This window comes from Brassica napus, chromosome A10 (genome assembly GCF_020379485.1).
Source record: "Brassica napus cultivar Da-Ae chromosome A10, Da-Ae, whole genome shotgun sequence".
Classification (NCBI taxonomy): Eukaryota; Viridiplantae; Streptophyta; class Magnoliopsida; order Brassicales; family Brassicaceae; genus Brassica; species Brassica napus.
Window position 1 is genome coordinate 3,493,172 of NC_063443.1, and position 144,179 is coordinate 3,637,350.

At 33.8% G+C, this 144,179-nt stretch overlaps 13 protein-coding genes and 2 long non-coding RNA genes across 19 annotated transcripts; 6 read left to right on the top strand and 9 right to left on the bottom strand.

Moving 5' to 3' along the window:
- Positions 1–7,558: 7,558 nt before the first annotated feature.
- On the top strand, positions 7,559–10,161 carry LOC111201372. Its single transcript, XM_022693107.2, has 3 exons — positions 7,559–8,215; positions 8,326–8,423; positions 9,364–10,161. The coding sequence occupies exons 1-3, from the start codon at positions 7,704–7,706 to the stop codon at positions 10,011–10,013; spliced, it is 1,260 nt and encodes a 419-aa protein (XP_022548828.2). The 5' UTR covers positions 7,559–7,703; the 3' UTR covers positions 10,014–10,161.
- A 13,481-nt stretch (positions 10,162–23,642) lies between these two features.
- On the top strand, positions 23,643–26,260 carry LOC106449712 (hexokinase-like 1 protein). Its single transcript, XM_013891429.3, has 9 exons — positions 23,643–24,059; positions 24,207–24,357; positions 24,444–24,629; positions 24,703–24,777; positions 24,859–25,011; positions 25,096–25,191; positions 25,293–25,423; positions 25,607–25,688; positions 25,775–26,260. Exons 1-9 carry the CDS (start codon positions 23,767–23,769, stop codon positions 26,099–26,101), a joined length of 1,494 nt encoding a protein of 497 aa, XP_013746883.2. The 5' UTR covers positions 23,643–23,766; the 3' UTR covers positions 26,102–26,260.
- A 767-nt stretch (positions 26,261–27,027) lies between these two features.
- On the top strand, positions 27,028–29,684 carry LOC125579448. Its single transcript, XR_007317485.1, has 6 exons — positions 27,028–27,588; positions 27,825–28,010; positions 28,128–28,690; positions 28,818–28,899; positions 29,041–29,107; positions 29,260–29,684. It is a non-coding gene; the product is annotated as an uncharacterized LOC125579448 (long non-coding RNA).
- A 5,371-nt stretch (positions 29,685–35,055) lies between these two features.
- On the top strand, positions 35,056–36,376 carry LOC106449699 (AP-2 complex subunit sigma). Of its 3 annotated transcripts, none has more exons than XR_007317488.1 (7): positions 35,056–35,219; positions 35,290–35,388; positions 35,452–35,502; positions 35,575–35,748; positions 35,850–35,909; positions 36,025–36,243; positions 36,301–36,376. XR_007317488.1 is itself a non-coding variant. In XM_013891426.3 (6 exons), the coding sequence occupies exons 1-6, from the start codon at positions 35,217–35,219 to the stop codon at positions 36,064–36,066; spliced, it is 429 nt and encodes a 142-aa protein (XP_013746880.1). In that variant the 5' UTR covers positions 35,056–35,216; the 3' UTR covers positions 36,067–36,253. The 3 variants fall into 3 exon arrangements, 1 of the variants encoding a protein (XP_013746880.1); XR_007317487.1 differs by having other exon boundaries at positions 36,025–36,223; positions 36,281–36,376; XM_013891426.3 differs by lacking the exon at positions 36,301–36,376 and having other exon boundaries at positions 36,025–36,253.
- Positions 36,377–36,577: 201 nt separating this feature from the next.
- Positions 36,578–37,181, bottom strand: LOC106377444. The gene has a single exon (XM_013817685.3). The coding sequence runs from the start codon at positions 37,064–37,066 to the stop codon at positions 36,791–36,793; it is 276 nt and encodes a 91-aa protein (XP_013673139.1). The 5' UTR covers positions 37,067–37,181; the 3' UTR covers positions 36,578–36,790.
- Positions 37,182–41,601: 4,420 nt separating this feature from the next.
- On the bottom strand, positions 41,602–44,607 carry LOC111201281 (mitogen-activated protein kinase kinase kinase 20). The gene has a single exon (XM_022692960.2). The coding sequence runs from the start codon at positions 43,210–43,212 to the stop codon at positions 42,118–42,120; it is 1,095 nt and encodes a 364-aa protein (XP_022548681.2). The 5' UTR covers positions 43,213–44,607; the 3' UTR covers positions 41,602–42,117.
- Positions 44,608–51,042: 6,435 nt separating this feature from the next.
- LOC106365737 (probable RNA 3'-terminal phosphate cyclase-like protein) lies at positions 51,043–52,842 on the top strand. Its single transcript, XM_013805214.3, has 5 exons — positions 51,043–51,303; positions 51,506–51,834; positions 51,924–52,099; positions 52,184–52,397; positions 52,497–52,842. Exons 1-5 carry the CDS (start codon positions 51,099–51,101, stop codon positions 52,704–52,706), a joined length of 1,134 nt encoding a protein of 377 aa, XP_013660668.2. The 5' UTR covers positions 51,043–51,098; the 3' UTR covers positions 52,707–52,842.
- Positions 52,843–64,112: 11,270 nt separating this feature from the next.
- Positions 64,113–65,970, bottom strand: LOC106365738 (serpin-ZX). The gene is made up of 3 exons (XM_048743528.1): positions 65,862–65,970; positions 65,311–65,737; positions 64,113–65,085 (listed from the first exon to the last, which is right to left on the bottom strand). The coding sequence occupies exons 1-3, from the start codon at positions 65,897–65,899 to the stop codon at positions 64,297–64,299; spliced, it is 1,254 nt and encodes a 417-aa protein (XP_048599485.1). The 5' UTR covers positions 65,900–65,970; the 3' UTR covers positions 64,113–64,296.
- A 364-nt stretch (positions 65,971–66,334) lies between these two features.
- On the bottom strand, positions 66,335–68,259 carry LOC106365739. Its single transcript, XM_013805216.3, has 3 exons — positions 68,001–68,259; positions 67,609–67,926; positions 66,335–67,264 (listed from the first exon to the last, which is right to left on the bottom strand). Exons 1-3 carry the CDS (start codon positions 68,121–68,123, stop codon positions 66,524–66,526), a joined length of 1,182 nt encoding a protein of 393 aa, XP_013660670.2. The 5' UTR covers positions 68,124–68,259; the 3' UTR covers positions 66,335–66,523.
- Positions 68,260–80,447: 12,188 nt separating this feature from the next.
- On the bottom strand, positions 80,448–81,514 carry LOC106362566 (dof zinc finger protein DOF1.6-like). The gene has a single exon (XM_048743529.1). It carries the CDS (start codon positions 81,375–81,377, stop codon positions 80,706–80,708), a length of 672 nt encoding a protein of 223 aa, XP_048599486.1. The 5' UTR covers positions 81,378–81,514; the 3' UTR covers positions 80,448–80,705.
- Positions 81,515–85,452: 3,938 nt separating this feature from the next.
- Positions 85,453–86,908, top strand: LOC106365740 (transmembrane protein 147-like). The gene is made up of 6 exons (XM_013805217.3): positions 85,453–85,642; positions 85,766–85,835; positions 85,914–85,973; positions 86,084–86,198; positions 86,265–86,380; positions 86,447–86,908. Exons 1-6 carry the CDS (start codon positions 85,566–85,568, stop codon positions 86,693–86,695), a joined length of 687 nt encoding a protein of 228 aa, XP_013660671.1. The 5' UTR covers positions 85,453–85,565; the 3' UTR covers positions 86,696–86,908.
- Positions 86,909–91,861: 4,953 nt separating this feature from the next.
- On the bottom strand, positions 91,862–93,335 carry LOC106363945 (protein JINGUBANG-like). The gene has a single exon (XM_013803598.3). It carries the CDS (start codon positions 93,151–93,153, stop codon positions 92,062–92,064), a length of 1,092 nt encoding a protein of 363 aa, XP_013659052.2. The 5' UTR covers positions 93,154–93,335; the 3' UTR covers positions 91,862–92,061.
- Positions 93,336–103,670: 10,335 nt separating this feature from the next.
- Positions 103,671–105,775, bottom strand: LOC106363946. 3 transcript variants are annotated; one of them, XR_002654635.2, is made up of 7 exons: positions 105,416–105,775; positions 105,214–105,292; positions 105,014–105,078; positions 104,733–104,921; positions 104,470–104,637; positions 104,273–104,378; positions 103,671–103,956 (listed from the first exon to the last, which is right to left on the bottom strand). It is a non-coding gene; the product is annotated as an uncharacterized LOC106363946 (long non-coding RNA). The 3 variants fall into 3 exon arrangements; XR_001273092.3 differs by having other exon boundaries at positions 105,014–105,059; positions 105,416–105,774; XR_007317490.1 differs by having other exon boundaries at positions 104,470–104,532; positions 105,014–105,059; positions 105,214–105,307; positions 105,416–105,774.
- A 6,044-nt stretch (positions 105,776–111,819) lies between these two features.
- Positions 111,820–118,345, bottom strand: LOC106365741 (exocyst complex component SEC3A-like). The gene is made up of 25 exons (XM_013805218.3): positions 118,080–118,345; positions 117,523–117,593; positions 117,348–117,428; positions 117,118–117,185; positions 116,898–117,000; positions 116,586–116,734; positions 116,124–116,241; positions 115,907–116,011; positions 115,646–115,747; positions 115,432–115,569; positions 115,138–115,266; positions 114,980–115,060; positions 114,825–114,899; positions 114,464–114,634; positions 114,222–114,372; positions 114,059–114,123; positions 113,754–113,924; positions 113,593–113,672; positions 113,294–113,375; positions 112,956–113,053; positions 112,737–112,845; positions 112,541–112,609; positions 112,365–112,430; positions 112,195–112,284; positions 111,820–112,085 (listed from the first exon to the last, which is right to left on the bottom strand). The coding sequence occupies exons 1-25, from the start codon at positions 118,252–118,254 to the stop codon at positions 111,975–111,977; spliced, it is 2,658 nt and encodes an 885-aa protein (XP_013660672.1). The 5' UTR covers positions 118,255–118,345; the 3' UTR covers positions 111,820–111,974.
- A 17,200-nt stretch (positions 118,346–135,545) lies between these two features.
- Positions 135,546–140,081, bottom strand: LOC106365742 (protein DETOXIFICATION 33). The gene is made up of 9 exons (XM_013805219.3): positions 139,609–140,081; positions 137,290–137,485; positions 136,853–137,198; positions 136,675–136,761; positions 136,542–136,598; positions 136,224–136,462; positions 135,994–136,112; positions 135,826–135,912; positions 135,546–135,742 (listed from the first exon to the last, which is right to left on the bottom strand). The coding sequence occupies exons 1-9, from the start codon at positions 139,876–139,878 to the stop codon at positions 135,689–135,691; spliced, it is 1,455 nt and encodes a 484-aa protein (XP_013660673.2). The 5' UTR covers positions 139,879–140,081; the 3' UTR covers positions 135,546–135,688.
- Positions 140,082–144,179: the final 4,098 nt, after the last annotated feature.

Below are 144,179 nucleotides of genomic sequence, written 5' to 3' on the forward strand. Positions count from 1 at the left end.
TGGCAATCAGAGCTGCCATTGAGATTTTACATAAAAACAAGGAATGCTATGTTTTTCATAAAATCTAGCGACGTTGAGTCAAAAAAAATTAACTTAAACACCGGATATGTTTTGACTAAACGAAATGACTTTACCATTTCAGAGACCAGCTGTTAAACCACCACTCTGAGCAAATTGACGATTTTTTTGAGAAAATCGTAAAAATGCATAATTCTTATAACGGACTGAAACAGCCCGTTTGACAGGTGAAGTATACTGATTCTACTGGCGGTATAATTATCTTGGAAAGGAATAAGGAAGAAAAAAAGGTAATTGAAGATTTCTGAAAGAGATAGACTTGAACCTCCACAAAAAAGAAACATCAGAGAAAATATGGAAATAAGGGAAGATCTGAATTCACAGAAAATGGCACATAGTTGACCTTGGTGGAGTATATAAGAAAGGCTGGTGCAGGGAAGAAAAGACAGAAGTTTCACTACAAAAACTCTCTACACTGAGAAACCTTAGGCTTCATTTTTGCCATGCTTTGTTTTCTATTCTCTGCATCTGATTACTAGACGAACGTTGCAAAAGCAGTTCAATCTCTTAATCAACTCTTTGTAAATTGAACTATGTTCAGCTTGATCGTCGAAATGGGTACGTAGCAGCCTTTCATAAGGTTCGTTATGAAATCAATAAAAACTTTTTTCACATCTCCTTTTCGTCTTTTTGTTTTTCGTGTTTATGTGGTTATGCAGAATTTCAGACCCTCAAAATAGTTGTACATTCTTCCATTATAAATTTTGATTGTGCAAATTTAAGTTTCCACTATTTGGTGCTCGAATGAGGGGGCGCTCAAAATCACGAAACTTTAAATTGGAAAGATTTTAGTTGTCACTAACGAGACTGTAATACCACTCGTAGAAAAAACGATGATAAAATCTATCAAACACCGCAAAAAATGTCTTGTTACCGAGCTGGAGATATATCGACGTGAGAAAGGGTTTGATCAAAAATGTTTTCCAAAAAGTCTTTAGAAAAATAAAACATGCTCTCCCCCAAAATCGCAGAGAAGCACTAGATTGCTCACGGATAAGGAAACACATCAAATCAGGTACGCATCCCTCACTGTTGTGTGTTTTCCAAAAACACTTCAAAGAAACAAAGTTGATCTCTTGGGAATTGTTCAAGACCCATAGTTTCTGGGGAAGATGAAACCTAAGCAAATAAGGAGATCGTATCCCTCACTGCTAGATCGTTTTCCAAAGCATAAGATTTCAGAAACATTCAAGCATTGATTCTGTCGAAACGTTTTTTCTGTGATTTCCTGACTTTGGTTAATTGTGCTTACTTCGGAATCTTAGAAACAATTCTGGAGTACTCAAAACTCCCTCGGGTCATTCCTATGGAAATGCGACAACACAACTTGTCGTACTAACTCGCTGAGTTTATACAAACTTATGCACTCATGACTACGAACCTTTACTCGGCATCAGTTTAAATCACAATGAAAGTGTACGACTTGGCAGAATATACAATGAGTGCGAACAAAAATGTAAGGATAATAAATAAATTCGGCATCACAGTTATTACGACGGACATCGGTTTCCCATACAAAAACTTGAAAACAAAATTCGTAAAATAACTGTGAAAACGAGAGTTTTCCGAAACAGCTTTCACAAAGCCAAACTCGATAATGTTTATGAGAAAACTTTTGTTAAACCAAACTCGATATGGAACAAATTTAGTAAATTAAACTCGACAACATTTTACAGAACAACTTTCATAAAATTAAACTTGGCTACATTTTACGGAACAACTTTCATAAAATTAAAATGGACAACATTTTACGCAACAACTTTCGTAAAATTAAATTCGATAATATTTTATGGAACAACTTTCTTAAAATTGAACTCGGCAACAATTGACGGAACAAATTTTGTAAAAGTAAACTCGACAACATTTTACGGAATAATCTTTCGTAAATTTAAATTCAACATCATTTTACGGAATAGCTTTCATAAAATTAAACTCGCAGTATTTTACGAAACATCTTTCGTGAAATTAAACTCAACAGTATTTTACGAAACAAAGTTCGTAGAAAAAGATTGACATAACTTACGAAACAACTCTCGTAAATAAAAATAAAAATAATTTGTCTGTCTTTGGAAAATCAAACAAAATCGTACAAAACGATCACTGAAAATGAAGGGCTAGAACATGACTAGTTCACCCACAGTTTGGCAAGCTGAGAACCTTGCCACATGACATCATGACCTTGATGCTTCTTCCTCCTCACCCACTTTACTCTTCCTCGAGTCATTGTTCGATCCTCCTCACTTTGTTTCAGTGCTTACATGGAGTTTTGTTGATACAAAGATGTATTCAGGTTTTGTGAAATTATCCCACGTTGAGTAGGAAAAGAGCTATGTACTCATAAACATTTGATAAAGTTTTCAAAAATAGACGAAACATTCTTGATCACTTTTTAAAACCAATGGTACGAAAAAACGAAAAACAGAAACTTAGATCTGAGAATTGCAATACATTCCCCCGCTTTAAAGTTCTCGTCAGGGTTTCATTGACGGCCAAATCATACGAGTTTTAGAATTGAGCTTTGCGAATTTACATAACATTGAGTATAAAATGCCTATTCCTAAACGCCAAACAAATTTTTCGTCAAAATACTTAATCATTCTCATGAAACCAACAGTACAGTGGCTGAAACTTGGATCAGAAGTTCAGGATCGACAAACTAAATTGCAAAACAGGCTACACCATAGACGTGTCTAGGAACATAGAGTAACCCGAAATAATTTGATATGTTTACTTTCCAAAGTGGGGTGGACAGAAACGAGGATAGGAAGGGGAAAACGGATGAGGAGAAAGATAAGAGACAAAATGGATCTCCGAGGGAATTAAGGTATGTCCGACATAAAACAGACTTCAATTTCATAAGAAAGTTTTTTGTAAAGCAGAAATTCCTAGGAGATTGTCATGAACTGTTGGAAACTTAGAATCTAGGTGTCTAGCAAACTAAGTCTTAGACAATATTCTCTATCTCGATGTATTGTTCCTTAAAAGTTCAGGTGCCTCTTGCAAAAAGATCTGATCTCTCGCAAAAAAAAAATTATCATCTAACATTCAAGCATACTCAGCTAGCTGCCTAAAGAAAAAAAAAACTAGAGACCTGAACGTCATCTTAAAACCCGACTCGTGCCTTGAAGTCTTTTAAACCGACTCATTCCGGTCGTAAACGCTAGCAACAAAGTCAAACCGTCAAACAACATGGTCTCAAAAACTCTACAGCATCTCTTAAAGGCACTGGTGCGTTTAGACAACCTGTACAAACGTCAGGCTAGTAACATGACTGTTAGCCATAGTCCTGAGGACCATTTTGAGTTAGCAAAACAAGTTTCGTATAAAACTGAAAAACTGAAAATTATACACTTCATTTTCGAACACAAAAGGGTTGCTCCCTGATATACCACAGATGAATCAGAATTTTATTTATGGATGGAAACCTTTCCATGATGAAATTAGTCCATATTTTGACAAAAGATAGAGCTTTGACTTAGCTTTCCAATGCCACTGGTTGAGGTTTTAGATCTAAAGCTATGTTCGTTTTACTAAATAGTGGTGGCCTCGCGAGAAGAAGCTGTCAGGGATTAGCAGTGTCAATCGACAATACACCCTTGGTGTCGATCGACGTACTGATTCCATAAGACGGGCCGAGTCTATGTCATGACCGACTTAAGCACATAAGTCATCACAAATTACTATAACTAGGTGATTCTTACATGCTTATGCACGGAAATAAGCATTTACAAACTAAGTCAATTATAATATTGATAAATATTTGTTTTTGGTTCTTTATAATTTTTAAATAATTTTGTAATTTGTATGTATAATAAATTAAAGTTCTAGTAATTATCTTTATGTTCTGATTTCGAATATAATATTTTATATTATTTAAGTATTCATTTTGGTATATTGAGTTACAACTATTCATTTAAATTGACGATGATTTTTTTAGTTATGTTAAAATTGGCTTATTAATAGGTAGTTCAGATTATTCTTTTATATTTTAAATTGATTTTATAATTTTTTCATAGTTTGTTATATTTTGTTTTGAAAAAATAGAAAATAAAAATATTAAATCAGATATGAATTAAGAAACATAACTTGTAATATTTTTAAAATTTATACACATATATGAATATATATAATAGATAAATCATAATAGTATGTTGATTTAATTGTTCACATTTGATTGGTTTCTTTATTTATATTTTGGTATATTGGGTTATATCATTTTTTTTAAAGAATCATAACTTTTTGTTATATTTAGACTAAAATAAGAATAAAATTTTTGATTATATTTTGTTTTTTATTACTTAGGTTGATAAGTATATGTATGTTTAATTTCATATATGTTGTTTTGATAAAATATATAAATTGTTAAACTATTTATGGGGAACAGTCCAAATATATTTTAACGTACTTTTTTCGTTATACACAAGGCATTCATCGTTATTTTCTTAACTAGTGTGTTTATTTCTAATTTTCTATAAGATACAAACATATTTAAAATGTTGTTTATACCGTGATGAAAAAAATCCGTAAATCTTGTTTTTCTTTTCTAATATTTTCACTTAGATAATATTAAAAATTGTTTCCTAATCAGAACTCTAGAAAATTAACCACTATGTTTTGAGTGAATAGATGACAAGATTATGAGTTAAAAGAAAAAAAATAGAAGACGAGATTATGTACAAATGACTCACTATATATAGTCGTCGTTTAGACTTGCAAATATTTTGTACAATAATAACTTTATCTGCGCTGCGCTCCGTGGAAGTGGAAGGAAGTGGACACATGTGTAAATGCATGTATATTAGTGGGGGACATGTGTGTGTGTGTGTTTGTATAATATATTACAAAATAAACATATGCAGTTATCAAAAAAAAAATAAACATATGCTTATTTGTAAAGGGGATCTACGGGGAGAGAGTAGATGACAAGCGAATAAAGGTAAGCATGTGAGAAAGAGCCATGTTTTGCGGCAATATCACGAGGGCCACTACACTATGCGACTTCGTAATCTCGATCTCTATTGTGCTCATCTCTTGGCTTCTCCTACTTGAAGTCTAGCTTCTAACCGCACCTTCTCCGAGTATCTTTTCCACTTAGCATACTCACTAGTGACTAAATTACCAATGAGTGTTAGGCATTAATCATTATCTCGCACCGTATTATTGGTCCCAAAACTGTAGTTTATACAAAACAATAATAGTTTTTTTGGTTCGTCTTCTGATATACATTCTCCCAAATTTTCTTTCCATTTCATCTCTCCTATCTTCAATATTACCTGATTAGTTATAACAATACTAGCGTGCAATTATTAAAAGAATGTTGAAAATGAATGAGCTTTCATTATATATATTGGAATATAGTAAAAATAATAATTCCTGTATAGTTTCAATTATATGGGGAATTGAATGAGAATTTACGTACTGATGCAAGAACCACAAGCATGGTCCAACTTTGCAACGGAGTTGGAAATCATTCGTTTCTTGGAATTCAACATCACCTACTTATCAAGGACGCAAAATGAGATTGCAGATTCGCTAGCTATGAATGCACGTTCTTTCCATAGATCTTTATGTTTTACTGGTTGTTCTATTCCGGTCTGGCTTCCCAGACCACCTCAAATTTGAGTAATAGAATAATTGTTTGCTGTCAAAAAAAAAAAAAGAATGAGAATTTACGTACATCGTAACAGGTCACTCGTATACAAATATACAATACATGTTCTCCATCTTTTTATATGGAGAATATACTCTTGAATCAAGCTTATCAAGTACGTTTGTCCCAATTTACTTTATTAAAAGTATCTTTAGATTCGTTTTTCTTTTCTTCCTTAACTTTAGATTTGTTTGCAAATGGCGAATAGTCTATGATGAAAATGCTGGCTTGGCTTCACAATAAAACTAATGAATCTGCTTTCTTGTTTTCAGAACGGGGAATGTCAATGACACAGTAATCTACAAATCTACTCTTCAGAGTAACTAACTCCTTTAACAATGTTCAAAAGCTTGGCAACGATTCTGGAGCTTATATCATCAATACCAAATCTTTACAATCAGTATGGAAAGCTGAAGATTGTAACATGCATTCCATAACCCAAAAAGGGATCTCGACCTCCGCATGTAGCGATAACACTCTCTTCTTCTAATTCTTTTTTGTAACTTAAAAGTGCATTTTGTCATAAGCTGCATTTTGTCATTAGAGACGAGAGTTGGAACTTAAAAGTGCGAGAACAATATGGAAATGAAAAATATAGAAATTAAGTAAAGTCTTTGGCTTCGACTCATAACCGTCCAAACTGACAAATTAAATGAAAGGAAAAAAAAGATAAGAAAAAAAAATGAGTATAACTTTCATTTAAATGAATATAGATTTTTTATGAACAAAGTTTTATAATGATGATTGACAAATAAATTTAAAAAACTTAATATTAATAAAAAAATATATATAAAAAAAATAAACGTAAATTTATAAATACATAATTGTTATTGAAATGATAATTTAATTTCTTAAATAATAAGAATAATTTTTTCATTGCTCCTCATTAATTTTGGTGAAGAGATCTATGTTTTATTTAGAAGAATTAAATTTGGAAGAATGAAGAGGAAACAATATGGTTTACAAAGAAAAAAGAAGAGGAAACAATGTCTGGATATTAAAATTATATTTCTCCTCTAATATACTTTCTCTTATTTTTTTCTTCTAAATATGTTACCAATTGAAGCGTTTATGATACAACGTAAAAACAAGAATAAGAAATAAGATCAAACGGGAGACGTTTTTATGTTTCATTTTGGGAAATGATATGTAAAAGTAAAACAAATATTTATATGTTTATCTAACTCTTCCTTTTTTGACATATATGTTTACTAACTATACTCTACTAGTAAGAGTATATATGTAACTATACGTTTTTATGTTTATGTTTATCTAACTCTTCCGCGCGCAGAACAATGAAAATTTGTGTGTCCCCTCTTATGGTAAATTGGATTTGCGTGTTTTTTAATTCTTTCCGAGAACATAATGGCTGTAGATATTTAGAACTTTTCTAAAGTAGTGATATCTTATGAACCTAGAAAATATTTCTATGGTATTTTCTAAAGTATGTTAGAGTACTAATCTTAGCATAAGTGATAAGTCCTAAGAATACGGAAAAGAAAAAGACGAACAGAACGGTGGCTAACTCCACTACTACATTGCTAACGCTAACTAATGATACGATTCTTTATAATCAAGAATCATATATGTTTGTAGTTGATGTCACCTACTCCAATAAAAATAATTAAACTAATTTGTTTCCTCTATAACGAAAGCAAATTGCCACTACACCAATATCTAAATCTGGATCTGTGTCGATGTTTTGTATGGTTGGATGCGAGTAGAACTATCAACTATTGTGTGCTTCGTGAATTAATATTAAATAAAGTTGGTATAAATAACAAAACTCTATACAAATGTATGGATCACTTATATGGAACAGTTTGTTCCCACTCAATCACTTTGTTTTCTCGGATCCCTTCCCACCAAAAACACAAGCAAAACAACAAAGACTCTCTCTCTCCGTTATCGTATATTCTATATATTATCGACAGTGCAATCTATTTTCACTGTCTTCGATATTCCTCACTCTTTCATGGCCCCTCTTCCTTTCTTGCCGGCCCAAACCAAGTCGCAAACGCGTTTATCTTCAGACTCAAAGAAGAAGAACGGAAACAAGAAAACGTCTACCCAGCCTCCTCAGACGCAAACCCTAAAGCAAACACAAAAGCTGAAGCAGAAGACGGTATCATCATCGTCATCGTCTTCATGGAGCCAGATAAAGAACCTCCTAAGTTGCAAACAAATCGAAGGTCCACGAGTGCATGACCCATCAAAGATTACGTTATCATCTTGTGGCTCTTCTTTGTGTAAGTTCAGTGATGTTATTTATGGGAATGCCCGCGTGATTCACCGCTCAGATCACTCGCCGGAAAGTAGCAACCTTGGTCAAGATGGTGGGTTGTTGATCCGAAAACCGGCCAGTCGTGGATCTTCTTCTACAGTTAGATCTAACGGATGTGGTGCTTACACATCATCATCCAAAGCTATGCACTTCAGAAAACTCTCAGGTTGCTATGAGTGTCACATGATTGTTGATCCCAGCAGGTTCGATATTTTATCTTACTTTATTACTGAAATCGTTAAATACTTAGTTACAAAGAAATAAAGAGAGACATTAGTTAATTAAGGATTTGTTTATGATTAAATGATGCTAGGTATCCAATATCACCAAGAATATTTGCATGTCCACAGTGTGGGGAAGTTTTTCCTAAGCTTGAAACCTTGGAGATTCATCAAGCAGTTCGTCATGCCGGTATGTTTTCAGTTTAATTTTAAATCTTATTTATATTATTCTCTTACACCTCGTACTTTATAATTCGGAGTTCAAACATTTATGGTAAATAAATTTATGCAATTTGGCGTGATTTTAAACAAAAGTATGGTGATGTTCTTTCTGTGTAAAATACCGAATAGTATTATGCTATTTTTATGACTAAAATACATACGATAACTAGATTAATGAAACAACATATATATTGACGATTTCACCTTCCAGTGAGCTCAATCTTGTACCAAAAAAAAAGTGAGATCAACCCTTTTTATCAAAGATAAAATTATTTACTTCATCGTTTGTATTTAATTTTGTCTTAATTAGTTTTGAAAACATGCATTAATTAAATATTACTTTGGTCGTCTCATCGTTTGTCTTTTGTATTTGTTTTCTCGTAATTGGGGCCATAAATCTGGCATGTCATGTCGTTATTTTTGGATATGTATGCACGTTTTTGGATATTTATGCACAGCAGCATATTTATATTATAATAGATAGATAGTACTAAGGTTAGAATATTTTATGTCGTAATCACAAATTAGGCGACAAACAACAACATCACAATTAGCATCATTAATCTACCATTATAAGGTTCTATTTTCTTTACATACGTTGAGTGTCTTTTAAATATATCTTAAAATGACAGTTCTAGTGTTTTGATGATATCTGTTGAAATTTGAAAATATGGAAGCAAAAGTAATTTATAACATAATGTAGGCTCATAAAAAACTATATGAACTGAAAAAAATATAATTAAACCAATATAAGAAATTAGTTTGTTTAAATGCAACTTTATATTGGTGACGTTATGTTACACGTTTTGTGGATCTTGGCTTCCTTTCCACTTATGGTAGATTTAAGAATATCCTTCTCAACATCCACAAGAAAATAATATAATAATGTTGTTACATTTTGATAACAGTGTCGGAGTTAGGGCAAGAGGATTCAGGAAGAAACATAGTGGACATCATCTTCAAATCTAGCTGGTTACGAAAGGACGGTCCACTCTACAAGATCGAACGTATATTAAAAGTCCACAACACTCAGCGCACGATCCAACGGTTTGAAGACTGTCGCGACGCAGTCAAGTCCCATGCACATGCCTCCACCAGAAAAGAGCCTCGATCAGCCGCCGACGGCAACGAGCTCCTCCGTTTCCACTGCACCACCGTTTCTTGCTCCCTCGGCTCCCGTGGTTCGACCTCCCTCTGCTCCAACATCCCTGGCTGCCGCGTCTGCACCATTATCCGCCACGGCTTCCACGCCAAAACGCTGCGTTTAGGTAGTGGGTCCAATGAGATTAAGGGTGTGAGGACCACGGCGAGCAGCGGAAGAGCACATGATGCATTGAGGTGCTTTGACCAGCGGAGGGCCATGCTTGTCTGCCGTGTGATTGCCGGAAGAGTGAGGCGGGGGCAGAGCGACGCACCTGAAGATGAAAATGATTCTTGCTCGTATGATTCTGTTGCGGGTGCTGCTGGGATCTACACAAACGTAGACGACTTGGCTGTGTTAAATCCCAAAGCCATACTTCCTTGCTTTGTAGTAATCTACAAAGTTTCTGAGCCTTAAAAAAAAGATACTTTTAAACGATTTGGATTTGAAAGTTTTTTGTAAACTATGAAGTAACGGGTTGTAGTATTTAGGGATAATAGCTTATTAATTGTCTAAAATTATGGCCTAGTCAAGAGTGAAAGACTAGCGTCTCTTTTTCTTTTCATTCTGTCATTTCCATTTTGTCATACATTAGTTGTTTCTTAAAAGATTATCACAATTACCTTGTTGATCAAAGAAAAAAAACAATTACTTTTTGGCAACTTGGAAAACAATTCTGGATAAAGATCTGAAGTCTGAAGTAGGTAAACGTTTTGTCACTTGAAATGTCTTGATAAAAGAAAATTTAAAATAATGATTTTAGATGAATTGCCTTGATTCCACATGACAAGGCTTGTAGCACTTGAACGACACTTTGACCACGCCACTTTGGTTGATATATATAATATATTTGACAATTTCCACGTTGTTATTTTTGGATTAAAGTAGATGCTTGAAGCCTTGAATTGATTGATCAAACACAGATGCTAAGTAGATAGAATAATAAAGGGTGACTTTATGTTTGCCATAAAAAGAGCAAAGTTGCAGGAAGAAGGGAAATGTGTTTAGCAAAAGCGAGGAGAGCTAGGAGTGATTTTGTAATGGTTAAAGGAAGAGCGAAGGTGAGGGAGTGATGTTTGCAGGTCGGTTTTATATTGTAGTGGCTAACAAAGACTCTGAATGGTAATAGGGTGTGGATCAAGAGAAAAATATTATGGGGTACGGGTTTTTTTTTGTTATCAACTTATACAGACTCATACTGATTATGTGAACCAAACCGAGAAATCTTGATCCATGTGAATGACGAAAGATGGTTACTTTCTGATACTATGTACTAGGCTATCTGCCTTTGAATTTTTCATCCTTGGTACATAGATGATCTCTGACTGAAGGAAAGTTTCTTTCATGATCTTAATATTTTCCAAATAACTTACAAAAGCTGATCATTTTTTTGGTTCTGAAACTATTTTCACCAATTGAGAACAATTCGTTGCAAACTTAACCTGAAATTGATGTAAGTTTCTCATACATTCAATTGCCTAAAGTAGCGCTTCCATCTCCGCATGAAGAGAAGAGAGACTAGCCTGAACATTCTTCGCCCTCATCAGCTCATCAAATCATTCTAAAGTGCTGAGCCAACCCTGTCCGGAGAAAATATCATTCTTTTTCTAGGAACCATCTTGAAACACCATCTTTCTGGAATTGACGATAGAGTTATAACCTCTACGTGTGATATTATCCTCAGTTCGTTCAATATATGTGCCTCAACCCAAAGTGTTGATTATGTTTTTGCCAATTTAAGTTTTTTCCCTAGGATCAATGTCCAGATTACTAAAAACTTTATTATTCATTCCTTTCTAAATGTACCATAGTATCCATGCAAACTGATGATCATCCATATGCGGGAAAACTCTCCAGAAGAGATGATCCATGTTTGTGAAGAGAGAGCTTGTTGGGAAAATAGCTGAATTTGATGGCATCTTTGATAGAGCCCAAACCTGAAGTGCTGGAGGACATTAAAAAAACACATGGTTTATCGATTCCTCATCCGCTCCACATCTTGCACAACATATATCCCCGTGTATCCCTCGCACTAGCATATTCTTCTTGAATGCTATACACCTAGTCACCAATTGCCATAGGAAATGTTTTATCTTTGGTGAGCACCATATTTTCCAACAGAACGCATTCAATACATCAACAGTGGGCCCAAACAGTAATGGTGGTCTTTCCATGTTTGGGTAAACCCGTTCTACCTGATATCATGATTTAACAGTATATTTCCTATTGTTTGTGAAATGTCATCCATTTCTATCTACCATCTGGGTCCTATTCAGTGGCATGCTTTATATAATTTTTACATCATGTGGGTCCACCAAAGCCCGAAGTGCCTACGAGTTCTAAGTTCGCAAAGTAGAACCAATGAGAGAATCCACTGTGAGGTCTGGGTAAAAATTGTGTTGGCTTTTATTAGCTGGTCTCGGGCGAGTGGTTGGGAGCCATGGATTGTTCCATACAGATATAGATGATCTTGATCCCACCCTTTTGATTAGTCATTTGCTTACCAAAGATCTATCATGTACTATTTAAATATGAATTTACAAAAAAATCATATTGCAGAAATAACATTTGAATGATAACAAAAGTTATAAATGGTACAAAATACAAATTTTAGATATTTTTTTTTACAGACTGAAATAAATTATAGTTCAAAAATTTTAAAATAATAATTTTGCTGTTAAAAATAATATATATTATTTATATAAAATATGTAAAATTTAAAACTCAGACATATATAACACATTCAGTATTTATCATTTTATATATTTTATTAATTAAGAACATATATAAATTGTATAATAATTAATTTGATTAACTAAATAATTCACATGTAAAACACGATTTATGTTTATTACGTAGAGAAATTGTGGTTGAATATATGTTTTGTACTTTTAATAATTAAAACAATAAAACAAAATTTAACAAATTAATGTACAATAATATGTCAAACCACACCTTCTAACTCTCTTATCAATAACAAGTGTGGTTTATCACACATTTGACCCTCTCTTATTTTTTTAAACAACACGAATTCAATTATTTCCTACGTATTAATAGAGAAACATTTAAAAAGTTGTAACATGTATTTTCTACTAACTAAAAAAGAGTTTTGGTGAATTGTCAGTTAATTAGGATGCCAATTAATTTGACGTAGTAGCTTAATAGTCAACTAGATTTTGACCCGCGCTTGGAAAGCGCGGGTTTTTTGGATTATATTATAATACAAAGTCTTATTATATCGAAAATATTTTTTTTAACAGTTATATAATCTACGAATTAGTTTATTTGATATTTTATATGTACACTTTTACGTAAATTGTTTTTAGGCATGAAAATTATATCTGGATCAAAAAAACAAACCGAACCGACCCAGAAATATAAGTCTAGTTCAGGTCTAGAGAAGATAACTATTGGGAGTTTTTTTTGGACCCGCATGTCTTTGTTTGAGTCCGGGTACTACCCTAGACCCAATCATAAATATGTTGTGTTTATTACGTATATTTGGATATTTCGAATATGTTTCCAGCATTATGGATATTCTTTTTAGGTTTTTGGTTTATGATTATAGTTTTGATTTCAGGTAAATTTTCAAATTAAATTTTTTTTTGGGTATTTGGATAAATTTTTGGGTATTTTCAGTTTAGTGACAGATTTTGAATAAGATTTTGAATTTTTAGGTATTTGAATTTTTTTGGGTATTTATTTAGAGTTTCAAGTACTTTTCGTGTTTCAGATATTTTTCAGATTTTTTAGATATTTCGAATTTTCTTAGGATCCTAAATACCCGAACAGATATGGACCTATTACGTCTATATCGGGTCCAACAACCTTTTGATATAGATTTTTAATGTTATTGTACAAAAACATGATTGATGAAATATTTTTAGAAAACTCATTTTTAAATATGAAAATATCTATCAAACTATAGAGGGTTGAAAGTTTAGTATATAATATGAGATTTTAGTAGGAAAGTTTATATATGATATGATTACGTTATTATAAAGGAAAGAGGAAGTTAGAATGTACACATATATATCGTGTAACTTCTCTTGCTTTAAATCATATATTATATGATAAAAGTGATAATATAAAATATTAGTTTCAATGTTTTTATGATTAAAAGTCAAAATGGTAAATATAGTAATAGTAATGATTAGGATTTAGGAGTGATATTTGAATAAATAAAGGAATTGAATAAATTATTGTTAGAGAAATATATGATAACATATTGTTAGTCTAAGTTTAAGGTAAGACCAAAAAATAATGAGTTAAATAAAAGGGTCCAAACAATTTTTATAGGTAGATTTTTTAAGACTCATTCCCTTTTAATAGTATTGATTGAAAAAAATGTAGGTCCAAACATTTTTTGCTAGGTACATAAGTGTATATTACTTTGGTTTTAGATATATGATATGATAAGGTACTTAAAGAGAGATACCGTAAGGCATCATAAATTGGTTTTCTATAAGCGCATATACAATCTTTTATCCTTCACTTTAATTATTCTCCAATATATATTCTCTAAGTTGTTCTATCGGTCATCTCATTCCTAAGAAATATTAATTGTTTTGATTGTTTACCTTTTTTGCCATTCTCCACAAGAATGTGTGTTGTTATGCATCCTTTTGTCCTTCTTCCCGACCTAAATATCTTCAGTGTTGACCTGTGTTTAAATAAGTTATGTACTAAGAACCTTTTACTTAGATTAAAATAAAATCAGCCGAGTAGCTCATGGCCCAGTGGCTATTTGACAGTTCTTTTGGGACCTTGGCATCAAGGGTTCAACCCCTTCCTGCCTCCTATAGTGAGGCTTTCTCCTCTATGAAGGTTTGGGCTATCGGGCCGTGTCCGTTGTAGTCCGAAAGTTGACAAAAAAAAAAAAAATCATACACATGCTCATACCACTAAACGTTAGATTTTCCCTAAATCTCTTCAGAGCTCATACCTTACTACAATAACTAAGAGGTTTTAGGGATTTGATTCCTCATTCGTTTTCTTATTTTTGCGTACTTTATGATGCCTTACTTCATGTGTTGTAGCATCCACCAATCCCCTATATATTAATAGGAAAATAGTTAAAATGTTGTAATTTTAAGTTTGTATTAATTAAAAAAGAGTATTGCTTAGGTGGTAATTTGGCATACGTAACACCATAAGAATCAATTGAAAAATTAGTAAGTCCAAAATCCAATTGATAGAAAAACTTATATTAATCCAAACAAAGATGTATATTATATAATAAACTTAATACTCGGCAATCTCATTAAATTAATACTCGATGATCTTATTAAATGCGACTTTTTTTTAAATGACTCAAAGTTGATTTATATTGTGATCCAACATAATAATGTTTTTAAAGATGTAAGATATATTCTTATTCTGTATTACTTGCACAACAATTTAAATCAAAGTTTGCTATATATTATGGCCTAAATATTGCATGTTTTTGTTATAAATCGGAAAGTAATGATTTTTTCAAGTGTTGTTCTTTTTTTTATTAATAGCAAAGAGACGCTTTGATAAAAAAATAGCAAAGAGACGCAACTACTCAAAATTACTTTGTTAATAAAAGAAAAAAAGAAGAATATTGTTCGGTTCTCAGGCCTTCCTCGCCTACAGAAATTTATATAAAGAGTAATACATAAATTAAGTTGTTTTGTTATTATCTAACAAACTTATATATCAAATATTTTTTCTTGCAATACAGTTCTTTAGAACTAAAATTATGAAATTTATATTGAAGATTAAGAAAAATCTTTGGCACCTGCCTAATTTTTCCTAGTCTAGGAAAACATTAATAATGACCTTTCTAGTAGTTAATGATATATATCACGTTAATATAACTTTCATCATATACAAAGTATCGGTTGCAAACAAATAATACGATTATCTGCCTATATTTTAGCTTTAAGTATAATAATAGCCGGGCTGCAAAATTTTATATTGTCTTAATGTGGCCCAAAACCAAACTATACTTCAAATTATAAGCTTAATCCAATTTGTAATTGTATTTTTAATATTTTAATTTTCCATCTTATGTTGTCAAAAAGAAAGTAAAAATCTGATATTTTGAAAATTAGTGTAATTTCAAAATCAAAAATATATAAATTTTTATTTACTGATAAGTTAGTAAAAGAAAATATCCAAATGTATCGGCCCAACATATATATGATTATGTAAACAATCAAAAAATGTATACATATAAAAAAAATTTGATCATATATAAATCTTAAATTTGTCAATACAATATGTTTAATTAAAAAACAACTACTTATTTCAGATAATCTATAATTAAGGTCGCTTAAATGTTCGTTTAATTTCAATTGAATCGAAGGAGGATCAATCGTAAACCGCCGGTATTATTATCGTTAAAAGACAATAAAAAATCATAAAATTTGAACCAAATTTTCGTGAAACACAATTTTAGAATCAAACTCTTTTGGTAAGTTTAAATTAATTGTTTTTATACATGGCCGTTTAAATAAATAATAAACTTTTCCACCAAGTTAATGCTTCCACCTAGGGCTGGGCAAATAAACCGAACCCGAAAACTCGAACCGAATCCGATCCGATAAAAATGAATCCGAACCGATCCGAACCCGACGTAAATACCGAATGGGTCTTGTTTTGTGGTATTTCGGGTTATGAGTATTATCCGAACCGAACCCGAATCTAAATGGATATCCGATAGAATCCGAAACATTCAAAACCTCGAAAAAATCTTGTACCAAACATGATCTCAATTCCTAATATGTATCCAAAATACACTAAGAAATATTGAACATCTAAAATACTTATCTATTACATGAAGGTTGTTGGTTCTATTACATGAAGGTTGATGGATAAAGATGGCCGTTGAATCTTGAAGTATTTAGATTTTGATTTTGTTTTCGTTAAACAATGTTTCTCATTTCATGAGAACTTGGTTTTCGTTTTATGTTTTTATTTATTTAGTTTTCTTTTATGTTCCTTATTTTTGAATCGTTTTACTTAAGTTTTGGTTACAAAATAGGTACAAATCAGATATTTTAAAACTAAAGAACCGATTTTAGTCATGTTTTGGTTATAAAATAGGTAAAATCAAGTACTTTTAAACCGAAAAACCGATTGGGACCCGAACCCGAAAATATATTGGGTTGTACCGGTTCTTTGAAGATTTACTAACCCCGATCCGAACCCGATAGAACCCGAACCGGTCCCGAACCGAACTTTCATATAATCCGAATGGGACTGATTTTGATAAACCCGAAAAACCGAAACCCGATTGGATAAAACCGAAACCCGATTGGGACCCCGAATGCCCAGGCCCACTTCCACCAAATTTTTAAGCTTGGTGCAATATTTTGAAGAAGTTCTATATGATAAGTTTAGTTTAAGATAATAATATACTTTGTCACCAAGTTTATAATTTCAAACATTGAAAACAACTTGCCAAATTTTTTTGTGGTACTTATTGAAAATTTACATAAATATTAGTTCAATATATCATGCTAAAATACAGTTTTTAGATAATTAAAGCTGATTATTTTAACTTTCAAAACAATTCGAAAACCTAGCTATGCTTACTATATATATACGGTTGAGTATTCCCTTGAAAATACCATTAAATTTTTTCACAACTCTTAATTTATGATTATAGGAGTATCAATGATATCACATTTTAATTGTTTGATTTGGGTTTCTATATTTTTTTCTATGTGTACCAAATATTTATAGTTAGTTATTTATTTTATATTGAAAAGCAATAAATACCAAATATATATTGACCACAAGACACATGTATTCAGAAATTATCAGATTTTATAATATAAAAACATAAGTTTTTTAATAAATATTTCACCATGCGCTTGTTATCCTAGTTAATAGTTATTACCTTATTGGACAAGAAAAGCTGAATATATGGTTACAATTTTAATCCTTTCTCCGCTTCTTTTCAACCAGCTGCACACATTCAAGGCCTAAGTTTATCAATGCGATAATCGCCCTCTAGTGCCACTTTGGAGCTTGGACTTCATATGCGTTTAATAGATGGAACCCACTCACGTCAAACAATAACATTTTGATACTATTCGTTGATACACTTCGGAAAATTACCACCAATATCACATTCAAAGGCGTGCTTACCATAGTTTTGATAAGGCTTCTGTCTTAGGCCCCCGTAAAATATACAATTTTTAGGGTTTCTAATTTCATAAAACTATTCTGTAGAGCTAAATGTATAGTTTTAGGTAGATTTTAATTCACATGATTCTGAATTTGATTTTTGTTTTCGATGAATGCTTTTATTCTAATAAAATTCAAGATGTGCTATAACTAAAATGCAAAGAATTAATTGAAGAACTGACATGGTATAACTCACAGTTCTGATTTTCGTTTTGCGTTTGTTACTTATTATAATCCAATTTTTTTCCTTACCAAAAGTTAGCTATTTGTATTTTTATTTATACATTATGATAGTTTGATGAAATAGTTTATAGAAAATATAAATAATATGTTTTAACATACATATTTTTTATCTATCATCATTTTTTTAAACGACAAAATGTTCTATACTTTATCTACCATTATTTTATTCAATATTGTTATTATTTACTTTTATTTTTATTATTTTATCATTGTATTTAAATGTTTATTTTTATCTTTCTTAATACCAAATCATTATTTTAACTTTCTCTAAAAATACCAGTTTTCTACTTATCATTTTGACCTTTACTTTTATATTACAAATTAAAAAAAGTTATATTTTTATTACATATTGTAGAAATTTATTTTTAAAATTCGCCTTGAGCCCCCAAAAATCCTCGCACGGCATTGATCACATTAATAGTACTACTTTTCATGTTTACACTAATTATTTTTACTCTCACTTTTAATGAATGGTAAAAAAACACTTATACTTCTATGATTAACTAATCTAGACTTAGGGTTTAGAGTTGAGGAGCGGGGTAGGGTTTTTGGAATGTGAAGTTTATGATTCTAATAAATATATAAGTAAATACTTAAATATGTAAGAAAAATATAAAAAATAGTTTCAAACATAATTTTCGATTTTCAAAAATAAATTAAAAAAATAAAAAAATTACGAACAAAAAAAATTCAACAAAAATTATAAAAAAGTTCAAATTTGAAAAAGTATAATTCGAAAACATAAAATTTATTTTATTTATTTATGTAAATAATGATTTATTATTATATATAGATAACAAAGGTATAAGAGTTTTTTGCCAATTAATGAAGACTGTATTTTTGAAAATGTCCATTTAGTGGTGGTAAAGATGAAAACTGGTACCATGAAAGTGGTAAACAAAACATTTCCCCATTAAAATAGTTCCTTTATAAAATATTTTTAAATACAATAACATTATTCAGAATATAATAAAAATTAATATATATATATATATATATATAATTATTCTAAGCTTAAAATAAAATATATATCTAAATTTGGATAATTTGAAATAAGTTTATCTTTTGGTACAATATTTTAATATTTTGGAGTTTTAATATTGAATAAATAAGTATAAGAGATCTTAAAAATCATAAAAAAATTATAAATACATTTAAAATATAAGAGATGTTTTCATAAAAGTATAAAACATGTCATTTAATTTTATTTATTAGTTTAAAGAATGACCAAAAAATTTAGATGATGAATCTAGTTTAAATAAGAAAACATGTATTAGTTGAACCTTAGTTTTTAATTGAATGTATAGTACATATTAGTTTTTTATTGAATTTAAAATAAATAATATATAATACAAGGACTGCACTTAAAGCACCCCCATAACCAAGTAATATTTTTCCACTAGTGTTTCTTCAATTTTGTTCATAAGAAAGAACTGCTTTGATGTTCATTGTGTCTTCTCCGCTTAATGTAACAAAGTTAACAATCTATATATATATAGTTGGTTTTTCCCTTGTTCTTACAAGTGACGTGGAGTTTTTGCGACACGTGTCATCCATGTTTTTTTTTTACATTTTAGGTCATTCTTTTTTTAGATTATTGCAATTTGGCCAAGTACTTTTTATTCGTGAAATATCTTATCCTTTTCGCACTAACTATTATCGTATGAAGTTTGATAATCTATTTTATTGTTCACTAAAATTCAAGATGAATAAAGAAATAATAAAAATATATTTTACATATTTAATTTATTCATAACTAAACATAACATAAATTTTTGTTATTTTATTATTTTTATCATTTTCTATTATTTAATTTACAAATTATGTATTTATTAAACTATTAAAAATATAAAATGACCAAAATAATAAGAAGAAATTAGAGTGCAATACATAATCTAGACATAAAACTTCCACAGTTAGAGAGAAAAAGTAAAATACCATAGTAACACTAACTCAATAAAGGTTTGAAGCTGAAAAATATCAACAAAGAAGACTAACCTATCTCATCTTACCATAGAATATCTTGGCAAGAACAAGCAGATTTCAGAAAAAAGGTAAAAATATAAAATATGGGATAAAGCAATCCCCAAAACACAAAGGATCGCGATCAAGCATCAGCGCAAAAAAAAAACAAAAAAAGTGGGTAAGAGAAAGAATAATCATTGGAAGAACAAAGTCACCACGAAAAAAAAGATGTATGTCTAAAGCATCGGAAACATAACCACCAGCTAAGAGATAAGAAGTACTTCATAAACTAAACAAGCACATACAAGGCGCTCATGCCAGCGAAGAACCACAAAACTCTGAACAGAAGAAATCAAAGTTCCAAAAGACTAAATCCGCACACCTACACCAAAGGATGCATGAGAAGAAGACAAACAACCTGAGTGAAAGAGAATGGAAGCCAACCACCGAGAAACCAAAGCTTAAGCTTGAGACCATAAACAACCTTCCAAGCGTACAAAGCATACACAGAGAAAAATATTATCGAACCCTAGAGTAGCAAATATGGTGAAAGGGAGAGCCATAAGAGACGTGATCATCGATGAAAGGTGCAACGAGATGAGAGAACAAAAAGATAAAAAAAAAGATATAATGAAATCAACAAACCGTGGAACCATCCTCGAGCTATGAAAAATAGCATACAAGTCATATCACCAAAAACCCGATCTTGAAAACCAAGACAAGCGGAGACTATTGACGGCAAACCAACGACGAGGAAAGCAACATCAATGACAACTAAACTCTGACCCAACCCAACGAGATGTAGTTTCTAGCCTTAGCCAAAACCTAAAGAAAAAGAGGACCAATATTGACCGAAATAACATACAACGCCGTAAGAAACTACCGCACAACATGAAACTAATATGCTTGATCTATAACAAATACCAGATAATCTCATAGAAAAAGAAGGTGCGGAAAAACAAGAGCACGGAGGTTAGTCTTTTCCCAGTGATGGTGAGAATCACTGCATACCGGAGAGGTAAACGAAATACATAGATGGTGACGGCTCAAGGTCAAAAGATGAGGAGAGTGCAAAAAACACCTAAAAAGTGTAATGTTCAAAAATGTGAAAAATTAAAATACAATTTTGATGCCGTTAATCTTATATCAACAAATGCTTAAAGATAAAGTTATTGAAATTCAATATGTTTTACATCAGAAACTCACTTCACCACTAAGAGCATCTCCAAAAGACACTCTATAACTTCAAATATGAAGTTTTTTGCTTTCCAAAAAGGAACTTCAAAACTTCAAATTTGAAGTTTTGAGGAGTAAAACTCTAAATTTGAAGTTTCACTACTCAAAACTTCAAATTTGAAGTTTCATATTTTTATTTACATTTTGATCCCTACAATTACACATCACATTTATGATTCATAAATATTTTCTTGTTTATTGTTTAATCCTTATAAAAATTACATCTCATAAATATTTTAAGTTTTGTTTATAAAATTTAAGTTACACATAAAATTAAATAAAACTTTAAAATAAGATTTAAAATATTTAAAACTAGATTTAGATAACAAAAGTATACAATAGAAACTTAACAAAAAAGCTTTGAAAAAATTACATGAAGACATAACTATTTCAAAAATTTAAATATTACAACAACACTAATAGTCAGGTAATTTTGATCCGGAACCGTCAAAATTTCTAAATATTGTCTAATTTTTTTTTGTGTAACTGAAGATGGTTATTGTTGATGATATCTTTTAGTACAATTTTTCTTGTTCATATTGAATATATTCACGAGTATTAATATCATCGATAAAAGTTAGTCTTTTAGCAATATTTTATGTTTCTCTTTTACTTTCTTGTTCTAATCTAATGTATTTACAAATATTAATATCACCCGATTTCAACAATTTGTATCTTTAATCTACAAATTAAAATGAGGAGAGCCATTTTTACTTCGAAATGCACTAGTATATCATATATGCATTACGAAAATCACTTTATGGAATAATATGGTATTTTGCTTGAAGTTTAATATTAATTAAGTTATTTTGTTTAAAATTTTATATTTTAATTTAATATTTTATTAATTAATATTATTGTAATATGTTTATATATGTGCTAGTTATTTACAAAAGTTTTGTGAATTCAAATTAGTTATGACAAATATAAGGACAATATTATTAAATACAAATAATTTTGAAGTTGAGTTTGAAGTTTTGCTTTTGGAGAAGAACACTTTTAAACTTCAAACATAGAGTTTTGGAAACTTTAAAATAGAGTTCCTTTTTGGAGATAACACATTATTAAAAAGACAAACACATAATATATTAACTTATTACCTAATATTACATAACATAGTAAAAAATCAAATAATGCTCTTCACAAATAAATATTGACCACGTAATCATATCATCAGAGAATCATATTTAAGAACAACTAGACTTTGATCCGCTCGACTGAGCGGGTGTTAATTTTTTTTATCTTTGTTTGTAGTAATGTTATACATGATTTGCAATGTGTGTACTAATATAACATTTTGAAAAATAACAATGTGTTTAATTACATCGAATACTTTTTTTTGTTCTACCATAAATTATTTGACCGATATTTATTGGATATCATATACACAAATCCAAAATTTGTATAATTAGATTTGTGTATAAAATATCTAGAAAATCAATTTTATGAATTAAACAATAGAAAAAATAGACAAATCTGAGTTACTATGGTATTAAAAGTTGATACATTAGTTATAACATTTGTAAGGAAATAAAAAGATTGTAGGCAATTTATTCCATAGAATATTCGATTTGTATATTTTTATCCATAGTTTTCAAAATAGTGAAGGTGTAGGTATTAAGGGATATGTGTATCCCACATTGGAAAATCAATGGGACATTAAGTAATATATAAAGGGTTAGGGCCAATCCACTAATTGCCAATTGGTTTTGAGTTGAAAGCCCATAATAAACCCGATTCTAACAGTAGGTATTGTGAAAATATTTTATAAAACACGTTAGGAAGGATCATAACTGCCTTAGCCGATTGTACATGTCAACTTAATTGATTTATGAATATAATATTTAATTTTAATTGATTCTTGACTAACTGGAAAAGAAAAGCATAACCATTATTTGTCTCATTCATTATAGTTAGTTAGAATTATTTTTGAAAAACATTTCATACGTGAAAAATAGACATTTGTTTTACGTTAAGTTAATTAAATTTTCAGTGGCATTACGTTGTAAATATTGTGCAAGTCTAAAGGGCATTCTATATGTATACTTCTATTTTAATAAATTAGATTTTAATAAATTAGATAAAATAATATTCTGCACGAAGCGCGGACAATCCTCTAATTTAGTTGAATGGGAAATTATGATATGGTTTCTCCACTAGGCTTAAAACCATTTATTATCCGCTTCCCATTTTAGCCTAAGCTATCCAAAACACGAAAGGTCAACCAATAATAGGTAACCACCGTCGGGGGTAACGGAGAATACTTTGCCACAAGCGACAACTTTTATTTCTCCTAATCAAAACATACAAAAAATGAAAGCAGAAATGGATTTGAAAAGAAATAATAATAGCGAAGTTTTGTTGAAAGCCCATTGTTTTATGAGAGCAGTCTCAAACCACTAGTCATAAAACCACTCATTCCCCTAAGTCCTAAGTCCTAAGTCCTAACTAATTAAAGCCGACATGAGAGAAATAATCAAACAAAGTAGCAACTAGACAACAAAGAGTAGTAGTTGACTTCTAAATCGTGTTCCTTTACAAAACCAGAAACAAAACTTAGACAATGTCACTCATTACCTTTGCTGCTTCCCCTCTTGTTATTACCCCAACCGTTAGATCTTTCACCTTCTCACCACCTCTTCGTCGCTCCAATAACACCGTAATGTCCGCCGTCCGATCTGAGACCACTTCAACATGTCCTGTACTGACCATGTTTAAGAAGGACTGTGCCACCCCTACGCCGTTCTTACGCGATGTAGCCAACGCCATTGCCGATGACATGCAAGCCGGTCTAGCTGTCCATGGAGGAGGAGATCTCGAGATGATCTTGACTTATGTTGATGCTTTGCCTTCTGGGTAAATTCTCCTATTTATTTCCCTCTTAATCATTTCATTATGCTTTGCGATCTAAACATGATAAAAGAAAGTTTGACTTCTTACAAAACAAGTTTGAGTTTGATCTTCTTAGGATCCTTTGAGTAATGTTCTTCTCTGTGCTTGTAGGAAAGAGGAAGGTTTGTTCTATGCATTGGATTTAGGTGGAACAAACTTTCGGGTGCGTAGCGTACAGTTAGGAGGAGAGGAAGAACGTGTCGTAGCCACCAAGTCTGAGCAGCTATCTATTCCTCAGAAGCTTATGATTGGTACAAGTGAGGTAATGAATGACTCACAAATCCTCTTTTTTTTAAATACATCAATGAATGTTACTAATCAATGAGGTTCTGTAATGAATATTTTCAGGAACTCTTCGGGTTCATTGCTTCAAAGCTTGCAGATTTCGTTGCAAAGGAGGAGCCAGGGCGGTTTAGGCTGGAACAAGGAAGGAAAAGGGAGATTGGGTTTACTTTCTCCTTCCCTGTGAATCAAACCTCTATTGATTCAGGAACACTTATCAAGTGGACTAAAGGCTTTAATGTCTCTGGAATGGTGAGTTCATGTCTCTGTTTACCAAGTGTTTTTTTATATTGATCTAAATTTTAGTTAAAAATGTTGTTTGCAGGAAGGTAAAAATGTGGTTGCCTGTTTAAATGAAGCTATGGAAGCACATGGACTTGATATGCGAGTTTCTGCTCTCGTAAGTCTCCGTTTTACTCTTAAAATTAATAGATGGCTAACTCTTGTCTTGTGGGTATAGTAACCTTCTTGGTGTGTAAAGGTAAATGATGGAGTGGGAACATTAGCTGGAGCAAGGTATTGGGACAAAGATGTGATGGCCGGTGTGATTCTTGGCACTGGGACCAATGCTTGTTATGTTGAGCAGAAGCATGCAATTCCTAAACTCCAAAACAAATCTTCTTCTGGAACAACGGTATCATTGATATTGATTTTTATATGTAAATAGTTTCATCGTTGTTTTGTTCTCCTGCTTATACTATTTTTGATTTTGAATTAGATCATAAACACAGAGTGGGGAGGTTTCTCTAAGTGTCTTCCACGAACCATTTTTGACCAAGAGATGGATAAGGATAGCTTAAATCCTGGTGAACATGTAGTAGATCTTTCTCATGCAACTTTAGGTTTTTGTTTTGTTTTGTTAGTGAATGGTATCACCAGTTCTTATAGTTGTTCATTTTTTCTATGTGGATGAAGTTATATGAGAAGATGATCTCAGGGATGTACCTTGGTGAAATTGTAAGGAGGGTTTTGCTCCATATGTGTCAAACTAGTGACTTGTTCGGACAAGCTGTTCCTGCCAAACTAGAAACTCCTTTGGCACTCAAGTATTCCATCTCTCACTATCTTTCCCCTAGTAAACACATTTCTATATAAACATTCCGGTCCAAGCTTTGGTTTGGTTTGGTTTATATACTCATCCCTAGATTATGTACTCTAAAATTGTGTAATGTATATGTTTTTACTGGTAGTTTTTATTTATTAGAATTGGTGTATGGATTCTGTAATAGGAGCCAGGATCTATGCAAAATGCAAGAGGACAATACAGATGATCTTTCAAGTGTTGGATCAATCCTATACAACATTTTTGAGGTAAGTTGTTAATATATACAAAAAATAAAAGAATCACATCTACAGATTGGATCAATTTATTGACTCAATCAAGATATTGGAAACAGGTAAAGGGGGATCTGAAGGATAGGAGGAGAGTGATGGAAGTGTGTGACACGGTAGTGAAACGCGGAGGACGTCTAGCAGGAGCTGGTATAGTGGCAATTCTGGAGAGGATTGAGAGAGAGACAAAAAGACTGGCTTCAGGTCAAAGAACCGTTGTGGCTATGGACGGTGCACTCTACGAGAAGTACCCGCAGTATCGACAGTATATGCAAGATGCACTAGTTGAGCTTCTTGGTGATGAACTTGCAAGTCACGTTCAGATTAAACATACCAAAGATGTGTCTGGGCTTGGTGCTGCTCTTTTGGCCGCTACTAACTCCATTTATTAGTGCCTGAACTTCTACTTCATGATAAAAGACTTGGTGCGATACTGCTACTCTTTTTTTTTTAAAATCTCTTTTTAACTTCATGAGTAAAGCACGCATTATGCTATCTCTAACATATAAAAGTTGTTAATTTCGAGATCTCTATTCTATGCCACATTGCCACTTAAGCGTGTTAATTTAAAACTAATCGAACTTAACTTTATATGCTGTGGTGTTAATCAAAAAGAAGAAGGAATTAACATTTCGGTATCACCATGGACATGTTACGTGACTAGTCTAGACCACTTCTGTGAGACCAGGATACTTTTGTATAATTCTAAAAAAGAACGGAAAGAAACTTTATACGATGTGGTTAATCAGTGATTGTGTCAATGGCTTTTTCTCCTAGAAGCACAATTGCCTAATAGTAAAGGTTTAAAAGTTTGTAGACCAGGTCTTCGGTTCAATTCCCAAATGCTGAAATTTTTTTACAGATTTAGAATGCAAAGTTCGCCGGTTCAATTCCCAAATGGTGAATTTTTTTTACTGATTTAGAATGCAAAGTTTATTGAATGTTCCATAGTGCTGCAAGCAAAGTCGTTCGGTGTGGTCGTATGCTGCAGAGAGAACATGTCCATCGAATATGTCGTACATGCATAACCGTTCGTTGATCCGAATATTACCGGGAGAACTGCATCGTGGAAACGATGTTCGAAAAGTTATTCATCAATATCATATATATTGCAGGTACTTGATCATCATATGTAATAAATTAAGATTATATGATGTATTCCAGATTTGACGAGTATTAAAAATCAAGTAATTTTAGTTATATATATCTGAAATTCTGTTCTTTGTAAGCAAAATATGCTCGTATCTAACCTATACTAAAAGGGTTATATGAGCATCAGAGAGTGTGTCCACGTAGGACAATTAAATCAGCCAATAGGATAATCTGTTTTTGCCACGTAAGCCACCAAATTAGTATTCGGTTGGGCTTTTTATTTCATTTGATCCGTCAAATAATTTTGTTTGTTTGGCCCATTGAAATCCTAATACCTTTCTACGAGCGTCGATTCCTTTGGTCTTCCTCTTCGTCGTTTCCTTTTCTCCCTAACGGATCAATCCTTATAAACATCTCTAACTCTTCTGCAATCAAACCTCTATTAACCTCATGCATAGAGTAAATTCTTTGTGCTCTCTACGATGAATCCCAACAGCGAATCCCATGTTTTCGGCGATCTTATCTCCAAGAAATCAAACGGAAAGGACGGTGTCTCCTCCGACGAGCCGATCGAATGTACCGGCCAAAGTGGTGTGTCTTCCACCAAAGCTGTCTCCGGCGATCCTCTGTCGAAGAAACCAAACGGCAAGGCCGTTGTCTCCTCCGCCGAGCCCATCAAACATAGCAGCGGAACCGGTGTCCCTAAATCTCAGCCTATATCTTCATCTCCGTCTCTTCCTTACCTTCCGTTCAACGTTTATGCAACCTCTCATCAACTCTACTAACGGTGAATTCTCTCTCTCTCTCTCTCTCATTAGTTGACTATCTGTAAACCTAATTCTCTTTAACTTTATCAATGTCTGCTTCCGTGAAAACTCCATCACCTAACATAACTACAAAAGTAAGTTTTTTTTTCCTGTCTTCTGATTATTTGATCAAAAGCATCGTGGGTTTTTTCTCTGTTATGAAAAATGGGTTTAATTGAAAATCAAAAAAATTGTGAAATCATCTCTGGTTTATCAGGTACACGGAAGCTTGATCATGGAGTTTATTACAAATGGTGGGTTAGTCCCGCTATGAGCAAGGCCATGGATGGTTAAATCCTCAACTCTGAGTAATGGAGCTCTCTCAGTGCATTGTTCAGATATTAAGATTTTTCTGCAAATATACTTTTGCAGTTTTGCCCAAAACGTTTTAAGGATTTTTCAGGTATATTAATATTTAATGTTGTTCTTTGATTGTAGGATGTTGCTTTCAGTGCTCCTTTCTTACAAGTTACAACTTCCTTATTTAAATAAATCTAACGTTAAAAGGATAGGGTTGCAGGTTAGATTATTTTGAGAGTTTCAAGAGGTGCACCTGGAAGAACATTCTTAACCACTCACGGAGGTTGCTGGTTTGACGGAGAGCGATGTTGTGGACATCGTGAAGGTGTAAGAATGATACCTCTCTGAAAGTAGAAGTCACTTGCAAAACAAAAGGTGAGGAAGTTTTCGAGAAAGCAACTTTACGACAGTGACACTCTGAAACGCCTCAGTGGAATATTAGGCGCTATTCTTCATTGGGCTTACTTCCCTTTCCGCAAAGAGAAAAGCTTATGGGTTCTTCTTGCGGATTCAAACAATATCTGTTTCTTCCTGAAGGTTGCTTTCATGGACAGAGTTTGAAGCTATAAGCATTGCGTCGAGTGCTATTAGTTAGACAGTGAATACTTTAGGAGAAAGCGTCGAGATAAATCATAATGCAGTTAGAGAAGTTCCGACTCTGTGAGAAGATTAAAAGTGGGTCTAGATTGGTTTTGCAGCCACTTTCCGAGGTAGGTGGAATGATACTGAGACAAGAACGTCAATACTCTTGCTAACCAGTCTAAATTCAAAAAATACTTGGAGGTACGTCTCTTTCCATCTTTATGTTTCATATAGTAATTGTAGTTATTCATAGACTTGAAAAATTACACATTAAAGACTTCTCTACGGATATGTATCATTACTAATACCATTCCATCTATAATTTCAGGTGTTGTAACCCTTAGCTTCACAAATTCCCCACGACTCTTCTTTGATTCCGTCGTCAGTGTGACAGAAAAATATCTATCAAGGTAATCGTGAATAAATCTTCCCTTCTCACCGTCACTCCAGTTATAAGTACTAAAATATGAATGCCAAACCATGTCGTCGTCCACCGCTCTCGAAATTAATTCTATATAAACACATTTCATATTCAACCATGTTCGAGCTAGGTTTGGAGCAAATGGAGATACCACACCAGCTATCAAAAGCTCCTCCGCAGCTATCAATAGCCTCCACGTAAGTGTTTTCAAACAGTTCTGTTAGCATCATCAATGAATCTGCCCCCTTTTTGTCTTATATATGTCTATATATATATATATATATATTATTCGCAAGTTGTGCTACTAATCGTATGCTATATATATATAAATATTGGTTTGAGGTTAAAGTATGTGATGACGGTGGTGGTGAGGCAACCTTTGTCATCTTTAAGCAGCACTGAAACTGGTTGGTGGACAAGCGCCATTGGTCATGAACGAGATGAGAGAGATACTTACAATCAATAAGTGTAACACTAGATATCTATAAGTCTCATGAGAGTGCTCCCAATGAAAAAGCAGCCATAACAACACCACAGTGTTTCCAAGACACTGTTGGATGCTTATGCAACTTCAAGTCAAGCTCACGGATTTTAATTTCAAGTTACTTACAAGACAGTCAGGGTCTTCTGTATTATTATGATACCATTTAAAAGGGTTCAACTAACCTTACAAGTTACAAACCAATGATGCAGTAGACAGATTTAAGTTTTTGTTTCTGATTTTTACAATAGCTAACCCCTTCCAGTTTATGTTTTTAATTCTGATTTCGAACACCCAAGTACTATTGTTATCTATTTCTTAGTTGCACCACCAAGTCAGTAGTTTTTTTAAAAGAATTTATGAATTGTCTTCCTTTATTTTGAGCAACTTATGAATTGTCTTCCATTTTTCATTTTTAAGATCAAATCTATAAACAAAACATTTAATAATTTATCATTTATTTAAATCAATAAGTCATTTTCAATCCAACAGTACATCAGTCTCTCAACAAATAATAATTTACTGAAATAAATAATATCCAAGAACTTCGAAAAAGAATAAATAAATTTAAATAATATCCACATTTCATCAGCCACAACCAAAACCTAACATATAATAAAAAAATTAATAATAATTTTGAAAAGTAAAAATAAAAATAGAAAAAATCGTAAAATTAAAATTTAGTTAAAATACATAACATAATTGAAAAAGTGAATTTTTTTTTGGAATAAGGTGATTTTTTTTTGTAAAATAATAATAATAATGAGAAATTGGTTGAAATGCCATAAATTGGCTACCATCTTTAAAAAATAAATCTTCATTCAAAAATATCATAACATTTAGGTTTAGTATTTAGTGATTTGGCTAAAGTTTTGTATTTAAAGGGGGTTTAGGTTTATAAACTGTTATAAATGATTACTAAAATTTTATAAATGATTACTAAACATTTATAAATTAGACAATTTTTTTTTCGTTCGGGCCACTAAACTCATCAGACCATCTAAAATTAACAAGAAATGGACATAATAACATAACCAAATAATACATATTAAAAATAAATATTTCAAAAACAAAAAATTATTAAAAAATATAAAACAAAATTAAGCAAAATAAAATATTATTTCATGATATAAAAAATAGATTTAAAGTAATTTATTCAAATAAATCGGTAAAATCAAAAATATTATTTCTTAAATTCTAAAAATCTGCAAGCACAGATCCAATTCTAATACGTGAAAATAAGAACTACAATATAAAATAATTGAAGAAGCACAAAAAGAGTATAAAATTAAATCAACGAAAAAGGTAAACATCATAACATCAAACATTATCATAACATCAAACAATTTTAACTGAAAAGATGATAAAATTAAATAAAAAATAAAAAATAATATTTCATACACATTCTATAATCAAATCATTAAAACAGAAATACGTGATACATAAAATATTTGTTGAAGGTAAATATATATATAAGTAATAAAAGGAAGATATAAGCCTTAGATAAAGTGTCCACGTAGGCGAAAATAATCGGCCAATGAAAAACTATATTTTTGCCATGTCACCTCCTCTATTTTTTTTTACAAAATGATCTTTTAACTTTTTACTTAAACAACTATAACCGAAAATATTTTTTTAGTAAAATATATTATTTATATAAATATAATTATAGAATGTCCACATAGGCGAAAATAATCGGTCAATGAGAAACTATATTTTTGTCATGTCACCTCCTCTATTTGTATTTACAAAATGATCCTTTAAATTTTTACTTAAACAATTATAACCAAAAATGATTTTTTTTGTGAAATAGATTATTTATATAAATATAATTATATTTTTATTCACATAATAGTTTGTAAAGAAATATTTAGTGTAAATAATATCATAATTTTATAATATACTAAAATAAATTCAGTTATCACAAATATAGAATCAATTGACAACAACTTAATTTGTCCAGCATAGGACAACAGAGAAGAGTTTTCATACCTTCTAATATTATAATATCTCACTATATTAGTGGCTAAATCAGTTTTCTCTAGCACAAATACATTCTTGGAGTTTAAGCTTTTCTATCTGATAATATTAGTAGTTTGATCCCAAAAAAACGGTCGAACTGTTCATTGTAATTGGTGAAAGAAAACAAACAAAAATCAACCGAAGACTTTTAAGGTATATGAAACAAAAATTGGAAATAGCAATTCTCTTCAATTAAAGAATAAGGAAATAAAATTGTAAAAATACAAAATAAAACAAAAAATATAAACACATAAAGAAAGATTTAGTAAAATAAAATCATAATATAATTTACATAATTGATAGTGCTCAGTTACACTAGAAAGTCTAAATTTACAACATACGCAGTTTTATTTACATCTTTAAACCTATTATCTAACTAAAACGATTCTAAAAAAGTGCCATCATGAAGAGTTAGAAAATATACGATAAAATATAATTCATAATGTTAAAAATACATTATCACTGATCACTAAAAAATCATGTTAGTAGTAATAAAAATAAAATGACAACACATTTATTAAAACCTTAGAACGACACGCAACAAAGTGTTATTAAATATACAAACTACAAATTAAATATGTTCAACGCAAACACACATAAAAATGAGACATCATATTTAGATATATTTAAATAAATAATTTTAAATATATTATATTCTTGATAATTTTAACATTACTTAAAAAGAAACTAAATTATTAAAAAATTAATATACAAATAAAAACTAAAGCAATATTTTGTAACGTCAAAATAATAAATGAATAAAAATATATTATGTTAATAAAATAGATTTTAAAGACTTCTAATTCATGTAAAATTACAAAATTTGTTTATTACAATTAATATTTTACGATTAAATATATTAAAATAATATTCTAGATCGATATTCAATTGCCAGTTTTTAACTATTACACGTAAACAAATATTATTAAGTAAGCTTTTTTTTGAAAAAGGCGTTTTATATTTTAAGTAGGTTATTGAAGTACTTTTTCTTTTCGTGAATTTATTTGAGATGAGATTTCGATCTTTTAAACTAAGATAATTTATGTTCTATAAATAATTATATTTTTTTACGTAACTCTAAAATCTCGGACTTGATTCTTCATATTTTATTAATTAATTATGTTATATATAATAGAAATACTTACTTCAAACTAAAAATATAAAAAAAATTAAAATTAGTTATATATAATTTAATATACACAAATTCACATACAAATAAAAATGTCAAATGTAACAAATTTAAATATATTATCCGCGCGTAGCGCGGAGAAAGGATCTAGTTTATGTAATACGAGATCAATACTAAGTTATAAATAATTTGGTACGGTTAATTTAGTTTTTTTTTTCCATCCTAATTGTTATTTTTAAATGTAAATTTGAAAATTATATTAAAAAACTTTGACTTCTCTCTCTACTTCTTCTAACCTCTTTGTACACAGCTTCTCAAACATAATTCAGTTCCAGTGGCCGGTGGCTTCATAGTCGGCGCTTCGCCAGTCACCAAACCACTTTTTTGTTTTTTTTTCTTCTTCTAAATAGCTTTGATCTTCAGATCGATAGTAAGCTTCCACATAGTCGTATTTCTCTTTGCTAGGCGACTTTTGTGTGTTTGTAGCTTAACCTTTCGTTGTTCTTCATATCAATTTTGTCGACTTGTTGATCGGATACCCTATCATGTATCAACTTTATCTCTTTTTAAAAGGGAATCAAGATTTTATCGATCGTAGATTAGCCATTTTGGCTTAAAGATAAAGATTCTCTGCTAAAAATGATGAGTGTGATGGATATCTTAGGTCCTCTTGAAATGGATTAAGGAGAGTCTGCATTTTGGAAACAGTCTGACAAGAATCTTGCTTTCATCCGATTTAAACTTCCTTCAGTTTAACTCTCGGTGGATCATGGTCCATATGATTATTGGTCTTGGTTGGATCGAAAGGTTCTTGATACGGAGGACAAGAACTAAGCTAATTGAGGTGTTGCAGTGGCTTTAAGTGAAAAATCATCGCCGAAAATTTCTTTCCATCAGAGACAGAGTCAAAGGCGGTTGAGAAAAGGGTGGTGGAGCCAAACTCCGTGTTCCACACAAGCATCAGGATTTTGCCATGTAGCAATTGCTCATCAAAAACCCCACACATGTTGTGACAAAGCTTGTATTATAATATGTTTGTTTATGTGTTGGGCTTTAGACCATCTTTGTACTTTTTTTAGCGGGAAAATTGTCAATTTCAATCTCGATAGTTTTTGTCTTGCTTTTTCCTACTTAAACTTTGTTATTGTACCTATTTCATTATATATTAACAATTATTTCAAATAAACTATCTGAACTATCAAATTCAAGCCAAAATAAATTTTGACCAAAAAGATGTTGGTCATCCATCTATAAATATTTAAAAAATACAACCAAAACCCCTAAAAATCTATAAATACCCAAAACTTAAGAATATATCCAAAAATCCAAAAAAACTATAAATACCCAAAATCAAAAAATATACTTCAAAAAAAAAATCGAAATACAAAAAAATACATAAAAACAATTAACATATAATATAATATTTCATTATTTGAGTATACGATCAGTTTTCTTTGAGGAACCAACAATAAATTATGTCTAGAATCCAAGAGTATATGGTCTAGAATTACATATGAATATTTTACTCGATCAAATAAATGAATAATTTAATTTATTACTTATTTTTGGTAACACAATATATTTTATAATTTTAGGTTTTTTATTTTCTTGGATTTTCTCATATTCGAAGTTTGGGTATATATTAATATTTAATATATTTAAATTTGCTGGTTATTTGAATTTTTTTTTAATATTTATAGATTTTTTGGTGTTTCAAGTATGTTTTAGAGTGTTTGTGACTTTTTCAGGTCATAGTTTTAGCGACAACTTCTCTAACCACCCAACTCTTACCGAGAGACTTTGCTAGCCAAAAATTTTGGAAATTTTTAAATAGATAAAAGCCCTGAAACACCTTTGTTGCAGTGTTTGTGACCTTTCAGGTTACACAATATGCAACTATTCAAGAAAATTATGAGATCTTTAGATTTTGTATGGTCTCTTGTTATGATGTGTATCATCAATCTATCTTTTGTTTTATCTATGTTTGGTTTGTTCAACCCTTAGTGGCTTTGATGTACTTTTTTTGCGGAGTTGAATTCTTTTAAATTTCTAACAAAAGTTTGGTTCGACCCAAAAAAAGGACCAACAATTATTCGGTCAAAATTGATTTTGGCTTGTAGTTTACTTGATATTTTTTTAGAGCATTTCTAACCCACCTCTATTTCTACCTTTATAATAGTATTTAGAGCCAAAATTATTTTAACCCATCTTTATTTTTGTTTCTAAAATAAAGATTATTATTTTTTACTCTATTTATAGAAGAAGAAATAGCATTCATCTATATTTTGCTTTATATCTAAAAATTTCTATTTTAGAGAAATATATTATAGTAAAACTCATCAATATTATAGATTTTATCTATTTTAAAGGTAAAAATAGATGAATATATTCGAGATAGTCTGAGATGAAATAGGCACGAAAACAAAAGTTTTGGTAGAAAAACTAATCGGAAATTGTGGAGGTTGAAAAAGACTTTTCTCCCTGTTTTTTTAGCCCAAGAGGCTTTAACGAAAACAAAAACAGTTGACAAAAGAAATTGAAAATGATATTAAAAATTTGTGGTATAGTTAGAATTCCTCCTTTGTCTAAGGTTTGTTCAAAGCGAGAGAGATCTGAATCGAAGCAAAATTGGGTTACATCTCCGGTCTGATCGCTCGTGAAATCTCCAGAGAAAATGGTTGCTGCTTTGCCTCTTCTCCACTTTGTTGATCCTTCTCTGTGTCTCAATTTCTATTGTCTGTTTGCAGATCCGATTCATATTATTGCAGAACAGACAAGGGAAGACTCGTCTTGCCAAGTACTATGTCCCTCTGGAAGAATCCGAGAAACACAAAGTCGAATACGAGGTCTCTCTCTCTCTCTCTTTCAATCCTCTGGATCCTCTTCCTGATTCTTAATCATCTCCTCAGGTTCATAGGTTAGTGGTGAACCGCGACGCAAAATTCACCAATTTCGTTGAGGTTTGTGCTTTCGTTTCTCGATTTGATTTAAAGTTTGTAGCTTTGTGAATGTGTGTCACTCTCATGTTTCAGTTTAGAACACACAAGGTGATATACAGGCGTTACGCTGGACTGTTTTTCTCCGTGTGCGTGGACATAACGGACAATGAGTTGGCTTACCTTGAGTGCATCCATTTGTTTGTGGAGATTTTGGATCACTTCTTCAGCAATGTCTGTGAGCTTGATTTGGTCTTCAACTTCCACAAGGTATACCATTCCTCTCTTACCCTTCTTATGTATATAATATATGTGCAAGCATTGAGTAGAAATCCTCATTTGTGACGACTATATATGTTTCATTTTAACAGGTGTACTTGATACTTGATGAATTCATTCTTGCTGGAGAGCTCCAGGAAACAAGCAAAAGGGTATTTGACTTTTTTTTTTTTTTCAAGCTTTTTTCTTTCAAGACAATGTATCACACACACACACATGCTCCTTCTTAAACGCTAAAGGTTTGGGAAACAACTTTTTGACTTGCAGGCGATCATCGAGAGGATGTCGGAGCTTGAGAAGCTAGAGTGATTGATGATTGTTTCTCAAAAAGCTGGGTGTTATTGTTTAAGATGTTTTCGGTCATTCTTTTCCTTGGCGTGTCCAGAGATTTGATATGGCTTTGTTGAGTTGAAGACAACAATGGTGATGTTAAGTTTGTAAAAGGATATAAAACGATTCTGTTGAGATCACCATTCAAATTTGTTTTGTCTGAGAATATGCTATCTGAGAATATCCTGTTGAGATCACCATTCAAATTTGTTGTCTTTCAACTAGTGAGGTTACTTGCTAGTTACCACAGCCATTAACGTATGTATAAAGAAAATGTTTGGTATGAGCATATGCTATCTGAGAATATCCTAAACCAAATTGATAAGTAGAAATATCAAGAAGTATAGTGACAATTAGTGAGAAGTGTTAGGGTATTACAAGTTTCTTTTGTGAATCAGTTTCTGGTTATATAAGCTCTACCTAATTATCTTCCAAATCCATCGATGAGACTCAGGTCACATAAACTCTTATTTCAGTGACAGAAACCTGACAATAACTCGATAAGCATTCAATGGCTATGCTCTTCAAAAGCAATGCAATCACCAACATACAGTAAAAAATCAAGTAACGCCTGTCCTATGGAGTGCATCAGATAAACAAAACAGACAGCTAACATATGCAATCCATAGAGAAAATAAAAAGACAGCAGTTTGAGTAATGAAACAAGGTATTTTAAAAGGAGCCAGGAAGTCCATAATCCATATCAAATCTTTGTCTTCTTGGGCTTCACAGGACATTTGACAGCATCATCCTCATCTCCTTCATCAGACAAGCTTTCATCAGGGACATGATCAGGAACATTATGCTTTGTAATAAACTCCTTGAGTATCTTCATACTTTCCTCTTTCATCGAAACCAATTGGTCTAAAACAGTGTCACCTTGGACTGCATCAACCGTGTAGCTCTCTGTTCCAAGTTTGAACGCGACTTTAACCAGATTCTTCCCAGGTACTACTGAGTCGTGAGTCTCAATCTCCATTATCAAGCCTGATATTTACTTCTTTAACTTTCGATTTCGAATCTGAAACAAAAGAGTTGCAAGCATATATTAAGCGTAGAAGCCTAACGAATTTAGATGAAATTAAGTTGGGTACCTGAAAAGAAACAAAGACGGGAGACGAAGGCGACGATTATGAACAAGGAAGTTACAAAATTAGGGTGAACAAATATTAGGAAGCCCATTTACCACAAAGCCCCAAACATTTTTCTTTTAGGAAATTGCACCCTCAAACTCGAGCCAACTTCTCACGTGCCCCCAATGTGAAATGCCAAATCTCCAATAACCTCCTAGAGTCTCTTATACCTCTATTTCATAATTCTTTTTTTGATCAAAATCCAAACTCCCAAATCAAATTCTTTCCGGTAATCAAAACTAAACCCTAACCCCCCTATAGATTAGTGAACCCATGGGCAAATATTTAAATTCTATACCTTTTAAATTCAGAAAAAATATTTTAAAATCGTTTTTAATCACATTTTGATGATTTTTTCGAAAATATGGAAAACAACGTTTTTGGATTTTTGAAATATTTTTATCAAATTCTATAAATCAAATAAAAAATATTAACGTCTCCATTTTAATTTTATGATTTTTTCGTTTGACATATAAAATTAAAAGAACAAAAGCGACCTTTTGAGATTGTGTTATGAGATATAGGAGTATGAGAGGATTTGTCTCCTCAAAGAGCCCGGATCAAAAATCTAAAATACTCTCTTTGTATAAGAAGCTCATTTAACCAAAAACTCAAACAATTGTTTTTTTGGAAAATTACATATTTACCACTTTTATGATACCAATTTTCATTTTTACCACCACTAAAAAGGCATTTTCAAAAATACCTTCTTCATTAAGTGGCAAAAGACTCTTACGCCATTGTTATTTATATATATAATAAATTATTATTTAAATAAAAACATAAAAAAAAATTAAAAAAATTAAAAAAATTAAAAAATTAAAAAATTAAAAAATTAAAAAATTAAAAAATTAAAAAATTAAAAAATTAAAAAATTAAAAAATTAAAAAACTAAAATATTAAAAAATTAAAAAATTAAAAAATTAAAAAAATTAAAAAAACTAAAAAATTTAAAAAAAGTAAAAAATTTTTTTATGTTTTCGAATTATACTTTTTCAAATTCGAACTTTTTTATAAATTTCTTTTTGAAAAACGAAAATTATGTTTGAAACTATTTTTTAAAATTTTTATATATTTTTTAAGTATTTATTTATATATTTATTAAAATCCTAAATTTCACATTCCAAAAACCCTACCCCACCCCTCAACTCTAAACCCTAAGTCTAAATTAGTTAACTCTAAGGGTTTAATTGTCTTTTATCCTTCATTAAAAGTGAGGGTAAAAGTGGTTAGTGTAAACATGAAAAGTGGTACTATGAATGTGCTATTTGTGACAATTTCCCTAGTTTTTTGGGAAATTGCACCATATAACTAAAAATAAAGTATTTGAACTAAAAAATATAAAAAATCTCTAATATTCCTAAAATATATATTATGTTACCCTTTACTTGCCGGTTGAAAAAACAAACAAAATTTCTTATATTATCAGTCACCAACATAATATATACTTTTGAAGTAATAAAATATTTTCGTTATATCTATATTTTTTTATATGAAAAATATAAATTTGTATATAATATGATTTATTAAAACATTTACACAAATAATCTTGATGTTAGAAAAATGAATATTTAATCGATTAAAAATAGTTTATAATTAGATGATTACATAAAATAATTAAGTAACATACACTGACATATATTTAATCGACTAAAAATAGTTTATAATTAGTATTATTTAAAGGTTTTATTTATTTTTCATATATTTAGTTGACTATAAATCTTTAAATTACAGCAAAAAAATCAATAAATTATATTTTATTATATAATATTATTTTCAAATACAATCGCAATTGTTTTACTGTTTATTTTTAAGAGATATTAAAAAAACTAAAAATAAAATTTTAAAATAAACGCCGTTTGATCAAATAGTTACAAAATAGTTTAATGAGATAGATATATTATATTTTATCATTATTAAAGTTATTTGTTCTCTTAATAATTATGTTTGTGGAACTTAATATAACCATAATCAAAATACCAAAGCAAATATGAATTCTCATTTTCATATTGTTTAAAATAAATTTTAGTTTCCATTCAATAAATCAAAGGTATAAAAGTTATTAAGAATTTATAAAATATTTTAATTATTGTAAATATTGATATGTGTTCATGAACTTCCAATAATGTATCAGCTACTATGCATGTAACTTCCTATTGATCATCGCTTTATTTTTTAATATTTTTTAAAAACATCAACATATACTTTGATAAATATTATGAAAATACATGCACATTTAATGATAAATAAAATTGATTTGATTTGACTGAATTATAACAAAAAATAATTATACTTCATTTTGAATTTGAAAGAATATATGTAAATTAATATACTCACAAAATGAGTGACTCGACTAATCTAACTTATATCTAAAATCATTGATTTAACTACAATATAATAAACAATTTTATAAGAATATTAATTTATTTTATAAATATAAATCATAGGACAACTCAAAACATATTAAAATGAAAATAAAATATTAACCAACTGTTACAATTTAGTTCTTATGTAAAATTTATATATATGCAGACTTCAGAATATTATCGTTATATAAATTTATGTATTTTGGAATCATACACTTTAGTTTATTTTTTATTTTATTCTAAGCACAATATATCTTAAGTTATACATAATCTTCGTAAAATATATTTACATATCTAAGACAACAACCACCTAAGTGCAAATAAAAAATTAATCAAATTTTTATATATTTAGAATAAAAAAATATTACAGTTGAATTCAAAGATACAATCCAATTTACCTAAATGATAACTAAATCGATTATAAAAACAACAAAATCTAACATATATAAAATCATATGTATAATTAAATTAATATAATATTATTAATATAAATGATGCATACAAATTATAAATTAACTTGAAATTAAAAGTAAATAGCAATCAATTATTATGGTATATTTATGTTAGAAATATTTATACCTGTGCATTAGCACGGAAAAATCACCTAGTTATAATATAATTCTCAACAATACATTACTTATTTTCCAAGGTTTCCAACTTCGTTTATTGTATTGATGTGTAAGCAGAGATTTTACATTTAAAAAAAAAGTTAATGTGCTAGAGATAGTAAAATCATCAGCATCAAATAGTCTCTTTAGATGTGTCTCTAGGCCTAATTTTATTAATATTCTTATTAAGGAATTAAATTTTAATGTCAAAAAAATATAGCACCAATTAGATAATGACACATTGTATCATTGTCTTTCAAAAATAAATGAAACACTATTGGATAAGAACATGTGTTTTCTTTTTCTATACTTTCTTTCATGCTTTTTACTATTCTAATACTCCCTCCGTTTCAAATTATATAATGTTTTAGAAAGTTTAAATTATTTCAAAATATAAAATATTTTGAAGTTATAAGATTAACTTTAACTTTATCGAAAACTGTTCAACTAATAAAATTTTATAGTGTTTTTATAATTGGTTGAATGCTTTTAAAAATTATATTTACAAAAATGTAAACTTTTTTTTTATCTTTGTATACTTAAACCAAAACATCAAATATTGTGAAACATAATGAGTATTATATAAATTAAGAGTTGCTCTTACCAATGTGAATGCTCTAAGGTGGAAAATCAAAGTTGGCCTTTGGCAAAAATATCATAATTGCACAACAGCAAAAGGTTTATCTGTAGAAGAATTATATTGGAGTGGTGTTCAAAAAAGAAGAATTATATTGGAGTAAGGAAATTATATAAAACCTGGATTCGATGGCATCCAACTACACTCTATCATGTGGCCACCCGGATATGAAACCACGTTAAAAACTCAATTCATTCCACTGAAATATATACAACTTCTTCGGCAGCTATACTAACAACGCGTATTCAGACACATTTTGGTAACAGATAAAATGTTTGGCTAATCAGAATTAAAGTTTGTTGCTTGACAATATATATGATTCTCTCTAAAGCGTCCAAGGCAACATTTCCCAGAACATAAAAGCACACACAGAAGAGCGCTTACAGGCTCTAGAGGTCGAGGTCGAGGTCGAGTTGTTTCTTGTGAACCGACGTTAACTGTATTTTGACATACACCAGATGTAACCAAATTAGAAGTTGGGACCTCTGTTGGCTCCGTAGATTGCTTAAAAGGTTCCGCATTAAGACCACAGTCGTTAAACCCATAAGCTCTCCCTCCACCAGCAACCCCTTTCTACTGGCACAGTCATATCTTGAGATTCTAAAGACTTTTTACAAAATTAGATTTAGATCAAACTTACTGATCTATAAAAGCTAATTCCTGCTATCACATTCAAGACTAACTAGTTGCATCTGTAGCTGTTAATTATCTTCATTGGAACTCTTGTGTTGGTTTGTTTAGTTGTAGATGAAAAACTAATGAGCATTCATTCATCAATGGTTTCTTTTCAGGTATATTAGGATACCCAGTGTTAAAAGATGTTTCTTTTCGATTGCTGACCACAGTAAAAAGATCGAGACTGGAGTTTGCAGAGAAGAGATCTCTGTATAGTGGGAAATATAGACTGAAAAGAAGTATTATATTAGCAGCTATAGTCTCATAGTGAGACCTCGGATAAACGTAAATTTGCTCTACGAGCTAAGTAAGAAATATTCTAAACTTAATCAACAGAAAATATACACTAAAATTAATGGATATAAAGTACAGTCTACATACTAAAGAGTTATTAAACTTAAATGAACCGGGTCTACTTACTAAACATTAATGGACAGTATCTACTCTCTACATGCTAAACAGATGCTAAACGTTCAATGAACAGACACTAAATTGAAGTCAGTCGATTTCTTCAAAAAATTTGAACATATAAACAAGAGTCCTCCCAAACCTTAATGAACAGAGAGATAAACGAGAGTCCTACTAAACCTTAATGAACAGAAACTATCAGACTAAACTCTTAGTGAACCGACACTAAACTGAAGTCGATGAATTTCTTCAAAGGCATGATTCTTCAAACTCAAGACTTTGTTTAGAGTTCTCTTAAAACGTGGGTTCATCCTCAACTTCAGAGACTCCTTGTCCGCAACAAGAACAGAGTCCTTCGTTGATTTCTTCATGGAAGTTGTTCGTCTGATTTTCAACTTCAACAACCTCAGCAGAAACGAGTTTAGGTTCTTCTCCTCTGTTTTCTTCTCTCCCTCTTCAACTTGTGGACGAGGAGGCAAAAACGGATGAAACAACAACTCATACGCGCTTCCCCTCTCCTCAGGATTCCTTGAGAAACACGTTTCGATAAAATCCTTTGCATGGGAAGGCAAACTCTGTAGGATCTTTGGAGCTTCACCACAACGGAGACGAGCAGCTATATCACTGACTTTAACACCTTCCCATGGAGCCACGCCCGTGTACATCTCCAGAACCAGACATCCCACCGACCATAAATCTAGGGTTTTGTTGGCGACGCCGTCACGGACCGACTCCGGCGGCATGTAATTCGGAGTACCAACCCACGGAAAATCACTCGCCCAGGAATGAGCAACTTGTCCTACTTCCAGACAGTTTCCAAAATCAGAAACCTTCAGCTCGTACCGTGATGTCGAAGAAGGGAACACAAGAAGATTGTCTGATTTCATGTCGCAGTGGACATAACCGTGGCCGTGGATCGAGACCAGACCTTCGAGAATCATCCGCGTGAAGTCCTTGATCAACGGTTCGGGAAGCTTTCTGTCGGGGTAAGTGTTCAAGAAAGCGTTTAAACTACCTTCGGAAGCGTACTCGAGAAGCAATTTGTAAACTCTGTTTCCGTAATTGCTGAGGCCTTCTTCGAGATAGTCTCCGAAACATGTGATGATCCTCGGATATCCTCTGAGTTCACGCAGAATCTGAAGCTCTCGGTTGAGATTGTCGTAGTCTTCCTCGTACGAGTTCTTTACGGCGGTGAGAAACGAAGAGCCGCCGTCGTCGGGATTAGTGTAGCGAACGAGATGAACGTAGCCGTAAGAACCTTCCCCAAGAAATTTGATGAATTCTTCGTTTGAATGCATCGTTTAAGTTTGCAGACGGACTTGCTTTTAGGGTTTCGAAATTGTATCGCTCTGGACAAAAAAAATTACACTGAAGAGTGAAATAGAAAGAAGATTGTGGAAGATATCGAAAAAGGAAATTGTAGCGAAAGAGAGGAGTGATTATCAGACTTTTATAGACTTAAGTCGGTGACTAGTATGCAAGAAAAAAGGAAATTTCAATTAACTGAAAAAAGGAAATTTCGATTAACTGAAAAAAGGAAATTTCGATTAACTGAAAAAAGGAAATTTGAAACCCCGATATAGGAGTAAAAACAAAAGGAAATCAACTTATTAAAGTTTGTACTACTTACAAATTTCGAATTACATAACAGTTTTTTTTTTAACTTTTTCATAAAAAATGGCTGACACGGTCTATTTATCCTCCTAAATATTATATAGCACCATACAAAGTTAAATTCTTATTTTATACCTTGAAAATTAAATACCAACTAAGATTTTGATCCGCGCTTAAAAGCGCGAGATTTTTTTATTGATAAATTTATTGTTTGTTAGTTCACTAATACATTTAAAACTACGCGTTCGGTTTCGATTCAGTTCTTTTTAGAGTTTTAGTTCGGTTTCGATTCGATTTTCGATTTTTGATTTTTTTATTCAAGAAATATAGAAACTGTTTAGTTATTTATTCATGTCACAAAAATTTAAAATATTTTATTTAACGTAAATCTTAGAAAATTTAGGAAATCTAGTTATATCACCTAACTAATTGATTAAATCATTGTTAAATAAATATATAGTAATATATTGTTGGTATAAATCTTAGATAAGATCAAAATATTAATAATCTAGTGAAAAGGTCTAACAACCTTTTATAAGTAGATTTTTCAAGAGTGCTTCCCTTTTAATAGTATAGATTTCTCCATAATATCAGTCTAATTTATATCTATCCCCAAATATTGCTTATTTCTGTTTGCGATTGAAACCAAAGACCAAAACCCCGCAGCAGGTAAAATGATTTAGAAACATATAATACTATTTAAGCAGAATTTTTCATAGGATTCTACCTTTATTGTGAGATAATTACAATATCATGCAATTCCTATATGTATGCATAGCATAATTGATTAATATTAACCAAATGATTAATTTAGGAAATATTTCAAAACTAAAAAATAATTATATATTTTCTTAACATACTATTATATTTATTATCCTAAAAATTATTTACATCAATTTCCTAAAAAAAGTACTCACTATAATTTCTTATATAATACTTTTTTTTGAGAATATTATTCTTTTGCAGTTTAGAGTTTTTTTTATAAACACTTAACTAAACACTATCTATATATTTATTAAAATAATAATGAAAAATTTTAAGTTAATTTTTGAAAATGAAAATTCACTATGTAAAATTGATATTATAAATATGTCAGAAATGCTAGAATATGTAAACAAATATGTTAACAAACAATCCATAAAATCTTTTAACTTAACATATCAAGAATATTTTTTGAAATTCGTCAGAACAAAATTATATTCCTCAGAAAAATATTGTTAAATATATTTTTATCACTAAAAATTATATCGAATTTTAAAACATTAAAAATCATTTAAAATAATGGAGGACGAGTCTAAATAGACAACCTATAATATTTTTATTCTAATATATATATAGAACTTTAGTTAAATTTAGGAAATTAATAATATTAACAAATTATATAAGTTAACATGCTATATATGGGTTATATTGTTAAATATATTTTTATCACTAAAAATTATATCGAGTTTTAAAACATTAAAAATCATTTAAAATAATGGAGGACGAGTCTAAATAGACAAACTATAATATTTTTATTCTAATATATATATAGAACTTTAGTTAAATTTAGGAAATTAATAATATTAACAAATTATATAAGTTAACATGCTATATATGGGTTATATACGGATCCTCGGATCTATCTGTTTGACCACGAATCTGGATCGTTTCTGAAAACACTGCTTGAAACTCAAAAATTATAATAAAACAACTTTAAAACTATGTGTATACTAATAAAAATTATAGATTCAAGCATATTTTATCAAAAGGATCAATAGAAAATTACATGAAATGATCATTGGCTCCCAATCACTCGTCTGAGACCAGCAAACAGTAATAAATTTAACATTTACTCTGACCTTACAGTGGATTCCCTCATCAATGCTGCATCGGGTACATGAAAGTTTTAGGCAATTTGGTATTTGGTAGATTCTCAAGATGTGAAGATCATAGAAAGTATTCCATTGAGCATGATTCAGATGGAAGATAGTAATGGCTGGCACTTCACAAATAATGGAAAAATACACAATTAAATTTGGATATCAGGTGGAACAAGTCTATCCTGACAAGAAAAAACTGCCATCAGTGATCGGTCCCGCGCTCATTTCGTTGAAAGTGTATTGCTGGAAAATATGACATCCACCGGAAAACAAAGCTTTTTCTATGGTAAATAGTGTCAGGATGTATAGCAGTTAAGAAAAATCTGCAAGGGAGGGGGATGCAAGGTGATGTGTATTGTATCAGATGTGGTGCACCAGAGAATCAAAAAACCATGTCCACCGGCGGTTCAAGTATCCATCGAAACAGATTTTTTTTCTTTTCAATCAATTTTCCCAAATATGGATCATCTGTTTTGGAGAGTTTCTCCGCAAATGGAAGATCACCAATTTGCATGGATATTATGATACATTTGAAAGGGACGAAACAACAAAGTTTTTAGTAATTTGGATATCGATCCCAAAGACACTTTAAAATTGGCAGAAACATAATCTTTACTTGGGGCAAAAGCACAATCATCAATTACACAGAGGGTAACTCAAAATACGGAGGCATGAGTCACGAATTTACCAGCCATACCAGGAAGATGGTGCTTTACGTATGGGTCATGAAAAGAATGAAAAATTTTCAGGAAAAAATTGGTATAGTATCTATCTATAAGGCTTTGACGGATTGATGAGGGCAAGAATCATTAGGGCTATTCTGTCTCCCCTTCACTCGGAGGTGATGTGATCATGGATCAGCTATTTGATGAAGATAGTAAGATCAAGGACAAGTCAGCTGATGAATAAAAATAATGATAATATTAGCTCTTTGAAAATCTAATCCATCTCCTGTGTGGACAAATGGACGGGTAATCCATTTGGAGACTGCTCCGTAAGTTGAGTCTACCGCTCTTCAATCCAAGCAACAACGTCATTGTGGATCTTGTCTGAGTTAGGATCCATGAAAAACACTGGTGTGTATGTGTCTTGTGTGTATACTCGAAAATATCGGGAAAGAGATGGTAATTTTCCTTCCTTTGCAGCCTAAAAATAGATTGAAAGTTAGAATAAAGTTAAAAATTATACATGGAAGAAATATATTTTAATAACTTACAATCTGTAGACGGTGATACATCATAGTTTTATATGTTTTACCATAATATAAATCCTAATTTAGAGTCTTTATTATATGTTAGAAGTCGTTTTAGAGTCTTTGCATGTTTAGGTACGTTTTAGAGAATTTTGGAAATTCTGGAGAAATTTGGATGATAAATAAAAGTGATGCTGAAAATATAAAAGCCGGAGTCTGTAATTACACTTGGTGGCGATCGATGCCCAACCTGACCAAGCAAACCGACATGTTTTAATGATGTTTCAAGAAATTGCAGTTTAGGCCACAATTTCAGACGTGATCTAGACCTATATATTCTATTATTAAACCACCGTTTAGAGTAGACTGCATTTACTTTTAGGGAGTTTATAGAGACATGTCAGAAGGCAACCATAGACTATAAACCAAATTCTGAATCTCATAATAAGAATCAGCAAACAAGTTGTCTTCTATCAAATACTCTTTGAACAATTTATCCCATGCATCCATGCAATTCTTAGGTAAATTATGACAAGTTTTGATAGTTATCATCCTACATGGTAGAGACAATTTAGTGAGACCTTTTCTACAACATGTGTAAATTGGCTAATTCACAGCATCTAAAATTTCATAAAAAAATTTTGCATTTAGGTTCTTCAACATTTCTAATTTTATCAGCTATTGAAGTAGTTTCTAAAAATGCATATGTAACCGTGTGGTGAACCCTATAATGATCTACCATCTGCTACTTCTGATGGTAACTATTTTATTATGGAAACGAATTGGTTCTTCATTATTACCAGCATCCTTAAAATTACGATTACAATTACAGCTACTAGTTTCATTCTCACCATAATCCTCTCCATGTTGAAACCAAATATAGTATTGTGGTGTAAAACATCTACTTACTAAATTGTTCCATACAATTTCACTATAGACAAGTTTTGTATTCTTACACTTCTGACATAGACATAACATCTTATTGGTTTCCTGCGTGATCGGTATACTACTAGCCTGGTGCATAAATATCTCTAAACTGGTGCATGAATATATCTGGACTATTGAGAATTTTTTTTCCGTCACTCTTTCGTTATAATCTTTGTGTATATACATCCAACTTCGTAACTTTTAAATTTTGCCATCATCAGACATTTGTTTTCTATCTTTCATGTTTTTGGATTTTTTTTTGTTTGTGTGTTTCATTCTCAAGTGAAATGACATATTTATAGGAATTTTTTGTTATAGATAGGTAAGAATTTAACAACTGATAACCAACAAATGGTTTTACAAGAATTTTACATCTCTATATCAACTAATTTTCCACAAAATTTGTTAGGTATAGCCCATTACAAACACATTTCCACCAATGTTTTGAAAACTGGACCAGACATTGATTTGGCATTTTAGGTGGGTAAATGGTCGGACCGGTTCAACCGGATTTAAATTTTAATTTAATTTAATTAAATAACTCTATATATATGTATAACTATAAAACTATTTTTATAAAACTTTATATCATTTTTATAAACCTAAAATGAATTTTCTAAAAATAATATAATAGTTTAATTAAACTAATTTATTTAGATAGATATTAAAATGCAATATGAATTTTATGATTTTGTTTTTCAAAAATTGCAATTTTTTTTAACTTTCTAACTTAAATTTGAAAAACCGGATTTTAATATCAAATCGGGTCACTGGTTTTAGTGAGTTTGACCAGTTTTGATGGGTTTATCGGTTTAACTCAAATCCAGTTTTAGACAAATTGGAACCAGATAAAAGAACAAGTCACAGCCGGACCGGTCCGACCAGCTGTCCAGTCCGGTATGTTTTTCAAAACATTGGTTTCCACCTAACGTATTAGTTTCACTCGTACATTCGTTGTTAAAGAACGATAAACACATTCATCGTAAAATGGTAGTTACTGTACAACTCTTTTACAACAAATCTTTTTATACGTAAGAATTTCGTCGTAAAGTTACATGTATTAGACTACGAAATACTTTCCTTGTAAAGTTACTCGAATCACGACGATTATCTTTCTCGTCATAACATCCACGTCACCTCGACATTAATTTACGACGATCCAAATTTGTTGTAACCTTATGCGCATGTTTTCGCGTAATGGGGGTACAAAACACAAGAGCTAGCCTATCACTCTTACATGCAGAATTTGAAGCTCTCATCGGGCAATGGATTGCATGAAAACTCACTGAGAATTTTATGTGAATTTATGCAATAGATTTTTCTTAGTTGGTGAAGATAGTTTCGGAACTAGAAGACTAACCCACTTTTGTAACTCACTTGGAAGAAATACAAAAACTGAAGAAAAGTTTAAGCACATTTGAGATTATACATGTACACCATACTCAAAACATAAAGATGAAAAAATTTGGATGCAATGCTCAGAATCATTACTTTGCTTACAAAGACACAAAGTCTTGGTTAGAAAAATAATGATCAAATCTGTTTATATTGACGACAAATTTCTTTTGGGTTTTTGGACTAGATAGCAAAAAATATAGAAGTATATTAGGTAAGTGGATAAGATACTGTGCATTTTTCAGTAATACCGAGAGTGTCCTTGGTCATATAAAAAAGAAATACAATTGGAAAATTAAAGAATCTGAAGAGACGGTTGCAGAGAGAGAGAGAGAGTGTGATAATAATGCAAAGAATCAGAATGTTCAAAAACTTTTTCTCTTGACTGCAAAAACCCAAAGAGGTTTGATATAAATTTGTTTCTTAGTATATCGTCTCGTTCTGAACCAATATCTCATTTCTTAGTTCTGTCTGCAAAATCTCTTTTACCAATCCGTAATGGTTGCTTCAAGATTAGTCGATTTTCCAGAAGACATAGTAGATGGAACATAAGTGGATTTACCTCAGATGATGTTCGCGTATGGAGAGGAACCAGCGGGCGTTAAGGTTCTGAGTTACCAGTCTTCCCGATCAATCAATACCATCCTTAATGCTCTGAACGAAGATGAGATCCGGTATCTCAGAGAGTCATCTTATGAGATGAAGTATCCTATATTTGTAACCGGTTAATTCTGTCTCGTTAATGCAATTTCAGATTTCGGGCGCCCTTTGTCACGAAGAAAATTCTTCCCTACCAAGGGGTGGTCGGCTGGGTGAAAACAACCATCAATTCACTCCACTAGCACGTGAAGATATTGAAGTAAGGATTCAATAATGTAGATATGCACACTACTTTCAAATATCCAGTTACTAATATTAAAATCCGGAGAAAAATATATGTTTCCCTCTACCTCTTGGCTTCGTTAATATGGTAAATCTAACATCCAAGTTTCGTTATTTGACAGAGAACGGACGCAGCTGAACAGGAAACCATGATCCTATGGCGTCGAGCACTCCCCACCTTACGTTCATAACAGCGACCAACATTTTCTAAAATATCTTGCTTTGAATCCCATTTCGGACAAACAATTAGTAAAATATCTTACAACTCTTCTCTCTTCAATTATTAAAGCTATATCCGGTTTCAAGCTCTTATATCATCAATTACCATCAATCTATCCGGTTTCAAAACGTAGTTTGTGTTTCCATACAGTATCAATAGAACTTAATTTTTTTGGCATCAGCCCTGGTAGCAGATAACACATACGTAATGAAAAAGTTTTAGCTCGAGGGCAAAATTGGCATCTCAGCGCATAAATAACATAGTTTACTAATTATTTTACAAAAATGCACACTTTTGAAATTACCATCTACAATTTGTATATTGAGCTAAATAGGCCTTTCTTTTTAACCAATCACCACTATAAAAGATGATGCTCAACCGACGATGATTCCAAGTGTCCATGAAAGATGTGAAAGCAATATATCATTAAAGCCCATTCCAGAAGCAAGTAGACAACATGTCGCATAACCACACTATAATCAGCAATAGTCGCTTATGTGCTAACATGAGTGTCATTCCATTCCATTTTGAATTTGAAGGTTACTCTCATTTCAAGGACGTACGTTGTTCAACTTAAAATTGTTTGTCAATAAATAAATTTAGTTAACTCAAGCTGTTGTAACTGACGAAGCCTTTCGGCCAAAACCGAAACTTACAATTGCCCGAAGCTTTTATACATTTTAATTTGAGTATTGTTTAATCTGAATTCGGCGCGTATGAGTTGAGGGTACTCGGTGGTAAATTATTTGAAAGACTTTTATTAATTGATCAAGCGACTAATTACATAGGAGAAATATTTTTGGTAGTTTGTAAATCATAATTATCAAACATTAAAGAAACAAGTTTCATCAAGTAAATAAAGCTCGTCTCATCAGGGTTTCCACCTGATCTTTGGGTCCTATGTGATGAGACTTGTTTGAGAGATGTATCTCTCTACCAAATAATATCAGTTTTAAAGCAGCCGTGGAAAGAAATGTTTCAAAGGGACTAAAGCCCACAAAGCAGCCCAAAACAGAAATTGAATAAAAGGTCTCACAAAACAATTTTTAGGGTTTAAGAAGAAAACTCCATAGAGAGAGAGAGAGAAACGCAATGGGGAAGACGACGTACAAGCGGTTGAAGGGGAGCCAGAGCTTCAGGCAGAGGCTACTTCTCTCGACCCTTTCTTCAACGCCTATCATCATCGATGAGATTCGAGCTGACGACATGATTCCCGGCCTCCTCCGTCACGAGATGTCTCTCCTCCGCCTCTTCGAGACTGTCTCCGATGACTGCGTCGTTGAGGTTAATGAGACCGGTTAGTACCTATTCTAAAGATGGTTGCTTTCTTCAGTTCAGAGTTGCCCATCTTAGGACACGGAGTCAAAATCTTAAGATACTTACATTGTTCTGTAATTGAAGTCTGAAGTGTGGAAGCATCATTCAGTTTGAATTATATTATTGAACACTTAACTGAAAAACTTTGATATTTTTTCTGTCTGAATTGGTCACTGTGGCAGGGACTCGGTTGAAGTACAAGCCTGGAATAATAATGGGAGGGAAGAACTTGGTTCACAATTGTGCCCTGACTAGATCCATGGGCTATTATCTGGAGCCTTTACTTTTGTTAGGATTATTTGGAAAGAAGCCACTTTCGATTAGGCTTAGAGGTGTTACAGATGATCCAAAGGACCCTAGCGTTGACACATTCCGTAACGCTTCTTTACACATCTTAAAGCGTTTTGGAGTCCCTTCTGAAGGTTTAGACCTTAAAATCGAAGCCCGTGGAGTTGCTCCAGAGGGAGGTGGAGAAGTTCTTCTAACTGTTCCAAATGTTCAGACTCTAACCGTCTGTGCTTTCTTCTCATTTTTGTTTTCTCTCCTTGTTCACTTCATTGCAGACTTTTTCTTTATCTATTTTATATTTCTCTGCTTCAGGCGGTCCAGTGGGTAGAAGAAGGAATGGTGAAGAGGATACGTGGTTGGACTTTCTCTGCAAGAGTTTCTAGTGACTTTGAACATTCCATGAGATTCGCGGCTCGTGGTATCTTTAACAACCTCTTGCCTGATGTTCACATCTTCAACGATCACAAATCTGGGCCTCAAGCTGGAAAGTAAGTAAGAATGATTTCAACTTTGAGCAAAGAAAAAGAGATATATTTGATTAAAAAATATCTCATTTACTTTTGACACTGCAGATCACCTGGATACGGAATAACATTGGTAGCAGAAACCATAGAAGGGTGTTACATCTCTGCAGATACAACAGTGTCTTGTGGAAGAACAGATGAGACGGGAGAGGTCGATGAAGAGAAGCAAGAGAGAAAACCAGCAGAAGACACTGGAGTTGAAATAGCTTCATGGCTTCTTCAGGAGATTGAGAAAGGTGGAGTTGTTGATTCAACACACCAGGTACGTTTTCTAATGATTAACATAATAAACACCAAGATCGATCGCTTACAAAGTAAAGACTTTTAGGTGAGTATTGTTGATTGTCTGTTTTCTTAATAGGGATTGTTGTTTATACTATGTGCTTTATGCCAACAAGACGTGTCAAAGGTTCGAGTGGGACCGTTATCTCCTTATGGAGTTGAGACGTTGAGGAACTTAAAGGAGTTTTTGGGAGTTACTTTTAGCTTCAGACCTGATCCTTCGACATCAACTGTGGTACTCACTTGCGTTGGAAGTGGTTTGGTTAACCTCTCTAGAAAGCTGTCTTGATTTCTCACCTTGTTACACAATCAAACCAGCTTTGCAGGTTTGTCTGAAGGAAAACGCTCTCTGTTGTTTAAATGGATGTGTTATAATTTATGACATACTTTTGGGTAACTCATGATTATCCTGTATTTTTCTTTCACTCCTTAAATCTCTTAAGCTCGGGCTTTTATTTTTCTGAAAGAGGAATGTGATAATGGAATTCACAAAGCATAGAGCTACATAGGCTTTGGATTAGGGCGTTCAGGTCTTCGGGTTGGGTCGGCCGGTTCTTTTCGGGTCCGTGTTTTTTCCGGTCTTAAATATTTAGACTCAATAGGTACTTAGAAATTTTCTGTTCGGATCTGGGTCGGTTCTTCTTGGGTCCGGGTCGGTTCTTCTCGGGTCTATAATTAAAATACCCGTAATTTTTTAGGTCTATATCAGGCCGGGTTCGGGTATTTAGGATTTGAAAAAGACATGACATATCCAATTCTATCAAATTTAGTTGACATTTATCATATATATCTAAAATTTTGCAAAATAACTTAAATGAAACTATTAATAATTAAATAATTTTTAAACTCTAAATTTTACATTTTAAAGCTTCATACTCCCTCTTTTCTTAAAAGTAAGATTTTTTAGATTTATTTTTTGTTCCAAAATGATAGATTTTCTAAAAATTTAAGGTATAGTAGTTAATGTTGAAAAGTTGTATACTTTTAAGAAACATTAATTGAAAATATTTGAATTAGTTGAATATTATTGGTTGATATTTATTGGAAAATGTATAGTAAAATAAATGATAAATTAAATTGTAAAAAATTAATTGTTTCCTTAATATGTGTAAATTCTCTAGAAAATCTTCTTTTAGGAACAGAAGGAGTATTACTTAAAAATGTTATAAAATAATAACAAATATTGTTAACAAAAGATATTTCAACTAAATCATAAAATAATATATAAATATATATATATATAATAAAACATAAAACATCGTAGTTTTAGATATACATGTTTTAAGTCAGGTACAAATCGGTTCTTATCGGGTCCGGGTCTATTTGGGTTGGTTCCTTTTGATTCTGGTTTATTCGGTTAGAAAAAAATTAGACCCAAAAAGTACTTTTAAATTTTCGGTCTGTTTCCGAGTCAGGTATTTTTAAGTCGGTTCGAGTTTTCGGGTCCAGGTTAAAATGCTCTTCCCTGCTTTGGATTGAAATAGAAGATAGAAACCAACTAAGATTGAGAGAATGTTGATACTTAGTCTCTTTCCTTCCTCTGAACATGGATCACTCTCATCAGCACTGAGTTTCTTGTTGGTTATTCGTTTCACTTTTGCCATGTTTGACTCAAAATTCAATATTTATCTTCAATAATACAGTAAACAGAAATGGGGTTAAGCTAATGTAAGATATAAACAGAGTTTGAGGCAATACAAACAGAAATAAGAATGGCTTATTAAACCCTGTTAAAAGAAACTAACTCTTACAAACTACGGAAAAAATAAAGCGTCATTACTAAGAGAATGAATTACAGAAACCACATGTCGTCTACCTTTCTTTCACGAAACTGCTGTTAGATTTTGATCGTTTGAGTTGCCACGGAGGTAAGCAGCCTCGGTGATTGTAGGAGTAACGATGATGTTGAAAACTGTTTTTGTCTCATGGAGATGGAAGACAAACAGTTGAATGAGCTTCTAAGACTTTTTTTTGACTAAAACTATGTACAACAAACCGTTTTCATAAAACTTAACACTGAAATTAAAAAAAGTACATCCCATTTAAAACTTAAAAGTCAAGAACATCACTGTAATAAACTTAAAAGTATATCAATTTCAAAAACTGATTATTTCAATAAAAATGGAATTCTACATCCCATTCAATCAATATATACTAATAAAAATTAAATGTATAAACTATTAAAAACGTCGACATATGATTTTGGTTTTCATGGTTTTTTTTTTGGACCTGCAATAGGGTAAAAACGAAAATAAGTAACATGTAGTAAATAAAAGGGTTTTTAGTAATTAAACCCCTCAACTAAAGATGAATCGTAAAAAAAACCCTCAACTAAAAATCCTGTGAAATAAACCCTCAACTTTAGTTCCGTTAACATATGTTACCCTCCGTTTAAAAAACCGTGACGGAGGGTGACATATGTTAACGGTTTATAAGTTGAGGGTTTATTTCACTGGATTTTTAGTTGAGGGTTTTTTTCACGATTCATCTTTAGTTGAGGGGTTTTATCACTAAAAGTCATTAAATATTATTAAATTATTTATTATCATTTATACATTGTTTTAAGATTTATAAGCCTTTAAAACTAATTTATAAATTTTAATACATTAATATATTTGTATATTAATTTATACATCTTAAATTAATAATTTTTAACACTACTTACAACTTATTATAACTTTGAAATATTAAATTATTTGATATTTGGAAATAGTGATATAAAAAAATTTGTGTGTTTATATCGTCATTGTCAAATATGAAATAATTAAAAGTTTCTAAGTTATATTAAGTCTTAAGTAGTGTCGAGATAATTCATCCATGAAGTCAATCTTTCTATTTAGAGTATGACGCACTTTTTCTTTTTTTTCATGATTTCTGTCATCCGGTTCATACTTCTCCCCCCTCCAAAATAATGCATGATTATTTTTATTATCATTGATTTCTGAATAACTACATTATATTTTTATTTTCTTGATCAATAATATATTTGAAACATAAAGTAATACAATAAATCAAGAACAATATAGAAAAATAGAAAAGTATGAGTCTGATGACGAAAATCATGAAAATAAGAAAAAGTACGTCATACTCCAAATAAAAAGATTGACTTCATGGATGAATTATCCTCAACACTACTTAAGATTTAATATAACTTAGAAACTTTCAATTATTTGATATTTGAAAATGACGATATAAACACACAATTTTTTTTATATCACTATTGCCAAATATCAAATAATTTAATATTTTGAAGTTATAATAAGTTGTAAATCGTGTTGAAAATTATTAATTTAAAATGTATAAATTAATTTTATAATAGATTAATGTATTAATAATATACATTAGTTTTAAAGGCTTACAAATCAATCTAAAACAATGTATAAATGAATAATAAATAACTTAAAAACCCTTTAATGACTTTTAGTGATAAAACCCCTCAACTATTTTTGAATCGTAAAAAAAACCCTCAACTAAGTTTTCAACATTATAAACCCTCAACTTATAAACCGTTAACATATGTCACCCTCCGTCACAGTTTTTTAAACGGAGGGTAACATATGTTAACGGAACTAAAGTTGAGGGTTTATTTCACAGGATTTTTAGTTGAGGGTTTTTTTTACGATTCATCTTTAGTTGAGGGGTTTAATTACTAAAAACCCTAAATAAAACTATAGGAAATACCTAATAGTTAGTTGTCTCCCACTCAACACTTTATTATAGTTATTTAGCTTGACTTTTGGAGGTTGTGTTTGGCTAATAATGATCAAAGTGACCACTTGGTTGTATGCAAGTGTCCACTTCATTTGTGCTCATCTGGTACCAAGCGCCAATGAAGCTTCTGATGGCCTCATCTCCTCTGTTCCATTGATTCTTCAATCTTTCTCTAGCGACCTCAATTGCATGCATCCTATGCTGAAGATTCCCAATATTGCGCTGTTGCATTACAAGTCTTGCATGTGTTGTTTCTGAGATGTCCTTCAGCTCCTGGTAGACATCTTCTTTCAGCAAGTCTTGAGAGAGAGTGATCTCATCAAGCTTATCACGTAGTGACTTCTCGATAACCAGCTTGCTTGGTCATGCTGTGTGGTCGCCGTCGATCGATGGTCGAGTCCTTTTGTCGATCGATGGTGACGATTCTGATTGAGAATCGAGTTGTATCTGAATTATAACCATCTCCTGTTACAAAGTGTCCAGGCGTGTGGTCAAGAAATCTTTGCTATCACGTAGTGGGTAGTAAACACCATCAAGCCGATAGGTGAATGATTGTAGCCTTTCTTCGAATGGTGCTAAGTGAGCGTCAATCAATGCTTGGATGCTAGCGTCGATCGATGTTTGAGTGCGAGTGTCGATCGATGTTGGTCTTCCTTCGCCGACTCCATGCTGTTTCTGAAGCATGGCTAGGTCTTGATTCATCTCCTCCGTGCATGTGGTTAACCAGCCGATACTGTTGTCGAATGGGTAGTAGACATCATCATGCTTCTTTGAATGATAATCATCTCAAGTTCTGATAACTCTTTAGATCTCTTCTACTAGCTCATCAATATATGCTTTGCTGTAGCTGTCCTTTGCTCGTGTGACCAAACCGTCGGTCGATGAAAAGGGTCGCTTGTCGATCAATGGTCGAATAACAGATTCTTCCTTCAGTTGGCAAAAGAGATCGGATCCATGCATGGCAAAAACTTCTGCAAAATCTTCTTTGAAGACATTTAAGATACTCCCATCCATTCCTCGTGCTCTTTCTGCTGAATCTCTGAAAATACCAATTTCATTAGGAATTAGATCATAATCAGTATTATTATTCAAATGTTCTTGAGATATATGTTTGTAACGAATGATGATCGATGGGTTGTTTCTGATGTTGATTGTCGACGGCTGGCGGCTGAGACGGATTCCTGATTGATAGGTTAGGGCAAAGGGTGTTGCCCCTGCTCCTCTCTGGTTTCGGGTTTCGCCGTCGATCGATGTTAACGTCGCGTATGCAGATGATCTATGGAGAAGTCCTTGATCATCCATGGCCAGACCATGGTACTCAATGTTTTCTTCTCTGTGGTAGTCCTCGTCATACTCATCAGATCTCGTCTCTGGTAGTTCTGTCTCGACTGCGGAGCTCTTGTAAAGGCTCTCATCTGCACAACTACCTATTGAATAATCGCCCTGTCTGCTGATCGTGTCACCGTAGTGGTAATCAATCGTTGTCTGAGGCTGTGTAGCAACGTCAAAGCGCGGATAGCAGTGTCATGGCAAAGTGAAAGTCTCATTCGCATGGCTGTTGTCGATCGATTCTAGTGACGTGTTGTCGATCGGTGGATGAATGTCTCCGTCAATCGATGGTGGGATCTCGCTGTCAATCGTTCCTGAATACTCGGTTTCGTATTCATCCTCATTATTGCAGTGGCATGCTGCAATGAATCCGGTGTTAGCCCAGTGTCAGATGTCCATGGCCTCATAACTCTGATTGGATCAGAGTGGACGTCAGGATTTATCCGTGTTAGACACAGCTGATTTGTCTGCATGTTGAAAACTGCTCCAACATTAGCCATGAAAGCTCTCCAAAGCAGTAGAGAATGATTGTTGTTCTGGTTGTTGTCCGGACATGGAAGTCAACTAGAACAAGTGTGTTTCCAATCTGCACCTCAAGGTCTCTGATGATTCCTCATGAGTTCCTCGTAGAATGATCCACGAAAGTGAATGAATCCTGCTAAGGCTCTATATTCAAACTCAGATGGTCTGCCATTACCTTGGGTAGAATGCTGACGTATAAACCTGTGTCACACAACACACATGGAAATTCAATGCCTTTAACCAAGCAAGGCACTGCAAATTTCTCAAGATCACTCTTCTTCTTCAATGTGATCCGCTGCTTCATCTTATCTCTGATCTGATCGAAGAGGCTATGTATATCCTGCTCAGTTTCCTTGGTTTCCCTGAAAAACATCCACAACATGTGGGTAAAGTAAGCCTCCTCGAATGTCTTTTCCAAGGGTATCCTGAGAACTCTTTTGGTGAAGCTATCCATCTCCTTCTCATTAATACCTCGCTTGAGATGCTTAGGAACTTTTTCCTTTTTTTCCTCAAGGTTCTCCTCTCAGAATTCTGATCAACTTGCATCGGCTCTAGTACATCAACAGAAAGTTGTTCGAAGTTATCAGCCATGTGTTCTGAAGGTTGAGATGGGTTTCTGAGTGTATTCAGTCGTGATACGTCTATCTTTGGTAACTACACTCGGTAGGTCAAGAGTGGTTGTCGATCGATGCTAGGTGCATTGTGTCAATCATCAGTGGAGTCTAGATGTCGATCGGCAGCTGGATCCTCTTGTCGATCGATCTCAAACTTCATGATACGGAAGGGTTTTGGGTGGATGAGGTTTTTTGGCTATGAACTCCTCGTGAGTTAGGATTCTAACTGTCGTGCATGTTGTAACCTCCTTTGTCGATCGATGTGGAGAAACTGATGTCGATCGATGTGGGTCAGTCTCTGTAGGTCGATGCTCGCTTGGTATTGATCGACACCAATGTAAACCGCCAAAACTCATGGAGCTTTCCACTTGGAAATCGACCTCTTGGAGCTTCTCCTCCTTAATCATTTGCCAGAAATCATCATTCATGATGGCATTCACGTGGTGCTTCAGTGATTCATCTCCTTTACCTTTCATGAAGGTTTCCTGCCTTTTAATAGTGTGTGCAGTCTTAACCACTTGTGTCTCCAACTTCCTCACATGTGTGTTCAAAGACTCAAACTTTGAGTTCAGCTCTGAGTAGACAACATCAATCTTTCCATCAAAATTCACCATCAACTTCTGCTGACCCTCAAGAACTTGATCGAGCATGGACTTTGTCTTGCTCTCCTTAGTCTGATGTGGCTGATTCTGGTAGTAGGAGTTTCCATAAGGTTTGTTGTTCCTTTTGTAGTTGTTGTTGTAGGGTTTCTGGTACTGTGAACTCTGGTTGTATCCACTCTTTTGACCATTGCCATAGAAGTTTCTGTATCCACTCTGATTTCCAAACCTCTGATTCTGAAAGCCTGAACCACTGACAAAGTTCACATCTTCTTCTTCTTCCATGTCACTGTTGACATCCACAGCATCTACATCCTCTGCAAAGCTAACTTGTTTCTTGAGAAGCTTGTGAACACTATCTAGCTTAGCTTTTACCTCCTCCAACTGCTCCTTCCCTAGGGCAGGGGCCAATTTTTTTCTCTCGAAATCAGTGTTCTTGGTGTTGTTGCTGGATGCCAAGTTCTCAATAAGTCTGATCGCCTCCTCTGGATTCCTAGTGTTGAAGTTTCCATCACTAGCTGAGGCTAAAGCCATCTGATATGCCAGTGTGATGCCTCTGAAGAAAGTGCTGAGCAGCTGCACTTGATTGAATCCATGGTGTGGGTAATCTCTCTGATATGACTTGAATCTGATCCAGGAGCTTCTGAATGACTCTATAGGCTCATGTGTGAATGTAGCAATCATGATCCTCAAGTCTTCAGCACGTGCCTCATCAAAGAAGTGGCATAAAAATGCATTCTTGATTTCGGCCCATGATGTCAGAGTTCCTACTGGTAACTGCTTAACCTAGTGCGAAGCGTCTCCAGCAAGTGAGTACTTGAAGAGCTTGCAAAACAGATAGTCCTCAGGGACTCCATTGGCTTTTACAGCAGAAACTAAATCCTCAAACCTCTCTAGATGGTCCATAGGATGCTCGTGTGATAACCCACAGTAGGGTGTGTGTCCCACGAGTGTAAAGTATTGAGACTTCAACTCAGGATCTTGCCTCTGTATGGCTAGAGGACGGATGGCAGATATGTTCTCGTAGTACTAATTTGGCATGTTGTAATCAAATAATGTCCTCGGTCTAGCAGCCTCGTTTACAGCTTGAGCAACTGCAATATCATCATCGGTATCACGAATTACAGTCCCCTGATTATCTATCTTCTGACCTGCTGCATTACGCAGATGACCCTCCTGGTCATGCAGGTTTCCAGTTGCATCATGAATAAGTACTAGTGTCGCAACCATGTCTCACGGCTCAGTGTCGATCGATGTCCGAGGTGGAATGTCGATCGATGTTGGGTGGATATGGGCGGTCGACGGAATAGTAGTCTCAGTCGATGGTGGAAGATGAATGTCGGTCGATGAACAAGTGTTGTTGTCGATCGATGAAGTACGTTTGCCTTTGCGGATGGTGTCTGAAAAGAGAAGTGTATGTTCCTTGTTGCTTCTGGTACTGCTGGGTATGCACCTGAAAAGACGGAAAAAAAATTCTCAGTTTTTTTTGTAAGTAACAATAATCTAGACTAAACCTAACTAAGTTTGATCTAATGGCGATCGAAGCTCCCTGCCAACGGTGCCAAATTTGATATCACTCATATTACCCTATAAGTCATTTGTACTCTCTCAAATAAGAGATTCAATTGTAGTATTCCAGGGATCAAATTCACAGGGAGGTAAAGCACACACTAGATCTATCTAGTTATATAGTTAAGCTAGATTGAATGGTTTAAAGCAGTAAATAAGCAGTGGTGAACAAGCAATTGTTCAGTTGATTGATTGGGTTTTAAGATTGATATGGGAGACGTTAGACTTAGGATTTATATTCAGTCAATCAGGATTATAGATATATATACTAAGTATATATGGATATTATAGAACTCAAACAATTAGAATAGCCGATCAACTTCTGTATATTTAGGCTATCTATCGCCGGATCTAGGATCTCAGCTGTCGCTTGTTGGTCCTGAGAAAGTGTCGATCGATTCCAGCAATCCTAGCAGAACCAAAACTATTTCAGACAAAGAACCAATCTTCTGAATGCACCCTAACATCTAAAGACAAGGTTCTAGTTAGTTATTCTAGAACACATGCATTAAGAAGAGTCTAGTTGATTAATATCCTGACACTTAGTAAATTCTATATTTTGGGCTAATCTCTCATGATTATCTGAACCCTAAATCTAACAAGATGAACTACTCAGACATGGCTAAGCAATTCATAACAATAAAATAAATAGATTGCAAAAACAAGATAAAGTAAAAAAACTAGGGTTCCAATCACAAAGCTCTGAAGGAGTTCTTCGATCTTCTCTCCAAACCTAAGACTCTAAGTATTTTGCTGTATGAAAAATAGAAAGTATGAAAGTGTGTGTTGCCTAGAACAATGGCAGAGCACATAAATATTAGGTTAAAACTCGTCAAGGGTAATCTGGTAATTCTTGTTGGACTTGGGATTTAAGTCGGCTGAAACCCAATCTGGTTTCTGTGCGCTTCACCGTCGATCGATACCACAGAGTGTGTATCGATCGATTGTTGCCTTTGCCCATCGATCGATAGTCGTGGTCGATGGTCAACTTCGGGTCTTTATCATTTTATCTCTAAAATATATCAAAATCACATATTTCCTCCAAATCACTCCAAAACCTGGAAACATACTAGAGAGACTCCAAAACAACTACTCCCTCCGTTTTATATTGTAAGTAGTTTTAGCAAAAAATATTTGTTTCACAATATAAGTTGTTTTCATATTTCAATGCACATTTTATTTTTATTGGATATTGTGTAACCAATCAAATAATACTAGCTTTTTTATAATAGGTTGAATTCAAGATTAAATAATATTTTTTTACAAAAGCAACAATTTCTTAATATTAGTGCTTTTAACTAAAATTACTTACAATATGGAACAAAAGGAGTATAATGTATTTGAAAACATTTATTTACCATAGCTAAAAATGGATAAAATCTATAATACATCACATAACATACTAGCGGCTGCTAAGCTTAGATTGCACATAAGTTGTAGAAGAAGGCTTTGCTTATTTTTCAGGTTATATTATAGAGAACAATAACAAGAACCAGATATATACACTAAAATGCTAATGATTTTAGCTTATGTTGAAGGGCTTCTTTACAAGGTATGTACTAAATGATACTACAAGTTAATAAATAATGTACTAAATACATGTATTCATAAGAAATATTGAGGACCATATCTTTTGATGGCTCCATATCCATTGAAAAGTACTCTACTTTCATCATCACATCTTAATGATGAGGCTTCATCTTATAAGGTGTGTGTTAACCATCAACGGTGACTTCTCAGAGCCTGCTACAGTTCTAGTTGAGTCCTCTTTTTCTTTTCTCCAAATCACAGTGTATAATCCAAAGCTCAAAATCGCTGATCCATTGACACTACACAACACATATATGGCGAGATTTTATATAACCATTTATAGAGATGCATATGAGGAACTATTGAGGCTAAGTGTGAGTTGTGATGGATTAGATTACAAGCTCCTCAAGTACATAGAAGAGATTACAAATAAGGTAAAACAAATTTGATATCTGATCACACTCTGAATGCTAAAATTGAACTTACATCAAAATTTCATGATGGAGTTTCGTTTCTCTCAAACATGTCTATTGCATTCTCAAGCTTAGGCAAAGGTCTTGAACGATCTCCATGTTCGTCACTGCCGTATATCCCAGAGCGTTAGACTCAAACAGAAAACATAAAAGAAGGCGATTCGAAGAACGATATATAACCTGGTCCATGTAGCTGGCTTGTTATCACATCTAACAAAAAGGTAACAATAGACCTTAAAAGAACCCTATGAAAAGCAGAAGAATAGGTCAGGAAAATAATCACCCTCTCTACACATACATAACTGGTGAAAAATTATTGTTATTAAGTTGTATGCATACCTGCACTCCAACTTTTAGCCAACACTTCTCAATCCTATAAACACCATCATATCTCACTCCTGCCTCAGAGGCAAATTCAGATTTTTTCTTTTGTAAGACTTGTATATGAAATATAAAAGTTGGAATCACTTCTGGTCAGAGTTTATCAAGCGAACATCCAGTTATCGCGAAAGATAACTGCACAAGGTTTAACTCAACTTTTGGACAACAATCTTTTTTTTCCCTTCATATAGTATTGACGCACATAAAAACATTCCATAATTTTACCAACATTCAATCAAACAACAATACATGTTAAAAACATGTAATAAAAACTTAGAATTGCATAGATTTAAGACTTACACTTTCAATTATCTTCGATTTAAATTTAGATTTGTCAGAGGTGATCTCCGATTTAGGGTTCCTCTTGTACAATAGAGACGGCGGCAAGCTCGGGTGGAGGTGACGAAATGGAAGGCGGCTGTGATGGAGAAGTCGTCGAAGACAGAAATGAAAAGGAAGGATCTGATTTGCTTTTGTAGCTTTCGGAGAACACGATCCAAACTCTCTCGACGGCGAAGTGAATTTTTTTTTTGAAAAATAATTAAATATTTCTATATTTATAAATATGAGTGGCAATTTTTTGAATAATAAAAGGAAGGAATGTTTTGGTATTTTTATTTGCCTTATGAATTATTCTAGTAAATACAAAAGTTTATGACTTATCTGGTAATTTTTTATTATATAATTCAAGATATATATACCTGGGAAGCGCTGTGGCTGCAGCTATTCGTCCGGTTTGGTAGTGAGATGATTCACGGGTAAGTGAATGGCCAAGCGCTGTGGCTGCAGCTATTCGTCCGGTTTGGTGGTGAGATGATTCACGGGTAAGTGAATGGCCACCCCGGTTCGAACTGCACGCATCGAACTTGAAACTGATCTATCACATATACATACATAAATATGTGACATCAATCAAGGTATTCTTAAATACCTTTTATGTTTAGCTTATAGCTGTCACCATAAGAAATTGCAAATAGAATATTTTTTATTTTTCATTTTACAGAGAGTTGAAATACATAGAAAATATATTAAAAAAAAAGGAAGTGAGTATTATTATTGCACACATCAAAGTTAAACAAAGGATGTAAGCAGGAAAAAAAGTCCTCAAACCACAACTGATTTTATTTGATTACTCTCAAGTAAAAGCCAGGTTAATGCAACGGATCAATGACTTGACCAATAAACAGAATCACTCCTGTTATGTTCTCCATGACCACCAACAGAAACGGATGGTCCGCCACAAAATCTATAATCTCTTCCTCCATAGCCAAACCCCTTAGCTTTATAACTCCAGCTGATGCAGCTGCAGCTTCTGTTCCTTCTTCATTCACCTCAATACACGCTTTATGGAAAATGCTCGATACCTTTAGATTCTTCCCCATCTCTGGAGACTCAACCATCTCAGTCAGACCATCTTCACCAGAGAAGGGCGAAGTCAGTCCCAGTCCTTTCAAAACATCTGAAGCTTCGAACCCGAAAGAGAATTTAAACTTAGGAATCTTGAACTCGCCGACCTTAACTTGTCTGCGTGGAATGTGGCTATCTAAGAACCCTGGAGTAGAAACCATCTTATCCAGAAGATCAGACAAACCGTTGTTTGCATCTGGAAGATACAAGTACATTGAGAACTGTCTCTTATCCTCTCCTTGCAAGTAAGGAAGTCCCAACACTTTGAAACCTTCGTAGGCACTCACGTACTGTTTCTTCTTGCTGGTCATAAACGGAGCAGTCACTTTGGAACTACCGTCAAGAAGGTGAAAGTCTCCGTCTTTTGTCAGCGATTCGTCGAATTTCTCGTTCCATGTTCCCTTGAAGTACAAAGCATTTGCAAATATCAGTCTGGTCATACTGTCTGCTGATCCTTCCGGTAGAACCTCGGTAATGAGACCATTCGTCTCCTTTTCAGCCCATGAATTCACTTCAGCAATCACTTCCACAGCCTTCAGAACAAATTCATCAAACATAAAATCAATCACAAGCAAACACAAGATGCACAAGACTCCCACAAGAATCAATGAACATATACAAAGGTTTGGTCTTTATATGTTTCTTAAACCTCACAAACCTCAATAAGTGCGTTAACAGTTAGATTAAGCACAAGAATCCCAAATCAAGAAAATCTTGATTTTTTTTCAAGAAACTAGAAAAATAAAATAAAAACACACCTTTGTCTGAAAATCTGCTAGATTAGAAGCAGCTTTGTAAGAACCATCCAAGAGCTGCTTGAAGGAAGGTTTGAAGGACAGAGACTTATCGATCCATACACCGTTAGCCGCCGAGAGTTTAGGGCCACCGTTAGCGCTGCCGTCGGCGAGGACGGCGGAGACGATATCGGAGGAGAAGGTGTTGAGGTGGTCGATTGAAGGGAAGTTGAGGAAGGAGAGGATCTGGTCTTTGGTAGCGCCGGCGGATCCAGCGGCGATTATGCCGAGGACGACGTTGATCGATGCCGGGGAGAAGATGACGTTGGAGTTTTTAGAGACGGTGGAGATCACGTTCTTGGCGAGGCTCAAGGAGACATGGTTTTGCAGTGAGATTGATTCTCGCACGTCCATTTTCGCTGGTCGAGGAGCTGACTGGTCCATCAATTTACTAGCAACGAATTTAGAAGACCACGACTCAGATATTTATTTTGATAATATGTTATAAACTATATATAAAAATACATGTAAGTGTTGGCATGTCGGTACAAGAAAGAAATATAATTTACACGCACCGCACGCGTCGAAGGGCCAAGCGGAGAAGGTGACACATGGGTAAATAGTTGACAATAGTGTTTTGATTTTGAAATGTATATGTGGAGACCAACTATGATTTATATGCAGAAATTTTTATGCGAATCTGTGCGTTGCTTATCGTTGTCTTTACCTCTCGCTTCAAGCAATGATTAAACTATTGTTTTTCTTTTTCGATGAGTTTAATCAGAAGTACATGGCCAAGTCTGTGATTAGATAAAGACCCAACTACAAATATTAATTTGAAAATGATATTTTTAGAGTAGAAAATCGATGAATCAAGACCATTTTAAAATAAAAAGTTGGATTTCAGATTTGCGTTTTCAGTTAATGCTTCGAATACAACGTTGAGAGATAGGGAGGGAAAAATATAGGTACCCAAGAATATATGTAAAACTACACATGTTCAAAACGCAAAAGCTGTTTCATCTAATAACTCTTGACAACTCTCCAGTTTACGTTATAAATATTATTTTATAGCTAACAAGAAGTCTATACATACAAGGGAGAGTAAATACAGTGCATGGAAATGATTGTGAGACTCTGTGTTTGGAGAATATCATTAAACAAAGACAAAGACAAACAAAATGTATTGAAGACCTTTGTTTGATATTTTACTTACAAAGTGTTGGTTGTGCGCCTACTACCATTTGACGTCGAGTGTTAAAGCTTCTTGAGGACCAAGTATCGATGGGAACTTAGTGAATGACATGTTAGACATCATACTGCTCCATGCCTCTGTATCCACTTCAATGAAGGGCGCCACTTTTCTCATCCCTACTGCTTTCAACTTATCGCCTTCAACTTTCGCCTTTACTTCAAACCAAACACGTTCGATCTTCGGTTTAGTTCTCCACTCTGCTCTTTTACTAGTTTCACTCTCGTTGCTCCCAATTCTTCTCCCGATCTCTAACTGAAACCGCACCATGCCTGAAGCTTTTAGTTTTGCTGTCACGGAGCTTACCGTTTGCGCAGTTCCATTGCTCCTTAAAGAGCTCAGAGCTTTTTCCAACTTGTCAATCTTCAAGCCAAGAAGATCACTAGGGAGATAATGCTGCTTATACGTGTGAGCTTTATCATAACACTTTTCTGGAAGTAACTGGATTGTTTCATCGGATAAGAAAGAAGTCTTGATTTGTGAATCTGCTTCTGGAGTCCTAAAAGCAACCAATGAAGCTGATCCTATGATTTGTATGGGAGGCAATGGCACACACACGGGGCCTAGAGATGACCATGAACAACCTCCTCCTTCTTTAATATCTACAGTAGCAGCGAACCTTCGACTGGAAGAGTGGAAAAGAGAGATTGCCTGAGCTTCCCTTATCTCTACTGAGATTCCCTCACTGACAAGGACTCGTTTTAAACCAATGTGCGAGATGTTAATCTGAAAACCAAATCATAACCTCCACTCATCAGTTACAATGTTTCTGCCATAACTAAAGAAAAAGAGCTTCAAAACAAAGTAGAAGGTTCTAAGGATTTGTCATATTCAACATGTTGACAAAACTACTGACACTGTCTTGGTAAAGCATAGTCTTAATGTTAAAAATCCAACAGAACAGGAGCAAAATATTGTAAGAGTATTTAACTGTTCAAGATCAAGAATCAAGAATCAAGAATCAAGAATCAAGAAGCAAGAACGCCATAAATTCACTAAACAAGACTTAAGTTTCTAGTTCCTCCGACCAAACCAAGCAATGTGTCCATAAATGGTAAGAGAGAGAGTACCGGCAAGGCAAGGGAGAGACGGTGATCGTGGCCATGGACTCGTAGCTCAAGTGGACCTTTCAAGAGGATGGGATCAAGAACCTTAGTGGAATTAACTTGCTTGACAATCTCATCCAACTCCACGTTTCTTCCTCCTCCGCTTCTTCTCCAATCGGTTACTTCGTCCGGGAAGATGAAAACGAATCTGCTCTTCCCTAACCGGATCCGGATCTCAAAGCTCCGACCCGTACCTATACGGAGCTTCTTAACTTCCAATTTCGTAAACCTAACTTCCTCAGGATTCCACTTCTGCTTCGTTGATATCTCCTTCAACACATCCTAATCGGGAAACAAGATTCTGATACCAATATCGGAGATGAAGATTGATTGATTGATTGAGTTTTTGTTTGTACCTGTAGAATTGGCGTTGTGGTGATGGTGGATTCGTCCGCGTGCGAATGATCGAGAGCTAAGGATAGAGTAAGGGCTCGGATGAAGAGAGAGAGTAAGACGGAGAAAGGGGAGCGGAGCTTCATAACTAGTCCGATCTGTTTTACGCCGCCGTAACTGCCAGCGTCAACGACGACCGTTTAGGCGAGTGACGATGATTGAAGCCCATTGAAGTTTTCTGACAAATCATTTTTTGTTTTATTGATCGATTATAACCTTTTTTTATTTTCGTCTACAATGTTTTATTAATAAAATCACAAATGGGCTGTTACAAGACAGTCCATTTCACTTCAATACAAACTCGAAATCTAATTGGAGCCCAGAGTGTTATGACGACTCAATTTATTGATCTAAAACACTTTTTCAAGCGTCAGTCTATTTGCTGTCGTAAGAAAATCGAGTCTCAAGCTTTTTTGATCATCTCTTCGCCCATCATTGTTGAAATCAGCTTTTTTCAATGTTGTTTGCAAAAAAGAACCTGATCGAGCTTGAGATTGGATTTTCTAACGACAGCTATTCTCCTTCTCGAAAAAAGATATATCGGTTCATCATAGTAGATGTTTGCTTTCCAAACCAATTTGTCTCACTTCATCTTATTTAATGGTTTTCAAACAAATTCGTCAACTCCTGACTTCTATTCCTTGAATTAGAGATGTTTTTTCAGTTCAACATCTTTGCATCTTTCATGACATCTTAGTTGTTCCATCTGATGCCACATGTGTTTGCTACTTCCATTAATATTGACGCTAAGATCCGACTCCTCTGAAATTTTAGTATAGAACATGTATGATTTCATTCCCGAAATTCTCTACAAAATTCGAATCTTCTAGTGAAACATTTCATATATGATATTTACTGGCACACATAGATGATACCATAGAAGTTAACTGTATTCGGAGTTCTCTCACGACCTTAGTTAGAGATATCAAAAAACCTTAATCCTTGAAAGCGATCGAGTTACACTGTAGGCAGGATCTCTAAACCAACACTCTTAGTTACAATAGTTAGTCATATGGTATCTATTTCACATTTTTGTCGGTTGCCTTGTCTCAGCAGTTTTTTTATCCATTTGTATTCACGGCCTACTTCTTTATCGCTCAGGTCAGCTTTGTTCCAGAAGACTCACCACAATATGCATCTGATCTCATGAAGAAATCACGTAGTGTAAATTTTACACGATCTAACATCTTATTCTTCTTCTCTAGACTTAGTTTGGCGTTCAAGTAAAATCCAACAATACGAGTCAAGCTTTCTTTGCATTCCTTTCCATTACCTCAGCTGAGTGAGATAGAATTCCATGTGTTTATTCATCAACCTTGTCTAGAGCTTGTAGCTTGATTAATCTGCATTTAAGCTTCAATCTTTTAGCCAATCGCAAACAAAACCATGTGATTATACCTGGAACTCTATGGACAATCCATTATCAGCTTATGTGCTCATGTCTTCAGCACATCTTTAAAACTGGATGTTAATTTCAGATCAACTTCATATCTATCATGCTTGCTTACATAGATGAAATCTACAAAATTAACCTAGTGATGACATGAGATTCAAACAAACCAAAAAAAAAAAAAAATTATTGAAGCAACCAAGCCTTGATCCACTAATTCTGATTCATGATATTCACGACAAAAGTCATCTATGCATATTTGCAAGTCAAATTCTGTTTTCAGGTCACAAACGCATTGACTTAAGCCCACATTGCTTTAGCCATCCTCCTTCACGATGACACCTGCCTCTCTTCACCATTATTCTCAAAGAATTGGTACAAAACATTATTCATAAAATATTTGACAGCATAGAGGCTGAGAGACACAGTAGTAAATCTATTTGAAACCTCATTTCTTCTTTCAGAATCCAGAAACCTGCAACTCACACTTTGCTCAGACCTTATCCGTCTTTTCTGCCATTTACCTTTTTTGTTTCTGCTTCAAATGAGTTAAAAAATATTACAGGAATTTCAGTGGCTGGATTCTTTATGTAATCTATCACGTCAAAACCATGTCCACCATAAAGTCAATCAGTACCCCTTAAGAGAATAATCTTCGCTTCCTGAAGTGACAGACACCTATTGACCATTTTAAAACCTCAGCTCCTAGATCCAGTCTCTGCTGACAGTTGGTACCGGAAGGCATGAGCCGGTAGCTAGGAATGCAGCACTTGCAATAAGATAGATCAAGTTCTTGAATAGATTTTCCCATGTATTGCTCTGTTTAATCAACACCCTCATGGTCAGACTTATGTTCTCTTAGTGCATGATCTATCGAGATCTTAAATCACCATTACTCACTAACCACCCTGTGGCGAGACCATAACTGAGTCCAAAATTTCATATTATCCAACTTAAGCACAACACAATTCTTCTTTTACAGCACATCTGAAATACTTGTAATTAATCTATCGAGAATAAGAAGTAACAGGTACCATTACCCGTGAGCTTTTTCAAGTGTAGATCTTCCTTCAGCTCCCAACCACATAAGTATTACCTCAAACAATCTTTCATCGTCTTAAAGCCATCAGTATCATCGCCCGTTTGACGTCTCCATCTCTATCGGACTCCTTTTAGATATCCAACTAGTGCCTTGAATATGTAATCTCATGACAGATTTCTGTAGGTTTTTTTTCTAAATCTTAAAAAAAATGTCATCTCTCATTTGATGTTGTGGTTCATATCTACCTTCACTCTAGACTTTATCGGTATATAATACTTCTGTTTCTTCTTCCCCTTTTCATGCAATCACTCATATCTTAGGAGCATCAAGATTCATCATCCATTCACTTTGAATCACTATGAACATTAGATGAAGGCATTTCTTTCCTTTGGTTCCATATGTTCTTGCGACAAACAACGATGTGACAAAAAGAATTTGTTCTATGTTAGTGTTTAATACCATGTTCTCTGGCTCTTCCCATAAACTCTCCTCTCAGAATAAAAATAAAATAATTCATAGTTTGATAGTTAAGACGTTTTATTTCTTTTATGCAAACATATCATCTATCCGTTAGAATGCGATCTACACAACATTGGCCAATCAAAAAAAATATGATATCTGATGCTATTTTTTTTCTTATCCGAGAGGCAGTTTGTAATGTTTCTAGCAAGTGCAGTTCATGCTTTATAAAAACCTTTACAAAGAAAACTGATATCACTCAAATTATCCTAATAATTGAATTACTCTCTAAAATAAAAAAATTCAGTTGTACTACTTAGGGATCGAATTCACATGGAGGTAAGGAACCTAATAAATATAATTAAATTGATTAAGCTAGGTTATTTATTATTAAATATAAAAAAAATGTTTGTGAGCAAGTTAACTGCTCGATTGATTCATTGGGGTTTTGGTAGTTAGATAAAAGTAGCTAGACTTAGGGCTTTTATTCAGGTAATTAGGATTATAATCCTACAGATGCCTAATAAGTTGTATGCATGATATTATAGAGTTCAACACTTAGTAACAAACCATTAGGCTTTCGCTTTCTAGGTTTGTTTATTGACCAGTGTCGATCGATTATTCTATAGGAATATCGATCGATACACTTGTCGAAACATCGACCGCTTATTCGATTGGAATATCGATCGACGCTCTTGGTCAAGCGTTAATGCACAGATTGAATATGCTCATTAAGCTTCATGGATCAGCTCTGGCCTTATTTTAGCAATCTTAGCTCAGTTAGGATGGATTCAGGGTGAGATGCAAGCTATCGCTTATGTCTACAACTCCTAGGGCAAGTTCTAGGTAGCTAATATAGAAACATGCACTAATGACAATTCTAAACATGAATATCACAACTTAGCAATCTTTAGTTGGAGCTAATCCCTCATAACCTATTTAAATCCTAAATTTAACAAAGAGAACTACTCACACTTGGCTAAGTAATTCATAACAGCAATAAGATATAAAAACTGCATAGATAAATATATAGATATCAATGGAGTTTCAATCACAATTCTCTTTGGATCTTCTCTCCAATCTACTAAAACTCCTAGAAAACCTTTGCTGTGAAATCAGTAAAACAAGAAAGCACACTTTGCCTCTAACATGTTGAGAAATCTTATATAATTAGGTTTAAACTCGTCAGGGGTAATCTTGTAAATTGGTAAAGATTTGGGCTCTAAGTCGGTTGAGACAAAACGGGCTTTCTGCACGCTTCGCTGTTGATCGATGTCAAGATGTGAACATTGATCAATTATTCCTCTTCAATGTCGACCGATGGTCGTGCTCGATGGTCGTCTCGAGTGCTTACTCCAAATATCTCCAAAATGCTCCAAAATCATCACTGTAGAACCTAAAATCTACACAAAGTATTTGATAGTGATCGGTAAGGATGGGCACTTTACCCGATATCCGAAGTGGCACCCGAACCTGATCCGAAAAACCCGAACCGAAATCCGAACCGAAGTAGCAAAATACCCGAACGGGTATTGAATACAGAGAGATTGAATACCCGAACCCGAACGGATAATACCCGGACCCTAATGGATATCCAAAGATAACCGAACATATGTATAATTAACCTTATATTTCTAGTTTACATCTCTCATTTTATATAAAATATTTATATTAATACTACACATACTTTAAGTTCATATGATATACATATAATTACGGAAAAAAATGATTTGCTACTTACTTAAAATGCATGTTAAGTTTTTTATTTCAAAAATTAATAAAAAGTTACATCCGAATTTTTTTTAAAAATAACTAAATTAATACCTTTTTAGTTTTAAAATGTTATGTCCAAATCTATTAACCATCCAATCTATTAAAAATAAAAAAATTAGTTAACTGAAAGTTATATGTTTAAATACAAAAAACTTGAGAAATGAAAATTTTAATTTTTTTTCAAAATCTAAATATCCGAACCCGATCCGAAATAACCGAATCTGAACTAAAAATACCCGAACACGACCCGAAGTACAGAAATACCCGAACGGGTTTTACACCTCTATACCGAAATACCCGAGAATCCGAAATACCCAACCCGAACCCGAACGGGTACCCGAACGCCCACCCCTAGTGATCGGGGTTGATCTAGGGAAAACAAATGATGTGGACAACAATATCTTTAGAACACAACGATGTTAAATAGTTTTCGGTAGGCGAAAATATACTTTATTGATAACTGGGATCGAATACAATGAATTGAACTAGATCGAGTGATACAAACGAGATCGATAAAGAGAGAATCTAGAAGTGGGAAGACAGCAAGATCGATGTGAATGTGTAGCTCTCTCTAGGGTTTTCAAAGTGTCCTCTTCTGTGTTTCTTCTTCTTTCTTTATAGTAAGTCGACTCCGAGATCCCGGTGGTAGCTCCGCGATCTCAGTTTCATGTTATGCGATCTCTGCGACTCCTTCTTCGAGCTCGATTATCGTTGTGGGCATCGGCCTATCTCGGCCCAATCCTTTGATCATGGCCCATTCCCATTCTTAAAACTGATGCGATGTAATTAGATAAACCTTGCGGATCTTTCATCTGAATCACTTCTTTCATCTCTGGTGACAGAACATTATAGAATATCCGCTCCAAGTGATGATGTTTTAAGTCCGTAACTTGCTGAAAGGTTCTCAAACTCAGAAACATAAGCTGCTACAAAACCAGTCTGGCGAATGGCAAACAACGTTGTTTCAGGTTCATCATCAATCGACTCCGAGAAACGTATCACCAGTCTCTGTTTAAAATCAGTCCAATCACTGAAACCATCTCGCTTCATTACCCAGGAAAACAACTTCTTCACTGAACCTCGCAAACATAATGGAACAATATCCAATTTGGACTCTTCTGAATAATGCCTCAAGTGGAAGAAATGTTCAACATCCACCAACCACTCGTATGTACGCGAACCATCAAGCAAAGGCATCTCAACCTTACGCAACATACTATCTCTCGTCGCTAAGTTCAAATCTTCATATCGATAACCTAACGATGAATCTCCATTTTGTTCCAGATTAGCAGATCATACCTAAGGATAAGATGGTGAAGATTCCGATTGTTTCGTCGATTGATGAATCGGCATCTTGCCAACAGCCTTCGTCAACGCATGAATCGACACCGTGAACTCCGATACATCTTGCTGTAGCGAAGATAATGTCTCGTTCGTTGGCTCTTGCGAATCCTTTAACCTCGTGTAAGCTCCCATCAGAAATTTGAGTTTTCCTTTCGATTTCTTCTCTCAATCCTCCATCGCGTCCGAGATCCTCGATTGCATTAGTGATCCACTCGTCGACATCGTAATCGCGTTAAATCAAAATTTTCACCGCATCAATGATAGTTTTTCGATATCTCAAAGTGTATAAACTTAAATGTATTCGATTACTTCTCAAATGCAAGTACAATAGTTTGAATCTCTCTCTTTCTCTCATACGTACTCAATGATTGTAAATTCACACCTCAAAATCTCATTACGATCTTGAGCTCAGACTCATAGTGTCTAAGGGTTTACAACAATCAAACATAAAAGAGAAATCAACAGACACTTGCTTATTTAAACTTCAATTGGTGAGATGAGATCCTCAGCCATCTAACTGCAAACCCTCCGCCTCCTCCCGATTGTTTGTTTTCCCTCCAAAAGACTCAAACTCTGCCAGCCACCTCAGCATTTCCTGTCAACTTCTTTCTGAAATAATTCCTTTGATACTTATCAATGCCATCAATGTTTAAACATCCAGCTGATAACCCATGTGGAGAGAAGCTAAAGTTGCTTACTTCTTCAATACTCTTTGTATCTTTCCCATCTTCATCGAAGGTTTTGGGGCCTATGGGAACCTTGTAAGTTCCAGTTACTCTAATATAGACTCTTGATGTATAGTTTTCTTGGTCTTATAGATGCCTTCAGGAGGTATGCTGGCTGCTCTATATACATTCAACATTCACAAAAATTTTATTAGCGACATCATTTCTCTTAGTAGTCTTCATCTGCTTGAGCAGCTTTCAGATATACTTCATGGATGCCTTTGACAGCTATGCAGCTGCCTAAAAATCCAAAACAACAAGTCATTTTCAATCTGAGTCAGATCAGGTTTCAGAATATTTTTCAGTTTTGTCTCGTTTTTCATTGGCGTTGCTCTCTCTTCCCTGTCTAGCCTCGCGGTTTGCTCGATGGACTTACACTTTTTGTCATGTTTGCGTATCCTTGCTTCATGTGGATCTTGATCAATAAACCCGCCAACTACAGTTTCAGTGGGTATTTCCATTGGGGATTGGGTTGGTTGGGAGTCGGGAGTTGCATTCAGCTTGGCCATATCCATAGGTGGGATGTAGAGTATGGTTAAGCTTAAGGTCTTTAGTCCAAAAGTTAAGTTGATGTTCAAAGCCATTGGTTTCTTCTTGTTAATTGTTATGATGTTTTTTAAAAGTTTTTTTTTTGTATTTTTTTTTGTATTTTGTCTACGATTGCCTTTGTTTTGAATTTAAATAAGTGAATCTGTGATATATTCAGTAAGTTTTTAGTGTCTTTGATAACAATCCTTAGTTAAGATTCTCCTAATGTAGTTGAATCTAACTATTTAGGTATTAGTTAAGATTCATATTCCTAAGTCAATGATATTCATCCGATATCACCGTTTGCTTAGGTGTTTTATGAAATATACACTAACATTTTGAATTTCTAAGATAACATATGAACTAAGCATTTAACTAAGCCTAATATTTATTTGGAATTAATGTAGAATTAATTAGAAACGTTGTTGATGCTATTTACAGAAAAAGACATGAACTAATTGTTATGAAACATTTGAATGAGGTTATATTTTATATAAGAGCACAACATTTAAAAAAAATTATCTAGTTTTACATATTAGTTTTTAAAGATATCATGTGTTCTTTTTTTTTCGTCGAATGGTTATTCTATTACTCAAACTTGAGGTGGTCTGGGTAGCCAGACCGGAACAAAACAACCAATAAAATGTAACTTCCTATGGAAGGATCTAGTTGTTTTAGCTAAAAAGTCTGAAATCTGATTTTGCGCTCATGGAACATAAGAGATATTAAAATCCGGGAAGCATATATGTAGTGTCTCTATCCTCTCCAATTCTGTTGCAAAGCTTGGCCATGTATAAAGTTCCTTAATCATTGCAATCAGCTCCTTGCAGTCTGTCCCGAAGCACTGGCATGACGAATGTTGAAGCATATTCTCCATCGCCCATTGCAGTGCTTCTACTTCCGAATGCAAAGCTGATTCCCGTCGAGGGAAATTCCGTGTCCCCGTAAGTTGAATGTTCCAACCATTGTCCATCCAGGCCCATTCACATCCACTGAATTGAGCAGAGGATGTCCAAGATCCATCTAGCAAGCAAATGTTATCCAGGCTTATGGCTTGGGGTTCCTCCATGTTGTTTTCTTGTACGATTGATGGTACCATCTCATTCGCATTGAACCATTTCTGACATTCACTTTCAGCATACCGCACAAGCTCCAAAGGGTCTCTGTCTATTCTCCTAAAGAGTTTATTATTTCGAGCATTCCAAATATACCAGATTATCCAGGAATAAAGGTCTATGTCTTGTTCTGGTTCGATTATATTGTTCTTCCTCCAAAACAAGTAATCCATATTTGTGTAGACGCTTGGTACTGGAAAACATCAGGACTTGTTGGAGTTGATGATAGTGACCAAACTTGTAGAGCTGGCGGGCATTCAAAAATGGCATGAGTTATAGATTCCTCTTGGTCACCACACCTTGGGCAATAGTTCACACCTCATATTATGCCTTACTAAGTTCCTCGTTACTGCCACATGACCGGTTAACAATTGCCATATAAGATGACATACTTTCTTAGGCGCCTTTAATTTCCAAGAAAATACTTGGAGCTTAGTGATACTTGGCTCTAACACTTCTTTTTCTTCCTCTGTCCTTAATAGATTATGAGCCACCCAATATCCAGATTTAACCGTGTATTGGCCATTCACTGTGTATTGGCCATTCCTTGTGTAGCTCCAGCAGAACGTGTCTTGCCGATGAGTTGTGCTTATGGCCAAACTCCTTATAAAAGGTATATCAACAGGATTGACATAATGTTCCAGCAACTCAACATCCCATCCCTTTGATTCCTGATTAATGAGATCAGTGACCCTCATATTTGGATGCATAACTGGTACTGGTGTAGTTGGCCTTGCAGGTGTCATTGGAATCCATGGATCATCCCACACTTTGACTTCATAACCAAAATGTATCTTCTGTCTTATTCCCAGTAACAAAAGCTTCCTTACAGCGGAGATGCTAGTCCACGCGTAGGATGGACGGCTTACAGTGTTTACTCTCAGGGGCGAGCTCAATCTATAGTATCTTCTCCTCAAGACTCGGACAACCAGCGAATTTGGATATTGTACTACCCTCCATAATTGTTTTGCCAATAATGCAAGATTTAACTCATGGATCATACGAAATCCAATCCCACTCTCCTCACTTGGTAAACAGACTTTTTCCCATTTCGCCCAGTGAATTTCTCTTTTTGGTGGATTCGAACTCCACCAAAATTTTGCAATGACGCTGGTAAGGTTTTCACATATCTCCAATGAGAGCATGAAAGTGGACATAACATATGTCGGGAGAACAAGTATAATGGATTGATCAACACTTCCTTTACTTCTTTCGAGAGCCATCTACATGTACATCCATATATTGTGTTATGTTTAGCAATATATAAAATTTCTGAGAGTTATACATATATAGTAATAAAAAATAATTGATTTTCTTATATTTTGGTAATTTTAATTTATAGTAATTAAAAATTATACTCTATAAAATCTGGAAGATTAATTTTTCGTGTTTTGATTTTAGTTGCGAGTAAAAGTAGAGGAGCATAATAATGATTGATGTAGGGATAAGCTGGGAGGCTCACAACACACATGCTGCGAGGCAATAATGTCAGAAACCACAAATTTAGGAAACGTCATCATAGTTGTGTAATTATGGACATACTTAAACAAATGTTTGGTGGTTGAATCAGGTTGATCATTATATATAGACAACTCTTGGATCAAGATAGACATTCTTTCGAGGATTTAAGTCTCTTTTTGCCTTGCAAATGATTCAAATCTAATGATGATGCTAATTTAATTTGACACTTGAAGGTCAATGACGCCCACTTTTAAGTTTATTAAATATATCCTTTTAGATTAAGTTCCTCGGAAACTATAGAATACTTAACATGCTTACAGAGTTCCAAAAAAAAAAAAACTTAACATGCTTACATTTTAGTATTTCTAATGATCCTATGATAGCATGCCACCAGATGCTTAATATATGTTTTCGACACACAATTAATTCTGGGTTATAGATTCTTAAAGGTATGAGAATAAATTAGAGGAGAAATTGTGATAATTAAAGGATAGAGAATAATGATAAATTGGAAAGATAATTGACATGAATGTATGAATGTATGAGTGTGTGATGTTTAGAGGTTAAGAACATTTCCAATGTAAAAATTATTTTGTTCTTTTAAAATGGAGTAAAAGTGGATATGAAGTAAAAATGCTTCAAATTCACTTTATTTCTTATTTTTAATGAACAAACAAAAAATAAATTATTTTATAAATAGAGTAAACTTTACTATGAAGTGAAATATAGAGTTGAGTTGAAGTATTTCTTACTATATATTCACTTTTACTCCATTTTAAAGTAAAAATTGGAGTTGAGTTAGAGATGCCCTAAGAAAGTAACATCGTGTAACGATTTTATGTGTTTTCCATTCACTCCACAAGAAATTTATTTATAGAACCATAACTTAACCCACAAATACATATACATATAATTAGAACTTTTACTTATTTAACGATTTTAAAATTGATTAAGCAGAAATAACCTAATCAACAAAAGAATTGCTTTTTTAAAAGCTTACAATATTTGTAGATTTTGTAACGAAAAGAAAAATAAATACAAAAAAATTAGAACCTCTTTAATTTATTTTTGGTACATATATGTTTAAAAATTAGATTTCTTAAGTTATTAGAATTAGAATACAGATTGAACCCCGGACCGTCACACTTATCTTCCTTCTTAATGAGCCGGCACTGATGAAAAGATCCTTTTCTGATGAAAACATCAATACTTTGAGTTTTGATACATATTAATGAAAATAAAAATTATCTTTTTTTTATTTTTTGAATATTTATGTCACCTATATGTATATTACTTTTAGCCGTAACTTTGCGGTTAGGCTGGTTTAGTCTACACCAGTTTTAGTATGAATGGCCTAATCAAAAAGTGATTCTAAATAAGAATTACAGTAAAACATATAGTATAAAATAAGAAGCTTTCCTAACATTTGTAGATCATAAGCCAACTGTTACCATATAGAGAAAAACGTGAACACCAATAACGGTCCGGGAGAGGTGAGACTACAAGCAAGGTTTAGACGTTACACATCGAACCCACATTATGCATTTGTTGACAGTTTTGGTATATTGTTATGCTCATGTAATTATTTAAATCTTTATAACGCAAGGTTAGTTTTGTTGAATGAGTAACAAATAAACGAGTAAAATAATAGTATATACCAGTCGATTTAAGCTTTAGCACCAACTATTATGTTACTGAAATGTGTGTTGAATTGTTCATGGCATTCACTCTTTCAAAAAACAAAAACAAAAACAAGATAAAAAAAGTTGATAACTCGAATCAAGTTAACATAGTATATGATAATACAATTAAATGGATCGCTGATTACGCTTTGACCGAACTAATTTGAATTATTCATGTGGGCAAAGGTTACTATGTTAGTTGGTAACGAACCTGAGCATCATTGTCTCTGTCCTTGGGTCATAATGCTGTTACCATTTATGTTCAGCACAACTTGTTTTCTGGCTTTTGACCACAGTAGGATACGCGACAGTACCTATGATCCATACACTTTCAATCCATTCTTTAATCTTTTCACGTTTAAGCACACCTAAGTTAGTTGAGTTGTTTTATGATAACACTAACATTGAAGCAATGATAAGTACACCATAATCTATGAGAATGACAAACTCAAAATATTTAACGAGTTTCAAAATTTCAACTGGTTTGCTTCAATAACTAACATATTGTTTTGAATGTGAAACATGCACTCCATGTGTCTACATCGATCAAATTAACGTTAGCATTTTTTATTCGTTGTCTCGTATACTTGATAACTCTAGACACATGATTTTGAGATCCCAAATCTTTTTCACTGCCAATGAACAATTGCGTTGTTGATGTTTACCTATAATAAAACAAAACTAAGTTCAACGCAAATTTCTCATTTCAAAGATGTACCAACAGAGTATCTCTTACTTCTGCAACAGTACTTCTGTACTTTTTTTCCTCTTTGGACCTAATGACCTATATGCCCTCTAATGTTAACTCGCACGGTTTCAAAACATTGGAGCCAATTTGTTTGTAATTCTAATATGAAAGCAATATCTTTTTTTCTTTCTTTTAATTGTCCATTTACTACTTGAAATGCATTCCAATTTGTTCATCACAGAAACAGAGGATTTACAAACTGCCATTGTTAGACCTCAAATAAAGAAAAAAGACACTAAACCTTTCCTTCTATTTTTTTTTTCTTTCCTGTTTAATTTGCTTCTTTGGTCTCTCTCTATCCCAGTAGGAAATAATAAAAAACACAAACAGAAATTTCCAAAAGGAAACAAACAAAAGACAGAAACAGAGAAAGAAGAAGACAAGAGTCATAAACGGTTTTTTCACTTAGCACCGTTGCTTTGCATGGAGATCTCGAGACCAGGCCATAAACTGTCCCCACTTTTAGCTTCAATCTCCCCAATCTGCCACGTGTCACCACCACCCACCACCGGTATCTCTACTCCGGAGCCTCCCCCAAGATACCCAATACTCAGCTCCTCCAACCCGTACCCGTACCCAAACCCGTAGTCTAACCCACCGCTTCCACTTCCGTTTCCCAACGCCAGAAACGCTGCTCCGTCGCTCTGCTCACTTAACAGAGACGCAAAGCTTCCGTAACCTGAGATTTCATGACTACCCTTTGCTTCGTTTGTGGCGGTTCCTTGGTTCATTGGTTCTGAACCGTTGGCGGTTGTAATGATGGAAGAAGAGCAGGAAGAGGAGGACGCAGTAGTGGCGTTGGAGGAGAAAGAGCGGTTGCGTTTGGAAGAGCTCCGGCGAGTTCCACCGCCGACGGGGACGTCGCGGAGTGTACCACCTTGAGTCCAGTAACGGCGGCAAGACTTGCAGAAGTAGCGAGGCTGTAAGAGGTTGTAGTTGTTGTAGTAGCAGAACTTGGTGATGATGGAGTTGCAACGAGGACAAGGCAGTGGCTCCGCCAGATTCGGAGGTGGGTAAGCAGCCGTTGAGCCCTGAACTCGGGCGGATCGGGTTTGGTTTGATTCAGACGGCATGGGTAAAAGAGATAATGAGAGAGAGTGTGAGAAAAGCGAAAGTGGAGGAGATGTGAGAGTGGCGATGTGGGTTTTATATAGGCTAGAATTTTATTATGCAGTTTCAATTTTATTTTGAAAAATAAACAAATGAATTTGAGTTAGAGAAATTGTTGGTGGTGGTGGTGGAGTTTAGAATTATTTTTTATTTCTTTTAAAATGAACTAAAAGGTTGGATGTAAAAAATACAATTAAAATAAAATTAATGATGATAGTCACATTTTTTTTGGGCAATTGTCAATAATAGCACCTTTTGAAGTTTATGTCACAAAAATAGCACTAGAAGGAGAAAGTCACAAAAATGACATTCATTAAAGAGTAAAATATCACTAATACCCTTGGTTTAAAATTAAATAAACAAACAAAAATAAATATAAATAAATAAAAAAAAAAAGAAATTTTTTTATAGTTTCAGATTATACTTTTCAGATTCGAAATTTTTATAATTTTTTTTTGAATTTTTTTTTTCGAAATTTTTTTTATTTTTTTTTAATTTTCTTTTATAATTTAAAAATACTTTTTGAAACTGTTTTTAAAATTTTTATTTTTATTTTAGTATTTATTTTTTATAAAATTTTAAACCCTAATTCCAAAACCCCACCCTCTTAACTCTAAACCCTAAGGTTTGAATTAATTAACCTAATGGGTATAAGTGTATATTTACCTCTTTAATGAAACTTATTTTTGTCACTTTGAGCCTTGAGTGCTACTTTGGGAACAAAAACTTGGTTTGGTGCTATCTTAGTCTTTTTCTCTATTTTTTTCCCCGGATTGGTTTTGAAAATATTTTTTAAAAAATAAAACGTATCTGATCAAAACTTAGAGCAAATATAATGGGATATCATGTTAGTTTAAAATTAAAAATAAAAAATAACTAAAAATAAGTGAGAGAATCAAATACACTTCTTTGGAGAGATATTATGTCTAACAATTTAGAACCTTTCCCAGCTTTTCGTTGGACAATTATTTTTTCTAAATAAAAATATTTATTAATCCTATAACTTTATTTGGGTTTCTTAATGAATTGTTTAATAATAAAAGTTAGTAAAGAACTTTAGTTAAGAAACATCTAGTTTTTGTGTTCTATTGGAAGTTTCTTAATAAAGAGTTCTTAAAAAAAATATCAAACATTGTTTTATTAAAATTATAATTTATTTTTTAAATAAAATATAGTAAAAGGTAATATTTTAAACATAGATTTTAAAATAAAAACAAAATTTAGTAAAATAAATGAGATATCATTTGAAAGAAGCATCTGAACTCAGTTGTTGTCTTCGTCACATTCAAATTTACGCCATATATATTCAACCAAATCAGCTTTCAGTTGTTGATGCATTTGCCTATCACGAATTCTTGTTCAAACACCCATCATATTGGCGATATTTGTAGGCATATCTGTAGAATACGTGAGATCCACATGTGAACTTTCGTAGTCTTCGCCTTGTTGAAATTCTGAAACATCAAACTGAGTGTATCCATCTCGTTCGTCTTCAACTATCATATTATGGAGTATGATGCATGCTCTCATAATGTTCTCAATTTTGTCTTTACAACATCATTCTCATTCTGACCACTAGTTTTCTGTCTTGTTGCAGCCTCATAGGATCCAGCAAATTTGCAAACAAGATCGTTTATCTTTTGCCACCTTTGCTTACATTGAATTGTCTCTCGTTTTTGACCTCTTTCAACCTTTGGACTAGCTGCAAAGTAAACTGCAATGCGTTTCCAAAAAGCCTCTGCTTTTTGCTCATTGCCTACAAAAAGATCCTTGCTCGTGTTTAACCATGAGCTAATAAGCACTACATCATCTGTGGGACTCCATTTCCTTCTTTCTTTGCACTCTGTAGGTGTCTTTTCACCGAAGCTTGAAGTTTCAGTACATTGCGTACTGAACACAGGGAGTTGTGAGCTAACTGACTCATGAAGAAAGGATTCATGATGAAAATTATCTTGTTGACTGTTCAAAAAGTAAACAAAATTCGTAGAATCCATTTCCTAAACTGTCAAAGAAGAGAGAAAGAAGAAGAAATGTGTTGCAAGACTAATATAAAGAGAAGAATAAACGTGTAGAAGATAGAAAGAAAGAGCAAACGAACGTGTTTAATAGATGAAAAGAGAAGAAGAAGAAATCGTGGTAGATATGAGTCTTTAATTGGCTTAACTCTTTGACTTGAGTTGAACTGAGATGAGTTGACATGTATCTAACATATTAATTTCCTAGCAGACAGTCCTAATGTACCACTAAAACAAGCATTCATCACACGCTTTTTCACTAACCACAACCTCACTCAAACCAAAATTTATTAACCATCTCTATCAACTACTTCAAGCATTCAACACACACATATTCACTAACCATAACCTAACTATAACAAGCAATAAAGACAAAAAGCAAGACTTGAAGAAGAGTAGAGTTTTGCAAAAAATGACCACAATTGGCATAAATGAGACAACGAAATGGAACTTGTTGTAGGCAATGCGCAAAGCATCAAGGGAGATGTCATTCTTTGAGTCACGGCCTTTTTCAGGACCTGCAATGAAACAAAATTTAAATCAAGTATGGTAATTTACGGAAACACACAGCCATGAAACCATTAATATCAAAACATACTAGCATTCAGCTCGTCCTTGAACAGCTCTTAGTTTAGAAGCAGCAATCAACTTCATGGCCTTTGTGATCTTCTGGATGTTCGTTACACTCTTCATACAGTTACGCACTACAGAGATTTACTCATTCAAAGCGATTCATAAACATTATAATGTATCTTAGACATTAAGAAACACAATCCTAACAAAGCTTAGACTTACCAACTTGAGTCGAGATGGATCAAACTCCAGCTCTCTCCTCCCTAAAAAAAACAAATCCAAGTTCAATCTCATCATCTAATCAGCACCAAATCAATCGTATAAAGTATGAATCTGTAAAGGATCTCACTGGTCAGAAGAGAGAGGAGATGGCATCGCAACGATTGGACGAGCGGCGATTGAAGGGAGGAGACGCTTTCCTTCGCGACAGATAAGACGAGAGAAGAGAAAGATAGACATGACGGCGATTGAAGGGAAGAGACGCTTCCCTTCGCGACGGAGAAGATGAGAGAAGAGAAAAACGGACATGACGGCGATTGAAGGGAGGAGACGCTTCCCTTCGCTACGGAGAGGAAAAGACGAGGGAAGGAAAAGACAAAGAAGATGCCGATTGAACAGAGGAGACGGTTCCCTTCACAAAAGAAATCGTCGTCCCGACAGAGAACTCGAGAGAAGAAGAGAGAAGAGGATAGAAAGGAAAGGAAAGAAAAGAAAAGAAAGAGAAAAGAAAAAAAAACAAAATTCATAGTTTGCTGACATGTGTTTTAAGGACCCTCTTTATGATCGACTGCCAAAACCCTGTATTAAGGATCGATTATCTTAATTTTCTTTTGTTTTGATTTAATTAAATGCTTTATTTTGTTTTAAAAACCCTATTAAAAAACTGTAATAATGATGCTTTTAGACCCTATACAATGGAGTGTTGAATTTTGTTTTTCAACTGTTGAAGAGGTCAAATGGGCTTGTTGAAACATAAAAATGTTGAGCTGGATTAAACACGATTGTATTTGTTAAAATAGTATAATTTTTCCAATAAATTTGTATTTATAATTTAAAACATCTTTTGTGAATCATAATCTAATAATAATTTTAAAATTATTTAATTTTACATGAAATATTGATATGTAGTATGAAATTATAAGATAAAATAGTGGGGTAGGGTGTTAAATTTTATTAAACAAAACTATTGTAGAAGTTAAAATTAGTGTGAGTGTTGAATGATTAGTGAAAGAAAGAGAAGATGATGCGGAGTGTTGAATAAGTTAACCAATGTTGATAGTCTTAGTAGTATCAAAAGTATTTAAAAAAAAATTATAAATGAAACTTTTACCCAAAGAAAAAAAGAAGAAATTGTAAATAAAGGTTATTAAGCAAATTGTAAACTAATGGATAGATATTATTGGGCCTTATTGGTTATACGGCCCACAACTCAATAACCCATTACTCCATTTTTTCTTTAGTAATATCTGTTAATTCCAATCGAGTTTCAGATTTGGGAAGTAAACCAAAGCTTCTTGTTCAATCTCGTGGTCGCCGGACTTGCAGCTTGCGCTTTGGTGGAGGATGACGCTATTTCACTTCTTCAACTGTGCGATTCTCACATTCGGTCCCCACGCCGTCTACTACTCCGCCACTCCTTTGTACGAAAAACCCCCTTTTCTCGATCTGTGATTTCAAATTGTAATTGACTTTTTAGTTTAGTCATGGTTCTAAGAATTAGATCTTCTGAATAGAATTACAATTTATAGCTGTTAAATGTGCAGATCTGAATATGACACACTTGGAACCTCGGTGAAGGCTGCTGTTGTTTACCTCGCTACTGCACTTGTTAAGGTTGGTCAAAACACTAACATCTTGCGCAAATCTTGATTTGGTATCTGACTCTCTCTCTCGTGGCTGTTTTCATGGCAGCTTGTTTGCTTGGCAACTTTTCTGCAAGTATCTGAAACCGAAGTATTTGATCCTTACCAGGTTCTTTTCTTCTTGAATCCAAGAACATCCACTCTATCAGATACTGTTATTGCTTAGCTCGTTTTGTTATGTTAACACTTTAGATGACTAAGTATTGATTCCAATCTCAGGAAGCCCTGAAAGCAATGATTGGCTTCATTGACGTTGCTGGTCTCTACTTTGCTCTGGCTCAGCTCACACACAGGAACATCTCTCAAAACCATAAGTTTCAAGCTGTTGGCCTTGGTTAGTGGATTGCTTCTAGATTGGTTGCATCACGGGATATTAATCAAATGCTTTCTTTTGGTTCAGGATGGGCGTTTGCGGATTCTGTTTTGCATAGGTTGGCTCCTCTTTGGGTTGGTGCTCGAGGACTTGAGTTCACTTGGGATTATGTTTTACAAGGCCTTGAAGCCAATGCCAATCTGGTATGCCCACCAATCTTTACTTTTAGATATATGCAATTGTTTCTTACTATCCATCAAAATTTTCAGGTGTTCACGATATCCTTAGCTGCGCTAGGTTCCTTGATGTGGCTACGCAAGAACAAGCCAAAGACTCTGATCCCCATCATATACACGTGTGCAGTGATCATCGCCACAATGCCTTCAATCACAAGCTATCTAAGGAGAGTCATGGGATGGCATTTCCCCAAAGTTGTTGGGTTTGAGCTGATGACTTCTCTGGTAATGGCTTTCATCAGCTGTCAACTCTTCATCCTCTGTCAGAGACCGTCTTTGTGATTCCAGTCCTACCGAGAGACCAAACTCCACTTAAACTGCTTTTTGGCTCAAGAGAGCTTTATGTTTATGGGCAACTCTTGAGACCTACTTTCCATGTTTTTCGGTTGCTTGAAACTTTTCTCATCTTTAAACTGTAGAACCATATTAAAGAGATCCTTACACTTGAGGTCTCTCTTGTTCGAGAGCTTATTAACGTCAAGAGCATTCATCAAATCTGTAGAGCATATAAGCACGGTCTTGGAGGATCTTATGTTATGAGCTGCCACAAAGAGTAGCCAAAACGTCTTGGTTTTTCCTTTTGCTGATAGCTTGCTTTGAGGCGTCACTATAGATGAACTCAACTATAGCCTCTACTTCGTGTTTCATCTCCGAGAGCGTGACTATCTCTAGCTTTGCTGAAGCCTATCTGATACAGACATCAACTTAAATACCTCTGATCTTGCTGCCTATTCAAATGTCATATATGCTTTGGCATTGACGGTTTCATATCCAAGCAAGACAAACAAAACCAATCTAATTTTGAACTGAAACAATAATCTTGAAATATATTACCTTAATATAGCTAAACAGATCCACCTTCTCTATACCTTAATTAATTAAAACGCGAACCGAATCGAATACAATGAATCCAAAATGCAAAAAAAATGAAAAAAAACCATAAAGCCGAATCAATCAGGATGGACCACCTTACATTTCAGGTATGATCCAAACTCAGTGGAACAAAAACAAACAATAGCGAACACAAGCATTTCTAAAAATAGTTTCATGCGTGGGATTATGATAGCGAACAAATACATTGTACATTCTCGTAACAAACTCTCTCTAAATCTTGAGCTCAAGCTTCTAATATACTAGCGTATGCTGCAACAAAATATGGTTAGTTTATATTCAAAAAAAAACCAACATGGTTAGCTCTGTGACATTTTGAAGACATATATTACCAATTGATGATACGACACAATTGTATTTCTTTTAGAGGGTTTACAGAAAAGATTTCTTAAAATGTGAAGAGTTTGAACTAAGCGGTCCACACCATATGATAAACTATGAAAGCATAATCGACTTGTGTACGTACGGGGTATACGGTTCATATAAATATCTAAAACCTTACGAGAATAAACCCTTATCATACATACCGAGAGGAGATTAGCCAATTTATATACATTGTTGGTGAGGAATCACGATTCCTCTACAAAGCCCATGATTAACAGGGCTCGGCACATTTTGTTCATCGGCACAGCTCGATCAGCATAGTAGAGGAGACTCGGCTCGGACGTTCAAGTGATCTGCTCAATGAGATCACCCATCGGCTTGCTAGCTCGAGTCTGGCTCTCGGAGCCCTAGCTCGGCATAAAAGCCCATTAAGCTCGGCCCAAATACGGGATTCTTAGAGCATCAAAGAGTAGAGAATCGCTTATAAAAGAGGAGGGAGAGAGCAGGAAAAGGGGATCCGAAAATCGACACTCAAGAACTGACCATATAAGGTTTAGGGTTTTAGAGTTAAACACTCAATCGAGCTCCTTTTTATTTCGGTTGGCAGGTGTCTTAAGGCATCAAAGAGTAGAGAATGGCTTATAAAAGAGGAGAGAGAGAGAAGGAAGAGGGGATCCGAAAATTGACACTTAAAAACTGACGATAAAGTTTAGGGTTTTAGAGCTAAACACTCAATCGAGCTCCTTTTTTTTATTTCGGTTGGTATTCTCGTCAGAGTTTAAATTTCATTTTCCTATCTTAATCTCTTTATAATCATTACTGATTAATAAAATGTATTCGAAGAACCTACAATCAAATTTTGTTTCTTTTCGATCGAACTAACCAAATTAAGATTCAAGTCAACATACATGCACAAAATAACAATTGTAAAGAGTTTATTACAATAGAATATCAAATCAACTCTCTTTAGCCAATTTCAGCTGTTTCAGTTGTGAATCAGTGTTTTGAAACTCGACCCAGACCCGCGGTTGAACCGGTAAACCCGGCAACCTAGAAAAAATCCGGTTTGGATTTTGTGAAAAATCCAATATTTAGAAACCCGCAAAAACACACAAAAACCCAGTAGAGCCCGAAACCCGATACCGGTTGAACCATTGGTTGAACCAATAAATAATTTTTACTTCTTTTGTTTTATTTTTAATTATTTTTATATTATGTTTTATATTATAAATTTCTAATTAAGAAGTTATATACCGACAAAAAAAAAGTTAGGTTTTTTCTTTTCAGTTTTATATTTGTGACTTTTAGATTTTAATGAAGATTTTACTATGCCACTTAAAGCAAATAAAGTGAACGATGGTAGAGAGAACCAAAACTAGTTGATGTGATTTGGTGTAAGTTTATTTTCGTTATTGATAATTTATTATAATGATTTTTTATTTTTGGTTTTTTTGTATTTGAAATTTAATTTATTATTCACATTAACACATTTAAATATTTATAAATTTTATGTCTTGATTTTTTAGATGTCGTAACTTTTACCTTGTTAGACAAAATTATAAATAGTCTAAACTATTTTTTGATATTTTGTATATCAAATAAAAATAAAAATATAGAAATTAAAGTTAAATATTTTCTAAATGTTATTAAACATAAAAATATACATATCCAAACTATTATTTCATGTTAATAAAAATATTTAAAAAATATTAAACTTTAGTTTCTATATTTTTATTTACATAGCTGATATATTATTATATAATAAAATTAATTTATTTATTAACCCGCGGTTCGCCCGCGGTCGATCCAGTGACCCAGCGACTCGATACGTCATCCGGTTCAGTGTCCGAGTCGGGTTTAAAAACATTGGTTGTGATATAATCATCCGTTACAAGTTAGGATCCGATACAGAGATATAGCTTTGGCTAAATGTACAAATTATCAAAGGGAGATTTTTTTGTTAATTATAGGTAGAATATTCTGTTTATTTAAGAACTGCTGACTAAACCAATTTGTTTTTTACTATAAATATAATTAAAAACAAAAACTGAAAATGTTTTATTAGTATTTATTAAAAGTTTCTATTAAACTATTAGCGAAATTTGAGTGTATGACCTAAAAAATTATAATTCACATACTAACTTAAGTGTTATGATATAGCACATATTTATGAGAGAAAAAACAAAACGATCATCTGCCAAACTTTTTATTTTTGCTCAGGCCTCCTAAAATAATTCATCACCAAATTCATTTTCTTCTACCATTTTTGTTAATGAACAAAGCAATTCAGATTTTCCTCCAATCGATATCTACACTCTCCAATGATATTCCACCGATCCGCAGTTGTTTGTGTGATTGACGAACCTCCACCGCCTTCACCACATTCTGATTCAATCCTCTGTGCTTCCTTCTTATCAAACTCTCGTTGCCATAAGCATTAGTTTTTTTCATTTTCTCCACTGTTTCCGCCACACAAATGTTTGGATACAAACTAAATGACTATTTAAAAAAAAAAGGGAAAACTTCGAATCATATTTTGTGTAGTCACACGTTGTAGAATATATTATACACTACACATTACAAATAGAATAGAACAACATGCTTATGAATAAAATATAACACCTACAATCGTAAACCTACAAACCTATATTATGGACATCGCATGTGCCGCACCATCACGCACTAAGAGGGAGTATATCGTCCGGTTTTGTCACAAATTATCACATCCCCACCTCAAATCATTACGCAGCTAATTCACCAAAAATGTTAATATATAATGACAACTGTATAAAATAATAATTCTAATTAAATTAGAAAATTGAGCAGAATACAAACGATAAAAATAATTATCTTAATTCTATGCTCTATCAGAAAGTATGTGCATGACAATAAACATACTTATGTGGATCTCCTACAACATTTATAAAGTAAAAACATTGACATTCATAGCTCATGTAGATCGTACATTTTGTTTCCTTTTCTGCGAGAAGGAATCACTAGTAAAAGGAAAAAGAAACAATGCTCAAACAAAATGTTTTAAAAGAGAGCAGAAAATAATGGACGGTCACAACGAGATTATAACCACCCATCACTTTCTTTCATATAACCGTAATATATACTGATAGGTAGCTTTTGCGCATTATTCGTTCGCAGCTCAGCTAGCTTACAAAATATATAACAGTAAATTGACATTTATCGCATTTACTATATCTTTATAATACGTCTAGTGAACTTATTTGGCGTATTGATATTGAAGTTTATATTCATTCAACCAAGCTTATGCTTATGGTTCACATAAACAGTTATTTATACTTATATTTATTAGAAGTTAATTCATTTTTTCCTAAAATCTATAATTAAGTTTGTTTATCAATTATTTTTCCGCGATTCTCTCAAATAGCCATTTTTAAAATTTTGTCATCAAAATAACATTTAAAACAAATAACCAAAATAAATTTTTTTTTCTATTTTGATATTTTTAGCATTTATTTTTTATTTTTAAAATTTTGAAACTCCACCCTTAAAATCCCACCTCTTAAACTCTGAAACCTAAGTTTAGATTAATTAACCATAGTGTATAAATGTATATATTTATCCTTTTGATAAAACTTTTTTTGATCATTTTCTTTTTTGAAATCTATTATTATGAAAACTAGTGAATAGTTACAACTTTTAGACTATTTTTAGAATGACACAACCTTACAACATATAACTTTTAGAAAAGACACAACCCTCTACACATATTTTTCAAAAGACACAACCTTTCAACATAATTGAAGTTCACAACCTTAGGAATTAATTGGAAAAGACACAACCTTACAACATAAAACTTTTAGAAAAGACACAACTATTTATACTACTTTTTCAAAAGACACAACCTTTCAACATAACTGGATTCACAACCTTAGAAATTAATTAGAAAAGACACAACCTTCCAACATAGAACTTTTAGAAAAGACACAACTCTTTACACTTCTTTTTCAAAAGACACAACCTTTCGACATAAGTGGACTGACAACCTTTAGAATTAATTGGGATTGCTATTATTAGTAGATAAACTAAAAAGTGCTAAATTTCTGATTATTCATTATTTTTTCAATCGGATTAGTTTTTTTTTATTTTGAACATTTTGTCGATCGTCACTAGCTATCTAATATCTAGTATCTCTAAGTTTTTAACACTGCTAGTGGTTTCTCCAATCCAAGTTTGCCACGTCATTTTAGTATCACTAACTTGTAGTTAAACAAAAGCAGTTATTAGCTTATAGTTAAATCTGAACTCAAACATATCATGGCTGCATCATATATTAGATTACTATAATCATAATAGATTCCTACATATGGTTGTCCTTATAATCATCAAACATTTGATTGGTTCTGGTTCTTATTCAACTTCCATACATCCCAAATCTCGCAGAATCAAGCCAAGTCCTCCTACATATGATGACATGGCACCCTCCAAACTTTGACCGACTTGTCAAGACTTCCACTATACACAATCAATCTCCCATCTCCTCCGTCTTCGCCCTCTCCTCCCGATGGTTCCGCCACCGCTAAACACTTAACCGGTCCGGTATGACCAGTCAAAACCGACACACACGAGTGAACTCTCCCTTCTCTCCTCCACACGCATATCTTCTTATCCGCCGCACCACTAAACACCAATTCTCCAGCTGCCGCGAGACAGAGCACAGCAAGCCTGTGTTTCTTGAAAACACCGCAATGCTTCAACACTTTCTTCTCTCCCATCTCCCAATAATTCACAGCACCGTCGCTAGAACCACTATACACCGCCACGTGGCTAGTAACCAAAGCCGTAACAGCAGATTCTTGTTTCAGCAAAGTCTGAACCAAACTATGCGCAGTACGCTTCCCGCGAACCTCCCGTTTCCAAACCTTAACCGTTCCATCGGCCGAGCCAGTGAACACAAGACCCTCGCCGGAACCAGCGGCTACGACGGAGTTGACGGCGTCATCATGAGCTTTAATAGATTCCAAACATTTCAAATCGTGAATGCGCCAAACCTTGACCGTCCGATCCCATGAGGCGGAGTATAACAGCCCTTGATCTTCCACAAGGCTCAAACACGAAACGGCGTCGGAGTGTTTGATCCACAGCGCCGTACGACGTCTTCTCACCTCCACGTAGTTACTCGGCTTCACTGACTTCTTCAACACGTCTTTCAAAGCCGGTAAGCTTCCGGCGCGTGTGTACACTCGGGGGTTCTTGTGCGAGGTTTTCCAGACCCGGATCTTACCGTCTTGATGACCCGTGAACACCTTATTATTATTATCCTCACGGCATATCACTATCGCTTTCACCAAACCGCTGTTCGATTTAAACTCACTAAACTCGTTTAGGTTCTTCCAAACCCTAATGTGATTATTGTCCGATCCTGTGAACACAAGATCATTTGTCGCTGCTAACGAGTAAATGTGGCCTTCTTCTTGAACAATCGACCCGACCAGGCTGTTTTCTTCGCTTTGATTCCAAGAATATTCCCGGACCCGGTCGGAACGGGGCATTTTGGTTTAAGACTTAAGAATGTGGCGTAAAACCTAAAAGGTTTGTTAGTTTCTTGATGTTTTCTAATATTATGAGACTTGGGAGATGGAGGAAAGAAGAGTTGAGGGTTGTTTGCATTTTAATAAGGTAGCTAAGCAATGAGAGTATGACACGTAATAAATTGTAATTTTGTTTTGTTTTGTCCACTTTATTACTAAAATAATCTCTATAAGTGTACCTATGGTTGGTGTCCTTTCTTGCTAAATATAGCTATATAGGGAATGAATCATGATGTGCATAATTGATATGATAACATTGTTTTATATATTTGATATTTTGTTCGTCATAATGTTTTAAAGTAAGGGGGGGAGGGACCGCTAATAATAAGATGGCACGTATAATATATGAAACGACCTTTTCTTCGGATTTTTAACTTTTTGTAAGAAATTTTAAACTGGTGAGAAGTATTCGTTGGTTGATTAAGTAAAGAGAAGAGCAAATTGTTGCTAATAAAAAAAAGAGAAGAGCAAATTTTGTTAAGCAAAAACTGCTATTTGTGGATGGGCATGATAAAGTTAAGAGGGTTATTGCACATCGCAAGGCATCCATTTTTTGGGGGATAATGGATGCACAAATCTTATGTAAGTAGAATACGGAATCTCTAGGCAGAATACATTCTTAAGGTTTACTTAAGGGATGACTGGTTAAACTACAACCTAAAACATAATCATCAAGCTTTATATTAGCTAGGAATGTCTGAACCGGGTCCATATATGAAGTATGTGTTGAGATAAGCTTGAAGTAGCTTAGGATACAAGCTACCTAATCCTAATAGGTTATGTCTATCTATAAGGATTAGGAAATATATTTGTGTTAGTCCTAATGAGTTTAGGATAATTAGAGTTTTATATAAGGAGATACCAACATGTGGTATAACTTAATGTGTTGTGAGCTTTAGATTTGAGTGAGTGCTAAAGCAATAAGAATTGAGGTCTTATTATATCTGTGTGATCAATCTCGACGTGATACGAGTTCGTGTGATTAAGGTTTGATACAATAGTCTGAATGTCAGATTTGGTTGATGAAACTATAATTGAAATCACAGAATGGAAAAATTTGAATCCTAGCTTCAATGTATATGGTAAGTGGTATCAGAGCTTCAGAAAAAGATATGGGAGAAGTGATTCCGGTGACAATGAAGAAAGAAGGCGGCAGTTCCTCATCCATTAAGTGTCCGATGCTCACCTCGAGCAACTACACAGTATGGGCTATGATAATGAAGGTAATGTTGAAGGTACACAAAGCTTGGGAAGTAATTGAGACAGAATCTGCAGATAGCGAGAAGAATGACTTGGCTACAGCTTTGTTATTTCAATCTATCCCTGAGGCTCTTATACTTCAAGTAGGAGAACTTGATACAGCAAAAAAGGTGTGGGATGCGATTAAACTGAGACATATGGGAGCAGAAAGAGTAAGAGAGGCACGACTGCAAACGTTAATGGCTGAGTTTGATCGGTTGCAGATGAAAGATTCCGAGAAGATTGATGACTTTGCTGGAAAACTCTCTGAGATTTCATCAAAATCTGCAGCACTAGGAGTCAATATTGAAGAACCGAAACTCGTCCGAAAGTTTCTTAAGTGTCTTCCTAGAAAGAAGTACATACAAATCGTGGCTTCTTTAGAGCAAGTATTAGACCTAAACAATACAGGTTTTGAAGACATAATAGGGCGTTTGAAAGCATACGAGGAACGTGTATCTGAGGAAACAGAACCAGAAGAAGAAAAAGGAAAACTTATGTATGCAAATAGTGAAAGCCAACAAAATCAGTTGTATCAAAACAGCAATGGAGGATCGACAGCTTCTGGTGGCTATCAAAGTCGGGGTTATAACAGAGAGTATAGAGGTAGAGGTCGAGGAGGACGCTACTCTGGAAGAGGAAGAGGACGTGGAAGAAATTTCGACTACTCAAAGATAACATGTTATCGATGTGATAAAACCGGACATTTTGTTGCAGACTGCCCGGATCTTCATCTCAAACTTCAAGAGACACAAGAAGCCGAGAATGATGAGACGCGGAACGCAGACGAGCTCATGATGCACGAGCTGGTCTTCTTGAATGAGAAGAACGTAGTCCCCGAGAAGTTCGAGACAAATGCAGGAGAGAATATGTGGTATCTCGACAACGGCGCAAGCAACCACATGACAGGAGATAAACGATATTTTTCATCCATCGACAAGGCAATTACAGGAAAAGTACGTTTTGGTGATGATTCCCGCATTGATATCAGAGGCAAAGGAACGATATCATTCATTGACATGAATAGAGAGTCAAGGAAGATGACAGATGTATACTATATTCCTGCTTTGAGGAGCAATATAATCAGTTTAGGCCAAGCAACCGAAGCAGGTTGTGACGTTCATATGAGTGGCGAGCAGTTAACTATGCATGATCAACAAGGAAAAATACTTGTGACAGCAAGGAGATCAAGAAACCGCTTATACAAGGTCCGTATGGGTATAACGGATGACTTAAAAGCACACCTAACCATGGCAAGCGAATCGAGCAAGTGGCACGCAAGGTTGGGTCACGTAAATCATGAGACAATGAGGTCAATGGCACAACGGAAGCTTGTGATAGGAATGCCAAGTATGAACGTTGAAAGTAAAGTTTGTCAATCATGTCTAATGGGAAAGCAAACAAGACGCGTATTTCCGCAAGCCACACACTATCGAGCCACCGAGAAACTACAGCTGATACATGGAGATCTTTGTGGTCCGATAACACCAAGAACTCAAGCCGGAAAACGCTATATTTTTGTTCTCATTGACGACTACTCAAGGTACATGTGGACTTCTTTGATGTCGGAGAAAAGCCAAGCTTTTGAGACATTTAAAAAATTCAAAAATCTAGTAGAACAAGAAACAGGAAAGAAGATTCAAACGTTTAGAACAGACAGAGGAGGAGAATTTATTTCCGGAGAGTTTAATGGCTACTGCGAGCTATCGGGAATAAAGAGACACCTCACCGCTCCGTACAGTCCACAACAGAATGGCGTGGTTGAAAGACGAAATAGGACCTTGATGGAGATGACTCGAAGTATACTAAAACATATGAATATGCCAAACTACTTCTGGGGAGAAGCAACTCAACATTCAACCTATCTCTTGAACCGGATCGCAACAAGAGCACTCAAAGACAAGACTCCTTATGAGCTGTATCACGATAAAAGGCCAAACATCGATCACCTTAGAGTATTTGGATGTATCGGATACGCAAAAGTCGAGAAATCACAGCTGAGGAAGCTAGATGACAGGTCAAAGATGTTAGTGAATCTTGGAACAGAACCTGGATCAAAGGCTTATCGCCTGTATGATCCAGAAAGACGCAGAGTGATCGTGAGTCGAGACGTCGTGTTCGACGAAACAAAGAGCTGGAACTGGGGTAAAGACAGCAACGAACATGAACGAGAAGAGAGTGATGAGAGCTTCACTGTGGCACTTGGTGAATATGGGAACCATGGGATCGAAGAGAAAAATGAAGATAAGTCTAACACGCTTAACAAGCTTGGAGGCACTGAAGCAGAACGCGAAGAAGACGATACAGGAAACCAGAGTAACGAAACAGAGGAGGTCTCGTCTGATGAAGAGGAAGCTTCACAGCCGGCTCTAAGACGATCAACGCGAGTTACGGTCAAACCAAAGTATCTAGAGGATTACCTCTTGTTCGCGTTCGAAGAAGGAGAGAGGCTGTTGATGTGCCTCAATGACGAGCCGGTAAGCTTCGCAGAAGCAAAGAAATCAAAGAAGTGGACGAGAGCTTGTGAAGATGAGATTGAATCCATTATCAAAAACGATACATGGGAGCTGGTTGACTTGCCATATGGAGCTAAAGCAATTGGTTTGAAGTGGGTTTTCAAGCTCAAACGAAACGCAGATGGTACAATCAATACGTTTAAAGCTCGACTTGTAGCAAAAGGATACGTACAACAATATGGAGTAGACTTTGACGAGGTCTTCGCTCCAGTAGCGCGGTTAGAGACAATACGACTTCTTATCAACTTAGCAGCAGCCAATGGATGGGAAGTACATCATCTGGATGTAAAAACAGCGTTTCTTCATGGTGAACTAAAAGAAGTTGTGTACGTATCGCAACCTGAAGGTTTTGAGAAGAAGGGTCAAGAAAATAAAGTCTATAGACTAAACAAAGCGTTGTATGGACTTCGACAAGCGCCAAGAGCCTGGAATACAAAGCTTAACAAGATACTTGTCGAATTAAAATTTGACAAATGCACAAAGGAGCCATCGGTATATAAGAAACTAGTAAACGGACATCTTCTTATAGTTGCAGTTTATGTAGATGACCTTTTTGTGACGGGAACAAGCCGAGAAGTTATTGAAGAATTTAAGAAGAGAATGGCATCAAAATTCGATATGAGTGACCTTGGTGTGTTAACATACTATCTTGGAATTGAAGTTCATCAACATGAAGAAGGTATCACCTTAAGTCAAGCTCAATATGCACTCAAGATCGTAGAAGAAGCTGGGATGAGCCAATGCAATTCAGTACAAACACCAATGGAGGCGGGATTAAAGTTATTCAAAGCCGAAACAGAGGAAGAGATTGATGCTACAGGTTTTAGAAGAAACGTTGGATGTCTGCGGTATCTACTACACACACGACCGGATTTGGCTTATAGCGTCGGAGTGTTAAGTCGTTACATGCACTCACCAAGAGCATCACATGGTGCTGCGATGAAACAGTGTTTAAGATACCTACAGGGAACAACAAGCTTGGGCTTAACGTTTCGGCGAGTAGCCTCAAAGATGCCAAGGCTCATTGGATATAGTGACAGCAGCTACAACACTTGTCCTGATGATGGTAAGAGTACAACCGGTCACATATTCTATCTTGGAGAAAGTCCGATTACTTGGTGTTCACAGAAACAGGATGTTGTTGCATTGTCGTCATGTGAGGCGGAGTTTATGGCTGGAACAGAAGCAGCAAGACAAGCCTTATGGTTGCAAGAGTTGCTAAGTGAAGTCACCGGACGTCCATGCGAGAAAGTAACTATACGGATCGATAATCAATCGGCCATAGCTCTCACCAAGAATCCAGTCTTTCATGGAAGAAGTAAACACATACATTCTCGATATCACTTCATACGAGAATGTGTGGAAAAGGAACAGATTGAAGTAGAGCATGTTTCGGGAGAGAAGCAAAAAGCTGATATCTTAACTAAAGCACTAGGGAGAATCAAGTTTCTGGAAATGAGAAGTTTCATAGGAATGGAAGATTTGAGAGAAAAGAATTTCAAGCTTAAAGGGGAGAATGTTGAGATAAGCTTGAAGTAGCTTAGGATACAAGCTACCTAATCCTAATAGGTTATATCTATCTATAAGGATTAGGAAATATATTTGTGTTAGTCCTAATGAGTTTAGGATAATTAGAGTCTTATATAAGGAGATACCAACATGTGGTATAACTTAATGTGTTGTGAGCTTTAGATTTGAGTGAGTGCTAAAGCAATAAGAATTGAGGTCTTATTATATCTGTGTGATCAATCTCGACGTGATACGAGTTCGTGTGATTAAGGTTTGATACAATAGTCTGAATGTCAGATTTGGTTGATGAAACTATAATTGAAATCACAGAATGGAAAAATTTGAATCCTAGCTTCAATGTATATGGTAAAATTTTGTCGACTAAATCATCGTGAAATATTTCTAAAGTAGTTTAACACTAAATATTCATAAATGGTTTCTGAAAGCATTACCAATTCTAATTCAAAGAGTAGGAGATTAATTAAAAAACAGCAGTAAATATATTGCAGATAAGGTTAAAGAAATGATTCATGACTTTGCTTCAATTTTTTTTGAAACATAGCATGTTTATTTCGAAAACGTTTCTCGTAAGCGACTCCATGTATGTTTTTTTCCGAGAAAGTGACTCCATGTAAGTAACTAAACATTACCTGCTAAATGTTTGAATCATTTGATACTTATTCCTTACAGATCTTATATAAAGAATTGAATTTCTTAAAGTGACTCCTCCACCAAAAAGGTCTTTGTTTCCCCTTTTACTTAAAATGGGAAATGATTAAATTACACACTCAAAAAGTTCATAGTGCTTATGTATAGAAACCAATAAACCATGTGTCCAGTTCTCATACGGATTCAACTATACAATCCACTTATTTAAATTATCAAACTAAGAAAATTTACAGCCATGAAGCATGGCATAGAGATGATTACGAAATTTTTAAAACCAGTTATAGTACGTTGTCATTTACTTAGATTTATTGTCTTTATACATGAATGAAAGAGATCTATTTCCATCCTTACGATAACGCAAACATGAAACTATTTTGGTCTTCGAAAATTTTCAGACTATTGTATGCTGTCGGGAAAAGGTTAAATAATGTTTAGCTAAATTATCTTGATCAACGTAGTTTACCATCACTTAATTTAATTTGTTTTTTTCTTTAACCGCTTATATACCATTTCGGATTCCCTAAATTCTACACTATGAGATCAGGTCTCGATTCATTAATTTCGATTTGAAGCCAACTTAGTATATAGTTGATATCTCATCAACTTTACACGCGTTCAGTGATACCATAACTTAGAGCTCGTAGGTTGCCGTTCATGGATAAATAAAAGGCAGTTCTTTCTATTAATAGTCGTTAAATTGAAATCACGTGTAGATGTAGAGTAATCCAGACTGTATTGGCCAAACAACTTTGGGGCTTGGTAAGAAAGAAAACGATGTCTTCTACCCAAATATGGACATCTTCATTAGCATTTTCGACTGTGCACACATACTCTTCTTTCATCCTTCGTAGTTTTCATTTAATCCTTTTCTTCTTGGTGTTAAGTTAATATCAAACGTGAATCATTCAAACATTTCCTTTGTTTTATTCTATGCGAAGTTACGAACTAATACATAGAATTTTTGATGTATTTTATGTAAGCTCAAGATTTGGAGCTTCATCAGAGTTCAAAAGAACACATAAATTGGACAATCCAGAGCTAGTGTGTTTTACACAAGATGGAGATTGTGTCACACACAGTAGATGACATGGCAAACTTGGATTGGAGGAACTGTTAGCAGCATAGCTAGCAAGGAATATATCGACGTAACAAGAACGCTTAAATACTCGTCTAAGGAGGTCATATAGGGTTAGAGCTTAAGAGAGAACAACATCAAAAGTTTGGTACCAAGTCTTGTTCTGTTCTTGTGATTGTTTTTTGGTTGTGAGCTAGAGTGCAAACTTGCAGTCGGCAGATCACGAGATTTGGGTATATCAAGAATTGATACGTTTCGAGTTGTGTAACATCGAGTACTTGGAATTAAAAAAATATGTTTAAGATTGTGTACAAGATTCTTAATAAACAAGATGTTGGAACTTGTTTTTAACAAAGTGGTGTAGATCATTTTTTCGATGGGTTTTTCGACGGAGACGTCGGTCGAAAGGATCGGAATTTGGGCACATGTAATCGTCACCATGAATACGATGAGTTAGTATATTTGTTAGTCAAAATCGAAATTGTTTTGAATGAAAAATGAAAATCCAAAGTGAATGACATAAAAAACTTATAAATCTATATATTTGGTTAAATATAAAATTTAACAAATATTTCACTTTGGATATGTAGAGTTTGAATTTAGATTTAATAAGTTAATTAGACTTAATGTCAATTAATCTATTTTAAATCTTATTCATAAAATATTTTGATATTTGATTAAATATAAAATATAACCTCAATTAAGTATATTGTTGGTTTTGATTTGGTCAATACAACATTATGACTTCGTTTGCTAACGTCTAGAATTTTTACTCATGGAAATCAAATTTCCTTTATTGCTAGGATTATATGACGTTAGTGTCTCCGTAAATGACATAACATGTGCATTTTTTTTTTGAAGTTATAAAAGGAGCACTTGTGTTAACTTGTTCATACGTAGAGAAAACAAATCAATCTCTCATATTTCTTTTTCCTCTTTAATATTTCTTTTGAGTATAAGAGTATACACAAAACTAGTTTTGCCAGGCTTCTGATAGAGTGATGCAAATCAAAAGATTTTTTGCATTTGTATCTTGGAACTCATTACATTATCGAACCGTCGCACTATGAGATGTATTTTGAGTTAAGAAAATAGATAATATCTCGACTCTTTAGTTGTATCATCATTTTCTTAATCTTTAGTATAATTTTATCAATTTTATTGTTTACAATATCCAGTTCTCCGTAGTTTATATAATACGGTTCTATCAGTCTTAACTCAAAATATCCGTTTATTGCTTTGCACTAACCGGACTGATTATTGTAAAAGTTATTTTTTATATAAGAATAGGTGTTAGATCGATCCAGAACAGGTTCCCATAAAATGAAAGAGGTGATCATCATTTGTTATAGTCTCTACTTGAACCGGAAAAGGGAAGTTGGTTCTGTATATTTTTGGTTTAATCTCTAAAATTTATTCATTAGGCATCTAATTATTGAATCCTTTAGTTTTTTGAATTTAATCGAAGTTAAAAAACAATCTGTCGGTTTTGATAATTTACTAGCTCATAAAGGTAAATTTAAAGGAAACGTTATTAGTCACTAATGCTTTGACCTTATTTACTGGTTTCTTAAAACTCAGGTTTTAGTTATAAGGTACTAGGGGAAATCCGCGCTTCGCGCGGGATTTGGTACTTTGTTAAATACTCCTTCCATTTCATTAAGATAAAAGTTTTAGAGAAAATGTTTGTATCACAAAGATAGATTTTTTTATGTTTTTTATACAAAAATTGTAAATTTTAATAAAATTAATTGAATTTATTGAAAGACTATTGATTAAAAAATATTGGAATTTGATAATTTCGAAAAAACTATATATGATTAATATGTTTTGTTAACATGTGTGAAGAACACCAAGACATCAATCTTTAAAAAATGGGGGGAGTATATTTTGTAAGGTCATTTCTAAATTTATTGTATTGTCTTTGTTTTTGATTTGAACCAGTTTTTCACATGATTCTCTTGTGACTGGTGTGATTACAAATCTGTTTTGTGGAGAACTGGAGATTATGGGCACATGACATTGTTCTTATGTACATTGGTGATGTGTGTTTATTGCATTTGTCCTAACTTTAAAAATTACAACTATCTCTTAATGCTTGAGTTGTAATCCGGTTTTGGTGTTTGTCAGAGTTTAAATATTTTGATTTTCAAATAGTATTCTCAGGTCATGAGCTAATATTTTCTGCAGAAATTATGAAAACATACTTTATCATTTACTTCAAACCCATCCTCGTAATACCTAAATATTTTATGTCTCCTACACAATTCAATCTTTAATTTTGTTATTTATTTTATGTATTAACTTAAATATTTTATTGTTTATATAATCTTTTAAATTCTTCTAATTCTTTTATAGACAGTTGTTGTAGACTACATTGAAGCTAGAGAAACTTTGTTAGTCTAACTCCATGAAGTGAAGTTTCTATGCGATTTTAGCAAATAATCGCTCTTGTTTTGTTTAGGTTTTATCTAATTTTATCTATCATTGGTTGAACGATTTTGGACTTTTTTCTACATAACATTATTATACTGTGTTGCTATGTGGATATGTATTATGCCACCTTCGTTGTTAATAAATATTTTTGCATTTCTCCAATGTGATGGGCTTCTAAATTGCAGCTAGCGAGATATAGTGTGCGAGTCGATCATTAGTGAATCTAAGTTTTGTAAACTTAGTTTCTACTACGACAATTTCTAGTATAGTATAGCCATACTAAACCGAATTTAATTAATAAAATATATTATCTTATTTTATTGTTAGTGAGTGTAACCATATTAAGTCAGATTTAATCAACAAAATATATTCTTTCATATTTTGTATTTACAGATACAATTTCAGATTTATCATTTTATATACATAATTTGAATTGTCAAATTATTTTCCAAGTTAAGTTCGGCTTGTATCCAACTCCAGTACCCAAAGCGAATACAATCCAATATGACATCAATTAATCAGAGCACAATCTAAAACGAAGTATATGAATTACATACAACTGACAACTGTGTTTTTAATACTTTGTCTCATTCTATCTATTAAATTGATTAAACCGAAAATACAAACCATAAAGTGGATTAATCACCCCTCTTGATTTTCTTTTGGAACAACTTTTTTGGAACATTTTCTTAGGGCACTTTCAGTGAGGAGCTTTATAAAATTTCTCAATTAATGCAAAAAAAAAAAAGGAAATGAAGAAAGAGAGTGAAAATATGAAAGAAAGAGGTCAGGAACGTTTCTGAAAGAAGAGACTTTCATGAAGTCTTGAGGGACTGCTTTAGTGCTTGTCTTCTATTTAATGGTTCAACTGTCTTTTGAATAATTTATAATCTATTTTTCTTTTAATTTTTTTTTGAGAAATTTTTGATAGTCCTTTACCACTGCAAATGTTCTTATTGTTTGGGAGCACACCCCTCTTTTTTATAAATGCAAAAATTACTGATGTGATGGGAAGGTGGTTTGCATCGAGATGATTCTTGTTTTTCAAAGTGTTTTATTTTAATCTGTCTATTCTTTAATGTTTACCGTGACAAAGAATAAATTTTACATTCATTCAACTTTTATTGATGTATATTAACTTATTAAGTGTCACTTATCTGACGGACAATAGCAGAAGAAACACCAACTAAACTAAGATCAGAATAAGGCATAAGACATCAATATACATCCCACAAGCACATCACGAAGCTGTAAACTCCTAAGAATGATAACTTTCCATTTGGAAGCTTCAAAAGTCACCGGTCCAAATAATCTTGCAACCTTATTCATTCATAAACACAAAGATTTAAATTTAGTAAACTAAATTCAGATCCAAAACAGATGCAATTTACTCGTAAATTATGAAGCTAAGATATAAACCCTAAAAACAGAGCATACAAGCTAAGGCATAAAGTTATGATAAAAGTAACTAAAACAGAGCATGTAACCTAAAGGAATATGATTATTTCTTAGGTTTTTATAATTTTAGAAACGAATCAACATAAAACAATCAAATGAAATAATAGACAAATATAGTAACTGTAAATCACACAGTAGGTCAACAAAATTTTTCCAGTATAATATTTGAGATTCTTACAGGAACAGTAGACATGTTCTTCATCTTGTGTCTTTTATTTGTGACGAAGAGTGAGCTAGTGCCCTGTTTCTCTGTAAACAGTGTTCTATGCCTTACCATCAAGAACCTAACCACAAGTTCCATTATTACACACAAAGAACATATTTTAAACCCGTAGATGCAATTTTTAACGTAATAAGTATGTTATCCTTTGTTACCTATGGAGCCATGCGAGAGTTCCACTTTCTTCAATCATTTCTTTTGGATTATGAGCTTCAACTCTAGCCACTCAAAAATAAGTAATCTTTAGATTCCTCTGATAACAAAGCATATTCTTTGTTTTCACATTCCTATGAACAATTTTAACTGAATGCAACTAACTTAGCCTGCAAAAGATCAGTCATGATTGTATATCATACAGATCCCTTTCTTTCGTGGAGATTCTTAGTAAATGAAAAAAGTTCTGTGGGTGTAAATTTACCTCAGAAGAGATGGAGAGCGAGTTGAACAACAACTCTAATAGCGTGTTTCCTTCGTCTATTAGGGATCAAGAATGAAAAAAAAATTCTGTCTTTTGTATTTGTCAGTCCCTTGAGTTTTCTTCAACTGTGGAACCGATTGTCGACGGTTGTATCTGAAAGTTTGAAGTGGTCACATGGATGAGAATCGGCTGTTAAGAGGAAGAGAGAAGAATAAGATGGTCAAGATATATAATCAGTAATGGCAACTTAAAATTGAAAAAGATATTCAGGGGAGGCTGACCTTTTCATTAATCATAAACATGTCAACCTCCGAATATAACAGTTTCCTAATGTTTTTCAAGAAAACTATGAACATGAGTTTAATAACATAAGAAGACTATGAACATAAGCTTAAGAACACATCTAACATCGCTTCAAGAACATTTGAACATAAGCTTATGAACATAAAGCACTTTGGACATGGGTTAAGAACATATTTACCTTCGAGTCCAGTAAGCGCATATCAAGAGACATCAGTTCCCCTTCCCCTCCACGCCTGGCATCACTGGCTTCCCATAAGCTGAGAAATCGTCAGCTTTCAGATCAGAAAGGGATATTGATGATTTAGCCATTTCACGGAGAATCTATATATAGATTTAGTTTCACAGATTGTGAGGATGTTGTTCAAGTGAAGAAAGCTAACCCTTTTAAAGGTGAAGAATAGACCACCTTGCAGAAGGGTAATTCACAATCAATGTCAAGATCGTGCTACACGTCGGTCTTTGGAGTTAAGAAGGCGATGATGGCGTTGAATCTGTAACTCCGCCGTTTCGTTTGAGTAGAGTAAAAGGTTAAACGACGCGAGTAGATACACACGAAGAGATTCTCTATCTCGATTTCAGTCATCGAAACAATCAAAACACCATTGAAGGTGTGTGAGAGAGAACGTACAAAAAAACTGATAGATGGCGTAGTTGGAAAAGAACGGAAACCCTTAAGCTTCATGTGAGTAATCAGATTTGGGCATTTTGCTCCAATTATGAGGATTAGAAGGAAGCCCACAATGCCTATTTTAAAATGAAACAATGAGTTTTATGATGGTGGGACACGTGTCAGGCTCTCTGTATTTTATTTAGTGACGTGTCTCTCTAAAAAGAGAGTTGCGTTCTACTTTATGTTATTAGATTCGTTTGCAGTTACGTTTTATCTCTCAGAAAGTAAATTGACTATGTTATTTATTTCTAGAACAAGCGTCTTTAATTCATTTCTGAATTGGCACTAACAATATTTTTTTTTCTTTAAGGTTATAAATATATGTTTATAGTTGATGGAGGTATAACACCAGCAAATTGATCAGTGGAGTTCTGGTTGTAAAAACAGTGGTAGGAAGAGAGAGAAAATAGTTTTATAAACACATTTTGATATCAAGTTGTATATGGATGGAAATTGTTTTTTGTGAGTCGATGTTCCCAATTAAATTTGGGAGAGGCCTGCCACATATGAATTGTTTGCCATAGAAAATAAAATGTTTGTTGACATTGATCAAAACATTTATATTAAGTCAATTCTTAAATGCAAGTTATAAAAAGTTTGACCATGAAAAAAACAACAGAATTTTTAGACCACTGTTACTGAAACTGACATGTGTTGTAGTTTCTAAAATCAATTTGGTCGAGAATACCCATATAGAATGGTGATTTTGATGGCACACATAATATCTTGTAATGATATGTATATTTTCTGAAAAGCAAAATATTTGTTTGGAAAATCCAAAGCATAATATATTTGTTTAAAAATCTACTTGAGAAAACTATGAACTAGTTGGATGTAAAATGTAAATTTTTGAGAGTGAAATACGGTTTTAAAGAAAATTATAATGTTTTTCGATATTGTTTTTTATTCCTTTAAATCTAAAGGAGTTGTAGATTATTTTTTTCTAAACTCTTTAGAAATATTAAATGTGAATATGTATGTTTTTTGAGTTATCTCAAGAAATGTGGGGGGAATTTTGCTTACCATATAAAGTCGTTGGCAAGTGGCCAAATGAACTTAGTGATAATTATCATAATATAATTTTTTCAAGAAAAAAAAATTAGTGTCATACATTGAATTTTGTGTACAATAGTTAATTGTATCTTGAAAAAAATGACAAAAATCATTAGACAATTGATCTCGAATAATCTCAAGAGATTATATTCATTATGATGACAACCTAGGATCCTTATATTAAAGGTGTGTCATGAGATCATATTGTTATATCATCAAAAGAAATGGGTAGCCTGTGAATTAAGATGAGGTTTGGCGGTAACTCTACCTAAGTGACTTGAAATCCCACGAAATAGGTTCAAAAAGACAACTAAGTCAAACTAAATCTGCCCAAAGCACTGTAAGACTTCGGTCCATACCCAGTTCCTAGGATGATTAAACAGTGTTTTATCTAAGGAATAGAAGATAAGAATTTGCTTTTAATGATTTGTGTCTACTGTTTTGAAATATGAATGAAGTAGTACATGATACTCCTCTAAACAAAATTAATGGTAAATCACCTTGTGAGTGTAAAATGGAGCCGTTTCTAGGACAATGAAGGAAAGACTATATTCTACAAGTTCACTCATGATTACCAGGAATGTTCACGGCCAAAATAAACACAATAGAGAAATTAGTTTTGTGAGAAAATGAGCTGTGTTATAGCTATTGTCTCGATTTACACCAAACTCCGGGGGGTTCAAGACATCATGGCCACCTACTGTTCGAGTAAATCCGATAGCTATTAACAATGACTGGTTCAAGGCTGAAAAATTGCTACCAACTCATCATGCAATGGATTTTTCGCTCATAATCTCAAAAGTTTTCTTTCTTTCTTGAGTCATGTGTATCGAGTCATTTCTATTCATGTGGGAGATTATTGGAACTCGTTTTTGACAAAGTGGTGTGGACCATCTTTCAGATGGATTTTTCGACGGAGATGTCTGTCGGAAAGACCAGAATTTGGGGATGATATAATCGTCATTGTGAACACTATGAGTTAGTGTATTTGTTAGTCAAGATCGGAGTAGTCTTGAATGAAAAATGGAGGTCCAAAATGAATGATATGAAAAACTTATAAAGCTATATATTTGGTTAAATATAAAATTTAACAAATATTTCACTTTGGATATGCGGGATTTGAATTTAGGTTTAATAAGTTAATTAGACTTAATGTCAATTAATCTATTTTAAATCTTATTCATAAAATATTTTGATATTTGGTTAAATATAAAATATAACCTCAATAAGTATATTGTTGGTTTTGATTTGGTCAATACAACATTATGACTTAGTTTGCTAACGTCTAGAATCTTTACTCATGGAAATCAAATTTTCTTTTATTGCTAGAATTATGACGTTAGTGTCTCCATAAATGACATAACATGTTCATCTTTTTTGAAGTTATAAAAGGAGCACTTGTGTTAACTTGTTCATACGTAGAGAAAACAAATCAATCTTTCATATTACTTTTTCCTCTTTAATATTTCTTTTGAGTACGAGAGTATACACAAAACTAGTTTTGCCAGACTTGTGATAGAGTGACGCAAATCAGAAGATTTTTTGCACTTGTATCCTGAAACTCATTACGTTATCGAACTGTCGCACTAAGGGACGTTTTTGGAGTTAAAGAAAGATATACTATCTCAACTCTGCAGTTGTATCATTCTTTTCTTAATCTTTGGTATAATTTTATTAATTTTATTCTTTACAATATTCAGTTCTCCGTAGTTTATATAATACGGTTCTATCACAAGATACATGTTCTTATTTTTTGAGTATACAAGTGAATTTGGTTTACTGTGAACTTTTATTTGGTATCGAAGCGGGTAACCTCAAGTAGAACTTTGTCTACAATCAGGTTGAGGTCCTGCGGAATCACATTGGAAACCGTTGAGAAACTAATTACTCTGCATAAACCCATCATGCTTAACGAGGGGAACTTCAGACTTTGGAAGGCACGTAGGAAGTACATTATTTGCGGAATAGATGGAGATGCATGACGGCTGTTGAGGCAGGGTGGACTGCACCTAGTATGATGATGGAAGATTAGAGACCTTGGCGCCTAAACCAAAAGAGAGGTGGACTGAATTTGATAAGGCTGCCTCAAATTTTAATTCAAAGGACTTAACTACCATCTTCTCAACAATTAACTTGGACCAGTTTAAGATTATCCAAGGCTGTAAATCAGCAAATTGGAAGACGATCCTCTGGGCTGATTATATGCTTAGGAGATGGAGCAGTGTGTTTGAATACAAGTCTAGGATTTAGTTCCAAACCTGAGAACATGGATATAGTTGAAACCAAGTGGATTTCAATAAAGAAACCGATGAAGATGAGAATGTGATCAAAAATAAATCAAGAATGGTTGCACAAGGTTGATCTCAAATAGAAAGCATTGATTAATTTGATAAAAAAATTCTTAGTGTCAAGGCTTGAGTCTATTCATGTATCATCGGAATTGCATGTCGACTGAAAATTAATCTCTATAAGATGGATGTGAAGGGTAATTTCTGGAATAGAGTGTTGCAAGAAGAAGTATATGTGGCACAACCCAAGAATTTGAACATCCACACCATCCTGACTATATATACAAGTTTAATAGAGATTTGTATGGATTAAAGTAAGCTCCCAGAGCATCGTATGAGAAGCTCAATCAATTTCTTATCAAGGCTTGTTTCAAAAGAGGTTGAGTCGATGATACCTTATTCATTCAGGAACAAGAAAAAGAAATTCTCATAGTTTAATATTACGCTGATGATATAATATTTGGCAGTACAACGCACTACATGTTTTGTGAAAACCATAACAAAAAAATTTGAGATGATGGGCGAGTTGAGTTACTTTCTTGGGCTGCAAGTCAAACAAATGAACGATGGGATCTTTGCTACTCAAAGCACATATATGTCAAGAACTTGGTGAGAAGATTCGGGATACAGACCATCAAATTGTCAAAAACGCCATTGAGAGTACACTCATCAAGCTCTCTCGAGGTGAAAATTGCAAAAAGTAGATGAGAAGATTTACAGAGCAATGATTGGTAGTCCCTTTACCTTGCAGCAAGTCCACCCGACTTATGCTTAAGCATAGGGATTTGTGCTCCTATTCGGCATATCTAAAGGAATCACATTTTACTAGCTATGAAGCAAATGATTAAATATGTGAAAGGTACTCGAGATTTTGGACTGTATTATACGTTTGGGACTAACACGAATCTTGCAGGATATACTATGATGAAGATTGGGTAGGTTGTGTATATGATTGAAAAAGTACTTGCATAAGTTGTTTCTACCTTGAAAACAGTATGGTTTCATGGCACAATGAAGCAAAAATTTTTTTTTCTATCCACAGCTGAGGTTGAATAAATATCTCTGAGAAGTTATTGCACACAATTTCTATTTATGAAACAAAAATTTGTCGACTATGGTATTCTCTCATTTACAGTTTCTAAACAACATAACAGTTACAATATTGCAGTAATAAATAATTGATAATTATAATTTATTATTCATAAATAATTAATATATTATATTATAAAATCTTATGAAAATAACTATTTTATCATTTGTGAATTAAGATATTTAATGTAAAATATTATATATATTTTAATATATTTATAATATTATTTGAGAAGTGAATTTGCTTACTTGTCATATTCTCTATGATTTTAAGATTAATCATTAGTTTAATTAAACTCATTATTCAATTTTTATTGTAATATATAAATATTATATTGACAATTAAGCAAATTCACTTCTCAAATAATAGTATAGATTTTAATAAATATATTTTAATAATATATTTATCATAATATTTAAGATATTTAATTAATAAATAGATATTGACAATATCTACCGATAATATCATAATTATGCTTATCTTACATTTAATTTATGATTTTAATGACTAATATTATAGTCAGCTTCTCTGATTTTATTGAAAATATGATCCAAATAATTATTACAATATTAAAGTTAAGATTAAAGCCAAAGCTTCATTGAAAAGATGTCGTAAAATATATATACTTATGTTAAATATTATATATATATATTTAATATTAAAAAATTATATTCCTAACCTAAAATAAATCAATTAATTTGTATCTGTACATGACGAACATCAAAATCGCAAATGAATATATGAAAATAATAAATTTATCCATAGAATCACAAATGTTATCATATAATATATTTCACCAAAATAGTAAATATTATATAAACTACAAACTGAAAATTAACTTAAAATATAAAAAAATATAGAGAATCATGTAAAACTAGAATTAAAACATTAAATAACATTAAAAAGTTGAAAAATAAGAAACACAATATAAATATAATCTAAGAGAATAAAAATATAATATTGTGTAATTTATTATTTTTTTTGTGTTTTTGTCTCACTGTTCTTAAAATCTAAACTCTTGAGAATATATAGTTAACTAATGTTATTTTATTAATGTTTTACGGGTTGTGATTATTTATAATCATCTTTTTCAGTGCACTTGATTTATTTTCTGTCCACAAATTCAATAAGTATATATAAGAACTAAGTTTTTAATTTAAAATCTGAATTTCCTAATTTGGTTATTACTATAAAAAATAATTTAATCCAACATTAGAATTTGTTTATAATGTTAATTTAAAATTTATATCTAACTTCATAGTCTTACTTTATTTATTAAAATAAACATTAGAATTAAAAATTGTTAGGTACATTACATATAGCACAAAGTGCAGGCCATCAACTAATTATAATTTATGAACGCTAAATTGTATAACTAATAATCTAAACATTCTATTAATTGTGCTAAACACTAAGCTTAGTCACTGCCTGCATAGAAGCTTGCTCTTTTATTTTACCACTGATAAATAAATAAAGCACCATACGAATATTTTACATATTAACTTTTGGAATAATTAGGCCCGATTCTCAGGATTGAGAGGTTCGGGCTTGTTCGGTTACATCTTATTAATAATATACTGTAATTCTTATCACTGTCATTATTTGCCAAATTAAATTCTATTTATATACAAATGCTTTTTGTTTATATTCAAAATTACTTTCGTCAAACACAACCAAAACGAATGAACACAATCGTTTCCTTTTGTCTAGTTCATTCTTTAACATTCCAACGTACAAAAACAGAAGACGGAAAATGAAAAGAGAATGAATAAAGCTCTCATACGTTTTATAGTAACATATATCCATAAAATGACCAAGGAACGTAGTCAAAGACTTTTTCACATGGAAGCAAGAAGTCCTCTCATTTCAGTAACCCCAGGAACGTTTTCACTAGGGTAAACTTTGGCTACTAGCTGCACGAAGCTCTCGTACTTGTCCAGAAACTCCTTCTGTTTTTTTTTTAGCAGACATATGTTTTGATTCAAATTCAAAATTTTTTTAGAGCTAATACAAATACTTCCATCGACAACTTATCATGGATTCAGTTTAAATTGGTACCTTGCATTTGTCCCACAAGGACGGTAGCAACTCCTCGGACGCTAGATTCTTCTGCAACTTCTTATACATCTGTGCAATCGATTTGTCCACCTATCCAAAGTAGAAAGCTATATGTTAGAAAAGTCTGTGAACAGTTAATATTAATACATTACAAGTCACATCTGTTTTACCCCTGACAAGCTTGACTTTAACATCTTCCGTAGTTCCATTTTCGACAAACCGAGCTGGAATGGTATCTGAAAATGTAGAGAGATATTTGTATCAGACTTTTAATCCTACTACAGTTTATTTTCCGATGGAATTTCAAAAGTACACGCCATCAGGGAGTTAAATGATAATAGCTAACCTCTTCAGGGCTGATAGTATACATCAAATCTTCAATCTTTTTAGCAAACTGAAATAGTCTTTCAAATTGCTGCAGGGTCAAATAACACATTAAGCAACACACAAACGGCTGTACACCTTTCACAATTAACTCTAAGCGAAGGAAACATAGAAGAAGAGAGTTACACTATTAGCTGAAACTGGGAAGCACCACTTACGTAGTATATTATCAGGCTAATGTGGCGGGTACAAGCTTGTTCATATGCTTCACTTGCCTGGTGATAGAACTTGGCTAAAGTGGGCACAACATTAGCCAGGTCATACAGGCTGCACCACAAACAAAACACAGGGTTAAAAGAAGATATGAGTACTCGGAGAAGAACAATCCAAGGGAGTGAAAGAGAGAGAGAGAGAGAGAGAGCAAGAAAAAGAGCTACCTATTCTGAAAAGCAGCATAATTTTCTAAAAGAAGAATATCTGCATATTTGGGATCTTGCTGGGCAATTTTCTCGAGGGTCACAAACATTATGCTTACCTATAAAACACCATTAGCAGAATCAGTAATCAAAGTGAGGAAGAAAACAAACTAGCGAGAAACGAAGAAGCAGTCTTGTTGTTATTCAAGTCGACAACAAACATATAATGGATTTATACATTGTAAGTGAACTAAGATCAGGTGCAAGTTGAGGTTGTATGTAATTGAAATGGAAAACATTATTCTTTCATTGCGTGGTTTATGTAACTTTACTGGTTCAATAGAAACAGCTGTACTTACGAATTTTGTGTATGCCTGATCAACCAAATCCCTAGATTGTCCTTGTATGTACTGTTCCATACGAGTAGCGAGTGCTGCAAATCTATGAAAATGAGATAATAATGTTAGGATAACCGCAAGTAACACTAGAACGGTTTCATGGATCACCTATAGTCCACCTGACCAACAATCTTATTCGGAAAAATAGTTCTGAACCAAATTGTTTACAAGGTGGAAGGAAATACTATCCGGTTTGTACAGAAAGAAGCGTACACATCGCACTAATCTGTAGGCAAAAAAAAAATTGAACTCCTGGTTACCTTGGAATATATGGTAAGACGCCCATCTGTCTTACATTACGCTCGTTTCTTTCAATCTGGTGACAAGCTTCATCCACAAACTGCAATGAAAGTTGACTTGAAATGATTAGTAGGAAGAGTATACCAGGTATATAAACCAAACAATCTATGAATAAACATACCCGGCTAAATTGCATTGAAACCCTCGCCTCCAGATCTCCAAGCAAAAGGCGAACAAATCCTGCAGCATCAGCTTTCTGACCAGATAGATACCGTTCAGTTATCCCATGCATTGATATGCAACGTAGTGGATCTATTTTGTATGCCCAGTCAACAACAGCATAAAAATCCTCCTGCAGTGACAAGAACATAGGGGAGATCTCTTTTAGTAAAAAGAAATGAACTGCTAACCTATAGATACTAATCCAGAAAATTAACAACTGGGTCTTTCATTTAACATGGAAACATTACATCAGGGAACTCTAACCTGAATACCATCAAGTAAATCTTGAAGAGATTCATTCAATGCCGTCAGGTCTGGGGAGGTTTTACCTGCAGAATTGGACAATTGCATTGCTTTCAGAACCGTTAGACCATATTGTTTGAGGATATAGTGAAAGCTTTACAGATGGCAGACAATTTTACGTTACCAGTTTTCTTATCAGACTCATCAATGTCCATGATACCCAAATCATCATCATCATTACCATCGTCATTGTTGGGCCTTTTATCACTGCCAGCACCTCCAGGTGGAGCAAGAGCTGGTACCTCAAAGCACATGAAGTGCGCAAAAAAGGAACTCTGTAGTATTATGAAGCAAAAACGTAACATGAGGTTTGCGTTAGATGCATTTAAAGGTCAAACGGAAAATGATAGGTTTAATAAATAATACCTCATCTACAAGAAGCGGGATAAATATTGTTAGCATCTTGGCATAAGCATCCGATACTGCAGAGGTATCAGTGTTTGCATTCTGACTAGAACCCGTAGATCCTTCTAGCCAAACAGTAGGATTTCGTGATACTTTTGTGCTTGCACGAAGCTCATTTGCGAATTCACGAGCCTGTGTTTTTAAGAAACGAATATTTGGTAACATGAACTGAATTGTAACGCTCCAACAGAATGGAAGAACAGTAGAAAACAAAATGTTTGCTGCATATCCATGCTTTAAATATTCAGTAGGTTTTAGAAGCCTTAACCAATTCACGGTTCCAATAAATCAGTGGTCAAAAGTGAATAAATTTGTTCCTCACCTCCCGGCGAAGGAGCAAGTTCAGGGAGCTGCAGTATGCTTTTCTCAATGGTCCCAAACAGTTCTTATCAAGACTCTGCAAAAAGAAAGGAGCATCAATCACTGTACTGCATTAAGCTTTTTTTTTAATGACACCTACTCATTTCTCGGTTTTACCTTTAAGTGTTGCAAAAGACGAGCATATGTTCTGCATTTATACCGCAAATCTGCATGGTCAGGCCGCTTCAGCTGACCTCTCTGTTTTGAGCATGTGTTTAAGTATTTAGAATTATCAACACTAGAGTTAATGCTAGAAAGTTTTACAAAAGTAGTACCTGAGAAAAGTAACTTTTGTCGCTAACCATGAAATCTACCAAACTAGCAAAGTAGTTTCTCAGGAACTCAGACGCTCTCGTCACAAAAGTAGCTTTCAATATTTTTAGCTCTGCTCGTTTCTCTTTTACCTGAAAAGAATACAGCAGAGAGTAGCCACGATTCAGGTAGTTGTACAAAAATTAGATTCTTATGTTCTTTTCTAGCCCCAACACAATGTAATAAACAAAGCTGAATTAATGGAAGATTATAATGATAAAGGAGCGAATAGGAAATATCTAAGTGCATAGACATACAGATCGCATATTAGCATATATGGGGTCTAAGTTCGGCACTTCAAGACCCTTTAAAGCTTTGGCTAACCACTCGCAAGCTTCAATATTTTGGAGCATGTCTGCTTCATCAAATGAGCCTCCTGTGAGGGATGCTGAATACTGCAATCAACAACACTTCTATTGGTGAACCAAGTAGAAAAATGAGAAGCAAGCACAAAACTTATGGTTAACGAACCTCGGAAGGCACACGCAGTCTCTCAATAACTTTATCAAGCTCTTCAATGAGAGCTTTGTTGTTTACAGACTGCATCTCCAATTTGTTGTTTCGAGTTTCTATCTGCGTACCACAAAAAAGTGAGAATATGTGCTAAAAAACTAATGAGCAGTCCTACACCACAAATACTTGGAATTACTTCTACTTCTTTTAATGCAGTTACAAGATCCTCATAATAAAATAAATGACCAGGAATTGTCATTTATAGGTGGTACGTCCTACCGATTCAATGTCTTCCCTCATGTGTCTAAGTTTCACGTTAAATATCCCTAACCATTCATCCATGTCATCAACAATATTTGTTGCTGCCTCTAGTCCATTCAAAACCTGAAAACATGAAGATGGGCCACATAAGCAAGAAAGTCAAACGCTAATGTTCCCTTAAACTGCCCAAATGCAAAGATGGTCCTAAAATAATAATTATCAAAAAAATAATTACCTCATCCACTAATGGTTCGCTTTCCAGAATTGCATGTACATTTGCCGCTTCAAGAGCTTGGAGCTCTCGCTTCAGCCTTTCAGAAAATGCCTCAGCTTCACCAATGCCCATTACATAACTGTATACGTCAGTGATATAAGTCGACTGAACAATATGATAAAACTAAATGGAAAAGGTAACTGCATTTCCATTACTTTTTATCCCTAGCAAGCTAGATTTTAGAGAAACAATGCCAATAATTTAAACTAAATACAATCACGAAGACAAATGTAAAGATGTGATTCTATAGTTTGCATGGTGGATAATTATGCCTTTCTATGTTAGCATAAAACTAGTGTCACAAGTTTAAGATTCACGGGGAGGAGACCTCCTTTCTCAAACATATACTGACAAGAACAAAAAGTAAATGCGTGAAGAAAGAGGATTTAACCGAAATGATAACTAGGGCAGAATAAGACATACGTTCCTAAGAGAGCCTCCATATCTTCTTCCTCGGCCTGAGAGACAAGTTCTTTTTCAACAGTAACTTTCAATTCACTTTCTGTTACAGCTTCAGCAACAGGCTCACCATCTTCTGTACTTCTTTGAGTAGTGACTACTGGAGTGTTATCCTAGACCAATAACACGAAAAGAAAGAAGGCTAAAGCATAATCTATGAAAAGAACGAGCGAATATGAAAGGTGAGGAAAATGAGAAAACAAGCACATACAAAAGCCTTTTTTGGGAAATAAGAAACTTAGACCAAAATTTAAAAAGAGAAGTTACAAACCGCACCTTAGCCCAAAGGGCCATCTCGACGATATCTATACCAACGACTTTCGGAAGCTTGCCCAATACGTCTTTGCATATGTTCAATATGCAAACTAAAATTCGGTTCCTACAGTCACAATAGAGAAAAGTGTATCAGATGAGCAAAACTACCTAGATCAACAAAGCTTAAAATATATCTTGCACATCTTGTTGAAGTTAATATGTATGTTCCTAACTGCAGTACCTGTCATCAGTATTGCGCATGGTCCACTGAGGAGGAGCAACACTTTGACTCCTGAGATTATCAAACCCCTAAAAGAATTTGCATCAGCGAAAGCAGAGGGAACATGGAAAACACTATTTTTACAATTACACAATCTCTTACACTAGATGCTATGATTTCTTCAGAAAGCATACACATTTTCTAGAAATCTTACGTATTGATCACCCATTAATACCATCGACTGATCTTACCAGGGTAAAAGTGCATCCACTTGGGTCATTAGTTATGACTTCCACTTTCGAAAGATGCTTGAGTTTGTACATTTTAGCAGGCTGGATGAACAAAGAATTTGAAAATATCATCAGTCATCATGAACTTCAAGGAATCTGCTACCATTGTATGCCTCAATTGGATATAGAAGATTACCTCAAGGACACCTCCACTTGAATACTTCATTACTCGAAGAAATGCTTTCTTCCGCTGACCCTTTGATTTAACTGCATAAAGCAGAACACAATACAAAAGAAAAAAAAAATCATATTCAGTTGATTTCTCCACTTGAAAATATCTGATGACAAAGCTTGAAACATGGATCCGTGGCCACATTTCTCCACTTGAATCAGAGCTTTTCTATACACAATAATGCTTAATCTAAGCTAAAATAACGCAAAGAACAGGTAACTGAAGGTGAACAAGAACAACGCTCAAATCTAGAAATCAATTTTGCAAATATAATGGATAATTAAAAAAACTAGGATCAGAGATTTTCTAGACACAGTGAAACCTTATGGATTCCCTATCTACGCTTATCTCATTCTGTCAAATGATAACCAGTGGATATCGGATAATTGTAAACTGCGATCTAAAGCAATATACACCAACACTTAATGCTTAAGATCAAAGGTGAACAAAAACAAGGCTCGGATCCAGAATTGCTATCAAATCGAGAGGATCGAAAGAGGGAAAGGAGAAGGAGGAGTCACCGGAAAGAGCGAGAACCCTAGGTTTGGCCATTTGGCGACCTAATTTGCCAGACTTTCCCCAGACACCGCGGCTCTTGGCGACGCGGATCGACATGACAATCGATTGCTTCGTTCCTTCGATGGCGGCCTCGCAAGCACGCCGTAGCTCGTCATCGTCGGCGCTTGATTTCGCCATAGCTCCTTCTTCGCTCTTCTTCTTCTTCTTTTAGTCGTGGATCCAGCCAAGGAGAAAACTCAGCCTTACGATTGGAAAAGTCGAATCTGTTATATGCAGTAAATAAGTACTAAATAGGATCTGAATTTACGTGGCAAGATAAATTGTAATGGGAACAAGGTGAGAAATGAGAAGAGGCCCTTCTAAAATTTAATTTAATTTTATTCAACCCGCAAACGATAATTAAGATCCGATTACAATCCCGATTTGAACAAAATTTCTCAAGTCAATCTCTTACATTCCTAGCTTCGCTCATCCAATAAACCCGACACATTCCGCTAGTCAATTTTCAAAATCCTTAGAAATCAATCATCATTCTTAACCATCAACGAAAATCTTGGAAAAGTGAAGTTTTCTTCGCTGCCTCGAATGCTGATAGTTCCCAAGTCATCTTTAGAGTAGCTGAAGAACTCCTCGAGACTTATAATCGTCACTTATCGATGAAATACTATGCAAACAAAAGAAGAGGAGGTTCCAAAAGACCCTTATCAAGAAGAGCTCCGAAGAACTCAAGCTGTACTCCCCCCCCCCCTAAGCCGCCACAAACCTGCAAAAAAAAAGGCTGAGGTCTCCGCCACTCTCTGCCAGCAGTCTTTAACCACCTGTACAGCACAACAAGCTACACACACAGCTAAGACCAATCGATCAGACACAACACCGAGAAGTAAGCTATGAACAAATGTAGACACCAGGATGACCAATGACCCCCGAGAGCCATCCTGACATTGCAACCATCGAGAACCGAGTTATCGGAACTGATTTGTGGAGATTCCATAACCTGTGTCAACGGAATGGAACCAAACCAACCCGAGAGACTGAAACTTTAAAACAGAAGATGTCGCCTCCAGAGAGAGGAGCCGAGTGAGGGGATTCGAAGCGAGGAGGCCGAGCATGGAGTCACCAAACTTAGCCATAGAAGACCACCAGATACAACAACGCACTGGACCTACACGAGTCAAACCCAACGCGAGTACCAACAATGGAGAAGACAATCGATGACATATCAAAAGAGAGTAAGGGGATCAAGGAGCAACAAAGGAGAAGACGAGATTTAGAAAGAGAGAAAGAGACTCCGCCGGCACGCACGCGCGCGCACATGCTGCCGACACAAGAGCAACACTGTAGAACGCGGTCTTGGCGAGAGAGAGGGTAAGCGAGAAGAGAGTAAGCGAGGAGAGAGAGAGAACATGTAATATGTGTTCAACCCTTCTAAAATTTTATACTACATAACATTTCATCTGGCCATTTAACAAAATCTTTTTGAGGATTCTAAAGAATATGACTTATTGTTACATTAAAAAGAAAACCTGGATTAAAATTTCCAATAGTCTTTTCCAATGAATTCTTTAAGTCTTATGAGGAATACCATGTTCTAAAAGAATTAGATTGTATTTTTCACTTTTTGGTAAAGTAAAATTTACTAAGTACAAATTGAATACTAACCCGAGATATTTATAACTAGGTGATTTTTCCGTGCTCATACACATATATAAATATTTATACAGTAAAAATATTATAATAATTGATTAATAAATTTCTTTCAATTTTAAATTATTTATAATTTATATATATGATTTTTATTAATAATATTGTGTTTTTTTAATCAGACATGTGATTTTGGATACGCAATTACTTTGGGATTGCTATAAGGCCGAGCTAAGTTTTTCTCTTATGTTCGCTGCAATGGAACTGACGCAAAGAAATAGATAGTTGTATGATGAGCATACCTAGAGAAATATTTTTTTTTGTTCTAAATAGACTGCAATTTTGATTAATTTTGTTATTTGCATTTAGATTGTTTGTTCTCTTAGATATGTAAATATATTTTAGTAATATCATGTATAACATTATATATATTTTTTTGTAAATAAAAGAGAAAAAATAAGTTATATTGTTGATCAATTCAAAATTACTTAAATTAATATAACAATAATATTTTGAAATGTTATGCATATATATTTTACAAATTAAATAAACTGTAACAATTAATTCCTATTTTAGTAAGTTATTAATATGTTTTCAAGTTTTCCATAATTTATATGTATAAAATAATATGTTTTAATTCTTGTTAGACCGTTGATTTGTATATAAGAAACTTGATTAGTCCATTTTGTGGGTATTTATAATGACATATATATTCATTCAAATTGAAGTATATTTATTTTTTATTCTTATTAAGCCAAATTTGTTGATTTATTTATCGCCTGAGTTCAGTTTTTTTTTTCATTTTAGATGTGTAAGTATATTTTCATAATATTTATAATAATAATTGATACAAATGATTCCCCTAAAATATTAGAAAAAATAGCGTCATGATCAGCAGAAAGTTGTATAAAAGAAAATAAACGGTAAAATTTGAAAGCTCATGAATGAACGTATATCAATATTTAAAATATTTTGTAAACTCTAAATAATGTTATACCTTATATATATAAGGTAAACTTAAAATAATTTTAAATAATAATATGTATAATCAGATTTACTTAAGCTTCCATCTCTACATGAAGAGGAGAGAGACTAGCCCATACATTTCTTGCCCCCATCATACCATCAAAACCTTCTAGAGTACTATACTAATCTTGTCGACAAACAATCATTTTCTTTCCACGGGACATCTGTAAAGCACCATTGCCCTGGAATCGACGGTAGTGTCGCGACCGCATTTGGTGTTTCCCTCTGTATGTTCAGCATTTGTGCCTTAACCCGCAGAGTTGAATTAATTTCTTCTAATTTAAGGGTTTCCCTGGGATCTATATCTAAATTACTATAAACTTTATTATTTCTTCATTTCCAAATGTACCATAGTATCCATGCGAATTGATGATCATCCAGTGGCGGGAGAACTCACCAAAATAGATGGTCCATGTTTCTAAAGAGAGAGCTAGTTGGGAAGATACCCGAGTTTGACAGTATCTTTGATAGTGCCCAAACCTGAATCGCTGGAGGGCATTCGAAGAACACATGGTTTATCGATTCCTCTGAAGCTCCACATCTGGCACAACATATGTCCCCATGTATTCCTCACGCTCGCAAATTTTTCTTAACTGCGATATACCCTGACATCAATTGCCATAAGAAATGTTTTATATTTGGTGGGCACCATAATTTCCAACATAACGCCTTTTAAATATCAACTGTGGATCCAAACACGTCTGCTGGTTTTTCCTTATCTGGATAAACCCTCTCGATCTGATATCCTAATTTTATTGTATATCTCCCATTCTTTGTGAAATGTCATCCATCTCTATCTACCATCTGAGTCTTGCTCAGTGATATCCTTTCTATTATTTTCACATCCCCGGGATCCACCAAGGCCCAAATTGCCTGTGAGTTCCAAGTTCGCGAAACGGGATCAATAAGAGAGTCCACTGTAAGGTCTGGGTAAATGTTTTGTTGATTTTTATTTGCTGGTCTCGGGCGAATGTTTTGATGATCCCACCCTTTTGTTTAGTCCTTTGCTTACCAGAGATCTAGCGGAAACAATATTCTGCCAGCCATATGACGGAGAATATGATCGAATCGGCTCCAAGAGTGAGGCATTCATGTAATACCGTCCTTTAAAACCGGGAGCAAATAATGGCTTTTCTATCAAACACCATTACTGCTTACCAAGCATCGCCGTATTAAAATCCGTAATATCTTTAAAACCCAAACTTCCTTCATCCTTATTTGCACATACTTTGTCCCATAATTTCTGGTGCATACCTTTTGTGCTCCCCCTGGACTCCACCATAATTGTGCTACCGCGCTCGTCAGTTTCTTTGCAGTAGCCTTTGGTAGACGATAGCAAGACATCACATGATTCAGTAAAGCCGTAACCATTGATTTGATAACCACCTCCTTTCCTCCTTGAGTGAAAAATTTGAATGTCAATCCATTAATTATAATGTTTAAACGTTCCTGCACAAAACTAAAGACTTGTATTTTGGAACCTCCAAGATTTTTTGGCAGTCCTAAGTAGGACCCCATTCCCCTTGAATTATATATACCCAAAATGTTCCTCAATTCTTGTCTGCTAGATTCATCAATCCTGTGTCCAAATTGAATCGAAGATTTTTGGAAATTTATGAGTTGACTCGATACCGCCTCATATTCCTTTAAAATCTTGAGAATGGTTTGACACTCCTCCCTTTGTGCCTTGCAGAAGAAAAGACTATCATCTACAGAGAGCAGATGAGATATCGATGGACATGCTCTGGCTACCTTCATTCTTGTTAATTGTTTCTCTCTTTCAGCCTTTTGATTTTTGCAATTAACGCCTCAGTACACATAATGAAAATATAAGGAGATAAAGGATCCCCTTGACGTAAACTCCTATTTGGAATTATGAGACCCTGCGGTTGACAATTTAGTAAAACCTGATATTGAACCGACGATATACACTCTGTCATTAATTCAATGAGGATCAAATCCCAAATTCGGTAGAACGGCATGGATGAAGTCCCATTCCACCCTATCATATGCTTTGCTCATGTCTGATATACCATGGATTTACCCATTATTAGCCATGGTATATAGGTGTTTTAAGATATATTTACTACGATATAGAATCTATGTACAATGTTTACAGGTTCATGGACGATTTGGAGAAAAGTGGTAATTTGAGTGCCTTTTGGAACCTTTTGGAGCTTTGGCTCTTTCAAACATTCTCAGCAAGTATAACATAGTTGACATGTTGATCCACTTTGCTATCTTTAGTGCTATTTGCAACTAGTAAGTCTAGAATGGTGTGGTTAGATAACAAGCAAAATTAATAAGTTCATTGTCTCTTTCTTGACTCAATAAGAACTTATTTTTGAAAACATTTTAAATAAGACTCATGAAATAAACTAATATCAGTAACCTCCCCCAGACTTAAACTACACTATCCCCAATGTCAATTCAGTCAAAGTTATGGTGAAAACAAAAGCATAAGGACTCAATGTAACAAGATAGAACGATATACCACACCGGAATAGATGTCGATCGATGTAAAGATGTTGTCATCGGTCGCAGCAGGTGATGTTCTGTCGATCGATGTCGGCAGTGTTTCGTCTGTCGATTCTCTTGGTAATCGTCTACTCGGATCGTTTTTTTATGACCTGCAAATTTTTTAAGACTAACATAAGTACTAAACTAATAAAAACCAATTAGAAATTACCTAATAGTGGGTTGCCTCCCACTCAACGCTTTGTTATAGTCATTTAGCCTTACTTTGGAGGTGATTTGGCTAGTAATGTGGAAAGTTGGCACTTACTGGGAAGCAAGTCTCCATCTCTTCTCTGCTCTTGTTGAACCATGTACCCGTGAAGTCTCTCATTGCCTTGTCTCTTCTGCGCTATTTGTCTTTCATTGTTGCAGTTGTATTCTCTATCCTCTGCAATCTGTAACCAAGACATTCAAGTTTGAACTGATGTCTCACAAGTGTGGCGTATGTGTCAGCTGAGATCTCCTTTCCATGGTTGTTTATATCAGACATATTTGATTTCACCTTTGGTACTAGCCCTCCTCGGTTTGTTAGTGTATCTTCATCGATCGATGTCCTTCTATGAATGTCGGTCGATGTGGTAATGCGTATGTCGATCGATGTCGATGCCTTTGGTCGATGAGCGATGTATTTCTGAATCTTCACTATCTCCCTCTGCATTGCTTGTGTCTGAGAAGTCAAAGAACTGATGGTGATGTTCCATGGAAAATAGATGTCATCACATCTCTTATCAAGCCTCTCTTATGCTGCTCCCAGAGTTCTGTGAATCTCTTCTCCCATATGATCAATCTCTGCTCTGGTGTAAAATTTGGTTGAGAGTTCATCAGATTTTATTGTGATGGGCATCGTCGATCGATGTTGGAAGTTTTCGGTCGATCGATGCTGGTGTAGTTGCTTCAGCCGCACGATATGTCTGCATTCTAGCTATGTCTTGCCACATCTTTTCCAAGCATGTAGTCGACTAACTGATGCTATCATTCAGTGGGTAGTAGACACCATCAAGCTTCATCTGGAAGTCATCTTCATTCTTTCCTTGGGCTCCAAAGATTCCGTAAAGCATCTCATTTATCTCATCCTTGGTGTAGATTTCTGGTATTAGCTTGGTATGTGCGAATGACCTAGCATATTCTGGCAGACATAGGTAGATGTGCTAGTCCATTGAAGCTCTTTCCAGAAGATTTATGATATCATCCTCGGATACACGGATGATGTGTCCATCTACATCTCGACCATGTCCGTGATCATCTCTGTAGACTCCATACTCATCCTTCTCCTCCCAGTGGAATGTCCTAGTTCCATCACGGTCATAGGCTCTTTTTCCAAACTCTAGACGTTTGTCGATCGATGTTGGGACGTCAATGTAGATCGACGGTCGAGTATGTTGTCGCTACTTTGGCTTGAAATGATCATCTACTCCACCAGCTGTGCCATAGAACTCGTTTGTAACTCTTTGCTGGTGCTCTGGAATGTTGCGTTATTGCATGAAGAGATTTATGCTCCTGGTGCATTGTTTCTACTACATAGCTCTCGTGATAGTAATCATCTGCCCAACTGCCAATGGAGAAGTTTCCTTCTTGTGCACGGTCGACCCCATCGTGGATCGATGTGTAGTAGGCAATGTCAGTCGATGATCGTTTACAGTTTTTCTGGTGATGATGAGTGTTGATCGATGTTGGGACGGTTCTGTCGATCGACGTAACATTCCTTGTCTGATAGGAATGGTGGAGAAGTCTATTGTCCTCAGTACAAATTCCTCTATATTTTTTAGTTCGTTCCTCCTCATAATCCTCATCATACTCCTCTGTATGAAGAGTAGCTCTGGCTGAAGGTGCCGCAGTGTTTACTGCCAGGGTGGGATTGTAGTAGTCATTCTTCGAATCGTCTCGACTACTGTCGATCGATTCTTATATGTGATTGTTACTCGATTTATGTTTAGCACTGTCGTTCGATGTGAGGATGTGAGTTTCGATTGACGCGGAATATTCTATCTCGTACTCAGCTTCACAGTGACATGCTGCTATGAGTCCTGGATCATCGATTCTTCTGGAGGACGTCTGTGGCTTTATGACTGGAATTGGATCATAGTGGACATGTGGATCTATGAGCATCAGGCACAACTTGTTAGTTTGCATGTTGCATATTACTCTTACTGTTGACAAGAAGGCTCTTTCAAGTAACAAAGAAGAGTTCCAGTTGAGCTTGATATCCAAAACATGGAACTAGGGCATTACCAATCTGCACCTCAAGGTCTTTGACAATTCTTCCTAAGCTCCTCTGAGAACAATCCACAAAAGTGAATGATTCCTTGGAAGGCTCCACTTTTAAACCTAGATGGTCTGCCATAACCCTAGGTAAGATGCTGATGGATGCTCATGTGTCACACAATGCATGTGGGAACTCGATACCCTTAACCAAACATGGTATTCAAAACTTCCCAGGATCACTCTTCTTCTTCACTGTAATCATATTCTTCATCCCATCTCTGGCCTTATAGAACATTCTCCTAATGTCCTCTTCAGTCTCCTTGGTCTCTCTGAAGAACATCCACAATCTGTGGGTAAAGTAGGCCTCCTAGAATGGTTTCTCCAGTCGAATCATGAGGACTCTTTTTCGAAAACTTTTCATCTCCTTCTTATTAGCTCCCCTCTTCAGATGCTTGGCAAAAGTTTCCTTTCTTTTCCTCAAGGTTCTCCCCATAGGAGCCTTATCAACTTCCATTGGCTCTGCTGCATCCTCTGAATGTGTACTTGGTGGTCTCTGGTGGTTTAGCTAGAGGTTTGGGTTGTCACCTGAGTTCATTGATTCGGACGATGTCTATCTTTGGAAACTCCACTCGGTATGTGAGATGTGCTCGTCGATCGATGGGTGCTGGAGTTTGTTGATCGATGGTGGTCTCTCGTTGTCGATCGATGGCTGGCTCTGTTTGCCGATCGATGTTGACATAAACAGGGATGGGTGGATTTGGGTGTCTTGCTGCGAACTCCTCGTGAGTCATGATCCTCACGGCATTGCACGATGCAGTCGACTCTGTAGGTTTCATCGATCGATGCTCTGGAGAGGCTGTCGATCGGTTGGTTGAAGTCCGTCGATCGATGTTCGAAATCTGATGTCGATCGACACCAATGTGATCCGCCAAAACTAATCAAACTCTCTACTTCGAAATCTACTTCTTGCAGCTTCTCATGCTTCACCACTTGCCAGAAATCATCATCTATGATGGCGTTCACGTGATGCTTTATTACATCATCTCCTACCCCCTCCCCCCCCTTGTTAAGGCTTCTTTCCTCTTAACAACTTCTCATGTCTAAACTACTTGCATATGTAGCTTCTTCACATGAGTGCTCAAAGTCCCAAACTTTGTATTCAGGTTGTTGTAAACAAAATCAATCTTCCCATTGAAGTCCAATGTCATGCTATGTTGTCCTTCAAGAACCCTATCAAGCATTTCTTCAATCTTGCTCTCCTAAGTAAGTGGTGGTGGCTTCTGGTAAGATGAGTTTCCATAACTCATGTTGCTGCTGTAGTTGTTGTTGTAGGGCTTCTGGTACTGTGAACTCTGGTTGAAATTACTCATTTGTCCATTGACATAGAAGTTTTTGTTTCCACTCTGGTTTCCAGGATCCTAGAATCCATTTATACTCATGAAGTTCACATCTAATTCTGCTCTACCCTATGTATCTACAGCATATGCATCATCTACTAAGCAAGCCTGCTTCCTTAGAAGCTTGTGAACACTGTCCAGCTTTGCTTTCACCTCATCCATCTGGTCCTTTCCAAGGATGGCTGCAAATCTCCTTCTCTCAAAATCAGTGTTCTTGGTGCTATTGCTTGATGCGAAGTTCTCAATAACTTTCACAGTCTCTTCTGGATTCTTAGTGTTGAAGTTCTCATCGTTGGAAGCATCAAGAGCCATCTGATACTGCAGTGCGATGCCTCTGAAGAAAGTACTGAGTAGCGGTACTTCATTGAATCCATGGTATGGACAATCTCTCTGGTAAAACTTGAATCTGATCCAGGAGCTTCTGAATGATTCTGTAGGCTCCTACACGAATGTAGCAATCTTGCTCCTCAAGTCTTCAGCACGCGCCTCATTAAAGAAGTTACGTATGAATGTGTTCATGGTCCAGGATGTAAGAGATCCTGGTGGTAACTGCTTAAGCCAATGCGAAGCCTCTCTAGCAAGTGAGTACTTGAAGAGCTTGCAGAGTAGGTAGTCCTCAAGGACTCCATTGACTTTGATAGCAGATATAAGATCCTCGAACCCTCCAGATGATCTAGAGGATGCTCGTGAGATAACCCATAGTAGGGTATCTGTCCCACGAGTGTGTAGTGCTGCAACTTCAACTCAAAATCGCCTCTCTGGATAGCTGGAGGACGAATTGCTGTTCTGTTGGCATAAAACTGATCTGGACTGTTGTAATCAGCCAACGTTCTGGGTCGAGCAGCCTCATCTACAGGTTGAGCAGCTCCTGTAGCATCAGCATTGTGCTCAGGGATTACAGCCCCATGAGCATCTATCCTCTGGCCTGCTGCATTACGCAGATGACCTTCCTGGTCATGCATGTATCCATTATCATCTCGCACAAGAATTAAGGTCGCAACCATGTCTCACAACTCAGTATCGATCGATGTTTGGACTGAAATATCAATCGACGTCAGATGGAAGATATCAGTCGACAGAAGAGTAGCTTCGGTCGATGGTGATGAGTGAGTGTCGGTCGACGAGATTTGTTTCTAGGTCGACGGTGGTTGGAGAGTGTCGATCGATGAACTAGTGGTGATGTCGATCGATGAAGAGCGTCTTTTTTTTTGCGGATTGAACGTTCCAAACTTGCAGGATCTGATGAGAATACCAGTTGAGTTTCCTTGTTGCTTCTAGTACTGCTGGACATGCACCTGAATAGACAAGAAAAAAATTATGTCATAAAGTGGTTTTAAAAAGTAACCTAGACTAAATCTATAGGCGATCAAAGCTCCCCGGCAACAACGCCAAATTTGATCTCACTCAAATTACCCTGAGGAGTGAATTACTCTCTCAAATAAGAGGTTCAGTTGTAGTACTTAGGGATCAAATCCACGAAAAGATAGGAAACCTATTAAATCTAATTAGACTGATTAAGCTAGGTTGATTATGATTAAATGTAAAAAACAGGTTTGTGAGCAAGGCAGTTGCTCGATTGATTTGATTGGGTTTTTGGTGCTTTAGATGAAATAGCTAGACTTAGGATTTCTATTCAGGTAATCAGGATTATAATACTACAGATGCCTAACAAGTTGTATGCATGATATTAAAGAGCTTAAACACTTATAAACAAACCGATTGGTGTTTACTTTCTAGGTTTGTCTATTGACCAGGTATAAGTGTTGATCGATGATTATAGAGAAATATCGTTCGATACACTTGTTGTACCATCGATCGATTATTTTATAAGAATATCGATCAACGTGTTCTTAGTCAAGCTTTATGCGTGGGTTGAATTATGCTCACTAGGCTTGCTAGATCAACTTTCACCTTACTTTAGAAATCCTAGCTCAATTAGGATGGATTCAGGGTGAGATGCAAGTTATGACTTGAGTCTACAGTTCCTAGGGAAAGTTCTAGCTAGCTAAACTAGAAACATGCATTAATGACAATACCAATGATGAATATCACAACTTAGCAATCTATAGTTGTGGCTAATCCCTCATAACCTATTTAAACCTTAAACCTAACAATAGAACTACACAGGGCATAGCAAGCAATTCATAACATCAATTAGGGATAAAAACTGCATTGATAAATAGATAGATATTGATGGAGTTCCAATCACAAATCTCTTTGGATCTTCTCTCCAACTCTATTAAAATCCTAGAAAACATTTGTTGTGAAGATAAGAAAACAAGAAAGCACACTTTGCTTCTAACATGTTGGCAAGCTATAAATATTAGGTTAAAACTCGTCAGGGATAATCTTGTAAATTGGTGAAGTCTTGGGCTCTAAGTCGGCTGGAACCAAACGGGCTTCTGCGCGCTTCGCTGTCGATCGATGTCATAGGATGTGCATTGATAGATTATTGTCTCTGTATGTCGACCATTGGTCTTGCTCGACGGTTAGCTCGGATGCTTTTTCCAATTATCTCCAAAATGCTCCAAAATCATCATTTTCTTCTAATTCACTCCTGATCCTATAAATATACTAAATAGACTCTAAAACATAATAATTAGTTATTAAAACGCATATAAACCATGGCTAAAAGTGGGTAAAATCCATGACCTATCAATAATTATCTTGTTAGGTTTAGGGATTTCATGAGCTAAATGTCAAACTGATAATCAATTAGGATTGCTAGAATATCTATAGATCTCTACACCATGGTGATTTGTAATATTAGGATATGGAGTAGTTAGAAAACACGATAGTGTGACTGATTGGTTGAACCTTGAATCATAGGACAATTGAGATGCACAAAAGTGTAGTCAATTAACAGAACCCGAACTCTACTTGATTAGATACCTAGGCGCATATGATAGTTGATCTAGGAATCTAGTTAAACATAATTGATTAGGTCGTTAATGCTTATCTGAGGAAGCATCGATCGACGCTCAGGTCATAGCATCGATCGACGCTCGCTCCTTGTTCACATGCGAAAGCTGGAACAAAGACTTAGACATTTGATTAGTAATTGCATGTGAGAGATGGATTACTTACTTATTAAAATCAAGTTCTAGAATTGAATCTATAAACCATTAGCATCCTTGAATTGTAGTTTTGAATATCTTGATTGATAAATCTCTAGGTTTAGCTATTTCTCCTTATTGTTTACAAACTCAACAATCGAACAATTGCCTTGTTCACCTTGCTTTCATATAATTTACTGCTTTAGTATTGATTACCTAGCTAAATCTTAATATCTATAGTTTATTGTGTGTCCATGCTCTCTGTGGATTCGATACCTAAGTACTACAACTGATTATCTTATTTTAGAGAGTAAAAATTACTCCTTAGGGTAATTTGAGTGATATCAATGTCTGTTTTGATTGCCATATACTTTCCTTGGCATGCAGTACTCGTTTGCCAGCCATGAAATATTTCATGGGCAATAAGAATATTATATGATATCAATCTTCTTGCCACAAATGCCGATTGAGTTTCCGACATGAAGGAGGGGAGGCATGTTTTCAAACGTTGACACAAAACCTTCGAGATTATCTTGTATCGTACATTGCATAGGCTTATTGGTTGTAGTTTTGTCATCTTTGTAGGCCTCTCCATTTTTGGTATTACACAGATATTAATAATATTTAACCTTGAATCCATTAATCCTGAAACCAGAAAATTATTCACCATTTCCACCAAGTCTTCTTTAATTAAATGCCAAAAATGTTGAAAGAAAAAAGCGGTCATCACATCCAGTCTTCGAGCCTTCTCCGGATGCAGAAGTAGTAGTAAATAATTCTTCAAAATATTCCACTGCCACTTTTTCAACACCTTTATCTCTATTAATCCAATTGTGGGTATATTGGATTGTATAAATATAAATAAAGAAAATTAGAAATCAAACTAAATATTACGTAAAAATAGTTTTTAATAGTAAATATAATATTTTAAGTTCATTAAAATATCTATAATTATGCTATTTAAAAATATTTTTTTTATTATTGGATCAAAATATGCTTATAGTAAAATCATTTTAGTAAGAATATTAGATAACATTTTAAAATAAATACAATTTTTTGTGATTTGTTTTTGATAATTCATGTTTTATAAGTACAGTATTTTTATAGATATTTTCTTTTAGTTTTGTTTAATTATAAAATAATTTTAGTCAACTAAAGATTATACAAAATGAATACAACATCTCAATAATACTAATTATGAATTATTATTATTCAAGTAGAGATATCTTGGTTTATGTTATTTAAATTATTTTCTGTAACTATTTAAGAAATATATATATACAAAGAAAATATGTTTATACTTTGAAAATACTTTTCTTTTGTTTCTTGAGATTAAGTTTTAAAGGAAATATTATTTTATTATTATCAAGATTATTTTTGTTAACTTTTATAAAATCACATTATATATAAATATATATTTTTTTTTGTTTTTTAAATTTATCGATGATTCATGTTTCTTATATTTTTAATTTGATAAAAGAAAATTTCTAATTAATATAAATTAATTATTAAAAAGGAAAATCAAATTTAATAATGATAATAAGATGTAATATTTTTAATTAATTAAATGTACCTCTTTAACTAACCATCCTGAGAATGAATGTGAATGCAACGCCTAGTAAACTGACTTCTCAATATTATAGAGATAACTTAGAATAACCAATTCCACTAAAAATATTTTTTGTTCTTGTAACTTTTTCTTTATTCTTTAATTCATGATACTAGAAAAAAAAGATTAAAAGTGGTCTTTGTCGTTAATGAAAATTATATCTTGAGCGCACAAATGTTTTTAAATTTTTTCTAATGAACAAATATTTGTTTCTTATAATTGGTAATATATATTTTTGACATTTACCTATGTTTAGTAATGGTTTAATATGACATTTATAAACACAATAATTTATAGTTTATATTGACTAATTTTATTTTAACATTTTTTGAACCGTCAAATTTATCACCCAAAATTCTTATCATTATATGCATGGATCTCAGACCAAGTTCAGAACAATTGAACTTCACTTTGAGTAGGAAAGTATTTTAATCATGTATGCATTGTTCTTAGTTACACAAGAAGAAATTTATCTAACTTTTTGTTTTCTGGTGATTAACTATTAAGATAAACATGTTTTAACCAATCTGTTAACCAATAAAAAAAACTCTTTGTTAACTATTTTGAACTGTTAACAAATAACAAAACTCTTTGTTAACTTTTTGAATTATTGTCATATCTTGAAGATAATACAATCAAATCTTCCGAATTATAATATGATTAACATCTAAATAAACATTGTCAAAATATATGATAATAATAACTAAATAAAATATTTAGGATGAGTGAAAAATGGAAACTAAAAGTTGCAATAAATTGTTTTAAAATAGGTAAGTTATGTTTTGTACTTCAATTTTAGTAAGATAAATTTAATCCAAAGGTAAACTGCCGAATTTTGGCTAAGATCTAGACAAACGAATTATAGAAAGAGTTAAAAATATAAGAAACTGCTGATTACACATTTTACCCTTATTAGATCATAGTAAAAAACAATTGTTCATTTTCTTTACTATTTAGACAATCAAAACCAGTATTTTAAGTCAATGTATGAAATAAAATAAAATAATATTTCAATATTATATTATTGTAAAAAATATCTAAATATTAATACCTGTATTTCTAATAGTTTTCATATTTTTGAAATTTTAAATATTATAAAACTATTTTTTTTCATTACAAAAGGATAATACATGTCTAATATGGCCTAAAAGTGTAAAGTCATATTAGGACAATTTAAAGTTTAATATGTCCTATTTTACTAATTCTTTCAAATTTTAACTATGCTTTTATTTTTTTGGGAAATTGGAAAAATAGACCAAAATGAGATTGTATTTGTCTCTTTATACTTTTGTATTAATTGGTCAGTTTTGGACATGATTACTCTCAAAATAACAAAACAAATTATTATTATTATATATATATAAACCAGAAAATTTGAAAATACACTAATACAATCACAATTTCTTTTACATGTTTTGCTATACAAAAATTGAGTTAAAAAAATAGATATGTTGATCTATATTTTCTAGAATATATATTATAACCCTTTTTACAAAGAGAAATATATGTTCTAACTTATCTTCTACTTTAAAAATAAAAATTTGTATTGTAAAATCTTCTCAATAATATATCTAAATATAAAATATGTATGGCTCTATTCTAACTAAAAAGTTTTGTTATTTTTAACACACAATGTATATTGTAGGGTTTTTACTTAATTGTAGAAAAATCTAGAAAATGTAAAATTTTGTTCTATCTTTTACTTTATCATTTATTTGTAGATAAAACAGCTAGATTTTACATGTATATTATGTTCTAGACAAGTTAGAATTTGTATTCCAACGTTATGTCAGCAGTCTATCTTCTTAATATAAATTCTATGTTTCAGTTATTTTATGTTCTTAAAGCTGGAGCAAATTTGGTAAGCAATCCTAACTAATTTATTTAAACTAATAGTGTTCTTGATGTTGAATTACAATGAATTATGTTGCATTCAGCTTTTTTTTTATTTAACGAAGTTATATCGGGAAGTCATTGTGAATCCATGGGAATATAAAAGAATTCTGACATATGAAGATGAGGATGGTGACTGAACGTGATGGAATCACCGACAAAAGAAGGAAAACGGTTGAAAGATGATGGTGGTTTAGGTTTTCGGGATTTTGGTTGGTTTAACCAAGCTCTTCTTGCAAAACATTTTTTCTGAATTATACACCAACCACATAGTTCTTTGAAGATGAAGAAGAGATGTCAAAAGGGCTTCTTACTTCCCAAACATATCCTCATATCTCATAAACTATCAATTTCATAAGAAAAGACATATACATATCAAATTGAATAATCAAAAGATACAAAAGAATGAAACTAGTGACGATTGGTTTTTGGGTTAATGAGAAGAAGCATCGAACCAGCATTTGAAAGAGGTGATAAAAATAATCGACGACATGAGGATAATAAGAATGGTTGGAAATAATGGGTCGAAATCTCCGGAGAGTTCGCCAGAATCACCGATACATGCTCCAAACGCGTACTTTATGTGTTGTATTAATAAATTAAATACTATATGCATATTTAATCATGTAATGTTAATCTACTATTTACTAATAAACATGGACTGGAGAAAAAGTTTCGTATTAAAAAAAATCAATAGTTTATTGGAACAAAATAATATATAGGAGACAAAGAAAATTTATGTTCAATCTAACCAGGGCCGGCTTAGGGCAAAGGAGCGTGAGCTTTGGAGTCTAAACGTTTTTTAGCAAAAATGATATTAAAAAAAATCTAAATTTTTTAAAATTAATTAGAGATGGGGGCTCAAAATTTTTAATTTGTCAATAGATACGTGTAGAAAAAACTAAAAAAATTTTTTTTGCCCAAGAATCAATTAATACTTTGAACCGGCCCTGTGTCCAACCAAGGTTCCTCCACTTCGAAAATAATATTTTCTTATTGATATATATATATTATTCAAAATATCCCGATCCTGGCTTTATGTTTTTTTAATTTTCTTTGAGCATCTCCAAAAATAAACTCTATTTTGAAGTTTCCAAAATTTTATATTTGAAGTTTAAAAGTGTTTTTCTCCAAAAGCAAAACTTCAAACTTAACTTCAAAACTATTTGTATTTTATAATATGGTCCTTATATTTGTCATAACTAATTTGAATTCATAAAACTTTTGTAAATAACTAGCACATATATAAATATATTACAACAATATTAACTAATAATATTATATTAAAAAATAATATTTTAAACACAATAACTTAATTAATATTAAACTTCAAGCAAAATACCATATTATTTCATAAAGTGATTTTCGTAATGCATATATGATCTACTAATGCATTTCGAAGTAAAAATAACTCTCCTCATTTTTAATCTGTAGATTAGAGATAACAAAATTGTTCAAATCGGGAGCTATTAATACTTGTAAATACATTATATCAGAACAAAAAAGTAAAAGAGAAACATAAAATATTGCTAGTAGAATAACTTTTATCGATGATATTAATACTCCTGAATATATTCAATATGAACAAGAAAGAATTGTACGAAAAGACATTATCAACAACAACAATCATCTTCAATTACACAAAAACAAATTGGACAATATTTGAAATTTTGAAGGTTCCGGATCAAACTTACCTGACTATTAGTGTTGTAGTAATATTTAAATTTGTGTAATATTATGTCTTCATGTAATTTTTTAAAACTTTTTTTGTTAAGTTATTTATGTATATTTTTGTTATCTAAATCTAGTTTTAAATATTTTAAATCTTCTTTTAAAATTTTATTTAATTTTATGTGTAAACTTTAATTTTGTAAACAAAACTTAAAATATTTATGAGATATAATTTTTATAAAGATTAAAATAATAAACAAGAAAATATTTATATGAATTATAAATGTGATGTGTAATAGTAGAGAGATCAAAATACAAATAAAAATATGAAATTTCAAATTTGAAGTTTTGAAAAGTGAAACTTCAAATATAGAGTTTTTTTTGGTGAGCAAAAAACTTCATATTTGAAATTATAGAGGATTTTTTGGGATGCTTTTAAGAGATTAAATTTTCATCTAAACAATAAAGACAAATTTGAATATCTAGGATGGTGAGCAGATATTATCCAACAAAAGTCAAAGATATTGTCCTCGGAATAACAATTTGGTAAACAATGAAAAAGAATCCAAAACAAATGATAGTCGTCCTACTAGAGTTTTTCACTCTCGCGCCGTTCCTCCCCATCTCTGAACCCGACTCTCGGCTTGCTCAGCCTACAGAATTCAAAGTTAATGAAATGATCAAACCACAACACAAAGGTGGAACATAAAGAGGATATAGAGACCAGATAAGATACCTCTTTGTTCCAATTAGTGTAGTAGATTATTCCAATCAATATAAGTGTCTGTAAGCAGATTCCAGCTACCATACCTCCCCATATTCCCTACAATTTGACAAATGAATTAGCACCAAAATGGAAAAGAACAATGCAAATACGAACTGCTTAAAAATCGGTTAGACTAACCTGAACTCCGAGGTTTAATGTGAATCCCAGAACAAGACCAGCAGGAAGTCCAATAATGTAATAACACGCAAGGTTCACGTATGCCACTAGACTCTGCCACCCAGCTCCAACAGCAACACCTAAAAACACATGTCCCAAAAGTAACCACGACTCATTGTTTCCTGATCCTAATATTGGGTTTTGATTTTCTTATTTAGTTATATTGCCACCACTCATTATGAGGTACCTACCTGACAAGACAGGCTGGAGGCTGTTCAAAAGGACAGTGAAGGCCAACAAGACAGCTATTCTCGTGGTTTCCGCTGCCACAGCTTCGCTAGAAGTGAAAAGATGAGGGAAGCTATCTTTTGTGGCTAAGACAACAATCATACACACAACCCCGATAAGGGTTGATGTTATGGAGACAACTATGACTGCGAATTTTGCTAGATATGCGTTTCCCGCACCCAGCTCATTCGAAACCCTCACACTGATAACACCAATAAGAGTTTTAATTATCTTTTCTTATGTGATTATAAAATGTAACAAAAAAATGTTAGTAATCTTACCTTATAGCAGCGTTAAACCCGATTGAAATCATTGCTGTCCAACCTTCTATGTTCATGCTGTGAAAGACCAAAACATTTCAAAACATATTTTCACTAGAAAAAAATAAACAGACACCATCACAAATCGGTTTACCAAATGGAAATGGCATCGACTGGTATCAATGGATTAGGAAGAAGACCCGTGACAACGACCAGAACCATCAAGTACCAAAACTCCAAACTGCAGAATACAAACAACAAACCGGTCATACTAATCGAAATCGTGACTTGCATAATTTAAAAAAAAAATGGAATGTAAGAAAAGTTGGTACCAGAGCATGACAGCAGAAGCTAAAGATAGTTTGACAAATCCATAGAGGTCACGAAACGCAAGCCAAGAAAATCCACTCCACGCACCGTCTGATTTGGTGATTAAGATATACAAAAGCTGACCGATAACAACAAGCCACCATGAGGTATTGAGGGTGATGGCTGCACCTACAAGCCCCCACTTAAAGTGAATGATGAATAGCCAGCTAAAGACTGCGTGGATAATCAGAACCACCCCGGAGATCCAAGCCATCACAAGCACTTTCCCCTGAGACTGTAAGAATTTCTGTATTGGGAAGTTGGCTGAATATGCAAATAACTGTGGAATCATCCACAGTGCAAATTTCCCTGCAAAATTTAAAATTGGAAACGTTAGCATGCATATTTTTGAACGTGACATAAGACTTTCTTGGGCAAAAAAGGTGTAGTAGGACGATACCTGCGGCTTTAGAGATGTGAGGAGCCTCGCCGAAGAAGGAAAGAATGGGAGGAGCCCAAATGTAGACGGGAAGTAAACATAAAGCAGTGGTAAAAAGAATGACCCAAGAACGTTGCATATATATTCCGAGCATCCTAAGCTGCCCGGCTCCATATGCTTGTCCGCACAACGTCTCCAATGCACTTCCCATTCCCAACTACAGACATTTTCCATCACCACAATATAATTTTCCTATGTTCTTTGCAAGTATTCCTTCATCTTTTAGATATATTCATAGGAAAATTACTATGAGACTATGAAATATCTATCGGAACCTAGAATAAAGATCCCATGCGATTCGCTAGCTTTCTCAAACTGTTTCAGCTCTTGCATTTTTGGTCAACTATGATGTCATTGCTACTGGTTTATAAGTTATAACAGGTAGTTTAACTTGGTTTATGTGCTAAAGTTCTAGAATGTTATAATTATTTCTAGAATTTAAAATGAATCACAATTAGTAGTTATTTTAAAGATTGTATTCTAGCCTACGTTAAACCTGATATAGACCCAAACCTATAAAACATGCCCTCTCTAGTTATTTTGACTTTAGGATAGGAAAACAAATTAAGGTACAGTTTTTCAGGATTCGTCAAGGTTACTTTTAGAGCCACATATAGCACAAAAGTTAGATTAAAAAAAAGAAGTTACATTTTTACACCTTTAGAATTCTGCATTGATATATCTTATTTTATTTTGGATCTGGAACACAGTGTTAAATTCGCAAATAGTATTATACATGCATGGTAAAGATTGTAAGAAACAGTCAAATTTGTTTTGGATTTATTTTAATTTGAGAAATGAAAACACACATCTCTAATGTTCAGGGCATCTTCATCTCTCCTCTATTTTTTTCCTATAAAATAGAGTAAAAGTGAATATAGAATAAGGAATGTTCCAACCCAACTTCATATCTCACACTATAATGAAATTTACTCCATGAATGGAGTAATCTAGTTTTTGTTTGTTCATCATGGAATAGGGTTGGAGCAATTTTACTCTATTTTATAGAAAAAAATGAAGTTTTACGTTGTAGATGCTCTTAGCAACCTCCAAATTGTATATAAGTCATTGCTGTGTTTTACACTCGATATCATCTTTTTTTTTTATAATGCTAATATAATAGAAGAAATAACTAAAAGTATTGAGATAGAAGTTTAAGTGATATTATATGAAATGAAGAATTTACTAAATGATATCGAAAGATATAAAATTATTATATTTTGGTGACAGGCTGCTGCAATATTGGAAGTTTATGTATAAAGTCAATAAACCAAATAACAAGTGGAAACGAGGAGTGAAACGTGGCTAGTAGTGGACGAGGGAAAAATTACTGACTAACGTGTCCTACACTCTGTCACTCTTAAATAAGGCGTAGCTGAAGTTTCCATTTCAATTATGTTTGGACTTTTAAAACAAAATGTTCAATAACACAAAATAAAATGCATTTGAAACATGTTACACTACCTAAACTTTTTTTTTCAAATCCCTTCTACTTTTTTGTTCTTTCCCCATCAAATTCCGTTTTATTCAATTTGGAAACCAAATAGGAACAAGTAATTTATTCAGGGAAATTCTTGTTCTTGATAAGTATCATTTTTTGGGTAAAAAAGTATTATTTCATAAATTAACAAAAAAATGAAATGGAGTAAATCTGGATTTTTCATTCCTGCCCTGTTCCGGTTATACTTTTATGGAATATAAAAATTATTAATAGTATACTGTGTCGGTTAACAGTTCTTCATTAAAAAAAAAACAATTCTTCTCTAGTACTAGTTGATGATCTTCTCAATTAACCGTGCAAAACTCGTGTGTAATTGCAATGTATGAGCCTATGAGGAGATCTATTTTGTAATTTTTTTTTTTTTTTTTTTGATCAACTCTATTTTGTAATTATTGCACGTAAGAATCCTTTCTTTTGAGTTGATCAACAATGTTCTCAATGAACCTGGTTGTGACTAATTTCTTTTAATGTTAGATTTGGATTAACTTACTCCCACTATTACTTGGCCAAATCACTTTAAATGTTCCTTTTTGCGACTAATTTAGTTCGGCATCAACGGCTAATTTGGCCGAACTAACTTTCTTTAGTCGACAAACTGACATTTATTTTCATGCAGAATCATGTGACTGATTATATAATATTAAAATGTACGGGGGATATCTACTTTGTATCTAACGAACATTAAATAAAATCCCTAAGAATAATGGTTTTTCATTGCGTGGCCTTTATTGGAACACAACATATAATTCAAAAATAGACACGTGTGAAAGATGACGCACCATGACACCGAAGGCGAGACCGGATATAACGGAATTCTCCACGGAGACGGCGGCGAGCTCTAGTTCACCGATGCGGCCGGAGAAAGTCTGAGTGAGTGCACCGAGAGAGTATTGACTTATGGCTGTGAAGATGGCCGGTCCGGCTAGCTCCCAGAGCCGCTTCGACTCTTGGCGGAACTCTTTGGCCCATACTTTCGACGCCGGTTTGGTTTCAGTGAGTTCCGGTGGCTCACGAGGATCAAGCAACGGCAAAGTCTTATCCTTTCCCATTTTTGATTTGCGAGAAGTGTTGCCTTAATTGCTCTCTCTCTCTCTCTCTCTCTCTCTCTCTCTCTCTGTGTTCGGGTATGAGTTTAAATATAGAGAAGGGAGACGGTGGTAGGTACCAAAATGAATAAGATAAATTAATAATATATACGGGATTTGCAAAGAAAAGTAATAAAACGACCAAAATTTAGCAATGAAACAATCACGACCTTGTTTCTTTTTATAAATTAGTTGATTCCTCCCAACCCTTTTTACATTTTGCTTTAAAATTTGGTAAGATTACTCAAATAATTCTAAATCATGTTTTTATTACTAGATTAACTTATAATTTTTAATTAATACTAGACTGTTTTTTTCATTCTCGTGATATCATTTTTTTTGTTAACAAAAAACTTATTTACAAAAAAAACCATTATTATTTTCTTGCCACATCACAAAAAAAATTATTTACAAAATTGCCATAAAAGATTAATAAATATGCCGTTTAAAATATGCGACATGAAATGACAGTTGTAGAAACTGATTGAACCGGAGATGAGGTTGTAAGACTAACGAAATCAAAAAGATTAAGTGATTAAGGCCTTCACATTCAACTTAACTGAGAATTTCAGAAAGGGGATTTATGGTTAGTCGGATTTTCTGGGTTTCTAATTCACTTCCTCTGTGTGAATTGAAGCTAGGTTTTAGTGGTAGAGGTGCGAACAAGATAGAATCAAGGAAAAATCATGTCAAAACGAAGGAAAATCGAGAGTTTAGGAATATAAAGATTTAAGGTTCATGGCTTACGGGAAAGGGATTTCGTGGGAGTGTTTTTTTTTTTTTTTTGTCTTTGACCGGGAATGGTTTTTTATTTTAATTGTTAGCTTTTCTTTTATTTTTTGACAGCAAAAAAAAACTACAATTAAAAATAATTTTAGACTTTCTAATGTTTAAAATGAAATGTTTATTTTTAAAATAATTTATTTTTAGTTCATTTATCTATGGGGTATTTTAGACTTTTGGTTGCATTTTTTCTTTCTTTCTTTTTGCAAGTTATACTAGTCATTACACAAGAAAATGTGAGCTATTCTAGGTAATTTCTCTTACAATTTTATAGTCATTTAACTATACCCCTTAAATTGTTTATTGTTTAGAAATATTATAAATATCTAGCAATGGATTTACAAATATTGAAACAGAAAAATGAAAATAACTGATACCATTCAAATTACTCTAAGGAGTGATTTATTGTCTCTCAAATAACAGGTCAAGTTGTAGTACTAAGGGATCGAATTTACAAGGAGTTAGAGAGTCTAAGAAATCTAATATGATTTGTTAAGCATGATGTTTTATGGTTTAAATGTAAATTGCAGTTTTTATCAAGCAAGTGTTTGCTCAATTGATTGGTTAAGGTATTGGTGCTTCAAAGGAAATAGGTAGACTTAGGGTTTTTATTCAGGAAACTTGGAATTATAATCTTACAGATTCTTAATGAGTTGCATTCATGATAATGTAAAGCTCAACTACTTAGTCAACAAATCTATCAGCTTTCGCATGTTTGGACTTATCTATTAACTAGATCTAATGATCTCAACTATCGTATGTCGATCAATTAGAAAGTGTCGAGAGATGATCCTATAAGGATATCGATCAATTCACCTTTCGCTCCGTCGATCGATTATTCAATAATGATATTGATCGACGTACTTCTAGTTAAGCTTTATGCGCGGGTTGAATGATAGCTTACTAAGCTCAATAGATCAGCTCTCGCCTTACTCATAGCAAGAAACTTAGTTCAGTTAGAATGTTTTCAGGATGAAAATAAAGCTCTCGCTTTTATCTATCAATCCTAAAGCAAGTTCTAGGTAGCTAATCTAGAGACATGCATTAATGAACAATCTTAATAACAATTACCACAACTCAGCAATCTATAGTTGGGGCTAATTCCTCCTAACCTATTTAAACCCTAAAATCTAGCAATGGAACTACTCAGACATGACTAAGCAATTCATAACAACAGTTAGGTAAGAAAACTTCATTAGAATAGTAAATAGATATTAATGGAGTTCCAATCACAAATTATAACTTTGGATCGTCTCTCTAATGTATCAAAATCTTAGAAAATCATGCTGTGAAAATAATAAAACAAGAAAGCACACTTTTGCCTCTAACATGGTGGAAAAGCTTATATAATTAGGTTAAAACTCGTCAGGGGTAATCTTGTAAATTGGTGAAGACCTGGGCTTCAAGTCGGCTGTGACCAAACGGGCTTTCTGCGCGCTTCGCTGTCGATCAATGTCAAAATATGAACATCGATCGATTATTCATCTTCAATATCGACCGATGGTCGAGCTCGATGGTCATCTCGGGTGCTTGCTTCAAATATCTCAAAAATGCTCCAAAATCATCACTTATCTCCAAACCACTCTTGATCTTATAAATATAATAAATAGACTCTATAATATAATAATTATTAGTAAAAAAACCTATAAACCATGGATGAAAATGGGTCAAATCCATAGTCTATCAATAACAAACATAGTGTTTTGGAAATCACTTCTCAAAACAGAAAGATTGGCTGAAAAAGCCAAGGTATCAAAGTTTTGGATGTGGAAACACTACTGAAATATAGAGACATAGTAAACAGACTTCACAAATTCAAAATATGCGATGGTGCAATAGGCTTTACTGAACAAAATTTATGATATCACAGGAAACATAGAGTATATCAACTTGGGACTCTATGAAAATATGAATGTACAAATGGCTGCAGCAGATAATCGAAGAAGACAACACCGAGCTGAGCATCTAAACAACATTAAGATAGAAATAGCTAAAGTCAGAGCTGATCATCGAGAGAGGGATATATCTTTCATCCTCAGCGGGATGGGACTGACCGCCTCGGAAATAGATACAACTGCTTGGTGATCCTCGGGGGCGGGCATAAGCAGCATTATATGACATATAAAACTGTGAATAAATTAAAAAAATAAATCCTTAAAAAGGAGAGATAGAATCATATAAGACCATCCCATCCTACAACTACCTGATACAAAGTTGTATGGTTTGAAGATGAATATTTGAAGTTTTTGTTTTGCTTGTTTGGCATGTCTAAATCGGCTATCCACATAAGATAATATGAAAAGTTGAAACTAATTTGAAAAAAAAAAACTTGAACCAAAAATGCTGCTGAATTTTTACTGTTCTTAAGTACATTAAAATTATTGTATTTAAAGGGTGTTATGTAACATCTGATTTATCTTAATGGGTACTCTCCTTAGGAGGACTCAAGGGATGTCCTCTTCTTTATTGATCCTTCCTCGAATGAGATATTGATATATCATGGTTTTTATGAGTTTTTACCATGATATAAGTCCAGTTTTAGAGTATATATTATATGTTTGGAGTCATTTTTATAGTCTTACAAGTATAAAAACATTTAGGAGCAGTTTGGAGATTCTACAGCAGTTTGGATGATCAAGAGATGTGCATCTGAAAAGATCATCTTGGAGTAGTGATTTATACCTGGTGTTGATTGACAGCATGGAGGGTGTCGGTCGACATCCACTCTTTCAAGAGAAGCCGACGTGATTTATCAAATTTTCAAGAATTGCAAAAGGCCTAAAAGTTCTCAGTATTTACAAAGAAGCTCACAACATGTTTTACCTCTCTCTATATTATATATTCTAAGCCATTGTCTAGGCTAAGCTTTATTTTAGTTTTGGAGAGAAGATCATAACTCCTTCAGCGATCAATTGGAATCCTATTGATTATTATTTCGCAGTTTATTTAGACTATGATTTGTATTGTTGCTTCCATGTCTGAGTCGATTCATTGTTAGAGTTAAGGTTATCTAGGGTTTGATAAATTTATATAATGAATATTTAGGGTTTATCTTTTATTCTTCATCTTGATTGGTCTTAATGCTAGATTTGGATTGACAACCCTGATATTCCATATCATAGCATAATTAGTAGACATGAGAGTCTTATTGATTACCTGAATTAATATTGGATGAGCTAGAGATTTGATTTAGGGATTCAGTGAAAATATCAAACTTGACTTTAATGTTTGTTTGAACTGATTGAATTCACAAAGAAATTTGAAATTTTAAGAATTAGACATAGATAGTTTTGTAGCAAAAGCTGATTGACTTGATTACAATGATTTAAGTCTAGACTGTTCTTCGTAAACCATGATATTTGTTTGACTCCAAGTCTGATTTCATGTTTGAATTCCATGGATTTAGTGTTGTTCTTCCATAAGTTTACAACTCAATTTTATATATTTTTTTGTTTATTGTATTACAATCATTACTGCCTAGA

Excerpts from the sequence above, each read along its gene's own strand:
- LOC106377444 (XM_013817685.3), bottom strand. The coding sequence starts at position 37,066 with ATGGAGATTGAGACTCACGACTCAGTAGTACCTGGGAAGAATCTGGTT.
- LOC106365741 (XM_013805218.3), bottom strand. The coding sequence starts at position 118,254 with ATGGCGAAATCAAGCGCCGACGATGACGAGCTACGGCGTGCTTGCGAG. Across the intron at positions 114,635-114,824 it reads ACTTGCTCCTTCGCCGGGAG|GCTCGTGAATTCGCAAATGA; the intron begins GTGAGGAACAAA and ends TTAAAAACACAG. Across the intron at positions 112,086-112,194 it reads CCTTGTGGGACAAATGCAAG|AAGGAGTTTCTGGACAAGTA; the intron begins GTACCAATTTAA and ends AAAAAAAAACAG.
- LOC106365739 (XM_013805216.3), bottom strand. The coding sequence starts at position 68,123 with ATGAAGCTCCGCTCCCCTTTCTCCGTCTTACTCTCTCTCTTCATCCGA. Across the intron at positions 67,927-68,000 it reads CCACAACGCCAATTCTACAG|GATGTGTTGAAGGAGATATC; the intron begins GTACAAACAAAA and ends TTTCCCGATTAG. Across the intron at positions 67,265-67,608 it reads GTCTCTCCCTTGCCTTGCCG|ATTAACATCTCGCACATTGG; the intron begins GTACTCTCTCTC and ends TTTGGTTTTCAG.
- LOC106449699 (XM_013891426.3), top strand. Across the intron at positions 35,503-35,574 it reads AATTCACCAATTTCGTTGAG|TTTAGAACACACAAGGTGAT; the intron begins GTTTGTGCTTTC and ends CTCATGTTTCAG. Across the intron at positions 35,749-35,849 it reads TGGTCTTCAACTTCCACAAG|GTGTACTTGATACTTGATGA; the intron begins GTATACCATTCC and ends TCATTTTAACAG.
- LOC111201281 (XM_022692960.2), bottom strand. The coding sequence starts at position 43,212 with ATGCATTCAAACGAAGAATTCATCAAATTTCTTGGGGAAGGTTCTTAC.
- LOC111201372 (XM_022693107.2), top strand. The coding sequence starts at position 7,704 with ATGGCCCCTCTTCCTTTCTTGCCGGCCCAAACCAAGTCGCAAACGCGT. Across the intron at positions 8,216-8,325 it reads ATGATTGTTGATCCCAGCAG|GTATCCAATATCACCAAGAA; the intron begins GTTCGATATTTT and ends AAATGATGCTAG. Across the intron at positions 8,424-9,363 it reads TCAAGCAGTTCGTCATGCCG|TGTCGGAGTTAGGGCAAGAG; the intron begins GTATGTTTTCAG and ends TTTTGATAACAG.
- LOC106365737 (XM_013805214.3), top strand. The coding sequence starts at position 51,099 with ATGGGGAAGACGACGTACAAGCGGTTGAAGGGGAGCCAGAGCTTCAGG. Across the intron at positions 51,304-51,505 it reads CGTTGAGGTTAATGAGACCG|GGACTCGGTTGAAGTACAAG; the intron begins GTTAGTACCTAT and ends TCACTGTGGCAG. Across the intron at positions 52,398-52,496 it reads TTGTTGATTCAACACACCAG|GGATTGTTGTTTATACTATG; the intron begins GTACGTTTTCTA and ends TTTTCTTAATAG.
- LOC106362566 (XM_048743529.1), bottom strand. The coding sequence starts at position 81,377 with ATGCCGTCTGAATCAAACCAAACCCGATCCGCCCGAGTTCAGGGCTCA.
- LOC106449712 (XM_013891429.3), top strand. The coding sequence starts at position 23,767 with ATGTCACTCATTACCTTTGCTGCTTCCCCTCTTGTTATTACCCCAACC. Across the intron at positions 24,060-24,206 it reads GTTGATGCTTTGCCTTCTGG|GAAAGAGGAAGGTTTGTTCT; the intron begins GTAAATTCTCCT and ends CTGTGCTTGTAG. Across the intron at positions 24,630-24,702 it reads GCTTTAATGTCTCTGGAATG|GAAGGTAAAAATGTGGTTGC; the intron begins GTGAGTTCATGT and ends TGTTGTTTGCAG.
- LOC106365740 (XM_013805217.3), top strand. The coding sequence starts at position 85,566 with ATGACGCTATTTCACTTCTTCAACTGTGCGATTCTCACATTCGGTCCC. Across the intron at positions 85,643-85,765 it reads TACTACTCCGCCACTCCTTT|ATCTGAATATGACACACTTG; the intron begins GTACGAAAAACC and ends TTAAATGTGCAG. Across the intron at positions 86,199-86,264 it reads GTTTCAAGCTGTTGGCCTTG|GATGGGCGTTTGCGGATTCT; the intron begins GTTAGTGGATTG and ends CTTTTGGTTCAG.
- LOC106365738 (XM_048743528.1), bottom strand. The coding sequence starts at position 65,899 with ATGTGTCACCTTCTCCGCTTGGCCCTTCGACGCGTGCG. Across the intron at positions 65,738-65,861 it reads TTGGCCCTTCGACGCGTGCG|TAAATTGATGGACCAGTCAG; the intron begins GTGCGTGTAAAT and ends ATTCGTTGCTAG. Across the intron at positions 65,086-65,310 it reads TAGCAGATTTTCAGACAAAG|GCTGTGGAAGTGATTGCTGA; the intron begins GTGTGTTTTTAT and ends TTTGTTCTGAAG.
- LOC106363945 (XM_013803598.3), bottom strand. The coding sequence starts at position 93,153 with ATGCCCCGTTCCGACCGGGTCCGGGAATATTCTTGGAATCAAAGCGAA.
- LOC106365742 (XM_013805219.3), bottom strand. The coding sequence starts at position 139,878 with ATGGGAAAGGATAAGACTTTGCCGTTGCTTGATCCTCGTGAGCCACCG. Across the intron at positions 137,199-137,289 it reads TCACATCTCTAAAGCCGCAG|GGAAATTTGCACTGTGGATG; the intron begins GTATCGTCCTAC and ends TAAATTTTGCAG. Across the intron at positions 135,913-135,993 it reads CATTAAACCTCGGAGTTCAG|GGAATATGGGGAGGTATGGT; the intron begins GTTAGTCTAACC and ends GTCAAATTGTAG.